Here is a 109,732-nt window from a genome sequence, read left to right as displayed (position 1 = left end):
TCCGAGAGCCTTCTTGCCACACTTCTCACCCCAGTAGGATTTGTGCACTTGCTTTGTACTCTGCTGGGTAATGCTTTTCCAGAATGTAAACAAGTCTGCTCAAGATGGAGGACTAAACAGATGCAGACTACGCCCCAAGTTTAAAAACACAGAGCCAAACCTGAAAACAAAAGACACTGTTCCCATGGCCACCAGAGGAATTTAGCCCCAGTAACAAGAAGAAGTCAAAACCGTGTGGCCTGAGAATGCAAAATGGGACAGCCACTTTGGAAGACAGTTTGGCAGTTTCTTATAAAACTAAAACACATTCTTACCATCTGATCCAGCAATCACGATCCTTGGTATTTATCCAAGGGAGTCGAAAATATGTCCACACAAAAACCTGCACACGGATGTTTACTGCAGCTTTATTCATAATTCACCCACCAAACTTGGAAGTAACCAAGATGTCCTTCAAGTAGGTGCAGGGATAAATAAACTGGTACACTAGACAATGGTATGTTATTCAGTGCTAAGAAAAAATGAGCTATCCAGCCATGAAAAGACATGAGGAAACTTAGATGTATATTACTTTGTGAAAGAAACCAATCTGAAAAGGCTACATACTGTATGATTACAACTATATGACTTTCTGGAAAAGGCAAAACTATGGAGACAGGAAAAAGATCAGTGGTTGCCAAAGGTAGGGAGGAAGGATGGATGAATAGGCAGAGTACGGAGGATTTTTAGGGCTGAGAAATTATCTGTATGATATGACAATGATGGCTACATGTCATTATACATTTATCCAAACCCACAGAGCATAGGACATCAAGAGTGAAGCCTTAGGTGAATTTTGTACTTTGGGTGATTATGATGGTTCAATGTAGGTTCATCAATTATAACAAACATACCACTGTAGTGGGGGACATGGACAGTGGGGGAGCTTATGCATATATGGGGACAGTGAGTATATGACAGATCTTTGTATTCTCCATTCAACTTGGCTGTGAACTTAAAACTTCTAAAAAATTATCTTAAAAAAAAAACCACCAGGTGACTCATGTGAGGCTCTATATAAAATAAATACTCTGGAATTTTGACCTTGAACTCATGCTTAGAAATGGAATTACTCGTGGGGCTTCCATGATGGTCCAGTGGTTAAGACTCTGCATTTCCAATTCAGGGAGCATGGGTTCAATTCCCTGTCAGGGAACTAAAAATCCACATGCCATGTGCCTTAAATAAATAGAAAAGAAAAGAAATAGAATGGAATCACTCATGACAATAGCTCATTTGAGCATAGAATTCTGGACTGAAATTCACTTTCACAAACCCAGAAATCAAGAGCTATTATTTTTCACAGACCCTCCTTGAAAAAATTATTAAAGAATGAAACTAGAAAAATAAAGGTTGTGTCATGTAAGAAGAATTAGTAAGGACAGAAATCAGCAAAAATTGACCAGAGAATCTAAATATTAATTGATTGTAAGTTGTGTAATTATTTAGAAATTTTAAAAGTGCATTGATTGTAAGTAGCCTATTTGTCTGGTTTAAGAAATAATACCAGGAAAAAAAAATTAACAAAGATGGGAAAGGAGCACTTAGAGGAAATTTCAATTGTCCTCATCTTATTCAAGAGGAGAATAGAGATATACAAACTTATGTAGATATTGCATGCTCTCCAGGCCAGAATACTGGAGTGGGTGGCCTTTCCCTTCTCCAAGGGATCTTCTCAACCCAGGGATCAAACCCAGGTCTCCCACATTGCAGGTGGATTCTTTACCAGCTGAGCCACAAGGGAACCCAATTCGCTTCAGTCATGGCCAACTCTTTGCAACCCTGTGAACTGTATCCCACCAGGCTCCTCTGACCATGGGATTTTCCAGGCAAGGACACTGGAGTGGGTTGCCATGCCCTCCTCCAGGGGATCTTCCCAACCCAAGGATAGAACCCACGTCTCTTACGTCTCCTGCATTGGCAGTCGGGTTCTTTACCACTAGCACCACCTAGGAAGCCCCATGTAGATAATAGTTTTTAAAATATAACCTTAAGTGTACATGTGAAATTTTTGAGTAACCACCAAAGAAACTGAAATAGAACATGGTAAAGGTTTTAAAAGGAGGCCAAAAATAAAAGAAAAAGAGAGCTCAAAGAAATAAAAACCATATGGTATTGGCATAAGATAGACAAATAGGTCAACGAAATAGAGTAGAATACAGAAATAGAAGAATCCAGAAATCTATACGATCAGTAAATGTTTTACAAAGTGTGACAGCCATTCAGTGGGGAAGATAAAGTCTGCTCAACAAATGGTTCTGGAACAACTGGATGACTATATGGAGGAAAGCGAACTTGATCTCTACTCCCACCAGCATGGGATACACAGTTCTATTCATCTCTCCAAACTCATTGAGCCATATGCTTAATGCGCGCGCGTGTGTGTGTGTGTGTGTGTGTTTCTTGTACATGAAATAGTAGTTTTTTGTAATTGATTTATGTTTGGTTGCTCTGTGTCTCCATTGCTGTGAGCAGGCTTTCTCTGGCCGTGGCAAGCGGGGAGCTGCTCTCTAGGTGCTTTGCACAGGCTTCTTGTTGCCGTGGCCTCTTGCTGCGGAGCTCGGGCTCTAGGCGCCTGGCCTTCAGTGGCTGCAGCACGTAGGCTCAGGAGCTGTGGCTCTCAGACTCCGGCGCGTGGGTTTAGTCGTGACTCACAGGATTAGGTGCTCTGCAGCATGTGGACACTTCCTAGACCAGGGATCGAACCCATCCGTGTCCCCTGCATTGGCAGGCAGATTCTTATCTACTGTACCACCAGGAAAGTCCAATACTCGATTTTTTACAGTTGTACTAGAAATGATTAAGAATTCCTCTCAACCTTTGCTCTCAGCCTAAATATCACCTCCTCAGAGAGGTCCTCCATAACCACTCTAGACGTTTAGCACCTTCAGCATCTTGGATTGTACTGACTTCAGCCTGAAGAAGATAAAACGTTATCTGTCAGGCGAGTGCAGAGAAAAAGAGAGTGAGCCGGGCAGTCAGGCAAGAAAAGGAAATTTATCAGAGGGAAAAGAGAGGGTGACTGGCTCTTAAGGAGAACCAGCGTTCTCCGTTTCTGACAGAGTCCTTCTTATACCCCACCAATCAGAAATTCTCTGAAGGGATGGTCACGTAGCCGGAGGTCTGGAATCTAGTGGTCTCACAGCTTTGAGAAGACAGGCGCCAGTGAGATAACAGGATGCCATTTGGGCAGTTTGGTCAGCCTCACAGATCACTGTGATTTATTCTTTGTTTGCGAGGTCGACATAACGAGCCATCTTTTCAATGAGACCCCATGTGGGCCCTATCGTTATCCAGCCAAAATCCCTCATCCCTTTGCTCTACAATCTACCTCCATCCCCCTGCTTCCTCTCTCTTCTTTTTTTGTCCAACCCCTTCCTCTGTATGTTTGTCCCATTCCCTCCCACCAGCTGCAGCCTCTGCTCTATTCATCATCTTGTCTTCCCATCCCAATGTCTTCATCTTCTTCTACTGGAAATGCTTTCCAGGCCTCCTCCTCCAAGATGCTGGGGATCACAAGATAAGTGGTGATAACCACTCCTAATTGTTAATTTGGATTTTGAAACCTCATGCTTGCCCTGCCTTCTGGCAATCCTGTCAGTCTCTCTGGTTTTTCAGTACCTAATGATTTGCTGTTGAGAATCTAAAGTCATTTCTGATGCCCCTGGAACAGAAGGCTTCACCAGGAAAGTGGAATTGAAGCTGGATTCCTACCTTTTCTTCTCTAAATGTTACTTGCTTATCCCCTTGGATGTGATGCGAATTCTGTCCTCACAGGGTGCCTTTTAAGAAAGGTTGATAGAAACTGTCCTTGGATATCATAAAGCTCAGCAAGGCTTACATGCACAGTTGCACAGGTTGTACATTTCACAACATACCCTGCTAAGGCAGTAAGAGGAGCCTGAAATCGTCTTCACTCCCCTAAAAAAGATTTACTAAAAAAGATGTACAACTTGACAATTAAGTTGCATTTGGGACAAAATGAGGACTGCAGCCTGGGAGGCAATATCTCAGATAGCCCTGAGAGACTGCTCCAAAACAGCAGTGGGGGAAGGTCAATAGATAAGGTTTTGGTGAAGGGGGAGTTCAGTACCATGAAGCACTCATTTTACAAAAGGTTTTTTGTTAGTCATGAGAATCTGACATCACCATGAAGGGATTTAGTGCTTCTCTAGATATGAGGAGATGCTAGGACTGAGATCATAATATCTGTTCCTAAAAACATCCAGCTATCTGAAGACCTGTCCCACCGGATTCCCTGGAGCACAGAGGGCCTCACTCCAGCAGCCTGAACTCCCTCAGCGGGTGTTGAAGGTCAACAGCTATAGCAGCATGGGGTTCAATCTCCATCAGTCAGTTAGTCAGTTCAGTCGCTCAGTCGTGTCTGACTCTTTGCGACTCCATGAACCGCAGCACGCCAGGCCTCCCTGTCCATCACCAACTCCCAGAGTTTACTCAAACTCATGTCCATCAAGTCAGTGATGCCATCCAGCCATCTCATCCTCTGTTGTCCCCTTCTCCTCCTGTCCCCAATCCCTCCCAGCATCAGGGTCTTTTCCAGTGAGTCAACTCTTTGCATGAGGTGGTCAAAGTATTGGAGTTTCAGCTTCAGCATCAGTCCTTCCAATGAACACCCAGGACTGATCTCCTTTAGGATGGACTGGTTGGATCTCCTTGCAGTCCAAGGGACTCTCAAGAGTCTTCTCCAATACCACAGTTCAAAAGCATCAATTTTTCAGCACTCAGCTTTCTTCACAGTCCAACTCTCACATCCATACATGATCACTGGAAAAACCATAGCCTTGACTAGACAGACGGACCTTTGTTGGCAAAGTAATGTCTCTGCTTTTTAATATGCTATCTAGGTTGGTCATAACTTTCCTTCCAAGGAGTAAGCATCTTTTAATTTCATGGCTGCAATCACCACCTGCAGTGATTTTGGAGCCCAAAAAAATAAAGTCTGACACTGCTTCCACTGTTTCCCCATCTATTTCCCATGAAGTGACATCCTGGAATGTGAAGTCAGGTGGGCCTTAGAAACCATCACGACGAACAAAGCTAGTGGAGGTGATGGAATTCCAGCTGAGCTATTTCAAATCCTGAAAGATGATGCTGTGAAAGTGCTGCACTCAATATGCCAGCAAATTTGGAAAACTCAGCAGTGGCCACAGGACTGGAAAAGGTCAGTTTTCATTCCAATCCCAAAGAAAGGCAATGCCAAAGAATGCTCAAACTACCGCACAACTGCACTTATCTCACATGATAGTAAAGTAATGCTCAAAATTCTCCAAGCCTGGCTTCAGCAATACATGAACTGTGAACTTCCAGATGTTCAAGCTGGGTTTAGAAAAGGCAGAGGAACCAGAGATCAAATTGCCAACATCTGCTGGTTCATTGAAAAAGCAAAAGAGTTCCAGAAAAACATCTATTTCTGCTTTATTGACTATGCCAAAGCCTTTGACTGTGTGAATCACAATAAACTGTGGAAAATTCTGAAAGAGATGGGAATACCAGACCACCTGACCCAACTTTTGAGAAATCTATATGCAGGTCAGGAAGCAACAGTTAGAACTGGACATGGAACAACAGACTGGTTCCAAATAGGAGGAGTATGTCAAGGCTGTATATTGTCACCCTGCTTATTTAACTTCTATGCAGAGTACATCATGAGAAATGCTGGGCTGGAGGAAGCATAAGCTGGAATCAAGATTGGAGAAATATCAATAGCCTCAGATATGCAGATGGCACCACCCTTATGGCAGAAAATGAAGAGGAACTAAAAAGCCTCTTGATGAAAGTGAAAGAGGAGAGTGAAAAAGTTGGCTTAAAGCTCAACATTCGGAAAACTAAGATCATGGCATCTGGTCCCATCACTTCATGGGAAATATGCTGTCTAGGTTGGTCATAACTTTCCTTCCAAGGAGTAAGCGTCTTTTAATTTCATGGCTGCAATCACCATCTGCAGTGATTTTGAAGCCCAGAAAAATAAAGTCAACCACTGTTTCCACTGTTTCCCCATCTATTTGCCATGAGGTGATGGGACCAGATGCCATGATCTTAGTTTTCTGAATGTTGAGTTTTAAGCCAACTTTTTCACTCTCCTCTTTCACTTTCATCAAGAGGCTCTTTAGTTCTTCTTCACTTTCTGCCATAACTGTGGTGTCATCTGCATATCTGAGGCTATTGATATTTCTCAAGGCAATCTTGATTCCAGCTTGTGCTTCCTCCAGCCCAGTGTTTCTCATGATATACCCTGCATATAAGTTAAATAAGCAGGGTGACAATATACAGCCTTGGCGTACTGCTTTTCCTATTTGGAACCAGTCTGTTGTTCCCTGTCCAGTTCTAACTATTGCTTCCTGACCTGCATACAAGTTTCCCAAGAGTTGGGTCAGGTGGTCTGGTATTCCCATCTCTTTCAGAATTTTCCACAGTTTATTGTGATTCACACAGTCAAAGGCTTTGGCATAGTCAATAAAGCAGAAATAGATGTTCTTCTGGAACTCTCTTGCTTTTTCAATGACCCAGTGGATATTGGCAATTTGATCTCTGGTTCCTCTGCCTTTTCTAAAACCAGCTTGAACATCTGGAAGTTCACAGTTCACGTATTGCTGAAGCCTGGCTTGGAGAATTTTAAGCATCACTTTACTAGCGTGTGAGATGAGTGCAATTGTGCAGTAGATGAGCATTCTTTGGCATTGCCTTTCTTAGGGATTGGAATGAAAACCAATCTTTTCCAGTCCTGTGGCCACTGCTGAGTTTCCAAATTTGCTGATTGCAATCTCCATGGCAGATGGCAAATGCCTTTGTTGTTCAGTCGTTGGCAAAGTTCTTGGTAAGTACCAATTTGTATGTAGTTGACACATCCTTGAGCTGTGTCTGTATAGTGGACAATTAGTAAAATTGTGTACTAATTTGCAAAAAGCACTATAGGAACTAGCACGCACCCTGAAGTTTAGCCTGGGGGAGACACTAGCCAGGTAACTGGCTATGACTGGATTCAGAAGGCCTGCAGCCATTCAGGAGCCTGATTTACAGGGCTTTTCTGAGAAGATATGAAAGAAGCCACCTAAAGGCTGTGCCAGTTTTCAATGAGGCCTGTTATCTGATGTTCAGATAACATCACTTAACTTGTAAAATCAGCCATAGCCCCTTGCCAGACAATTTCCATCCATCCACTCAGCTTTGGCCAGAGAGGCCCTCACTTCTTCTTGGGCCTCTGCCTCCTAGTCTGTACCCAGATCAAACTGATTCAGCCATGCCAACTTTGCTTGTATTAGTATTTGCGTGGTATAATTTATCTTCTTCCCTACTTCCCTCCTGGTGGCTCAGATGGTAAAGCATCTGCCTACAGTGTGGGAGACCCAGGTTCGATCCCTGGGTTGGGAAGATCCTCTGGAGAAGAAGATGGCAACACACTCCAGTACTCTTGCCTGGAAAATCCCATGGATGGAGGATCGTGGTGGGCTACAGTCCATGGGGTCGCAGAGTCGGACAGGACTGAGCGACTTCACTTCAGTCTTACGATGTTTCTCTCGTTGACACTCGGTAGTCTCAATGCCCTTGTGGACGTTGACCCTCCGCAGGCTGTGGATAGTCCTGGTATACGCCTGTCTCCTGCACAGTGAGTTATGGCCGGGCAGGGGCTGTCTTCTTTGCTTTAGACCTACGCATCCCTCCCATAGCTTCTCAAACAGTGCCGTTGCTTCACGGTCTTCCAAAGTAGGGTTGCCTCCTATCTCTCAACAAAGTAGGAATTTCACCCTTTTTTTCTTATTTCTTTATTTTTCGGCTGCCCTGGGTCTTCACTGCTATGCGCAGGCTTTTCTCTGGTTGTGGCGAGCAGGGGCTACTCTCTAGTTGCCATGCACAGGCTTCTCATTGGAGTGGCTCCTCTCATTGCGGAGCATGGTCTGTAGGGCACAGGGGCTCAGCCGTGGTGCCTGGGCTGACCTGCCCCTCGGCATGTGGGAATCTTCCTACACCAGAGATCGAACCCGTGTCGCCTGCGCTGGGAGGTGGATTCTTAACCACTGGACCACCAGGGAAGTCCAGGAATTTCAGCCTTAATGAACACTGAAGCAGAGGTCACAGAACCCCAAAGACACAGAGAGGGCTCCCATCTTTTACTTGGCCTTTACTGCGTAAAACTCATGAGACCGGATATCATCTACTCAGCTCCCAGCCTCTGCCTCCTTGTACTTTTCTTCAGCTGACCATTCACAGCTGTCCCAAGAGAGAAGGTTTCCTGTCCCTTCTCATCGTTTCACTCAGGACAGAAATGAAAGTCTTATCATAACAGTGAATTAGCATTCTCTTACCTTATTTGAAACATTGATGAACCACCTTCTCCGCAATTTTGGGTAGAAATATAAATGTCAGGGGTAATTTTCAAGTGGGAGATTTTGTTGACAATTTAAACACTGTGTAACTATTAAGAAAGAATATTTCAACAAAGGACACTGACACTCTACTTAAGTCTTCCCTCTTGCTGCAGATAGCCTTGCCTTTACTGGCAGAGGGGCACAGGTCTTGGTGTAGCTCACAAAGGAAACTTATATGATAGCATTTCATGGTCTTTCTAAGGAAGAGACTTCCTGAGTTCCAATGGACTTCAATAAAGCTTGGCTCATAGTGGGTGCCAGAGTATGCCTTGGAATGAATGATGACTGCCTCTTCCTGGAGGTCTGATCTTCCCATTTTTCAAGATTATAGCAGGTCCATTTACTGGATGGATGAACCATAAACTCTGTAAGGTCACTAGCAGCACCCAAGCAACTGAGAACAAATCTCCCATCTCCTTCCAAGCTCCTCACCCGTTAACACTCAGCTCTCTACATTTGTTGTTATTCAGTGGCTAAGTCATGTCCAATTCTTTGTAACCCCGTGGACTGCAGGGACCCTGTCCTTCCCTGTCCTTCACTATCTCCCAGAGTTTGCTCAAATTCATGTCCATTGAGTCGGAGATGCCATCCAACCATCTCATCTTCTGTCACCCCCTTCTCCTCCTGCCCTCAATCTTTCCCAGCATCAGGGTCTTTTCCAATGAGCTGACTCTTTGTATCAAGTGGCCGAAGTATTGGAGCTTCAGCTTCAGCATCTGTCTTCCAGTAGATATTCAGGGTTGACACAAAACACTAGAAAAAATCAAAACATCCCATCCACATGAGATAAATGGCTCTGAAGCCATGTAGCTTGTCTGTGAAATACTGACTTTAGCAAGGGTAAGTGAACATTCATCTAGGATGGAAAAAAATCACCTTGGACCACCCACTTCCTTTGGCCTCTCGCCTTCTCTCAATGAGAGATGGTGCTTCTTCACGCCTTTCTTGCAGCTAAGCCAGAGCTCTGACTGAATCATTGGAATAACCTCTGCCAGCTGTGGGCGAAGCTGTTTGGAAGTTATAAATCAAGCCGCCGTTGTCATCAAGGGCTGGATGACACATCAGTTTCTCCCTTGCCCCAGTTTCCATCAACTGCTCATGGCCACAGGAAGCACGCTGCTGGAACAGCACCTGAGACCTAATCTAAGGCTTGGTGGGGAAGGATTTCTAATTGCTCATCCATCCCTTCCATGGTTACTGTTACAAAAGAATCACCCAAAACTTGGAAATAAGGCAAAAGTCTTTTTATTATCAGGCTAGAGCATTGTCTAAAAGCCCTCAAAGGACCACCTGACTCTCCAAGGAAATGTGAATTTATATATTGACCAAAGACCCAGCTCTGCAAGGGTAGATAGTAACTTGGAAAAAACTTAGAGAGTACGAATTATTTTTATGTGGTAGAGATGCAAATGATTTCTGACTAGCAGAGAATATATACCCAAATAGTATGGATATATTGTTCTTATATATATTAACCAGTCTTACAGTTTTATGTATTACTTAGTAACTAAATTCTAGCATCCTTCTATTATTTTAAGAGCACTGTATTTTTATGTATCAGTTCTCATATCCTCTCTGAAGCCAACTCTGCCATCCTGCCGGTTCTCTCATTAATGAATTAAATAAAACTTTGGTACATGCTTGTTGTGCATTCGAGATTTTAATATTTTCTAAAATTATTCCTTGACAGTATGGAGGGAGGTGGGAGGCAGCTTGGGAGTTGTGAGCTCTTTGTTTCTGACCTGGGGTCCAGAGGAAGAGAAGGCTTTGAGGATGCTACCTGTCCTGCAGGTCACCCTAAGCTCTCCATCTGCTAGGGATCCAGCTCCGGAGACAGAGGCGCACATGTGTTAGCAGTTGCCTGCTTGGGCCACCCAGTTACCTAGTGATGAGAGAGATCATGTTGCCTTTCAACATTAGAGGAGATATTGAAGATCTAATGAAACCCCATCAACCCCCTCCCCACCCTGCTCTTTTTTTTTTTTTTTGGTTTCATCTGGCTTCATCACGCGGCGTGTGGTATCTTTCTTCCCTGACCAGAGATCAAACCCACACCTCCTGCAGAATCTTAACCACTGGACCACCCAGGCAGTCCTTCAATCCCATCAACTTGATTCAAGAAAGTGATGTATCGCCTCAAGCCCAGCTCAAAGAAGTGAATTTGAATAAGATCCATGTAGTCCAAAGCCCTCTCCACATCACAGCATCTTTCCTAATGCTCTGATATGCCAGCTTTCCTTCCATCAGGACCACAGCACCCTATAATTAGCAGTATGGAATAGTAATAACAACTAATGCTTATTGTGTGCCTAATATTTACAGGTGAATTCTAAGTACTTAATATAAACTAACTCACTTAGTATGATAACCACTCTATAAGGCAGGCACCATTAATTATCACCCTCTCCATTTACAGAGGAAGGTAGTGAGGCACTAGAAAAACCAAGTAACTTCCCCCAAGATCTCACAGCTCATCAAAGGCATACCTGAGGTTTGAATGCTCAAAGAATTTATACTCTAACTGCTTCACAATAGGCTCCATTCACAAACTAGAAGTTGAGGACATTCCTGGTGGTATTAGGGTTAAGACCCCATGCTTCCAGTGCAGGGGGTGTGGGTTCCATCCCTGGTCAGGAAACTTAAGGTCCCACATGCCAAGTGACACAGACAAAAAAAAAAAAAAAAATAGACACTGCACAAATTCAACTTAAAAAGCTCAACTTTTGGGATAGTGAAAAAGTTCTGGGAATGAATAGTGGTGATAGTCACACATTGTCGTAAATGTCCTTTATATGCCACTGAATTGTGTATTTAAAAGTGGTTAAAATGGTTAATTCATATGTTATGTATATTTTACCACGATTAAAAAAAAACAAAAACTCAGTTTTACTACATACTAGCCGTATGACTTTGAGCAGATTAACTTTCTAAGCCTGATTTCCTACCTTAAAATGGAGATGATAACAAAGTATGTGCATCATGGTGTTATTGTAAGGGTTGACTTAGTTGATTCAAGTAAATTGCTCAGCAGAGTTCCTGGCACATAGGAAAACAGAAAAGATTGTTAGCCTTAAAAAGAAAAAAGTAGAAATTCTTACCAGCAAGAGTAGGAAATGTGAACTTCACTGTTTATCTATGAAAGACTACCTTGTACTCTTGTGAGAGGAAGAAGCATTAGCCAACCACCAGTCATCCCACCATCCAACCTCAACCTAGAAGGGACACACCAAGGGAACCTCATCTCCACAGCCATTGTGCTCAGATACAAAGAAGAGAAAACCACCCATCATTATCCTGTGTTTGGGGCCCTCCTTAAATGCTAGGCACCAGCTAAACCCTTTGCATTATGATCCTACTGTCACAATCATTGTGTGAGATCAGCATTACTACTTGCATCTTAGGAAAAAGAAGATCCCACAGATGCAGAGAAGTTCATCAGCTTGCTTAAGGTCACCCAGCTACTGAACAACAGACCCAAGATTTGAACCCAAGTCTATGTAGCTTAGTCAGTTCTGACTGTTATAACAAATCACCATATGCAAAACAGCTTCAACAACAAACCATTTATTTCTCACAGTTCTGGAGTGTGGCAAGTTCAGGATCAATATGCCAACAGATCTGGTGTCTGCACAAGACCCACGTCGTGGTGTGCAGATGGCCATCATCTTGTATCTTCACAGCAGGGAAAGAGAAAAGCAAGCTCTCACCTTTCTTCTTCTAAGGGCGCTAATCCCATCCTGAGGGCTACACCCTCATGACCTAATTACCTCCCAAGGGCTCCACCTCGTAATATCACCACACGGTGGGGTAGGTTTTCAACATATGAATTGGAGGGGAGGCATTAACACTCTGTAAAAATAATTTCAAAATACCCATACTATATACCACCTTGCTGCTCTGCCACCAAGAATGTGATAGGTTTGGAGCAATATTAACCAGAATTCAAAACACAAAACAAGAACAAATCCAAGTGAAGGAAGAGGAGAGGGTCATCCTTTGACTTTGAAATGGAAGAGACCAGGAGTCCTAGATGTAGCAGGAGAGGAGGAGAGGCCTATTGGGATGCTACACAAGAAGAAATACATGCTCCATCCCTCTTTGTAGAGGGAGCATCCTTGAGACCCATGAAGACACCGGGCTGTGTTTTGGGAGCGAGCCTTTGAAAACACTGTGATGATGATGAGGAGAAGGAGATAATGAAAATAGATGCAAGTAACAGAAACAGAGTTGCTTTGTTTTGTTTTTAAATTTTTGGCTATGCTGCACAGCATGTGGGATCTTAGTTCCCTAAGCAGGAATTGAACCCACCTCTGTAGCGGAAGCATGGAGTCTTAACCACTGGACCACCAGGGGAGTCCCAGAAACTGAGTTCTGACCTCTTGGAACAAAACGGGAGTTGATTCACTTAATCAAGGCAAGCCTGGAAGAATAGATTGGAAAAACTAGAATCGATGGGACCAAGTGCTTCCAAAGGGTTAAGAGGCAGGAAACACAACAACTGTCATTTGTAGGAGACCGCCACCGTCACTCTTTATATCCCTCAATTGAGCCCCCATATCCTAGGAAGGTCATATGTCTGTTCATGATGCCCAACTCCTTGAGGCTAAGATTCTGGAAGAGACAGGCTTTAGACCTCTGGCTTCAATAACTGAAGGAAAAGCATTGCTTTCCACCAAGATCTCACACCTGGGGAATGACTTCCAAATAAGAAGATAAGCGGCTGCTGAAAAGCACAACGCCCCCCACGCCAAACGCCTGCCAAAAAATTCCAGTCATTGCAATGTCTATGACATATATTAATATTAATAGCCCTTTTATGATTTTTACAGTCCCAGATACTTGAATACTATAAATATTCAAGATGAAAGGGTAAATTTTGTCTTCATCAACGAAAATGTCTTGCACAAACATTTAAGTCTTACCAAAGAGTCATACCCATTCTAAAGAACAGCGTTTTCAGTTAGGACCTTCTCTGTATGGAATTACTTCATCTCAGACAGTAAGGAGAGAGAGTACAGGACAAGTCAAAGAAAGAGGTTACATGCTATCCAGCAGTGAATTATTACCTATTAATCAAAACAGGAAGAAGAACAGAAAGCAGAACCAAACAAAATTATCTCTGTGGTAGAATTCCTAGGGCAATTACCAGAGGCCAGAACACTCTCACGTGGATGGAAGAACCTGAGAAGAACAAATAATTGAGGACAAAAGTTTTACGTTTCTTTGTTGATCTTCCTGCTTCCCATGGTAAACCGGGATTTTCACTTTACTCATCTCCATCTTTTGCAATATGGTAAACAGGTTTTGCGATGATTCAGGCCAGGGTGTCCAACCACACTAGACACAGTGTACCTACCACTGTTCTTCTAGCCAAGTGTGATTTCAGTAGTCTAGAATTGCCAGTGATCAGATGAAATCTTTGATTCCCACCATGGGGCCCAGAAAGAGTTTTGCATCACCTTTTCCCTGAGGGACCATGCTCACAGATTTTGGGGCACGTGTGTGCGCTCTGTTGCTCAGTTGTGTCTGACTCTTTGTGACCCCGTGGACTGTAGCCCGCAAGGTTCCTCTGTCCACGGAGTTTTCCAGGCAATAATACAGGAGTGGTTTGCCATCTCCTCCTCCAGGGGGTCTTCCTGACCCAGGGATTGAACCCAAGTCTCCTGCATCTCCTGCAGTGCAGGTGGATTCTTTATTGCTGAGCTACCAGCAAGCCCCCACAGACTTTGGGGATAAAACCCCAAAATAAATTTTAACAGAAATAATTGCCTTTCGATGGAAGAGGGCCACTAAACCATCATATCACCTACCCTAACCTCCTTTATTTTTTTCTTTAGTTTCATCTCTTTCTTCCTCTCCTATGATATTGTGACATTGTCTTTTTTCTCCATCAAGCATTATTTTACTCTTCATTCTTCACTGAATTCCTCCTACAGTGTGTATTTTTCAGGAACTAATCCTGTTGCAAAAGATGGAAACCCAACTCAAAATAGATGAAAGAAAATGTATAAGTTCACACAATTTGGAAATCAGTCCAAACAGTAGATATGCAGGTATAGCCAGATCAAGGGACTCAAACTATGTCATCACTCTTTGATTTTTCTTCATCATTCTGGTACATTTTCCTCTATCCTGTCTTTATTCTCGACCAGATTCTCCTCTGTGGGGTCTAGAAGCTGCAGTTTAACATGGACATTACAGTGGGAAAGGATAGCCTTTTTCTCCCAGTGCCCATTAGCAATCCTCCCACAGTCAGGAGTCATGACTAGTTCTTCTTTGGTCATGAGTCCACCTCTGAACCAATCACTGGATCCAAGAGTATAAATTGACTGGCCAGCCTGGGTCACATGCCCACCCCTATGACGGGGGTGTGAAGTCCGTTGAATGACCATCTCACTAAAATCCTCCACCAAAGGAATGCTAGGCAGGCAAAAGAATAAGCAACTTCAGACTACAAACTTATATTCAACCTTTACATTCATTCCCAACTTCCTTTCCTTTTGCTTCTTGTTTCTTGCTGTGGAATTGTAATCTGGATATTAACCTGAGTCTCTCAAACACCCACCTCGTCCTGCAATGGACACCCTACACTTGAGATCCCAGGAGAAATATTGGCTTATAAGATAAATCAACAGAGAAACATTGTTTGGAACTTCTCTAGACCAAGTGTTCAAGGGTCCTGGGTCCCTGAGTGGACGTTTATGTGTGAGTTGGACTGGAGACTTACTGGGCGGGAGGTACCAACACCTCATCAGAGCCATTTGAATGGATTTACTCTTCCTCAGGATTACATCATCCAGAATGGCATCCCAAAACACAGATTTATCACCAGTATAATGAAACTCATGAAATTTAATGTTCCATTCAATAATGCAGTAAAGTTTATTTTTAGACCTTTATCAGCTCCCTATGTAATAAAAGAAATCATATTTTTGCCACATGCTTTTTTCTGATTCCTTCCTCCTATCCTAGGTTGTGAGGATGGCCCGCTTCCCTCTGCCAGCATTGGGAAAATACAGAAAATGAAGAGATAAATGGGGCGTGGGTATGGGTTTGCATGTAATTTGCATGTGATGCTGTGTGCCCGGGTATTAAATGTACCTTGCATCCTGCCCTTGAACAGAAAGCAGGACTGGGGAAGATAAAATAGTTTTTGCCAAGAGTCCTGTTGTTGAAACACCTGTTCATTATGCCTTCCCCTAAGAATATGATAAATTCCCCAATATTTGGGCTTCCCTCTGCCACTAGCTCTTACTGTTTTATTGTAGTAAACCAGGAACATCAATTACTGTGCAGACATGGTCCAGACATGGAGTTTTGTATGTAGTACTTGTCTCTCTTATTTTCTGAGAAACTGTAGGTAATGTGCTAAAATTGAGATATACCTAACATATGTTTTTAGAGTTTTTTTAATCCGGACCATTTTTAACGTCTTCATTGAATTTGTTACAGTATTGTTTTTGTTGTTTATGTTCTGGTTTCTTGACCATGAGGCACATGGGAGCTTAGCTCCCCATCCAGGGACTGAACCCACACCCCTGCATTGGAAGGCAAAGTCCTCACCATTAGATCTCCATGGAAGTCCCCGAAATTTATTTTAATGCTTATTAATACTTAAAGGTAACTTAGCCTCTTCTGATTTAAAACAGGGTCTCCAGGTGACTGTAAAGTAGAACTCCAGATCCCTTCTCCTACCATCTCTTTCTCTTTTGCTTGCCCTAATCCTCAGAATCTGGGTCCATAGGAGCTGGTGTGTTTTCGAAGCACCAGGGAAGCAGTGGTGTCTCAACTTCACCGGCTTTCTGGTTGGATTTCTCATCCTCACATCAGCCCCTAGCTCAAGTGGCCCCTGCTACAATATTCCCCCAAACCACGCTACAGACGCCCTGAGTCTTCATCCTGGAGTTCTCTTCCTCTCTCCATGAGCCTCAGTGACATTTCCAGACCTCCCACTTCTGCCCAAACCCAAGGGGTCATGGCCAGAGTGTTGGTGAGAGGTGGTCGGTCTTTCTCCAACCAAATAGACTGCACTGTGGTTTCTTTCCCTCTGTTGTTGTTTTTTGTTCCTAAGTCATGTCCACCTCTTTTGTGACCCCAAAAGATGGCCCTAAATCTCCATGGGGTTGAAAAATAGAAAAAGAACCTGCACATTCTAGAAAGGAAATGAGACAAAGGGAGGTTTGCGATGAGCAAGATGTCTGGATCTCTGCTTCCCTTGTGTCAAGCTGGTTTTCTTTCTAGTTACTTTCATGCCCCCTCTGTTCACCAGCTCCTCCCTTTTTACCTCTACCAAGTGAACTTGGCTACACCTTCCTTAGTATCTCACGTTGCTCCCTTCAGCTGAACTTCTGCAAGTAACAATGCTGGCTTTTCCATTCTGCATGTTCATATGGAGGCCACAGGGATGTTTACCATGGACACCAATCCAGCCAAAAGACCTCAGGGCCCATGCTTGAGATGGGAGGCCTCATCCTGTTATCCCCAGGGCTTCTTGGGTAAACGAAGGGAGAAGAGGGGCATGGACCACTGGTTACAGACAATGAATCCAATGCCCTGGATGAGACAGTTGCAGTGAGACATCAGTGTACAGTGAGAAAGACTCAGTTTCACTGTGGTCCTTGCCATTTCTTCCTTTTCTTCTCCCATCCTGCTCTCTTTTCTTCCTTCATCTCTCTTTCTCTTCCCCTCTCCTGGCAGGCAGTGGAATCCAACCTGGATTTCAATTCTAGCTCTGCCTTTTGCTAGCTGTGTGACAATGATCGAGGAATTTAACCTCTCTGGTACTTAATTCCCTTGCCTATTAAACAGGAGTGAAGATACCTACCTCCATTCTCTAATGAGAACTAGATGAAAGAATGTCTGATATCTATCCAGGGCAAAGTAAACACCCAATTAATGCTCTCCATGGTGATCATGTCTCCCCTTCAGTAAGTCCTATTGAAACTATGCAACTCAGATTGGGACTCAAACCCACTGTCCTTTTTTTTTTTTTTTTTCCAAGTTTTTATTTATTTTATTATTTTTGGCTGCCTTGGGTCTTCATTGCTGCACATGGGCTTCTCATTGCAGTGGCTTCCCTTGTTGCAGAGCACAGGCTCCAGTGAGCACAGGCTTCAGTAGTTGCGGCGCATGGGTTTAGTTGCCCTGTGGCATTTCAGCACGTGGGATCTTTCCAGACCAGGGATCAAAACCTACGTCCTCTGCAATGGCAGGTGGATTCCCAACCACCGAACCACCAGGGAAGCCCCTCAAACCCATTGTATTTTAATTGAAATCGCCCACCTGGTCTCAGGACTTAATGAAGCTCAGGTTTTTTATGTCTCATCACAGAAGAGTGATAGGTAAAAAGTAGATTTATTGAGAAAGATATACACTCCACAGACCGAGTGTGGGCCATCTCAAAAGGCTTGGAGAGCAGCCCTGAAATATGGGACAGTCAGTTTTTATGGGCTGGGTGATTTCATAAGCTAACAGGTGAACAAATGGGAGGATCACTCCAACTGTTTCGGGGAAGGGGTAAGGATTTTCAGGAATTGGAGCACTGCCCGCCGTCTGGCCTTTTATGGTCGGCTTCAGAACTGTCCTGGCACCTGTGAGTGTGTCATTTAGCTAATAAATTACAATGAGCATCTAACGAAGCTCAATCCACTGGGAGTTGAATCTTCCAGCAACTTGGGCCTAGTTGGTTCTAACCAGCTTTTTTTGGTCATATGCCCAATGGAGCTATCATTCTTTTAAAAGTTGTGCCCTGCCCCCTTCCCTCCTGTCTCCCTATTCAACCAACAGAATTCACAGGGGCTGCAAGGAAGGAAGCCACAACTTTAATGAGAAGCTTGAGATTCCTTTTTATTCCAAGATGCTTAACATTTCCCACTGATTTGCCTACATAGCCTTATCCTCCCAGTTAGATGTGCTTAACACTCTGGGCATCTTCTTACTGTAGGTATGTATTTTTCTGCTAAGATAATCAAATATGCCAGTAGGGCTGAAGGAAGCAAAACAGAGCCATGGATAAGACAATTTCCCCGGCGCATAAAATGCAAAGGGGCTCTGAGCAGAGATGGCATGCCGAACGTCCAGGAGCACTGGGGAGATGTCGGGATCAGAGGAGGTTTTCATTAACCGGAGAAAACTACGTTCGCTAAGGATATAGTCCTGGCCGTAGTCCTCTTGCACTTCAGGGGAGAGGTTGTCCAGGACAGTTCTCTCCAGCTTCTCCCACATTTGACTCGTGCCTGAGATGTCTGAGATGCGAGGAAAAAAAGAGAGGCTCAGATGCTGGGAAGGCCAGAACAGGCATGTCCTACCCCTGATTGGGAAGAAGGCTCTTATGAATTGGCTTCTGTTAGGAAGGACATTCCCAAATGCCTTTTAAAGTAAGTGTTTTGCTTTTTTATTTTTTTAAGATTTTTGGATGTGCGTCATTTTTAAAGTCTCTACTGAATTTGTTACAAAATTATTTCTGTTGTTGATGTTCTGGGTTGTTTTTTTTTTTTTTTGGTCAGAGAGGCATGTGGAATCTTAGCTCTCCCACCAGGGATTGAACCCACACCCCCTGCATTGGAAGGTGAAGTCTTAACCACTTGACCTCCAGGGAAATCCTAAAGTATGTGCTTTATAATGGCAATTCTATTCTTTTAAACAGGCATACAGAACAGGGCACAGAGGACTAGGTTTCCACAAACTGAACAGCTCATGTAACCAGCAGCCAGACCAAGAAGAGGAAAAACCAGCCAAGGCTGCTTTCCCAGAAGCAACTGTTCCAATGAACAGAATAGAGTTTTACCTGACTTTAAATGCATGCACACATGGGTACATGTATTGTGTAGTCAATAGCTTTCCATTCTGTAAGCATACCATAAATTATTGATCTGTTATACTATGATGGCCATTGGGGTTGTTTTCAATTTGAGGCTCTTACAAAGAGTACTGCCATAAACATTCTAGTACATATCTTTTCATGACTGTTATATACAATATAAAATATAATGTATGTATCATCTATGCCAACGTACCAAGTCACCTCTGTCCGACTCTTTTCAACCCTATGGGCTGTGGCCCGTCAGGCCCCTCTATTCACTTTTAAAAGTATAGCAGTAATGCCTGTGTATAAAGTTAAATATATAACATTGGGAATTCCCTGGTAGCCTAGTGGTTGGAATTCCAGGTTTCCACTGCCATTGCCCAGGCTAAATCTTTGGTCAGGGAAGGTCCCAAAAGCCTTTCAGCCAAAAAAGAATAAAAAGTTAAAAAATAAATAATTTTGAACATGATTTTTTTAACATGATTTTATCTATTTAATAAATATAATTTTCATTTTAAATAACACATTAAAATTTAACACATAATGATATGTGATTAAATATATAACCACAATTTAATATAGAAGTAAATTCTTGCTTATTATAGAAAATTTAATAATATCTATGTGCTGTGCTGCGCTTAGTCACTCAGTCACGTCCAACTTTTTGTGACCTCATGGACTGTAGCCCACCAGGCTCCCCTCTCCATGGAATTCTCCAGGCAAGAATACTGGAGTGGGTTGCCATGCCCTCCTCCAGGGGATCTTCCCAACCCAGGATCGAACCCAGGTCTCCCTCATTACAGGCCGACTCTTTACCATCTGAACCCCCAGGGAAGCCCAAGAATACTGGAGTGGGTAACCTACTCCTTCTCTAGGGGATCTTCCTGACCCAGGAATCAAATCAAGGTCTCCTGCATTGCAGACAGGTTCTTTACCAGCTGAGCTACCAGGGGAGCCCAAAAATATCTATATATTTACTTTAAAATATAGTAGCAATGTCTGCTTATTGTATAAATAATGAATAATAAGAAGATGCATTTTTTAAAAATTAATCTCCTCTGAGGTCACTCACAGTTTTGTGTGTCCTTTTACAGTCCCTTCTACTTCATAAACATATACGTGTATGTTTGACTTCAGCTTAACTTCATTTCATTTGTGTTTTCACAAACAAAACACAGAAAGGATCATACTATATGTGTTTTCATTGGAAAACACATAGACTATGTATTCTTTGTTTGCAGGTTTTGGTTTTGGTTTGCTCGCTTAGTAATAAATCACAGACCTGCCTCCTGGTCAATAGCTCAAGGTTTAAACCAGAGCTGCAGAATTTTCCACTGAGCAGTTTTTAGTCACTGCTTCTTAACCAAAGGACGACCCAGTCGTTCCTAGGTTTCCCCATTTCAGGCAGCGCTGCCATCAACAACCTTGCACAATATATTCTTTTGTTTTTCACCCTTTACTTCTTTGGGATACTGTCCCCAGAGGGTGATGATCTGGTCAAAAAGCAGGTATATTTTGAATTTTAATAGCTACTGCCAGATTACTTTCCAGAAAGGTTGTAGCAACCCACACTCCCTCCTGCAAAGTGTGTGATTGCACACAGGTTGCCGTGGGGGTGAGTCTTGTTTGCCAGCCTGGCTGACTCCTGGATATCAGAACAGCGAGGGAGCCTGGCTAATCCAGTTATACTCAAGGAAATGCAAACAGGGTTTCAACTGCTCATTTCTTTTCATGAAGGCATGACACCCTGACACCCATACTTAAAGAAATGATTACCCTGACAATTACCACTCACCACTCGGGGGTTTCTTTGACTTGGAATGCATGTTTGCATGATCTATGGTTCCTCCAGCTGCTTCTTCCCTAGTCTCTGCTCTCACAGACTAGGGGGGTTTCTTTTCCTCTCCACTTCCTCCCTCCCTGAACATCTCATGGACTTTCTAACCACTCTTGCACCTGCCCTGTTCACAATCCCCAAAGCTATGTTTATTGATGACAAAGCCACCAGCCTTTGATCAAACTTCATCTACGTCTTCTGACATACAGTTGCCCATCCCCTGCCACTTTGAGGCCATACACCATAAAACTGTTAAGATGACCTGGTTCCAAATCCAAACACTACCTCATCTCAGCTCTGGGGCTTGAGAAATTCCTTAACTCCTCTGAGCCGCAGTTTTCTACCTACGAAATGGGATTATTATGATGCCTACCTCATGTGTGCTCAGCTGCTCAGTCGTGTCGAATCTTTGTGACCCCCATGGACTGTAGCCCACCAGGCTCCTCCATCCGTGGGTTTTCCCAGGCAAGAATACTGGAGTGGGTTGTCATTTCCTTCTCCAGGGGATCACATAAAATCTTAAAATGTGCTTGGAGTGCAAAATGTTTTAGCTATTTTTATTGCAAGGGACCCCAAAAATCTGATGTCTCCTTGAATGTCTTCAGAAATTCTGTGTCCCTAAAGATTCCTTTCCTCATCTCCCAATTCAAATGTCATTCTCCAAACATAAGTCCTCAGCCCTTTATCATCTGGCCTCTTGCCTTTAGAGAGCCCAGCAAATATCAGCTTTATTTTTCATTTTACTTATTCTTTTTGGCCCCACTGTGTGGCATGTGGTGGGATCTTCCCCATGATCAGGGGGTTGAACCCCAACCCCCTCAGTGGAAGCATGGAGTGCTAACCACTGGACTGCCAGTGAAGTGAAAGACACTGCTCAGTCATGTCTGACTCTTTGAGACCCCAGGGACTATACAGTCCATGGAATTCTCCAGGCCAGAGTACTGGAGTGGGTAGCCTTTCCTTCTCCAGAGGATTTTCCCAACCCAGGGACTGAACCCAGATCTCTCACATTGCAGACAGATTCTTTACCAATTGAGCCACAAGGGAAGCCCAAGAATACTGCAGTGGGTAGCCCATCCCTTCTCCAGCGGATCTTCCCCACCCAGGAATCAAACCAGGGTCTCCTGCATTGCAGGTGGATTCTGAGCTCTCAGGAAAGCCCACTGGGCCGCCAGGGTAGTCCCCAAATGTCAGCTGTAAATTGAGAGCAGCTTAGTTTATGATATAAAAGAACCAGGCACTACACCAAGGGATCTGATTTCTAATTCCCCACCATTGTGGTGTCATAGATGTCCATGCTGGAATATCTGTTACCCACCCTACTGCAGTGTCCTCACCTGGTGAATGATATCAATTAAACGTACCCCTCAGGGCTGTGATGTAAATTAAGACATATACAGAAAGGATGGGAGTAAAATTGGAATGATAATTAAGGGAACAATTTAGAATTATCCAGTAAAGTTGAAGATAATGAAAATCTATGATCCAGTCATCTCATTCCTGGGTATGTGTCGTAGGAAAAGCCACACACACACACACACACACACACACACACACACACACACACTACAGTACGTGTGCCAGGAGCTCCACAGAATTGTTCACAATTGTCCAAAGAAGAAAGAAAGAAAGGAGAAAAAGTCACTCAGTCGTGTCTGACTCTTTACAACCCCATGAACTGTAGCCTGCCAGGCTACTCTGTCCATGGAATTCTCCAGTCCAGAATACTGGAGTGGGTAGACATTCCCTTCTCCAGGGGATCTTTTTGACCCAGGGATCGAACCCAGATCTCCTGCATTACAGCCAGATTCTTTACCGTCTGAGCTACCAGGGAAGTCCAAAGCAACCCAAATATCCCATTGATAGTAGAAAAATTTGTGGCATATTCACAGAATACGACACAGCAATGAAAATGAATGAATTACAGCTATGTACAGCACAGATGAATTGTGAAAACATAATATTTTGTGAAAAAAGACAGACACAAAAGATTACATACATGTTGATTCTGTTCAAAGCTCAAAAACCAATAAAGCCAAACTATTGTTTGAGGATGCATGCATTCATTAAACACTGTCAAGAACAGCAAATAAACAAGTGTTAGAAAAAGTGCAGGAGGTTAAGGGTTGCAGGGAGGAGAGAGCTAAAAGTGAAGAGGACCATATGGGGGCTTCTGGGAGCTGGGGATGCTTTGTTTTTTTATCTGGATGTTAAGTGCGTTAGTTTCTATAACAATTTACTAAACTGTGTATATGTGATATATTTCTCAATTTAAAAAATAAGACCAACAGCATCAGGAAGGAATGTATGGAAAATGGCTAGTGCCTGATAAGAGCAGCTCCCCCCAAATGCTAGCAATGACAATTCACTGGGTCCTTGAAATAGTCACTTAATTGCAGGGCTGCTGTCTGGTCCATAGTGCATCCCACATCTCTGTGTTAGAAGTTTACGTTGGCTGTGTCAGCAAGCCCTCAATCCTCCTGCCAGTTCACCATTCTCCCCTTTTCCACTAGCTGTCAGGCAGCTCTCTCAGGCTGTCACATTTGGCATCATCTCCGACCCACCCTCCTTTTCCATCAACTCCCCTCAACTCTTCTCCCCACCCAGAGAGTCCCCAAGCTGAAAACCCCTCCCCAGACTTCACCTCCCCCCACCCCATTCCTACTGTTCTGGTCCCACCTCTCAACCTGGATGGGTCAGGTGTCTTTCCCCAGGTTTCCTTCCCAGATGAACCCTTTCACCATCTCCTGGCTCCTCCTGGACAGCTCTGGGAGACTCCTGGCTGCCAAATACTTCAGGACAAAGTTCTGCTTTTCTCTTTGATTTACATCTGGTGTGTCTGAGTTAATATTCAAACCTCTAGGGTTTGTTCCTTAGTGTGTTAGACATCCCTCTCCCACTGTGTGGTTTTTTATTAGACATGCTCTTTTACATCTTCGCTTAAATCATCAATTAAATGTTTGATGGCCCAGAACTAAGGACTGAGCCATGGGGGGCGGTCATCTGCCTCTCCCTAGAGTCCAGAGATTCAGCAAGAGGAGAAGAAAGGACAACCATCTCCTCCCAGGGTAGAAGGAGGCAGAGCATATCCATATCCTCCAGAGGGGATGAGGTGGTGTTTGAAAAAATACACGACATCAATATAATTCGTTGGTGTGAGGAAGCAGGGGAGCAATTATACATTGCAAAGCCGGGCACTTGACTGTCAGTGCTTGAAGGGGTGGTGGTGTTGATCCCTGGGTCAGGAAGATTTCCTGGAGGAGGGCATGGCAACCCACTCCAGTATTCTTGCCTGTGGAATCCCATGGACAGAGGGGCCTAGAGGGCTACAGTCCACAGGGTCGCAAAGAGTTGGACACTACTGAAGCGACTGATACACGCTTAAAGGAGGCCCACCCATCCCAACCCCATTTTGGCCCACCACTGGCGGGGTTGATTGGACCTCTGTCAGAACAGAACCTCTGTCAGAATCTCTTCCAGAATGAACACTGCAGGGCTCTTGGGCTCAGACACCTACTTGTCTTGAAGCCTCCGGGCTGGATGACAGAGACTTTAACTCCCCATTTGGACAGCTCTTGTCGCAGGATTGATGAAAACATGATCAGAGCTGCCTTGGATGAGCCATAGGCTGCCATCTTCTGCATTGGAACCCCTCCTAGGGAACAACGAGAGGAAAAAAAAAAAAAATCAGGTCTGAGGTTTTTATTTGTTCATTCACTAAGTTTTTAGATGGTACCTACTTCACGCCAGGAGCTGGTATCAGTGATGACTAAGGCAGACCAAGGAAGACAAGAGCCCCTGGTACCCAAGTGTGTATTCCTGGTCACGCTGTTTTCTGGCTTCCTTTCCTTCTGCTTCCCACTGCTGTTCCATCGCAGCTGGTCCAATGACAAACCAAGTGTAAGACTCAGACTCTCCCAGCAACGAAGCTAATGTAATAAAGAGCAGCTGCCCAACCTCTGACCTTCTGGTTTGGCCAACCTACATTCTGAGGTCCTGGGTGGACATACGTTGAGGGAAGGAGGGGTAGAATGGGCACTGTTCACGCCATTACTGTACTTGTATTTGGGCTTAACACATTGCCACAAGGAGTAATAGACACCACAGAACTGTGGGACATCTCTGTAAGAGGGTATGACCAGTCAGAATGGCCATCATCAAAAAGACTCTAAGTAATAAATGCTGGAGAGAGTTTGGAGAAAAGGGAACCCAATTACTGTGGACAGTGACTGCAGCCACGAAATGAAAAGATGCTTGCTCCTGGGCAGAAAATTGCAGCCCAGTAAAACTGGGGGGCAGAGAACACAGGCATTGAAGAGATATCTAGAAGAGCTAATATCAATTAGCATTATTCTTCTTACATGATTATTAAAGCTTTGGTCTCAGACTTCCTTGATGATCCAACTGTTAAGACCCCACGCTTCCAGTGCAAAGGGTTCAGGTTTGACCCCTGGTGGGGAACCTAAGATCTCACAGGCCAGGCGGTGCAGCAAAAAAAAAAATATTTTTTTTAATAAATCTTTGGCCTGGCTCACATAACTTCCTTTTGGGAAACACTCTCCCTTACCCCTCTGTCTTTGCAGGAAGGCTGTCAGTCAGGGGTATTGTCATCATCAAGAGAGGCTGACTGGCCAATCATGCTCTTGCATCCCCTGGCCATGGAGACTGGGTTGGGGCTGTCCATGTGACCTCATCTGAGCAGAGTCCTGATATAGGTTGTGGAAGGGAGATAGCTTTACATTTATTCCTGGATTCCTACGTGTGATAATGGTGAAACATTAGAACTCCTGGGGCCGATTTTGTCACCACCTCACAGAAGGTAAGCAAAAGTGGCGACAAGCGAGTTCAGAAAGCTAGAGATGGAGGGTTGCGGACCAAAATGGAAATGGAGCTGGGAGAAGAATTTATGATGACCTTGAAGCTTGTTTGCAACCAGTCAGTGAGCTCATAAACTCCTGCTTCCTTCTTTTAAGTTCCTTTGAGGTTTGGCCCTGTCACTTAAAAGAAAGAGTCCTGAGGCTTAACTGATGTAATTTCAATATAGTATCTGGCAACTAATATTAAACTCTGATTCCTGCTTGCCACACATTTAAGCTGCTTCTTATTGAAGTGATTAAATTAAGAGTTCAGAATGCAATTCCTTCCTTTGACCCTCGAGAAGGGCCAAAGAAGCTAAAGCAACTTGTTCAAACTTTCAACCCAGTTTGGACAGTTAGACTTGTCATTTCTTGGACGTTTTTAGAGATGAGGAGTACGTGGCCAGCTGGAAGACAGGTTAGCAGAGGGCAGCAGTTAAGGGCTGGCTTCCGGAGCCACCTGTGCCTGTGTTCAAAGCCAGCTAAATTTAGGAAAACCAGTTCATGTTTATGACGCCAGTCTTTTGAACTGTAAATCAAGATGGTTGTGAAAGCTGAGTGAGTGGCATAAAACAGGCTCTCTAATAGACCTTCCTGTTATTTGCGCAGGCACTGGGTTGTTTAAAAGCTCCTCCAGGTGATTCCAGTGGTCAGATTTGGTTGTTAAATCCTTCTCAAGAACATCTCTGGATTTTTTCCATTTATTTCTGTCTTCTGGACGTGTAAATGTTAATACAGCTTGGGACCTAGGAAAACTGAGGTCTATGTTTTAGTTGTAGAAGTTGTGACTCAGAAGTTGGATAGTGACCTGGCATTGCTGTCTTATCTTTGATCTAAGTCTCGGAGATATGGGAGGGGGTGGGGGGGAGGGCAGGGGTAATGTATATTGTGTTTAAAGAGACTGAAATTAAATCTAAGGCTATGCTGGAAGAAAATGTTCCTTGTTTATATGTTTGGTTTTGATTGGTCTTGAGCTGTATATGCCTTGGTCAAAATATATTTCCTTTAAATTATGTTGAGTGAAAGCATGTCTCCAAAGGTTGCATACTGTATGATTCCATTTATATTACAATCTTGAAATAAAATTATACAGATGGAGAATAGATTCGTGATCGCCAGAAGTTGGGGTGAGGGTGTGGATATAGTCCTGAAAGGGATATCTCAGGGGATCCTTGTGCCGAAACATTCTGTATTTTGATTGTGTTGGTGGTTTTAGAAAGCTATGCATATGATGAAACTGCACAAAATTACAAACACACACATAAATGGGTGCAGATAAAACTGGTGTAGTCTGAATAAGCTCTGTGCATGGTACCGATGGTTCCAATGTCACACTATAATTATGCAAAATGTTATCTTTAGGGAAGGCTGAGTGAAGGGCCAACAGGACTTCCCAGTCCATTTCCTTGCAGCTTCCTGAGAATCTATACTTACTTCCAAATAAAAAGTTTTAAAAGGCATATTCTCTTTAAGACATCTTAGGGCAGGAGAATTGCCTAGCTCCCATGTAGGTCTTTGGATGTACCAAGATCACAAGGTCTCTTAACATTTTGGTAAATAAAACTAAAAATTTAAGCTTTTTTTTTTTTTTTTTAAGCTTGTCATGGGAGGCCCACAGACTTCCCTGGTGGCTCAGTGGTAAAGAATCCGCCTGCCAATGCAGGAGACATGGGTTCGATCCCTGGGTCGGGAAGATTCCCTGGAGAAGGAAATGGCAACCCACTCCAGTATTCTTGAGGGGAATCCCATGGACAGAGGAGCCTGGCAGGCTACAGTCCATGGGGTTGCAAAAGAGTTAGACATGACTTAGCAATTAAATAACAACAAATAGAAGACCCCCAAATCAAGGTCTGGCTAATCTGAAACATAAAAGATGAGCCCTCTAAGCACACCCAGTGTTAAACATTTCTGCTGAGGCTGCAAGCAAATTTAAAGTGACAGTGTACTGTTCGTCACTCCATCCCACATGCACCCCCATCACAGACTTGGCTAATGCAAAAGCAAAACTTTGCATTAGAGGGGTACTCGCTTCAGTTCAGTTCAGTTCAGTCGCTCAGTCGTGTCTGACTCTTTGCAATCCCGTGAATTGCAGCACGCCAGGCCTCCCTGTCCATCACCAACTCCTGGAGTTTACTAAAACTCATATCCATTGAGTCGGTGATTCCACCCAGCCTCTGTTGTCCACTTCTCCTCCTGCCCCCAATCCCTCCCAGCATCAGGGTCTTTTCAAATGAGTCAACTCTTTGCATGAGGTGGCCAAAGTATTGGAGTTTCAGCTTCAGCATCAGTCCTTCCAATGAACACCCAGGACTGATCTCCTTTAGGATGGACTGGTTGGCTCTCTGTGCAGTCCAAGGGACTCTCAAGAGTTTGGCACTCAGCTTTCTTCACAGTCCAATTCTCACATCCATACATGATCACTGGAAAAACCATAGCCTTGACTAGACAGACCTTTGTTGGCAAAGTAATGTCTCTGCTTTTTAATATGCTATCTAGGCTGGTCATAACTTTCATAAAAGAGTAAGTGTCTTTTAATTTCATGGCTGCAGTGACCATCTGCAGTGATTTTGGAGCCCCAAAAAATAAAGTCTGACACTTTTTCCACTGTTTCCCCATCTATTTCCCATGAAGTGATGGGACTAGATGCCATGATCTTAGTTTTCTGAATGTTGAGCTTTAAGCCAACTTTTTCACTCTCCTCTTTCACTTTCATCAAGAGGCTTTTTAGTTCCTCTTCACTTTCTGCCATAAGGGTGGTGTCATCTGCATATCTGAGGCTATTGATATTCTCCCAGCAATCTTGATTCCTGCTTGTGCTTTTTCCAGCCCAGAGTTTCTCATGATGTACTCTGAATAGAAGTTAAATAAGCAGGGTGACAATATACAGCCTTGACGTACTCCTTTTATATGGAACCAGTCTGTTGTTCCATGTCCAGTTCTAACTATTGCTTCCTGACCTGAATATAGGTTTCTCAGTAGGCAGGTCAGGTGGTCTGGTATTCCCATCTCTTTCAGAAGTTTCCACAGTTTATTGTGATCCACACAGTCAAAGGCTTTGGCATAGTCAATAAAGTAGAAATCGATGTTTTTCTGGAACTCTATTGCTTTTTCGATGACCCAGCGGATTTTGGCAATTTGATCTCTGGTTCCTCTGCCTTTTCTAAAACCAGCTTGAACATCTGGAAGTTCACGGTTCACGTATTACTGAAGCCTGGCTTGGAGAATTTCGAGCATTACTTTGCTAGTGTGTGAGATGAGTTCAATTGTGTGGTAGTTTGAACATTCGCTTAGGAGATATTAAAATTGAATGCTCGGGTTCCTGTCAATAGATTCTAAGTAGCCAGCACTGGTAAACAGCCCAGAATATGGGGTGACCTGTTATTAAGCAACTTAATGGAACACCCAGGCAACAAGGGGACTTGTTTTAACCACCTGCGTACAAACTTATGGACTATTTTGCTGCTGCTGCTGTTGCTGAGTTGCTAAGTCATGTCTAACGTTTTGCAACCCCATGGACTATAGCCACCAGGCTCCTCTGTCCATGGGATTTCCCAAGCAAGAATACTGGAGTGGGCTGCCCTTTCCTCCTCCAGGTGATCTTCCTGACCCAGGAATTGAACCTGCATCTCCTGCATTGGCAGGTGGAATCTTTACCACTGAGCCACCAGGGAAGCCCTGGACTCTTTCCATCCTTCACAACTGCAAACCATCTGTCTCTACTTGGTGGAGCCACCATGAATGCAGCATCCCACCCGCTCCTAAACCTACCAGTCTCCGCCACCCAGTTTTTCTGCCTCGGGGAACTACTCAGTGACTCTGTTGTCTGGCAAGAACAAACTCAACATTCACATTTGTCATCAGTCTGGGGTTCCTTGTCTTGGACTTCATGGTGGCCGTGGCTAAAGCAGAGGGAACCCTGAAGTTACACATTTATAGTCAGGGTCCTGTGTCCACAGCAGCTTTCTCATTCTCTAATATCTTCCCAAGACAGTACTCTCATGACCTTGTCTCAGGAGAAAGTAGTGAGGGCTCCCAGCTGGTTTCTGCTTCCTCCAAGGTCAAGTGAGCCAATTGAAGTAACAAAGTCCAGGGAATTCCCTGGCTGTCCAGGGGTTAGTGCTTCCCTGCTGGGGGCCAGGGTTCAATCCCTGGTCAGGGATCTAAGATTCCCCACCTCCATCCCCCTCCCCCAAAAAGGAACAAAGTTCATTACTATATTGCACCTTTCCAACTCAAGAACACAGACCAGGGCTTCCGTGGTAGTCCAGTGATTAAGATTCCATGCTTCCACTGCAGGGGACATGGGTTTGATGCCCTAGTTGGGGAAGTTCTGCATGCTACGAAATGCAGGCAAAAGGAGGAAAAAAAGAACACAGACCAACCCAGGAGAGATAGGTTTGCTTACCTCGTTTAGGTATGGATAACAGAAATTTGAGATTAACAGCATCTCCCCAGTCCCTGAGGATTCAGCAAACTGTTCAGTATCAAAAGAAATATCTAAGACCTTGTTCAAAGTCTGATTGAGAAGCAGCAGCAGCAGCTGGGAGTCTATTAGAAGTGCAAGCCCTCAGGTCCCACTCCAGACCCACTGAATCAGAAATTCTGGGGGTGAGAGCAGGATTTTTTTCTTACTGTGATAAAATACACAAAATGTAAAATTCACCATCTAACCTTTTTAAGGTGTAAAATTCAGTGGCTTTTAGTATGTTTACAATATTGCACAACCAACAGTACTATTTGGTTCTGTATTTTCAATGCCCCAAAAGGAAACCCCATACCTCTCATGGCTTTTCCCTCCAGGCCCTGAGAACCACTAACCTGCTTTCTGTCTCTATGGGTTTGCCTGTTTTGGACTGTCCCAAGATGTGGCCTTTTGTGGCTGGCCCCTGTCATTTAGCACGATCTTCTCAAGGTTCACCCTTCAGCTTTGTTCCTTTTTGTGGATTAATAATATTCCACTGTGTGGACAGACCACATTATGTTCATCAGTTCATCAGTTGATGGACATTTGGGTTGTTTCCATCTCTAGCTAATATAAATAATGATGCTATGAAGACCTGTGTACAAGTTTTTGTTTGAACACCAGTTTTCTGCTATCTTAAGTACATACTTAGGAGTAGAATTGCTGAATCATACTGTAACTCTATGTTTAATTTATTGAGGAACTGCCAAATGTTTTCCACAGTGGGGGCACCGTGTTACATTCCCACTAGCAATTCAGGAGAGTTTCAGTTCCTCCACATCCTGGCAGATCAACTGTTGCTTTCTGATTTTTCATGACAGTCATCCTAGTGGGTGTGAAATATTACCTCACTGAAGTTTTGGTTTCCTGTCATTGTTTTTAAGTAGCCCTCTTGCTGGTATTAATGCATCCAAAGTTTAAAAAAATTGTCCAGGTAGCATTCACTTAGGAACTAGTTATGGAAATACAGAATCTTAAGCCCTCTCAGACCAATTCAGTCAAATCCTGCATTTTAACAAGGCCACCCGATGCAAAAGCAGACTCATTGGAAAAGACTCTGATGATGAGAAAAATTAAAAGCAAAAGGAGAAGGGGGCAACAGAGGATGAGATGGTTGGATGGCATCACCGACTTGACATGAGTTTGAGCAAACTCGAGGAAATAGTGAAGTACAGGGGAGCCTGGCGTGCTGCAGTCCATGGGGTCACAAAGAGTCAGACACAAATGAGCGACTGAACAACAAGCAGGTGATCACCGTACACAGTGTTTGAGAAGCACTGATGTAGGCAACAGCCCCCAACTGCTAACACTTCCTCATCATTGCTTAAACATACTAGAGTTAGGATCTGTGGTTTTTCTGTTTGTTTTGGGGTTTTTTTGTCCCCCATTTTTGCCTGGTATCTCCTTGTTTGGTAGTCTGAAAGAGTGAGAGGAACACAGAATTTGGAGGAAAAAAACAGACCTGGGTACCAACCCTGACTCCACTGCTTACCAGCTGGATGATCCTGGGCTAGAGTGTTCTTGATCTAAAAGGAATTAAAGTGCTCCGGCCTGGTGCACTGGGAAGACCCAGAGGAATCGGGTGGAGAGGGAGGTGGGAGAGGGGATCGGGATGGGGAATACGTGTAAATCCATGGCTGATTCATATCAATGTATGACAAAACCCACTGAAGTGTTGTGAAGTAATTAGCCTCCAACTAATAAAAAAAAAAATTAAAAATTAAAAATTAAAAAAAATAATAAAAAATAAATAAATAAAAGGAATTAGTCTCTGCATCCTGTAGATGTTAGAAATGAATGACTTCAAGTATGTAAGCATCTAATTAAACTCAGCACAAAGACGTTCACTCCATCTTGCTCTCCTCTCTACCCATTGTCCTACGGTTGCCCTGGCTAGTTTTAAGGAAGTAGATCTCATTTTTGGCTTCCTCTCACATCACTGAGCAGCTGAAACTGGCTGAATGATTTGCCAGATGGTTCCCTTAAGGCAGCTAGTTCGGCAAGGAAAAAAAAAAAATCCAGGCATGATCCCATAGTCAGTATCTACCTATTAGGGCTTCCCTGGTGGCTCAGTCGGTAAAGAATCTGCCTGCAGGACAGGAGATACGGGGTTCAATTCCTGGGTTGGAGGATCCTCTGGAGAAGGAAATGGCAACCCACTCCAGTACTCTCACCTGGGAAACCCCATGGACAGAGTTGCCTGGTGGGATACAGTCCCTGAGGTCACAAGAGTTGGACACGACTTAGTGACTAAACCACCACATGGACTAAGTCAAACTGAACTCAAGGTTGGATCTACCGATACCCATAACTTGTAGACTTGTAAGACTCTCTGTGAGGCCACTGACTTTGGTGCAAAGTAATTTTCAAACATTTTTAAATAGCTTGATGAGCTGGGTGTCAACTACAAATCGTCACTTGCCAAGATCATTGCCAATGACTGAATAACAAGGGCATTCACCATCTGCCTCTGCGAAGGTTGAACCCTGCACTGTTGCGGCTGTTGACCTTTAACACCCCCTGAGGGAGATGAGGGTGGAGTAAGGCACTCTGTGCTCCAGGCAATCTGGTGGCCTGGGTCTTTAGATAGATGTTTTAGGAACAGATTCTATAACCTCAATCTTTCCATCTCCTCATATCTAAAAAAACAATAAATCCCTTCATGGTCGCATCAGATCCTCGTGACTAGCAGAAACCTTTTTGTAAATGAATGTTTAATAGTATTGAACTCCCCCCTTCATCAAAATCTTATATATCCACCTTCCCCTACTACCTCTTCTGGAACAGTCTCTCAGAACTATCTGAGGTGCTGCCTTCCAGGCTGCAGTCTTCATTTTGCCCCCAATAAAACTCAACTCGCGACTCTCAAGTTCTGCATCTTTTCAGTCGACTTGGGCAACCACTACTGTCTCTCAGTAGAGAGGTCCCTGTTGCTACAGTACCTTCTGCCACTGTGCTAAGTGCTCGAACCCACGGCGCATTTAGCTCTACGGTTGAGACCAGAAGTTCTCAACTGGGGGTGATTCTGTACCCCACCCCCACCCCCAGTGAATACGTGGTAATATCTGAAGGTTTCTCAGCACTGTGGGTGGGTACTACTTACATCAAGTGAATCAAGAACACATGTTGCTAAACATCCTATAGTGCATTAGACAGCCGCCCACAGAAAGAACTAGCCCCCTCGGAAATATCAATAACGTGGAGGCTGGGAAATGCTGCCTTAGACTCAGGTGCGGTGTCACCCTGTCATGACAGAAGGTGAAAGGGACCCATAGACAAGTGGGGTGGCCTGCCCCCAGATCTCCCAGCTAGTGATACAAGAGCACAGTTCAGAGCATGAGCGGCTCAAAATCCCTGATGCCTCAGTTGTTTTTATAAGGTTTGCTTTTAGCTGTTCTCACTCAAGCACAACTTTCAATATAACACAGGTATTTGCTCTGCAATTTCTTAAGAGGACAGCTGGCCAGAAAAGACTTTCAGACCTCTCAAACATAAAGATTTTTTACCTGCCCTTTGTCCCATCAATCAGAGAATCATCTCTCACTTCCTTCAATCCTTGGTTAAATATTTATCAAACTGCCTTGCCGGGATTTAGGTTCAAGAGCTATCCTATTCTGTGGGAGGGATGAGAAACGAACTTTCTTACGGGGAGGGGTAGGGGGTGGGGGGTGGAAATGTCCTCCCAGGTAAGTTGTGGTCAAATCTTGAAGTAGTGACCTATTGGGCTTATCTGCCCAGGAGCCATAGTGTGTGATAGGAAGCAGCAGGATGAAATGCCATGTAGTGTCACAATCAGGCATGGTGATGCCAGCAGTGGGCAAGATAAAAATCCACAGGGGCACACAGAGCCAGCCTCTTCATGGCAGATGGCCTTTGAGTCTCTTACTCTACTACACGCCAGCTTCAAGGCTGATGCTTAAATCCATGTCATTTCATCCCATCTCACCATGGCCCCAAGAAGGAACAATCATTATTATCCCCTTTGTAAAATGCAGAAGCTGCAACTCAGAGATTCAGGACTTTGTCCTGGGTCACTCCACTGTCAGCGGGAAAGACAGGATCAAAACCTACGCAGTTTATCCCCACTCAGCTTCCTGGCTTTCTCTCCTTTTTGAAACCTGATTCTACCTATATAGCTACATGCTGCCTCTCTTGTTCTTTCTGTTTCTTGTTGCTTTCTTTGGAGAGGGGGAGATGTAGGAGGGAAGGGTGTATTCATAATGTGATTGACTCTTGTGTGCATCTCCTGGAGAAGTCTTTAAAGAAGCAATGTTTCTGCCCTGCCCCAATCCTGAAACTTCCTGTCTACAGGAGTGTTTATACTGACCCTCTTTACACCTGGGTATGGGGGGGAGGCCAAAGCTTGCAGATTAGTAGGCAGAGGAACATGGTAGAGGTGATCCTTTGGGAAAACTCTCTGACATGATGTTAACACAAGATCCCACCTGAATCAGTGGGTGCATCAGTCTTGGTGCATCAGAACATGGGGCCAAAGTTCAATTCCAGTTCTAGCTGCAGGGCTGGTTATGTAACTGTTCTGAAACTTGATTTTCACAACTGCAAAAGGAGGATACTAATACTTTGCAGGCTTGTTGGGATCATATATCTGATGGCATCCCCCAAATGCCTAAAGCCTAATAGTTGTTTGTTTAATTGCTAAGTCATGTCTGACTCTGACCCCACGGACTGTAGCCCGCCAGGCTCCTCTGTCCATGGGATTTTCCAGGCAAGAATACTGGAGTAGGTTGCCATTTCCTTCTCCATAATGCCTAATGGATGTTTCCTAATAATTATTAACATTTATTAGAAGTCTACTATACGCCAGGCACCGCTCTAAGTATTGTAACATCAGTTCTAAATGTACTTATTGGTCACAACTATCCATCTTCCAACCGCTCTTTGACTCTGACTTTCTTGCCTCCCTCTTATAAGGATTCTTGTAGCCGCATCAGACCCACCTAGATAACTCGGGATAACCTCTGCCTTTCAGGTCCTTAACTCAATCATACCTGCAAAGTCCCTTTTGCCAGGTAAGGTCACATAATTCAGGTTCAGGGAATTATGGCGTGGATATATTTGAGAGATCATTATTCTCTGCCAGACCAGTTATCTATTCACAGTATCCTGAGACACTGTCTTTGGGGTTGCTTGCTATGCAGCCTTGAATAACTGGAACAGAGTTATCAGTTCCAGCTTGGCTCCACCTTGTTGATACAAATTTCCATGATAATTCTACATGATATTGTCATGCAGAGGGTGGCCAAGGTGCCAGGCTCAAGACAACCTGAAGGGTCAGGGCAGCCAGGAGCTCCCGGGAGGACTTTGGAGAATGCTTGTTAGTGACTGGCTCTCTCTCTCTCTCCATACTTCCATCCTCAAAATGAGAAAAAGCCAGCATGTACTCCCAAATAAGTACATTTTCCAAAATTACTATTACATTAGCTTTGCCAAGAGACTCATCATCAAGTCGTCAAGCTGTCATCATCTTGGATGTTAATTTCTGTGGATTAGTAGTAGGCTATATAGTGTCTTTTACACATCCCATGACTTTTCTGATTCTTGTGTTACAGTCTGGCTTCTTTTCTCCATGCTTAAAATCTTTTCCATTGTTCTGCAAAACACTCATCAGCAAAGTGCAAGGAATTCTGCTGAATTCCTCTGCTCCTCATCAATAAGGTAAACTGTATGCATGGCTTAATATCTTTGGCTCCTGTCTTCTTACAAACGCCTGCGCTGTCAGGGACATATGTTTCCTGTCTGCTCTGATTTCATGCTATTGGTCTAACAACTTTATAAAATACCCTGGGTGATTTCTGAGTCCTATAAATGAACCCACTGCTGGGATTTCCCTGAAACATAAGGATTCAGAGCTGGGTGTGATGAAGGAAGACTCCATGCATCCTGGTGGGTGGAGTGAGAGGCTCCAGTGGGTGACTGGCTGAGAGCAAAGGAGAGAAAGGGATAAAGAAACCCAAGAAAGCTCGAAGCTCTGAAACCTAAAGACCAGGAGATGAACAGAAAAAAGTTAAGAGAGCAAATTTTTGAGTTGGTAGTAGCAAGTTGAGCTTCAGACATGTTGACTTGATGATGATGGTAAAATAATGGAATGGAAATAATTAAGGCTAGGTGTAAAGGTTTTGCATGTCTAATGGTGAGAATAAGAGTGAGATGTATGATTTAATACTCAAAAATTTTCCTCTAATGGAGACATGTAATAAGTGAAAATGTTAGTCACTCAGTCATATCCGACTCTTTGCAACCCCAGGGATTGTATTCCACCAATCTCCTCTGTCCATGGAATTCTCCAGGCAAGAATACTGGAGTGGGTAGCTATTCCCCTCTCCAGGGGATCTTCCCAACTCAAGAGTCAAACCAATGTCTCCTGCATTGCAGACATATTCTCTACTGTCTAAGCCAACAGGGAAGCCCAAACATGTGACAAGTCAGTTCAAAGTCTTGGGTTAAGGACTCCCCTGATGGTCTAGAGGTTAAGACTCTGTGCTTCCAATGCAGGGGGTGCAGGTTTGATCTCTGGTCAGGGAACTAAGATCCTACATGCCATGTGGCATGGCCAAAAAAAATTTTTTAAAGGCTTATAAAAAGTTTTAGAGGCCAAGTTGAAGATGTATGAATGGACATCCTCGTAGTATAAATTCATCACTTGCCCATTCATTCATCCATTTTTCCATTCATTTACACCCTTGCATTTTTTCATTTATTAATTGAGCTTTTACTTCATGCCAGACACAGGGCCAATAACAGATAGTGTGCATATTAGTGAAATGTAAAATAAAATCTTACGAATGAATAAGCAGCTCAAAGTTGAGCACAGAGGAAGAGAAAAACTTCCTTGTCACTGTGTCAAGCAAAAGGCAATGATAAGTCGTTTCAGTAAATATTTGTTGAATGAATGAGGCAAAGGAACATGTGAGACTTCCAGAAGTACCAGACTGAGGAAACTGAAGTTTTTGCAGAGGTCAAAAATGTAAAGGCTAAGTTCAGAAGAAAGGTAAGGGTGAAATACTGCCAATGTGTTTTCTCAGGATTGGTTTGCTTTAGCAAAAAAACTGGAAATATTTTGGGGTTCTCACGAAAGTTAAAATACAACACTCATTGCTCTTAACCATCTTAGACCTATCTCTCTCTCCATCCTTTCCCTCCTCCCTCCCTCTTTTCCTTCCTTCTTTCCTTCCTTCCCTGCAACCAGCAGTGTTAATGTTGAAAGTGTTAGTTACTCAGTCTTGTCCAGCTCTTTGCGACCCCTTGGATTGTAGCCTGCCAGACTCCACTGTCCATGGGATTCTCCAGGCAAGAATACTGGAGCGGGTTGCCATTCCCTTCTCCTGGGGATCTTCCTGACCAGGGATTGAGCCTGGGTCTCCTGCATTGCAGGCAGATGATTCTTTACTGTCTGAGCCACAAGGGAAAGTATCAATGTTAGCAACACACTCAAATAGCTGTAAAGTTCAAGGAAGTTGCTAAATTAGAACCAGGGAAGAAAATATCAGGGACAATATCAACTGTCTAAAAAATTTAAAAAACAAACAAACAAACAAAAAAACCCTTCCCCCTTGAAACGTAAAGAAACCCAAATCAAACAAACAAATAGTTGGACTTTTATTTAAAAAAAAAAAAAGAAAAAAAATCTTACTCAGAGCCAACTGAGCCAACAGTGAAGATCGGTATTCCTCTACACAAAGACAGGATTCTGGAGTTTAGAGCCCACCCTCTTGGCTTCCCACTTACCCACACAGTGACTTCCCCAAACAACCCCCCAAACAACCACTCAAAGCCAACTAAGGTTCTGAGGAACCCCAGTCTGTAGGTTTATCATATATGGCCTTTACTATGCTGAGATAGGGTCCTTCTATGCCCATGTTTTGAAGAATTTTAATCATAAGTGGGTGCTGAATTTTGACAAAGTCTTTTTCTGCATCTATTGAGATTATCACATGGTTTTTATCTTTCAATTTGTTAATATGGTGTATCACATTGATTGATTTGCATATATTGAAGGATCCTTGCATCCCTGGAATAAACCCAACTTGATCATGGGGAATGAGCTTTTTGATGTGTTGCTGAAATCTGTTTGCTAAAATTTTGTTGAGGATTTTTACATCTATGTTCATAAGTGATATTGGCCTGTAGGTTTCTTTTTTGTGTGTTTTCTTAGCCTGGTTTTGGAAATATCTATTTCCAATTTGGAAATATCTATTCTAGGAGAAAGAATTTGACATCATCTGCATGGGCTTTTTTTTTATGGACAGGAGATGTTAAACCCTTGACTTGTTAACTATCTGCTCTTTGAAATGGACAGAGATAAGCCATCAACTGTCACACCCTATCCCAACTATCTTGAGACTGCAAAACGATGGGAACAATCTTATGGAAAATGGTGGTTGGCAGCCAACAAAAACACGGAGCTCTGACAGTGCCAAAAGAGTGAAGGTGTGCCGACTCATTGTCCAAGGAATGACAGAGCGTGCAGAAACTGGGAGGGTGGAAAACACAGGTGCCCCATCATGCTGACGTGAACTGTGTGCAGGGTTTCCTGGCCAAATCTAGGAAGCTTGCGCAGTAGCAGTCACGCTGTGAGGATACATGAGAACCCTAAATCCCCAGTAATGAACAGATGAGTCAGAAGATAGGTAAGAGTCAGTACATGAAAGGATTTGAAAGGGAAAAAAAAGGTTTTGTACTAAGATCAATGGCAAACACAGGATGTTTGACTAATCTTCACCCAGCCCTGCATGAGAGTCCTGTTCTCTTGTTCAGCCCACAAAGAGTACTACAGGCTGCATCTCGTAGGACTGGCAGCCACAACCTTGTGGGGGAAAGGCAAGCTCACCTGCCATGCTGCTGATGTTCACCAGCCTCCCCTTGGATTTTCTAAGAAGAGGCAGAAATTCCTTCGTGACTTCCACGGCCCCGAAGAAGTTCACGGCCATGCATCGTTTGTATTCGGTCATGGGAATGAGTTCCCCATCGGTTGGTAAGCCAAGGACTCCGGCATTGTTGATCACAGCCCACAGTCCTGAGGACAGAAAGGAACAGCTCTGAGATCGGGCAATACCAAGAGGGTGGGAGGATTTTTAATCCTTCAAGCTCCAAAGTCAAAAGGACCCATTTGGGACTTGAGATCTGGGCAAGAGATCACTTCAACTCTTACACCTTTGTCTTCGGGCTTCCCTGGAGGCCCAGTGGTTAAGCCCTCACCTTCTAATACAGGGTGATGTGGGTTCAATCCTTTGTTAGGGAACTAAGATACCACATGCCTCATGGCCCAAGCCGAAACATAAAACAGAAGCAATACTGATTGGGGGTGTCTGGGGTGAGGCCTGACAATCTGCATCTCTAGCAAGTTCCCAGGTGACGCTGACACTGCAGGCCTGGACCTCACTTGGAGAACCACTGTCCACAACTGGTGATTTTTCAGCCTTGACTGCACATTAAAATCATCTGGGGAGCTTTTTAAAACCCCGACACCCAGGCCACACTGCAGCCAATTAGATCAGCAACTGTGGGGTAGTAAAGAAAGGGGATCTCAGCATTAGCCATTTTTTAAATTCCCTACGTAGGTGATTCTGGTGTACAACCAAGCTTCGGAGTCATTGCCCTAAATGGCAGGAGAGTGGTAATACAGAAACTCCGCGTGCTTTGTGGGGAGGAGGGTCTGGAGCATGAGTCACATGAGAGAAACAGGCGACAGGATCCGGGGCGTGTTCAGCTAGATAGATCTGAAGCAGATTCTCTGAGTTCCCTGGGCCACTGCAGGGTTTAGACCAGTGGTTCTCAAGGTGTGGTCCAGACCAGCAGCAGCAATTGGGAACTTGTTAGAAATGCAAATACTGGAGCCCCATCTCAGACCTGCTGAATCAGAAACTGATGATCAGAAATTACTGTTGAAGCTCAGCATTGTGACATAATGTGCCCAAGTGTGAGATGCACATCCACGTGTGAGAAACACTGGGATACAGAGGCGCAGAATGAGCCTCCATGCTAGGAAAGGCACAGAAATGGCAGCAGACACCAGCCCTAACAGCGCCCTTCTGATGACTTCAAAGAGGCAAGTAGCAGCCAACTTGCATGAGGACTGGACAGAGTATTGGACATCTCAGCAGGGTCCAGCATGAAGCACTGGCCATCAAAGATGTAATGTCCCATCCCTAGGAATTCAGGATGCCACCATGCGGAAATGAGAGAAAACTCCAAATGACTGACATGGTTTTCACCACGTGGCTCAAGATAGAAATTGAGTTGGCTTATAGAAAATAAAGTTACATTTCTTGCACAGCTGAGTTGAGTCTGACATTTACATGCAGTAATGACTGGGAGTTGTAAGTGAGAGGATGCCTGGCATGTAGTAAGAGCTCAACAGCTATTACGAGGTTGGTGACAGGAGGAGAGGATGCCTCCAATTAATCCCTCCAAGTGATGGTTTTAATTGACTCAGTCTGATGCCTACCTTTGACCAGTCAAATATACAGGTGGCAGCTTGAGAATGCCCTATGACAGGGACCAGCAAACATATCCTGTAAAATGCTGGATAGTAAATGCTTTAACATTGCAAGTCCTACTCACTCAACTCTGCCATTATGGTGTGAGCAGCCACAGACAACCTGTAAATGAACGGGAGTGGCTGCATTCCAATAAACAATAGGGACGTTGACATTTATATCCCATATAATTTTCATGTGTCCAAAAAATCTTCTTCAGATTTCTTTTAACCATTTAAAAATATAGACACCATCCTGAGCTCATAGGATATACAAAAACAGGTGGCAGATCTATATAATAATCTATATACCTTTACAAAATACTCTTTAAATCACAAGGTTAAAGAGATAGAGAACAGGTTACTGCTATTGCTAAGTCACTTCAGTCGTGTCCAACTCTGTGCGACCCCATAGACGGCAGCCCACCAGGCTCCCTTCCCTGGGATTCTCCAGGCAAGAACACTGGAGTGGGTTGCCATTTCCTTCTCCAGTGCATGAAAGTGAAAAGTGAAAGTGAAGTCGCTTAGTCGTGTCCGACTCGCACCCCATGGACTGTAGCCTACCAGGCTCCTCTGTCCGTGGGCTTTCCCAGGCAAGAGTACTGAAGTGGGTTACCATTGCCTTCTCTGAGAGAACAGGTTAAGAATGAGAATATCGCTCTTCAGAGGTAACATAAGAGAGTCTGGTGGTGATGGAACAGTTCTGTATTTTGAGTGGGGTGATATTGCATAAAATTACACGTTATGAAATTGCAAGCAAACACACACACATACACACACATGCACTTACATGTATAACTGATGAAATCTGAATGAACTCTGGGAATTACACCAATGCCAATTTCCTGGTTTTGATATTGTACTATAGTTACACAAGATATTAATACTGGGGGAGGCTTGGCAAAGAGTGAATCTACTATTTTTTCAAAATGTTAAAAAAAAAAAAAAAAGGCAGGGCCACAGCTTGCCAACTCCTGCCATAGAATTCTAAGCTGGCCAATAAACTTGTTATACCTGTAGGACTTCATAACAGTTTTTTAAAAATTAATATTAATAACAAACAAAGGGATTTCCCCCATGGCTCACATTTAAAGAATCCACCTGCAAGGCAGGAGACACAGGTTCGATTCCTGGGTCAGGAAGATTCCTCTGGAGGAGGGCACAGCAACCCACTGCAGTATTCCTGCCTGGAGAATCCCACGCACCAAGGAACCTGCCAGGCTATAGTCCACAGGGCATCACAAAGAGTCAGATATAATTGAGCACGCAGATACCAGAGCAAAAATGAACAATATGTTCATACTAATTTAAAAATCTACTGTGTAGGGACACAGCACAGTTGTTGGCCCTCTTACAGGAGCTGAGGTTTTGTGGTTTATCCACGTGGCCCAGAGGGTTCTTTAGCAAACATCCTTCTTCACGATTTTAAATGACCCTGTTCTGCTGCTCCACTTTCTGTTTGACTTGAGAGGCTGAAGTCGAAAGACACCTCGAGAACAGGTAATTCTGTATCGGTGTTGAATCAGTATATTGGTAACTCTGCCTCAGTAAGGACTATTCTCCAGAATGCAGGCCCCAAAACAGCATGTATAGTGTTTTCCAAATGCTCACACCTTGGAAGGCATACTGATTGGATCCTTTCATCCCAGGACACTGCCATTGTTATTAGCATTTCAAGAAGTACTACTTTATTATTCACTATGGCCAATACTGTCCCGCTGGGCCTCTCTAGACGGTGTATATTGAACATCTCCTAACAAGACACCATCAAGTCAATAAGAGGGATAGCAAGAGACAAGGCCAGGAAAATGACATTTCTAGAAAACAGCTATATTAGTTTCTTTTTTCTGGGTAGGTCAGCTGTGAAGAGGATATAAGCAGGAAGTCCTTGAGGTCTTCATGGAAAACCCCCAAGTGAAGCCAGAACAGGAGGAAGCAAAGCTAATTAAGAGAGACTGGGTCCTGACAACATTGCTTGAGTGCCTGGATCCAGACATGCCTGAAGCAAACGGGTCTTTTTAGTTATGTAAGCAAAATGCATTCCCTTTATGCGAAGAGCTGACTCATTTGAAAAGACCCTGATGTTGGGACAGATTGAAGGCAGGAGGAGAAGGGGATGGCAGAGGATGAGATGGTTAGATGGCATCACCGACTCAATGGACATGAGTTTGGGTAAACTCCAGGAGTTGGTGATGGACAGGGAGGCCTGGCGTGCTGTGGTTCATGGGGTCGCAGGGAGTTGGACACGATTGAGCGACTGAACTGAACTGAACTGAACTATGCTTTAGCAGTTTTGAATTGGGTTATGTCACTTGTATCTGAAAGAACCCTGATGGAAACATAGTTTTGGTTCTTAAGAAACCTTGTGGTGAGGAGTGGGAGATGGACATCTTTGTATAATAATGCAGTAATGAGGGTGTGTGCAAGGGGTAAAGAGTGAGTTTCCAGAAGAGGAAGTGAATGATATAACCTGGATTACTAGGAGGGTCATGCAAGAGCTGTTATGTTTGAGATGGATCTCCTGTAGAGTAGAGTGTGTGGTTGGACAAAGGCAAAAGTCTAGAGAAATGAAGTGGAAGCAAGAGGGAAGTTTGGGTAAGAGGAAGCTGAAGGTACAAAGTCATGAACTAGAACATTCTATTCTGGAAACCATTCATAATTTACTGAGTGGAATAGCAGACACTGCAGATGAAGGTTTTGGCAAGGGCTCTTCTCCTGAAAGGTCTTAGAATCCCTGTGAAGGTGTTTGATGGTGAATGGAGGACCACAGAACCGTTCAGTGAAGATAAAGCATATGCTTGGCTCATGGGAGGAGCCCAAGACATGGAGGCTCAGTTTATCAAAGAAGATGCATGATACTCTAATATGCGCACATTGTAAAGACCACTCTCCACCTGGAAAGCAATGGGGAAGGAAACCCGATTGCAAAGAGGGCTCAGGTGGGAGATGAGGGTCCCAGTTAAACCATAGCTCCCTAAGGATAATAGGAAGGGGCGGGATGGTAAAGATCTAGGACATAGAATTGACAGGACTCGGGACCAACAGGATGCAGAAATCAAGGGTAAGCTGCAGGCTTAAGCGACCCCCTGGTTGTTTGGCTTGAATGACTGATCAGGTGGCAGTGCCTGGGCTTCCGTAGAGGCTCAGACAGTAAAGAATTTGCCTGCAGGAGACCTGGGTTTGATCCCTGGGTCGGGAAGATCCCCTGGAGGAGGGCATGGCAACCCACTCCGGTATTCTTGCCTGGAGAATCCCCCTAGACAGAGGAGCCTGGCGGGCTGCAGTCCACGGGGTCGCAAAGAGTCGGATACGACTGAGCGACCAAGCACAGCCGGTGTCTGAGCCAGGGCCTCAGTCGTGGGATGCAGGAGGGGAAACTGATTTGCAGACTAGAAGCAAGGAAAAAATAATGAGGTCCGTTTTTGACAAATTGAGGCGGGATATCTGGCAACCAGTTGTATATGCCTATAGATCCTGACGTTGAAAAGAGTGCTAGGTTGTTAACACAGATTCAGAAATTACTGGATTAAATGGCAGTGTTTCTCAACTCTGGCAGAATATTAGCATTGCTGGAGGAGCTTTAAAATGTGCTAATACCTGGGACCCCCAAATGGGATCTTCTTTATAGTGGACCTTCCCAGCTAAAGAAGAGCACCAGTACCAGCCTCGCTGCGGAAGGATCTGCTGAGTTACTGTCTGTAGACACCGATTTTATCTGCTGGGGAAAAGTCCCCAGGCTGCGTGGGAATCACAGACGTGTGACCTGTGCTTCAGAAAAGCTTGGTTTAATTTTCCACTGGCATTACCTTAACATCTTAAACATTTTGTAAACAAGGGGCCCCACATAACTTGCAATTTTGCACTGCATCCCCTAAATTACATAGCCCATCCTGGGGCCACACATAGGTATTTTAAGACACTTCCCAGGTGAAAATTCCTGGTATAAGAAGAGAAACAGGATAGCCCAGGAAATTTGGAGTGGGGTCTGGGGACAGAGACCTCAGTAACATTCACTTTTAGGGGACTGGCACGGCGGACAGAGGAAGGAGGTTCATATAAGAGAAGCAGAAAGAATGATCAGAGAACTTGGGGGGCAAAATGTGGCTGGAGACCCCCAAAGCCCAAGGAGGGGAGGGTAATCAACACATTCAAACACTGCAGAGAAGTTAAGAGCTTGGTGTTCAGGATAATACATACTGATTCCCTTGGCCAGACCAGTTAAGGAGATGTGTCAAGAAGTGAAAACCAGGGCAGCAGGATTTGAAAGAGCTTGGCTGTGAAGGAAGAGGAAGAGAAAGGCGGGGGCTAAGGGAAGACAGCCATTATGAAGCTATTTTCAGTCTAGTACATGTTAGTATCAGTAAGAGGAAAGACATGTGAAGGGGCAGTAAATAACAGGAGAGTGAGTGAGCAGAGGTTGGAGGGAATGAGATGGAGAATTCTGTAAGTTCTGAGGAAGGACCATGCCTGACTCCTTCCCAATGTCTTCATATCTGCAAGAGGTCCCAGCAAGGGGCAGGGGCTCAGTGCAGGGGTCTCCAGGTGCCAGGATAGACTGGACGGAAGTGGTAACTAAAGGCTAGAACCAGTGCTGGGCATTTGCAAGGAGGGTGGTGGGCAGTTGAGGGCACAGGTAGCTGAAGGCAGTACCTTTGTTCTGCACCTTCTCCTTCACTTTGCTGTAGGCCTCTTTTATCTCCTGCGTGTTGGTGATGTTCAGCTGGAGCACAGAGAGATGCTTGGAGCAGGTTCTTCGTAATTCCTCTGCTCCGGACCCCTGTTCATCCAGAACTCCGGCAAACACAGTGAAGCCCAGCTCGTCCAGATACCTGGCCAAACCATGGCCAAACCCAGAATCGCAACCTGCAAGGGGCCAAAGCAGTACAAAATGGGCTCAGACTAAAATGGCAGGAGAAATTACTGAAGAAAAATTCACTGCATGCTGTTTATGATGGTCTGTGTTCTCTGTAGAGAGTGGGTCTTGAGGAAGTTTTCTCCTTTGCTAAGTGGAAAATGGGCAGAGAAGCCACAACAGACAAATTTCTCCTTATTAAAAAAAAATGGACGTGAGGAAGAATTTGAGGTGGGGACATAAGTGGAAGGAGAAATGCTGATGAGGGGAAGGGGTCCAGGAGTGACTGGTGGCCAAAGAATGTAGCAGAGAAAACTAAGACATCTGACAGAAGCTTTTTTACTCATCTCTACATGTGGTATTTGATGGAATAACCTCCATCACTGCATACAATCTTCAGTAAAATTTTCATTACAAACCAACAGGTTGGAGTTGGTTTTTCTTTTTAAAGATATAACAAAATGTCAGGTGCTGCTTCAAAGTGGACCCAGGACAATAGCAGGGGCTACCCACAGGGTCCAATTCCTTCTGAATTATGAAAGATGAAGACTCCTAGCCGCCTGCCCTTCTCACCTCCTTAGACTCTTTCCCCTAGCCATGGCCTTCTCCCAAACCACTGAACCCTAGGAAGACACCTGCAACAGAAACCAGATAGAAATCCCTAAGTGCACTGCTTTATGAAACCAGAGGATAAGATCATATGCAAAACATATGTCAAATTGCAGAATTTTTTTTTTTTGCTAATCAGAAAAGGTCCATTCCTGTAAATGCTAGAAGGAATTTGGTCCATGTGCTTCAGAGAACACAAATACACAGTTAATTTTTCCAATCCAAATTTCTTGCCTACTTTATTATTTTTTTTTAATTTGCTGTACAGTTAGATTTTATTTTTTCCCCATTTATTTTTATTAGTTGGAGGCTAATTACTTTACAATATTGTAGTGGTTTTTGCCATACATTGACATGAATCAGCCATGGATTTACATGTATTCCCCATCCCGATCCCCCTCCCACCTCCCTCCCCACCCCATCCCTCTGGGTCTTCCCAGTGCACCAGCCCCGAGCACTTGTCTCATGCATCCAGCCTGGGCTGGTGATCTGTTTCACCCTTGATAATATACATGTTTCGATGCTGTTCTCTCAAAACATCCCACCCTCGCCATCTCCCACAGAGTCCAAATGTCTGTTCTGTACATCTCTGTCTCTTTTTCTGTTTTGCATATAGGGTTATCATTACCATCTTTCTAAATTCCATATATATGCATTAGTATACTGTATTGGTCTTTATCTTTCTGGCTTACTTCACTCTGTATAATGGGCTCCAGTTTCATCCATCTCATTAGAACTGATTCAAATGGATTCTTTTTAATGGCTGAGTAATATTCCATGGTATATATGTACCCAGCTTCCTTATCCATTCGTCTGCTGATAGGCATCTAAGTTGCTCCCATGTCCTGGCTATTATAAACAGTGCTGTGATGAACACTGGAGTGCATGTGTGTCTTTCAGATCTGGTTTCCTCGGTGTGTATGTCCAGAAGTGGGATTGCTGGGTCATATGGCAGTTCTATTTCCAGTTTTTTAAGAAATCTCCACACTGTTTTCATAGCATCTTGCCTACTTTAGTTGGACCCTTTAAGGTAACTTTTTTGGGTGTTAGTTCTAGAAGGTCTTGCAGGTCTTCATAGAAACGTTCAACTTCAGCTTCTTCAGCATTACTGGTAGGGGCATAGACTTGGATTACTGTGATACTGAATGGTCTGCCTTGGAAACTAACAGAGATCATTCTGTCATTTTTGAGATTGCATCCAAGTACTGCATTTTGGACTCTTTTGTTTACTATGAGGGCTACTCCATTTCTTCTAAGGGATTCTTGCCCACAGTAGTAGATACAATGGTCATCTGAGGTAAAGTCACCCCCAAAAAATGTCCTTTTCATTATAGGGGACTGGAATGCAAAAGGAGGAAGTCAAGAAATACTGGGAGTAATGGGCAAATTTGGCCTTGGAGTACAAAACAAAGCAGGTCAAAGGCTAACACAGTTCTGCCAAGAGAATGCACTAGTCATAGCAAACACCCTTTTCCAACAACACAAGAGAAGACTCTACACATGGACATCACCAGATGGTCAACACCAAAATCAGATTGATTATATCCTTTGCAGCCAAAGATGGAGAAGCTCTATACAGTCAGCAAAAACAAGACCGGAAGCTGACTGGATCAGATCATGAATTCCTCATTGCCAAATTCAGACTTAAATTGAAGAAAGTAGGGAAAACCACTAGACCATTCAGGTATGACCTAAATCAAATCCCTTATGATTATACAGTGGAAGTGACAGATAGATTCAAGGGATTAGATCTGATAGACTGCCTGAAGAACTATGGACAGAGGGTCATGACATTGTACAGGAAACAGTGATCAAGACCATCCCCAAGAAAAAGAAATGCAAAAAGGCAAAATGGTTGCATGAGGAGGTCTTACAGATAGCTGAGAAAAGAAGAGAAGCTAAAAGCAAAGGAGAAAAGGAAGGATATACCCATTTGAATGCAGAGTTCCAAAGAATAGCAAGGAGAGTTAAGAAAGCTTTCCTCAGTGATCAATGCAAAGAAATAGAGAAAAATAATAGAACAGGAAAGACTAGAGATCTTGTCAAGAAAATTAGAGATACCAAGGCGACATTTCATGTAAAGATGGGCACAATAAAGGACAGAAATGGTATGGACCTAACAGAAGCAGAAGATATTAAGAAGAGGTGGCAAGAATACACAGAAGAACTATACAGAAAAGATCTTCATGACCCAGATAATCACGATGGTGTGATCACTCACCTAGAGCCAGACATCCTGGAATGCGAAGTCAAGTGGGCCTTAGGAAGCATCACTATGAACAAAGCTAGTGGAGGTGATGGAATCCCAGTTGAGCTATTTCAAATCCTAAAAGATGATGCTGTGAAAGTGTTGCACTCAATATGCCAGCAAATTTGGAAAACTCAGCAGTAGCCATAGGACTGGAAAAGGTCAGTTTTCATTCCAAAATCTAAGAAAGGCAATGCCAAAGAATGCTCAAACCACCACACAGTTGCACTCATCTCACACACTAGCAAAGTAATGCTCAAAATTCTCCAAGCCAGGCTTTAACAATATGTGAACTGTGAACTTCCAGATGTTCAAACTGGTTTTAGAAAAGGCAGAGGAACCAGAGGTCAAATTGCCAACATCTGTAGGATCATATAAAAAGCAAGAGAGTTCCAGAAAAACATCTATTTCTGCTTTATTGACTATGCCAAAGTCTTTGTGTGGATCACAACAAACTGTGGAAAATTCTTAAAGAGATGGGAATATCAGACCACCTGACCTTCCTCCTGAGAAATCTGTATGCAGGTCAAGAAGCAACAGTTAGAACTGGACATGGAACAATGGATTGGTTCCAAACAGGGAAAGGAGTATATGAAGGTTGTATATTGTCACCATGCTTATTTAACTTACATGCAGTGTACATCATGAAAAACACTGGGCTGGATGAAGCACAAGCTGGAATCAAGATTGCTGGGAGAAATATCAATAACCTCAGATATGCAGATGACACCACCCTTATGGCAGAAAGCGAAGAAGAACTAAAGAGCCTCTTGATGAAAGTGGAAAATGAGAGTGAAAAAGTTGGCTTAAAATTCAACACTCAAAAAACTAAACTCATGGCATCTGGTCCCATCACTTCATGGCAACTAGATGGGGAAACAATGGAAACAGTGAGAGGCTTTATTTTGGGGGGCTCCAAAATCACTGCAGATGATGACTGCAGCCATGAAATTAAAAGATGCTTGCTCCTTGGAAGAAAAGCTATGACCAACCTAGACAGCACATTGAAAAGCAGAGACATTACTTTGCCAACAAATTTCCGTCTAGTCAGAGCTACAGTTTTTTCCACTTGTCTTGTATGGATGTGAAAGCTGGACTATAAAGAAAGCTGAGCACTGAAGAATTGATGCTTTTGAACTGTGGTGTTGGAGAAGACTCTTGAGAGTCCCTTGGACTGCAAGGAGATCCAACCAGTGCATCCTAAAGGAGATCAGTCCTGAATATGCATTGGAAGGACTGATGCTGAAGCTGAAACTCCAATACTTTGGCCAACTGATGTGAAGAGCTGACTCACTGGAAAAGACCCTGATGCTGGGAAAGATTGAAGGCAGGAAGAGAAGGGGACGACAGAGGGTGAGATGGTTGGATGGCATCACCGACTCGATGGACATGAGTGTGAGAAAGCTCTGCAAGTTGGTGATGGACAGGGAGGCCTTGTGTGCTGCAGTCCATGGGGTCACAAAGAGTCAGACTCGACTGAGTGACTGAAATGAACTAAACTTAAGGTTAATTTAGATAATTCTGTTTCATTAATGTGGAACGGAATATGAATTCTGATCATGGGATGCAGTCACTTAACCAAATTATCAAGCTATCCACAATGATGGTTTCTTTGAACAGTTCTTCTGAGCATGAGGCTTCTTTCTTGCATCAGATGAGTAAGGACTCAAAGGGGCAGGGAGAAGTACTTGTCAGTTTGAAAGTCACAGACAGTTTATCCTTCTATAATTAGCTTAGGAGAAAAAAGTGAAGAACCCACTGTAGCAGGAAGAAGCAAGAGTCTTCCAGGGTCTGACATTTAATTAATATTGTTACCGTGCATTGCCATTGTTTTTCCATGGCAGAACATATGACAGAGGCTTGGGAACATGCATGCCTGAAGCCAGGTTACTCTTATGTTCCATAACTATGTTGCTTGCAGCACCACAGAAGTTGGCTGTGCCCCAAATGGGGTGCTGGTCTGTTCCCACAAATCTTTATCCCAGTCTTCATGGCAAGGAGGGCACTGCCATGTGCTCTCAGCCAGTCTCTCGTCCAAGGTTCCTGGTTTGGTTGACTACATCCTGCTCAATACAGCTTTTGTCATCACAGCTCAAGATATGATGACTGATTTCAGCCCGAGGAAACTGAAGGCGTTGAAGGGACAAGTCTCCAGTTTGTCTGCGACATCAGGATGATTCTTTCAGCACTTGATAAGTTGATAAGGAAACCTGTAGGCCCTGATCTGGTGGTTTTTATCATAAGGGCATTGTAACAGCTTTTCAAGGTCAGAGTATCGATATAAGTTTCTTCCATGTTGGGGACTATGGAGCCTAATCCAAAATGCTAAGCTGAGACACACTTTCCCAACCGTGGTCTTCGCCCACACCCTGTGCCCCAGCAATGGTTCACTTCCGGTCCCTGTCGTTACGGGGTGGGGCCCCCACTTCCTGTGATGCAGGGCTGGGTGTCAGCAGAACGTGGGGATGGGGGCAAAAATCTCAGAATTTGAGATGGGAGTCTACCCCACTCACTTGGAGTGTATTATGGACTCTAGAAAAGTTGGTTTCTATCCACAAGTACAAAACAGAGATATCTGAAATTTTAAGATGAAGACATCGTGGACATAAACTCGCCCTTTGAGCCATACCAGAATAAATGTGTAACAATTACTGAGTCTCTCCAGCTCTAAAGATGAGAGATCATATTCACATTGGCTGTGCCAGCTGGCCTTTCCTGTAAACCCTGAAGGACCTGCCTTGTCAGCAGCTGGGGGCTACAGTCAGGCATGCCCCTAAAAATCATAAAGTTCAGGAAATCAGAGAGCACACTGACCATCAACTCAGGGATCAATATGCAAGTCATTAGAAAAGATATCTGACTTTAAAGCTGACAACACCTCCCTGGAGGGACTTCCCTAGTGATCCAGTGGTTAAGAATACATCTTGCAATGCAAGGGTTGCAGGTTCAATCCCTGGTCAGGGAGCTAAGATCCCACATACTGCAGAGCAACAAAGCCTGTGGGCCATGACTAGAGAATCTGTGCACTGCAGCAAAAGATCCTCTATGACACAGCAAAGCTCCCACGTGCCTCAACTAAGACCTGATGCAGCCAAAGTTAATTAATTAATTAATTTTTAAAACCCCTTCATGGATCACAGTCTTGTCATGGTGAAGAGGCTTGCATAACTCAATGAAACTATGAGCCATGCCATGCAAGGCCACCCAAGATAGACAGGTCATAATGAATGGTTCTGACAAAACGTGGTCCACTGGAGGAGGAAACGGCAAACCACCCTTGTACTCTTACTGCAAGAACCCCATGAACAGTATGAAAAGGCGAAAAGATAAGACACTGGAAGATAAGCACCCCCAAGGTGTCTGATACGCTACTGGGGAAGCATGGAGGGCAATTACTAATAGCCCCAGAAAGAATGAAGAGGCTGGGCCAAAGTGGAAACGATGCTCAGTTGTGGATGTATCTGGTGGTGAACTAAAGAGCATCTTGATGAAAGTAAAAGAGGAGAGTGAAAAAGTGGACTCAAAACTCAACTTTCAGAAAACTACGATCATAGCATCCGGTCCCATCACTTCATGGCAACTAGATGGGGAAACAATGGAAACAGTGAGAGACTTTTGGGGGGCTCCAAAATCACTGCAGATGATGACTGCAGCGTTGAAATCAAAAGACACTTGGTCCATGGAAGAAAAGTTATACCAACCTAGACAGCACATTGAAAAGCAGAGACATTACTTTGCTGACAAATGTCCATCTAGTCAAAGCTATGGTTTTTCCAGTAGTCATGTATGGGTGTGAGAGCTGGACTATAAAGAAAGCTGAGCACTGAAGAATTGATGCTTTTGAACTGTGGTGTTGGCTAAGACTCTTGAGAGTCCCTTGACTGCAAGGAGATCAAACCAGTCAATCCTTAAGCAAATCAGTCCTGAATATTCATTGGAAGGACTGATGCTGAAGCTGAAGCTCCAATACGTCGGCCACCAGATGCAAAGAACTGAGTCATTGGAAAAGACCCTGATGCTGAGAAAGATTGAAGGAAGGAGGAGAAGGGGATGACAGAGGATGAGATGGTTGGATGGCATCACCAACTCAATGGACATGAGTTTGAGCAAACTCTGGCAGTTGGTGATGGACAGGGAGGTCTGCGTGCTGCAGTCCATGGGATCACAAAGAGTCAGACGTGACTGAGTGACTGAACTGAACTGAACTGGTGGTGAAAGTAAGGTCCAATGCTGTAAAGAATAATATTGCCTAGGAACCTAGAATGTTAGGTCCATGAATCGAGGTAAATTGGACTTGATTGTGAACCTAGCCCCCATCTCTGCAACCCTGCTCAAGTTATTTAACCTCTCTGTGCCTCAGCTTCCTCATCTCTGAAATGGGCTTGATAATGGTGCCTACATCAGTTATCATTTGTGATGTGCTTAACAGTGCCTGGAATTACTATAATAGATCTTTAAAAAAAAAAAAAAAACAATAATACTAGGTACATGACATTCTTCCTGAATTTTAGGTGTTTACATGCATGATCTTGGTAGATGGGAAGTTCACCTCTACTCATAGCTAAATATCTCAGTTAAGACTCAGCCTGCTTGATTCTGCCTCCCTCACGTCTGAGCCTAGGGTAACATTACATAAAGTAGTGCAGAGCCTCCACTTATTCATCTGGGAAGTGGGGTTATAACGGTTCCTCCCTCCTAGGCTGACCTTGGAAGTCAACAAGACAGAGAATGTTCTGCACAAAGCCCAGCATATCATACATGACTGTTACCAGTATTGTGGCTATAACCCAGACATCATTTCTGATCTGCAGTGTGAAAGATCAGGCTATGCTAACCCTGGTGCCTTAGGGCCGTATAGGGGCCAGCGGGCCTTGAGAATGTAGGCAGCTGGGAGCCACTCCCTGTCAAGGTAGAGTAACCCTTGTGCACTCCAGAAACCCAAAGACAAGGCAGGGGCCTTTGTGAAAGCTCCTTTCCCTGGTGGCTCAAATGGTAAAGAATCTGCCTGCAATACAGGAGACCCAAGTTTGATCCCTGGGTCGGGAAGATCCCCTGGAGAAGGGAATGGCAACCCACTCCAGTATTCTTGCCCGAAGAATTCCATGGACAGAGGAACCTGGCAAGCTACAGTCCATGAGCTTAGACACAAAGAGTCGGACACAACTGAGCAACTAACACTTTGTGAAAAGGCAAACTGTTTCATAATTTACCCATCAGTAGCTCAGTTGGTAAAGAATTCGCCTGCAATGCAGGATACTCAGGTTCAATCCCTGGGTCAGGATGATCCCTTGGAGAAGGAAATGGCAACCCACTCCAGTATTCTTGCCTGGAAAATCCCATGACAGAGGAGCCTGGTAGGCTATAGTCCATAGGGTCATAAAGAGTCGGACCCAACTGAGCAACTAAACCACAAGACTCTGAAAATTATCAAACCTAGTATGACTTGAATGCTTACCAAGACCCATCCAGCTTCACACACATTAACTCCACCCACCCTGGGAGATAAGTCATTTTCCTATCATCACTCCACAAAGGAGGAAACTGAAACACAGAAGGGTTAAGTCATTTAGCTGGACATGTCAGAGGGAGGTTGAAACCCAGGCAGGGGTTGATTTATAAACATCTGGAGTATAAAATATTCTATTCTTCCAGAGCACAGGGCTTAGCATATAGTAGGTGATCAATAAAAGGCGTGTTTTAGGGACTTCTCCAGCAGTCCAGTGGTTAAGACTCTACACTTCCAATCCAGGGAGAGAGAGTTTGATCCCTGGTGGTGGAAATAAGATCCAACATTCCATACAGCACAGCCAAAAAATTACACACACACAAAAAGCATGTGTTGGCTAAATGGGCATTTAAGAGGGCACTGGCCTTAATGCCTTAAAAATGCAGAGAGTCTTATGTCACTAGTATAGAGGGTTCCTAGCCTCTAAGTCCTAACAAACACCTGTTGAGTTGGATGCCTACCCCAAGAGAGGGTGGAGGTAATGCTGGAGGTGGTTTTAAGCTGTGCCCTTTGAGATCATTCTGTCTCCACTGGCCTGGAAAATTATCAGCTTGGAGCAAGCAATGAATACTAGAGTCTCGTTTTTGCAAAACTGGAGTGAATGTGAAATTATGATTTATTCTAAAATATTAATAAAGCCTCTCAATTTGTGTGAAAAACAGAAATGTGACTCACTTTAATTCAGAAGAGTTAAGAATCATATAGTTTCTGAGCTGGTGGGCTAACTGTAAGTGGATTTATGCTATTGCCGCTTGGGGGCACCAGATTAGCTGGTGAACAGAAACATATCTCATCATTTGTTGGGTCAAGTCGTCAGCAAGTTGTGAATAATTCAAGTTCTGGAGTTCTTCAAGGCTAGGTCCCCTGAATGAAACACACCTGTTAAGAATTAATAGCATGTGCTCTTGGACACAAGCTGGCTACTTGGAAGCTGCATTCAGAAAAGGATGAAGAGGGAAGAATTTGCAACCCTGTAAATGGTTTCTTTGTTGTTGTTGTTATTGTTGTTTAGTCGCTCAGTTGTGTCCGACTCTGCAACCCCATGGACTGGAAGGCTCCTGCCACGCTCCTCTGTCCATGGCAAGAATAGAGGAGGAATGGGTTATCACTTCCTTCTGCAGGGTATCTCCTCTCAGGAATCAAACCCACATCTGCATTGGCAGGTAGGTTCTTTACCCCTGAGCTACCAATTTCTAGACAGTGTTAAAACATCATATAAGTAATAAAACTTTAAGAACAACATCAGGATAAACAAAAGAAGTTACCCATAACATCACCAATCTAGCATAAGTTTTATAACTTTCTTGCTTTTCCTTCTAGTCTTTTTTTCCTATACATTGTTCTTTAACAACTATAATTATAGCACACATATTTTTGACAACTAATTCTTATATTAGTATTATATAAACCAGTTTTAGCTATTTCCACCATCTGCAAAAGCATAAATCATCATTTTTCACTACTAGATAGAATTCTCCCTATAAAAATGCAGCAGAGAGAAAGACATGATGAGAGCCCAGATTTTAGAGCCAGGTTACCTGGGTCCAAATCCTGGCTCTGCTACTTACAAGCTGTGTGACTTTGGCCAGTCAATTTACCTCTCTGTGCCTCAGTTTCCTCATCTATAAAGTGAGATGATACTAGGACCTGCCTCATAAGATTGTCCGAAAGATTAAATGATTTTATATACTAGAGTAATTGCAACCACATGGCAGTTGCCATCCAGGTGTTAAATAAATAGCAACTGTGTTTCTGTTTAAATCCATGCTTCTCCTTTCATTGGCTATTTCTGGTTCCTAGAACCAAAAGGATTTTGAGTTCTTGTCTCAGAAGAGCATCACAGACATTCTAACCATGGTGATGAATTGGCCAAATACTGTGCTTTCTGCCAGCGGTCTCATCTCTCCTAGACTCTGCTTCCCTACAGCTCCTCAAAGTCTCCCTTTGTCAATGTCTTTGAACAACAGCAGCTTAAAGCAGAGTTTCGCAGGGGGTGGGCCTCTTCAGAGGTGCCAGGGCCCATTCTCATAGTGGAATTTCACTTCTCTTCATTGGAAGGACTGATGTTGAAGCTGAAACTCCAGTACTTTGGCCACCTCATGCAAAGAGTTGACTCATTGGAAAAGACCCTGATGCTGGGAGGGGTTGGGGGCAGGAGGAGAAGGGGATGACAGAGGATGAGATGGCTGGATGGCATCACCAACTTGATTTTGAGTTTGAGTAAACTCATGAGGACATGAGTTTGAGTAAACTCTGGGAGTTGGTAATGGACAGGGAGGCCTGGCGTGCTGCGATTCATGGGGTCACAAAGAGTCAGACACGACTGAGAGACTGAACTGAGTGGAATAGATAAACACAAATGGAGGACCTGTCATGTATCAAATAAGAGGATACTATCTGAATGTGTGTTTTACTATCTGAATATGTGTATTTTACGAAATACAGTGTATTTCGTAAAAATTTAAACAAAGGCTAAAATCCAGGGGTTTCACCTGAAAACCCAGATGGGTGGTTTCTCTTGATTAACCAGAAGATGGGCCAGCTGTGGGCCTGCGTTCCCATGAGGAACCAGTGTGCTGAAGCTGAGAATCCCAAAGCTGCCCCCTGCCGCTCCAAGTCCCCCGCCCCCTCCCCCCATGCTCTCAGGTCCAGGTTTCCCGCTTCCTATTGCACATGCGCGCCTCTATGCCACCCGCCTTGGCCACTGTGACCCACCCCACCTCTGCAGCCTTTTGAACCCCACACACCTGCCATACTTTGTCCCACTTACAAAGGTCATCTGGGTCTAGAGTTATTTATCTGGAAAACCGTGGAAAACTAGGGAGGAAAGGACTTTCCCCTCCCTTCTTTGAAATTTAAGCACTCCAAATTGCCACCCTCATGTTGACTCTGCCTGGTCCCTATAAAATAGATTAAGGTATAATAAAGTGGTAGACACGTAGAATAAAACTCTCAGGAACCTAATACTTCCCTGAGAGCCGTACAAGTCTCAGCTCCTAATCCAGGAAGAGAAAATACTTGACAGTTATACCACTGACACACCCCCTGTGTTGACTTTGGCACTCTAAAAAGATAGTCATGTTGGGTGGTGAACCCCTGGGAATTAGCTAGATCTTTTTTTGCTTAATTGGAGGCTAACTGCTTTACAGTGTTGTATTGGTATCTGCTGTACAAAGTGCGTGTTAGTAGCTCCGTCATGCCCAACTCTTTGCAACCCCATGGACTGTAGCCCACCAGGCTCCTTTGTCCACTGGATTCTCCAGGCAAGAATACTGGAGTGGGTTGCCATCCCCTTCTCTAGGGCATCTTCCTGACTCAGGGATGGGACCTGTGCCTCCTGCATTGGCAGGTTGATTCTTTACCATCTGATCCACCAGGGAAGCCCCTACGACAACACGAATCAGCCATAATTACATATATATACATATCTTCTGCCTCTTGTGCCTCCCTCCAACCCCACCTTCCATCTCCCCTTCTAGGTCATCACAGAGCTTAGCTAGATCTTTCATGCCAATTTTTAAAAATAATTTTAAATTTTATTTTTTGGCTGTGTGGGGCCCTCATTGCTGTGAAGGATTTTCTCTAGTTTGGGTGAGTAGGGATGACTCTCTAGTTGTGGTACACAGGGCTTCTCATCGTGGTGGCTTCTCTTGTTGCTAAACACAGGCTCTAGACGTGCAGGCTTCAGTGGTTGCGGCCCGAGAGCTTGATTGCTCTGCAGCAGGTGGGATCTTCCCGGACCAGGAATTGAACCCGTGTATCTTGCATTGGCAAGTGGATTCTTTACCACTGAGCTACCAGGGAAGCCCTCATGTCAAATTTTTAATGAAAATGAATTTTTCCTGGACTGCAAAAACCTTTATGAATATTTCTTCAGTACTATTGATATTCCTATGTTAAGATGGGCAACTGAGATGCCAAGAGATTACTCATTCAAGGCTACACAGCTGGGATGTGCAAGAGTTGGCTCTCAGAGTAACATGGAAATGTACATTACCATATGTAAAACAGATAGCCAAAGGCAGTCCACCGTGTGACTCAGGGAACTCAAACCCAGGCTCTGGAACCACCTAGAGGGGTGGAATGGGGAAGGAGGTTTGAGCGAGGTTCAAGAGGGAGGAGACATAGGTATACCTATAGCTGATTCATGTTGATGTTTGGCAGAAACCAACCCAATACTATAAAGCAATTATCCTTTGATTAAAAATAAATGAATTTTTTAAAAACATAGGGATAATAAAATGTTCTTGTGAACTGAAAACAAAACAAAAAAGAGCTGGCTCTCAGACCCCAGATTTGCTTCTTTCATGTTCTATTATTGCTATGATCCATTTATTGTCTCCTTGAGCACTTGGCAGTGGTGGGGATGGGGGCACCAATGATGAAAGCTCTCTGCCTAAGAGGGGTCTCCATCAGTGATGCCCGTTCCCTTCACACAGGGTGGAATGCCATCATCCATGCAGCAGTGCAAATGACTTACAGCTGATTTTCTGGATGGAAAAATGCAGTGGGTTTGTTCTCAGTGGTATATAAGGAAGCAACTCCTAGTCTTGCAAAATAAGCAACCAATCAAGGTAGCTCTGCTGGGTTTGAGCAAGTGGCTGGATTTCCAGACCACAGTCTAGTCCTGATGCCTCTTCTGAACTCTACCTGCTGCAATTTCAAGTTGAACCAGAATTCATCACCAATTGCCCCCAACTGCTTCACCTTCTGGAATTTCTTGTTCTCCTAGTTACTCAGGACCAACACCTTCTCTCCCAATGCTCACTTCCATTCAGTGCCCACGCCTGTCCTCCTAAGACTGATATCTATCTACACCTCCTTTCCAGCATCTCATGACAAAAAACGCTAGCTGAGCTCAGCCTCTCATCAGATTGTTTAGTTAGGGATTGTTTTTGCTGTTGCTTAGTCAATCAGTCAGGTCTGACTCTTTTGTGACCCCATGGACTGTGGCCTGCCAGGCTCCTCCCTCCATGAAGTTTCCCAGGCAAGAATACTGGAGTGGGTCACCATTTCCTCCTCCAAAGAATCTTCCTGACCCAGGGATCAAACCCGTGTCTCCTGCATTGGCAGGTAGATTCTTTACCCCTGAGCCATCAGGGAAGCCCCAAGTTAGGGGTATATATCCTCAAAAGCTACAGAAAATAATGTTGTAATTGTTTAAAATTTCATATTATGTCTCTTAAGGGTATGCCAGTTAAGAAACACTGGACATGAAACTCAGTACTGACGGGGATGATGCTCAGTCAGCTGAGAAGGCCAGAATTTCAGAAATCCTCAGTCAAGCACAGAAGCCATTAAAAAGAGGTGAGTTAAGGATCTAGACAAGATTCATGGGGTAAAACAGAGTTGGACATGACCGCAACTGAACAACAACATGCAGAAACCATGAACGCTTCTCAACATCCCACAGCATTCAGGACATTTAGTCATCATATCTCTTAGGCTTCTTCTCAGACTTTTTCTTGCCTTTGATGTCTTTGATGGTTTTAAAGAGTACTGGTCAAATATACAGGGCTTCCTAGGTGGATCAGTGATAAAGAATCTGCCTTCCAAAGCAGGAGACGCTGGTTTGAACCCCTGGTTGGGAAGATCCCTTGGAGAAGGAAATGGTGACCCACTCCAGTATTCTTGCCTGGAAAATCCCCTGGTCACAGGGGGCTGGGTGGCTACAGCCCATGGGGTCACAGAGAGTGGAACACGACTGTGTGTACAAGTATATTGCACACATGCATGGTCAAGTATATTGCAGGATGCCCCTCTGTTGGAATTTGTCTGATGTCTTTCTTATGTTCAGGCTGGGGTTATGAGCTTGGGGAAGGAGATCACAGGTACAGTGCCATTTTCATCACATTGTATTAAGAGTACAAACAAGCAACAAGACATGAATGTTGAAGTTGCCTTTGATCACCTGGATGAAGTAAAGTGGGGAAATTTCTCCGCTATAAAGTTACTCTTTATCCACCCCCCTCTTCCGTACTATACTCTTTGGAAGGAAGCCTCTATGTATTAATACCTACATAAATTATTTGGAACTCTTGTACATGGGAGATTTGTCTCTTTTCCCTCATTTATTAATTTGTTTTTATCTTTATGGACTCATGAATATTAATTTTATGCTTTGGGTTATAATCCAATACTTGATTTTAGTGCTCAAATTATTCCAGCTTAAATCGTTTGGAGCTCTTTCAGTTGGCTCCCATGAAAGTATATTTTTTATTCTGATTTTATAGGTGAGGAAACCAAGCTTCAAAGAATATAAAGTTCCCACCATCACTAAACTAACAAGAGCAGAGGTGCAATTAAAATCATTAGATTCTAAAGCACAGAGGTTTTTTTCCCTACTCACCATTGGCTACTGAACATAGCCAATCTTTGTTGACCAATGACTGGTGTATCTTTCACCTGATGGAGTTACTTAAGGCAATAAGTTTTGAGACTACCAGTCTGTTATGTACATTACAGGGAAACTTCCTCATTTTTTGATTTTTTATACTTTGATGAATTTTCACATAGTGAATCCACTCATGCAGCCAGCACCCACATCCAGACCCAGAGTTTCACTAGCTTACCAGAAATCTCCCTAGTGCCTTCCTCCAGTAATCCCCACCCCAGAAGCTACCATTGTTCTGGCTTCTAACAGCAGATCAGGTGTGCCTGATTTTCACTTTAAGTAATTGGAGCCATCCATTATTCCTTTTGGAGGCTGGATTCTTTTGTTCATCCTCATTTGTTTTCATGTGGTTTGGTTAGTGGAGTTTTTTAAAAAGAGGTTCCAACCACTTATTTCATAAGAAAGGCTGCAAACAAGGTAACACTTGTAAAAACATGTTAAGCAACTCCATTAAAAAAAATAGCACACTGCTATCTAAGAAGCAAATTTACTTAAGATTAACGTTACACAAGGAAGGGAAAACTACCTGGAGATGCCACTAAATTGCCCCATTATGCCAGGGTGGCTCACTTCCTCCTCCCTATCATTATCTATAATTTCATCTACCAAGGGCTCTCTTAAAAATGTCTTTGTTAGTCTCTTTCACAGCAAAGGTGCTTCTTGACTGACAGGATGTCCTTCTTGCCAACACATAGCCAAAAACTCTAGGTTGCTTCTAACATCTTGTGGTGCAAGATGCTACCTGCCAAACTGGACTAAAATACTGCCCAGAAACCCAAGAGATCTGTGATCTACAGAATTTCTCTTTCTCTTCCATTAGCCATCACCGCCAATGACCTAGTTCCTCCTGAAAGGGCCCACAGGGGGTCTCATCAATAAGATGGCTCGTTATGTCAACTTCACAAACAAAGAATAAATCACAATGATCTGTGAGGCCGACCCAGTTGCCCAAATGGCATCCTGTTATCTCACTGGCGCCTGTCTTCTCAAAGCTGCAAGACCACCAGATTACAGACCTCTGGCTACGTGACCATCCTTTCAGAGAATTTTTTTTGTTGATGGGGTGTAAGAAGGACTCCATCAGAAAGGGAGAACGCTGGTTCTCCTTAACAGCCAGTCACCCTCTCTTTTCCCTCCGATAAATTTCCTTTTCTTGCCTGACTTCCCGGCTCACTCTCTTTTTCTCTGCACTGGCTTTACACCCCCCAACAGAGGTGCAGAACCCTTGATGTCCCTGCCACCACCCCCCTCTGATGGACCTCATTCAATCAAAGCACGCGCTCCCTCAGGACCCACTCCCCCACCACACGCTCCTAACCAACCAGAGATAGCACAAGAGGGGAAGGGATTTGCCATCCCCACTCACACACAAAGCATTGTGTTATTTTCTGGTTGGAGCCAGGCTTTCATCCTATTGTTTTCTACTTGGAGTCAGGGTTCTAATTTCTACTGCATCCTTACCACCATATCTCTCACTGACTTGCAAACCTCCTCTGGCTCCCTCTTGTCTGATAAGTGATGGATGAAGTATCCTGCTTGGGTTTCAGTAATTTCTTTAATTTGTTCACACCCAGCCAAACCCAAGATCAGGCTCTACTTTGTAATCTAGTCAGGCTGGTTTCTTCAACATCCCACACATGTCCTGCTTTGCCTCTCTTGTGTGTTCCTGCCTATCCTTCTAATATGCATGCATTTGTTCATTCTTTCAACAGCTATTTTTTTTAACAGCTCTTTGTTCAGTTCAGTTCAGTCACTCAGTCATGTCTGACTCTTTGTGACCCCATGGACTACAGCACGCCAGGCTTCCCTGTCCATCACCAACTCCCGCAGTTTAATCAAACTCATGTCCATTGAGTCAGTGATGCCTTCCAACCATCTCATCCTCTGTCATCCCCTTCTCCTCCCATCTTCAATCTTCCCCAGCATCAGGGTCTTTTCAAATGAGTCAGTTCTTCACATCAGGTGGCCAAAGTATTGGAGCTTCAGCTTCAGCCTCAGTCCTTCCAATGAACACCCAGGACTGATCTCCTTTAGGATGGACTGATTGAATCTCCTTGCAGTCCAAGGGACTCTCAGGAGTCTTCTCCCACACCACAGTTCAAAAGCATCAGTTCTTTGGTGCTCAGATTTCTTTATAGTCCAATTCTCACATCCATTCATGACTACTGGAAAAACCATAGATTTGACTAGACAGGCCTTTGTTGGCAAAGTAATATCTCTGCTTTTCAATGTGCTGTCTAGGTTGGTCATAGCTTTTCTTCCAAGGAGCAAGAGTCTTTTAATTTCGTGGCTGCAATCACCATCTGCAGTGATTTTGGAGCCCCCCAAAATAAAGTCTTTCACTGTTTCTATTGTTTGCCCATCTATATGCCATGAAGTGATGGAACCAGATGTCATGATCTTAAATTTCTGAATGTTGAGTTTTAAGCCAACTTTTTCACTCTCCTCTTTCACTTTCATCAAGAGGCTCTTTCGTTCCTCTTCACTTTCTGCCATAAGGGTGGTGTCATCTACATATCTGAGGTTATTGATATTTCTCCTGGCAATCTTGATTCCAGCTTGTGCTTCATCCAGCCCGGCATTTCTCATGATGTACTCTGCATAAAAGTTAAATAAGCAGCATAACAATATACAGCCTTGACATACTCCTTTCCCGATTTGGAACCAGTCTGTTGTTCCATATCCAGTGCTAACTGTTGCTTCTTGACCTGCATTCAGATTTCTCAGGAGGCAGGTAAGGTGGTCTGATATTCCCATCTCTTTAAGAATATTTATTATTTATCAAGCTATTTATTAAGTGCCTACAATGTGCTGTGCAGGCTCCCAGGTGGCTCAGTGACAAAGAATCTCCCTGCAATGCAGGAGACTTGGGTTCAATCCCTGGGTCAGGAAGATCCCCCAGAGAAAGAAATGGCAAGCCACTCCAGTATTCTTGCCTGGGAAATGCCATGGACAGAGGAGCCTAGTGGGCTACTGTCAATGGGGTCACAAAAGAGTCAGACATGACTTAACAACTAAACAACAACAACAGCTGTGTGCTATGCACTGTTCCTGAGGGTCCCACAGTACATAAGGCCATCCAAGTGCCAGTCCCATGGGCCTTACGTTATAGGTGGAGATGGGACACATTCAATAAACACACGGACAGATGCATATGGTATTAAGAGACAACAAGTGCTGTGGCCAGAGAGGAAGACGCCAGGTTCTACACGGAGGTCAGGGAAGGCACCTCTGGGCAGGAGCAGTTGAACAGTTTTCCCAGGGAAAACTGTTCAGGCCCAGGGAAGAGTAGGTGCGAAGGCTCTCAGGGACATAACTGTTAGAGGAAGGACAAGGAGGCCGTTGTGACCACAGGGGAATGAGTGAGGAAGGGAACAACAGGAGGTGAATCAGAGCAGTGGTTCAAGGCCAGTTCATGTGGGGCCATTAAGCCAATGGTTCTCACCTGGGGTGATTTGGCCCCCACTCCAGGGGACATCTAACAATATCTGCAGACATTTTTGGCTGTCATGGTTGTGGGGTGCTACTGGTATCTCACTAAACGCCAGAGTCTAAGGATATTTTTAGTATCCTACAGTGTACAGAGTGACACATCAAGGAAGTATCCAACCCCAGTATCAATGGTGCCAAGGTAGAGAAACCCTGCTTTATTTATTTATTTGGCAGTGCCTGGTCTTCATTTTGGCATACGAATTCTTAGTTGCAGCATATGTGATCTAGTTCCCCGACCAGGATCAAACCTGGTCCCCCTGCATTGGAAGCACAGAGTCTTAGCCACTGGGCCACCAGGGAAGTCCCAAAACCTTGCTTTAAACCATGGTGATGACTTTGGCTTTTACTCTAAGTGTGATGAAAAGGCATTACAAAGCTTTAAACAAAGAAAAGACATGAACTGACTTTGATTTTGAAAGGGTCACTTTAGATACTGTGTAGTAAATCATACTTTGAATAATGAGTGATATAAAAGGCTACCATTTATAAAGCCATTTAAAAGGCTACCAATTTGAGACACTGTGCTACACCCCTTAAACTAGGATATCTTGGTAACTTTCTTCATTGTTCCTACCACTATCTGACATTGTATGACATAGTGGTATGTTAATTTTTAAATATTTGTCTCCCCCAGTAAAATGCAAATTCAGAGAGGGCATTTGCTATGTGACCTGTTGAATCTCTAGCCCCTAGGACAGTGTCTGGCATACCCTGGGAACTCTGTATTTGTTGAAGGAACACATGGCTCTTGGGGTCAATCCATTTATCCCCATTTCACAGACAAGAGAATCAAGTTTCAGCATTTGTTGCCTGCACAACACTATGAGTAAATCTCATTGGTGTTGTGTGGCCCATTTCCAGGGGATCATCTCCCATTTTGGTGACAGTTCCCAGAAATAAAAGTTCCCAGGGGACACTATTCCAAGTGGCTTGTCTAAGCTATTGAAGCTATTGCTACACCTTAATGATTTTGACATCAATATCTATTTAGTCATTCATTTGCCAAGTTTTTACTGAGATCATACTATGTGCCAGGCACTATGCTAGGCACTTGGGATATACTGGTGAGGAAGATCAGTGTGATCCCTGTCTGACTGACATATGTAAACTGTTGGTGCTGTGTATGAAATAGAGAACTTACTGTATAGTTCTACTCAGTGCTCTATGGTGACCTAAATGGGAGGGAAATCCAAAAAGAGGGGATATATGTATGCTTAGAGCTGGTTCACTTTGCTGTACAGTAGAAACTAACAAAATATTGTAAAGCAACTATGCTCCGATAAAAATTATTAATTTTAAGAAAGAAAGGAAAGGAAAAGACAGATCAGTATTCATACAGGAATATCCAAGATGCATTGCTAATTTGCCTGTGAGGAAGTATACTGTGATAACTTTATTATGAAAGAGCCCATGAGATACTATGAAGGTATATACACTTGTGTGAGCACCAAGAAAGGCATGGAACCATAATGTCCAAGAAGAATATTAATTTGAAACAACTGGGAATAAAGGAAATAAAAACCAATCTTTAAGTACAAAAGAAAATGTGAACTCCATCTGTATTAGTCAGCTCAGGCTGCCATAACAAAATAGCATAGACTGGATGGTATTTCAACCATGGAAATCCATTCTCCCACAGTTCTGGAGGGCAGAAATCAGAGACCAGGGTGCAAACATGAGCAACTTCTGGTGAAAGCGATCTTCCTGGCCCTCTGCAAGGAAGTCCACTGCAGACCTCTTCACTGTGTCCTCACATGACAGAGAGAGGGAGAGAGCTCTCTGGCATCTCTTCTTATTTTTTTTTATTTGTTTATTTGACTCCACTGGGTCTTAGTCATGGCACACAGGGTCTTCCATCTTTGTTGCAGCGTGCAGGACCTAGTTCCCTGACCAGGGATTGAACCCGGACCCCCTGCATTGGGAGTGCAGAGTATTAGCCACTAGACCACCTGGTAATCTCTTCTCATAAAGATACTGATCCCATGAGGGTCCCACCCTCATGAACTTATCTAAACCTAGTCACCTCCCAAAGGCTCCATCTCCAAACACCGTCACAGTGTGGGGGGCAGGGGGACTAGGGTTTCAACATATGAATTCGGGGAGAATAGAATTCAGACTATACCACCATCCTCACTAAGTTTACAGTCCTGTGTGGGATATAGACATTACCTGTATGATATTAAAAAAATGATGCACTGTGGTTGAGTGCTACAGAGGAACTAAATGAGTGCCGTGCGATGAGTAATTGAGGCAGAAAGGAGGGACCAGACTTAAAGAAGAGGTCTTCTTCAAGGAAGTAAACAAATCACCAAAAATGTGGTACAATGAAAAGCACCTCATTAATAACTTTTACACAGATTACATATTGAAGTGATAAGATTTTTAATATATTGTATTAAGTTAAATGTATGATTAACATTTGTTTTACCTATTTCTTTTTCATTTCTTTTTAAATGTGACTACTATAAAAATCTAAATTACTTATGTAGCATGCATGTGTGCATACTCTGTTGTGTCCAACTCTTTGCAACCCCATGGACTGTATGTAGCCTGCCAGGCTCCTCTGTCTATGGGATTTTCTTTCCCAGACAGGAGTGGGTTGCCATTTCCTCCTCCAAGGGATCTTCCCAACCCAGGGATCAAACCCACATCTCTTGTGTCTTCTGCATTGTTAGGCAGATTCTTTACCAATGAGCTACCACAAAGTACTTTTGTGGCTTCCATGATATTTCCATTGGACAGCACTGCCTTGTACTATTCCCTTCTACCTAAAAACACTAGTGGAGAAGAAGAGTGATTCCCCAAAGAGACAGAGGTGGAGGTGATGAAAAGCAACATGTCAGGAGGTTGAGAGGTCAAGCTGGCAGGTCGAGTTGGCAGAAATGACTAAGTGACCTTTTCAGAAGAGAACAGTCTACTAATGGTCCCAGCTTTCTTTTGGGGGTTATTGACAATTGGGATTTAGATAGTAGTGACAATTGGATGACCTTATGAGTATACTAAAATCCACTGCATTGTACACTTGAAAGGGCGAATTTTATGGTATATGAATTTATAGCTCAATAAAAAGTAAGATATAAAAAAGAGTAGAATAGGGCAGTCTAATATCTACCAAGTCTGCTATGACAGAAGACACCTGAATTTTCTGGAAAGCTTACTACGATTTGTGTGTGGAAGGGTGTGGGTTTGAGAGTGAGTGATTAAGGAGACAGGGCTCTTGTATGTTTTGGTGGAAAGCAGGGCGGAGAACAACACTGCACCTTCACTTGGAGAAAGATGAACTTGAGGATTTGCAAACACACTCCGGAGGGCATGAATGGACCTACTACAGGGGATAACATAGGGGCTTAAGCACGTGACATCTTGACCTAATGAGGCAGGGTGACCTTCCCTGATGTCTGAGTCCCTTCAGTTATCTGCTTGATTAAATTCAACTGTGAACCTCTATCTATGGTTATACTTTCTAGAACCTCCTTGCCTAGTGCCAAGGGGATGCCCCGCCCGTGGGTGACTCTCCATGTCCGTCTTTGTGTTGGTTCCCCAGCTGCAGCCAGAGATGAAGCTTCCCCCAGGGGACAACGACACACAAGTGGAGCGTTCTCTGTGCTCAGTCTCGGAGCTGATTCACACACCTTTAGAAGCTAGCCCCAGCCAAAGAGTCCCACTCACGAGTTCACTCAGCTTCTCTCTGCCCCACACAGGACTGGACACTGGGGGTAGAATGGTGACAGAGATCAACCCAGTCCCTGCCCTCTAGGCACTTATAGTCTGGTGGGAAACTCCAAGTCCAAGGCTAGCAGTATGGACTTTACCCATTCCTGCTAAATGTATCATTGTTTGGCTATGCTGATATTTGTTGTCTCAGTTTGCAGTTCCTGTCATTGTTTTTAATTCAGGAGAATGGAAGATGGTGATGATTTCCATGAACCCTCATCTCCTCTGTGGACTCTGCTCAAGGGTTATGATAATCTTGGCCTGTTTGGAACGCGTGCCTCTTCCAAATCTCCACTGCTCTTCGTGCTTTATGGCTTGGCTTCTTTTCTCTGTGGTTCAAGTCACAACTCCCTGATCTTCATGGGCTCTGTGGGCTCCTTGTGTTTCTGTACCTGCAGTGCAGACCAGTCCTGTGCTAGGAAAAATTTCTAGAAACACCTGGTTGCTGACTTATTATTAAATGAAGTTATTGTTAGACAAAAAAACCATGGAGACCTGGTAGTCATGACCAAGAGATGTCATTTAGTAAAATGTGTGTTTAATCAAATACTAACCCTAGGGTGAACATTTCTTAGAAGTATAGTGGCATCTGTTGTATCTGCTGCTCTGTAAGGCAGAATATCCTGGGTAAAGAGATGGCAAATTGGCTGATTGGAAGGAAAGCCAGTAATGGATGTGAGAAGAGTCAAAAGGCAGTGAAATTCTCCCAGGCACATAAAAGTCAGGATCCCTATCCTAGGCCTAAGGGGCAAAGGAAGGGATCAGTTGCTGAAATCTAAAGAGTAAACTGTGACATTCCTTTGGGGAGTTAGGCAACCCCTAATTCCCTGGTGGCTCAGCAGTAAAGAATGCAGGAGGCACAGGTTCAATCCTGGGTCAGGAAGATTCCCTGGAGAAGGACATGGCAATCCACTCCAGTGTCCTTGAAGAGGAAAAGTTAAAATTTTACATAACCTCCTGCTCCTTCTGCCTCTGTAACTCAGCTTGCTCCTTGCAAAGTCTGGATCACGTAGGTCATATGGTCTCAGAAAGTGGGGACTCACAATACTAGGAACTGGAGCTTATTTCACTCACTCTTGTCCTGCTCTTTGCAATCACCAAGTCCCTACAAACCCACTTAATCATGCCTGTCCATGTATAAAAACTCTGTAATCCCTTTGTTTGGGGCTCAGAGCTTAGAGTGTTAACTCCTCTGGGCCTGCCAGTGTGAAAAACTGGAATTCTCCAACTCTCCACTTATGGTGCTTGGTTTCTTGAGCACTGGTTTCTGCAACATTTCTGGAGGCCCCAGCGAGATTCCAATCACGCTGGCCTGTTGAGCAGCCGGACTGGTGGCTCAACCAGGCTGCAGCAAAGGAGCCCTGAGATGGACGAGGAGGTATGCCACCTAACAGTATTCTGGGTTCTCTTTCAGACTGGTGTTCCGATTTTCTGGACGGCCAAGCCCAGACTGGACTCATTGGAGGGACGGACCGACTCACCAGGAAAGGCCACAGGATCAGGTAAGGCCCCGGGGCCAGGCCCCAGCCAGGTCCTACCCCAACAGGTAGAAGACTGGCCTCTCCTCGGGGCTCACAGGAAGGCAGCAACAGTTAAGGAAGCCTGGGGACTCGGGAGAAGGGAGGCTTTGTGATAACCTCTGAACGATTGTGAGTGCATGACTACTGATTGAATGGACTGAGAGAAATTTTTCTTTTTGGAAACTGCAAAACCAACTCTTTTTGAATATACAATTAAAAACAGCTAGCTTGTTAAAAGGCCTGCCCAGGAAAAAGATTGAAGTTAACCCTTTCCATGTCCTTGAAATACACAACCAACTTTGCCTGAGACCTCAGCCTTTGGCAAATTAGAACTTCAAGCAAAGAAAACAAAGGGGGAGTCAAAGAGATATTTTAAACCTCAAACAGAAAGCTGTCAGATCTCTGTCAGTCTGTCTGTCTGGATTTATGTATGTCTCAGCGTATGTCTTTTGTTTTTTTCTGATAATATTGTTAAAGTTGTAAATGAGTTCTCATTTAATTGGCCTAAAGAAAAGCAAGCACTTACAAATCAAACAATTCTAAATACAAAAAAAAATTAATCTAAATAAATTTCAGATTCACATAAACTTGGAAATATTCAATATTAAATATCTAGTATTAACATTTCCTAATGTACTAAGGAAATAGGAAGTGTGTTTTTAATAAAGAAGATTTAAAAAATAAAATTACATTTTATAAAGGGAAAAGAAAGTAGGTCTGATTTACAGGTTGCTGTTACAAAAAGTGATTAAAAGATTTGTGGAAAGTGACCCTGAAAAAAAAAGTTTGTGCATGGTTAGGACTGACTGGTCAAGATTAAAATAAATTTAATTAAGTTTACCTGAAAGATGATGCTGTGAAAGTGCTGCACTCAGTATGCCAGCAAATTTGGAAAACTCAGCAGAGGCCACAGGACTGGAAAAGGTCAGTTTTCATTCCAATCCCAAAGAAAGGCAATCCCAAAGAATGCTCAAACTACTGCACAATTGCACTCATCTCACACGCTAATAAAGTAATCCTCAAAATTCTCCAAGCCAGTCTTCAGCAATACATGAACCGTGAACTTCCAGATGTTCAAGCTGGTTTTAGAAAAGGCAGAGGAACCAGAGATCAAATTGCCAACATCTGCTGGATCATCAAAAAAGCAATAGAGTTCCAGAAAAACATCTATTTCTACTTTATTGACTATGCCAAAGCCTTTGACTGTGTGGATCACAATAAATTGTGGAAAATTCTGAAAGAGATGGGAATACCAGACCACCTGACCCAACTCTTGAGAAACCTATATGCAGGTCAGGAAGCAACAGTTAGAACTGGACATGGAACAATGGATTGGTTCCAAATAGGGAAAGGAGTACGTCAAGGCTGTTTATTGTCACCCTGCTTATTTAACTTCTATGCAGAGTACATCATGAGAAACGCTGGGCTGGAAGAAGCACAAGCTGGAATCAAGATCGCCGGGAGAAATATCGATAACCTCAGATATGTAGATGACACCACCCTTATGGCAGAAAGTGAAGAACTAAAAAGCCTCTTGATGAAAGTGAAAGAGGAGAGTGAAAAAGTTGGCTTAAAGCTCAACATTTGGAAAACTAAGATCATGGCATCTGGTCCCATCACTTCATGGCAAATAGATGGGGAAACAGTGGAAACAGTGTCAGACTTTATTTTCTTGGGCTCCAAAATCACTGCAGATGGTGACTGCAGCCATGAAATTAAAAGATGCTTACTCCTTGGAAGGAAAGTTATGACCAACTTGGATAGCATATTAAAAAGCAGGGACATTACTTTGCCAACAAAGGTCCGTCTGGTCAAGGCTATGGTTTTTCCAGTGGTCATGTATGGATGTGAGAGTTGGACTGTGAAGAAAGCTGAGTGCCGAAAAATTGATCCTTTTGAACTGTGGTGTTGGAGAAGACTCTTGAGAGTCCCTTGGACTGCAAGGAGATCCAACCAGTCCATCCTGAAGGAGATCAGTCCTGAGTGTTCATTGGAAGGACTGATGCTGAAGCTGAAACTCCAATACTTTGGCCACCTCATATGAAGAGCTGACTCATTTGAAAAGACCCTGATACTGGGAGGGATTGGGGGCAGGAAGAGAAGGGGACAACAGAAGATGAGATGGCTGGATGGCATCACTGACTCGATGGGCATGAGTGTGAGTAAACTCTGGGTGTTGGTGATGGACAGGGAGGCCTGGCGTGCTGCGATTCATGGAGTCACAAAGAGTCGGACACAGCTGAGCGACTGAACTGAACTGAACTGAAATGAGTTTAAAGTAAATTGATGCAAAACCTTAAATTTGGCGTTTCTCTCTGTTAAGAGGACATGCTTTCTTCAGATGTTGAACTGCTTTTAATTATAGATTTAAGTTTCTTTACCTCTTAATTGATCTGTTATATATTTACCTTTGAAATCTTTTGTTAACTTTGGCTAAGTGAATAACTATTATTTCACAGTAACTTATATGATCCTACCTGACTGAGTGTTATAAACCCTTTGACATTTATCGACAAAACTTCCTAAATAACTTGACGTCTAGCTAAATTTGGGATGCTTCTGAGGGCCCTTGAGACATCCCAAAGAGCTATGAAGATACCTGGGTTCATTAGATGTGGTAAATTACATGAAAAGTACTGTTGAAGTGGTGATAAATCTTTTCTGATTATACTGTATGGTTGATGTTACTAATATAGATATCTTAAAATTATGTTAAATTCATATAGATCTGATATTCCCTGATAAAATATGGTCAATTATAATTCTAGTTATCATATTAAAGCGTTACATATCACAACAATGATCAGGTTTCTTTGTTAATTGCAATAGAATCAGATTTTAAACATGCCTTCTATGGTTTTACTCTCATGCCTTTAGAAGAATACTGCTAGTTCTTCAAGATTTATGGAAAAGACTTTCTAAGATTAAACAGATAAACAAATTTTGTTATTAATAATAGGCTGGTACCAGACTAAAATTTGGTTTTCTCTCTGTTTAGAGAAAAAAGTTTCCTTAGAATGCAACTTTTGATAATAGATTATTAATTTCTTTGTCTTTAAGTGATTTATATTTGTTTTTAAAATGTTTTTGTTAAAGTAAATAAACTTTTTGGTAAAGTAAATAAACATTATTTAAGATTATGGTACATGTAGACAAAGCTCATTCTGCTTCTACAAAAAAAATAACCCCTCACAATAAGACTTTTGCTATCCTGATGTCCTTAAAACATGTTAATAGTCTGCTCCTAAATCAGGAAATTAAGAATGGTTGAACAACAGCTGAAAATCAAAGAGCCAAGGCTATGGGAAATCCAAGATGGCTGCTTGGCTTTTCCCAGCTCCCTGACGGACCTCATTTTTATTTGATGGGTTAAAGCCTTCCCTGGCTACAGTGTTAATGCCCTTACAATGAGTTCTCCAAAAAGAAAAAAATTATGTTTCACTGAATATTAAGTTCTAGTTTTGTTAATTAAGGCCTGTGCCTACTAAGACTCATTTCCAAGATAGTTTCTTGTTATGTTATATTGCTAAAAGGTTTAAGTAAGTTATTAAAAAGGACCCTCTAAGATTGTTTTCAAAGCTTATCTCAGTAACCAATTTTTGGATAAAGGTCATATGCTCCATGATGTACAACCAGGCGATTAACACTTGGCTATAATCATTTAACTGAGTCAGATGACCTGGGGTATACTGGGCTATACCCAATGAAAGTTCTTGACTTAAATTCTTGCTGGTGACCTTACTAATAACTGTTAGCTATATTATTTTCTATGTAGCTTGTTTCAGAAGATTACAGCTTTACATTACCAAATGTGTGACTGAGCCTGTGGTAAAATGCTGATATGCAATTCCATACGAGATCAATAATTGTAATAATGTGACTCTAAATATGGGAAGAAGCAATAAGAGAAAATATTTTCCTGGACCAAGAGGCAAGTAAGACAGGTATGGTCCAGAGACTTTTGCTACATACAAGGCCTGGTCTAGTGACAACACAATGAGTGGCCTGTCAATAGAATCTTTGTTAGACCTGGGAATGAGCCTTCCCAGCCCCAAGGGACACAATGACCATGAAATGCCCCCAGAACATGGTGAAATATGTGGCATGAAGAGGCCCTGCTGACTGAAAGTTGGCCCTTGCCAGATGCCTCTACAAAGATTAAATCATGACCACTGAAAGATGCTGACCTTCAACACCCCCTTGAAAGCAGTTCAAGGTGGAAATGAAAAATAAGACACCCTGTGCTCTGGGGAAAAAAAAAAAAAACAGAAAAACAGGCCTTCAGATAGTCAGATGTTTTCAGGTAAAGATTTTTATGAGTCCAAATTCTTGTATCTTCTTGTACCTCGGTTCAGTTCAGTTCAGTTCAGTTGCTCAGTCGTGTCCGACTCTTTGCGACCCCATGAATCGCAGCACGCCAGGCCTCCCTGTCCATCACCAACACCCAGAGTTTACTCAAACTCATGTCCATCGAGTCGGTGATGCCATCCAGCCATCTCACCCTCTGTCGTCCCCCTCTCCTCCTGTCCCCAATCCCTCCCAGCATCAGGTCTTTTCCAATGAGTCAGCTCGTCACATGAGGTGGCCAAAGTATTGGAGTTTCAGCTTCAGCATCAGTCCTTCCAATGAACACCCAGGACTGATCTCCTTTAGGATGGACTGGTTGGATCTCCTTGAAGTCCAAGGGACTCTCAAGAGTCTTCTCCAACACCACAGTTCAAAAGCATCAATTTTTCGGCACTCAGCTTTCTTCACAGTCCAACTCTCACATCCATACATGACCACTGGAAAAACCATAGCCTTGACCAGACGGACCTTTGTTGGCAAAGTAATGTCTCTGCTTTTTAATATGCTATCCAAGTTGGTCATAACTTTCCTTCCAAGGAGTAAGCGTCTTTTAATTTCATGGCTGCAGTCACCATCTGCAGTGATTTTGGAGCCCCAAAAAATAAAGTCTGACACTGTTTCCACTGTTTCCCCATCTATTTGCCATGAAGTGATGGGACCAGATGCCATGATCTTAGTCTTCTGAATGTTAAGCTTTAAACCAACTTTTCCACTCTCCTCTTTCACTTTCATCAAGAGGCTTTATAGTTCCTCTTCAGTCTCTAGAGAAACACTAATGTCACAAACCAATATCTGGACCTAGTTCTCCTGGCTAGCCCCCCAGCAGCTTAGCTACTTATATTAATCTTTTGGCCAAATATCTTTAACTTTCTTGTTAAGTTTCCTTCTCCAAGTAGTAGTATGGCAAGAATATCCCCTGGCCAACACCCAGACAGTGCTGGAACAAGCTACCTTATCATTCTGTGGACTCTCCCCTCCCTCCATAAATGCACCCCAAGGTCCTCAGGCTATTCTCCCTTTGGGATCTTATACGGGAGACCACCCCCAGTGATAGAAAAGCTCAAGTGAGACCACCAACAGCTAGCTGACCTGGAGATGTTCCAACACCTCCAGGCCCTGGGGAAAGCCTTCCGCCATATTGCCTGAGAAACCTTAGAAAGAACACCCATTCCCTTGAACAATTGGGTTCACCCCTATCAGCCAGGAGATGAGATATGGGTTAAAGACTGAAAACATGAACCACTTCAGCCAGTTTGGACAGGCCTTCACACGCTCATCCTGGCAACCCGTACTGCTGCTAAAGTTACAGGTGACATCCCGTGGATCCACCACACCAGCGTCAAGAAGGCAGCAGCTTCCTGTGATAAGGACACCTGGAAAGCAGTTCGGGGCCCCAAAAACCTCCTCAAGGTCCAGTTCCAAAGACAAAGGCCCTCACCCAGGAAGGACGCTGAGCCCTGCTCTAGTCACGCCGGAAGCTGACTAGACAACACACAGTGGAAGCTTGAGGATCTGGCTATCAAAATATCGATGGATTTTCATTGTCAACCCTGGCTGAGATGATTTTTTACAGAATAAAAGAGGGCTAGACCCACTCCAGTACTCTTGCCTGGAAAATCCTGTGGATGGAGGAGCCTGGTAGGCTGCAGTCCTTGGGGTGGCTAGGAGTCGGACATGACTGAGCAACTCCACTTTCACTTTTCACTTTCATGCATTAGAGAAGGAAATGGCAACCCACTCCAGTGTTCTTGCCTGGAGAATCCAGGGATGGCAGAGCCTGGTGGGCTGCTGTCTATGGGGTCGCACAGAGTCGGACACGACTGAAGTGACTTAGCAGCAGGAGCAGACCTACTGACAGTTAAAAAGGGAGGACTCTGCCTGTTCTTGAATGAAGAATGCTGCTTTTATGTAAACCAATCAGGAATAGTCAGGGACATGGCCCAACAGCTAAGGCAATGATTCATGGAAAGGGGAGAGGAACTAGTAAATTGCTGGGGTAATTGGAAGAGTATCTGGAGCTGGGCGTCGTGGCTTCTCCCATTAACCAGTCCTCTCTTCATGTTCTTTGCAGCACTCTTGTTTGGCCCTTGTATTCTCAATGCTATTACCCAGTTCATAACCTCTCAGATTGAATCCATAAAGTTACAAATGGTAATAGTTCAATATAGCCCCCTAAACAATGGGGAGCTCTGAATGTCCTACCAAAACCTGAGATCATGCTTTCTACAATGAGTGACAGAAGCATCAAGAGGGGAGAATGAAGAGGAAAAGTTAAAATTTTACATAACCTCCTGCTCCTTCTGCCTCTGTAACTCAACTTGCTCCTTGCAAAGTCTGGATCACGTAGGTCACGTATTCTCAGAAAGTGAGGACTCACAATACAAGGAACTGGAGCTTATCTCACTTACCTTTGTCCTGCTGTTTGCAATCACCAAGCCCCTACAAACCTGCTTAATCATGCCTGTCCAGGTATTAAAATTCTGTAATCCCTTTGTTCAGGGCTCAGATTTTAGAGTGTTAACTCCTCCCGGCCCACCGGCATAATAAACCTAAGTTTTGCAACTCTGAGTGTGGTGCTTGGTTTCTCGAGTACTGGTTTCTGCAACATTCTTGCCTGGAGAATTCCGTGGACAGAGATGCCTGGCGGGCTATAGTCTATGGGGTTGCAAAAAGTTAGACCTAAACAACATCAGTGACCCTGCAGAAAGGGCATCAGGAGGAATAAGCTGATTTCATGCTTCTCCCTTCCTACAACCTCTGACCTTTTCTCTCCACTGACGGAGGTCAGTCTCCAGGATAGAAAGCAGAAGTGGGGAAGATGCGTGGAGAAGGGTGGGTCCATGTGGATTTGCCCGTGGCCAGCACATCTGCTCAAACATCCATCCTCACTTCCTCTGATGGGACCTTACTTTGGTTTGAGGGAATCTTATGAGTTGCATTATTTCCCCCAAAAAGATATGTGAAAGTTCTAACCTCTAGGACCTCAAAATGTGACCTTTATTTAGGAACGGGCTTGTTGCAGGTGAAATTAGTTAAGATGAGGTCATACACAGCAGAAAAGAAAGAAGAAAGTGAAGTCACTCAGTCGTGTCCGACTCTTTGCGACCCCATGGACTGTAGCCTACCAGGCTCCTCTGTCCATGGGATTTCCCAGGCAAGAATACTGGGGTGGGTTGCCATTTCCTTCTCCAGGGGAACTTCCTGACCCAGGGATTGAACCCAGGTCTCCCGCATTGCAGGCAGACACTTTACTCTCTGAGCCACCAGGGAAGCCATACACAAGTAGGGAGGGCCCATATTCCAATATGACTGGTGTCCTTATTAGAAAAGGAAAATTTGGACACACAGGCAGAAGACTGTCATGTGAAGATGGAGGCAGAGATTAGAGTTATGCTGCCACAAGCCAAGTATCACCTGTGGCCGCTGGATGCTGGAAGAGGCCTCCTTCTCTAGAGGCTTCAAAGGGAGTGAGGCCCTACTCACACCTTGATTGTGGAGTTCTGGCATCAGAGCCATAAAACAAATTAAAAATGGAAGGAGGGGAAGGGATAAATCAGGAGCCTGCAATGGACACACACACACACACACACACACACTATTATATATAAGATAGATAACCAACAAGGATCTACTGCATAGCATAAGGAACTCTACTCAATATTCTGAGATGGCCTATATGAGAAAAGAATCTTTAAAAGGCGTATATGTGTCTGGATATAACTGATCACTTTGCTGTATGCCTGAAACTCACACAGCCTTGTAAATCAACTACACTCCAATGAAAATAAAAATACCAACTATTCTGATGTTTTAGGCTGCCCAGAATATGGTCCCTTGTCAAAGCATCTCCAGGACACCACATGGCACCACACTACAGTCCAACTCTGCTGGGGTTGGGGAAAAGGGTGTTTGCCCCCTGGGATGTGAATTTTGAGCATGGAAACAGGAAGCTAGACAAGTCCTAAATTCAGATCCCTGCTTTGCCACTTGCTGGCCTGATGGGACTGGAATGAGCCAGTCCAAGGGAAATTCAAACCCCTGGGGCTTGCCTCCTGGTTGGGATTTTTAAGCCACTAGGAGACCTCAAAGGGCTGCCTCCTGAGGGGGCTCATGCTGTGAACTAACAGAAACTCACTGACAGCCCTACTCACAAAGACTGCTTGCTAGAACCATCTTGAAGACATGGACCTTCCCTTTTCTGGTGAATGAGGAAGAGGAGGCCATTACTGCCCACATTCAGTTCACTGGGTCTAAGACACAGTCGGAAAATATCATCATCAACTTCATTATTCACAAAGCCTGGAGAAGGAGGAGGAGCGGAGAAACAGGAAGACCCAGGCCTAGCTTTCCAGATTTCTGCATGAACCTGGGAAGCCCACCTGAATGTGAGCGCACAGCAGAGAGGGGCACCACCTTCCCAGGCCCACGACCCACCAAAGGGGGCACTTGGTGTTGGCCGTTTTCCTCCCAACGACCAGCCCCATGGGAATCATCTCAGCAGACTGGCCACAGCGCTGTTGTTAAAACGTGGACACAATGTGATTTGTGGTCACACTGCACACAGGTCATCATTGATATGCTTGGCACCAAATAAGGCCTTGAGGGTGCAGTGTTGATTCCTGCCCTTGGTGATGGTGAGCTCTGATGGAAACCTACTCCAGCTGTCAAGGGCATGGGAAGGAATGCCTGGGAGCTGGGAGAGCTGACCCAACACTCAAAGACAGTCTGCCGATTTTATAGATAAATTAAGGCTCTGCGGTGTTAATCACCCAGAGGTGGGAGGCCAGAATTTGCTGACTCCAAAATTCATACTCTTTCTGTTATGCCAGGTCATCTCCCACTCACATGCCCAGCAGTCCTGGCTTATTCATGAACTTAAACATTCATGAATTCATACATTCATGAATGCACTTCTTCAATGCATGTTTATTGAGTAGCTACTGTGTCCCAGCAGCTGTGTTAGATATGAGTAAAGCAGAACTGAGTGAGATAGTCAAGGTAATCTAGTGGGGAGAGGGGAGTGCAGATACTTAATAGATAAATAAATGTGTATTTAATTTCTAGATGAGAAAAGTACTATATCAAAGTAAGATAAGGAGATTGAGAATAACAGCTGGAGACTTAAAGTCCCAACACTAGGGAATGCTCACTCAACGGGGTAATATTTAAGACACTAGTGTTTCAACTGGTAAGTGATTTTGTCCCCATGGGACATTGTCTGGAGACAATTTTGGTGATCACAGTAAGAAATGGCGGGGACGGCAGGTAGGGTGCTATTAGCGTCTAGTGAGTAGAGGCCATAAATCCTTCTAAACATCCTACAATGCATAAGACAGCCCCCAAAACAAAGAATTTTCTGGCCCAGAGTGTTAATGGCACAAGACTGAGGAACCCTGAGTAAGACAAAGATATGAAGATGACCTTTGCCGACAAAGTAGTCAAAGCTATGGTTTTTCCAGTAGTCATGTGCGGAGGTGAAAACTGGATCATGAAGAGTGCTGAGCATCGAAGAACTGATGCTTTTGAACTGTGGTGCTGGAGAAGATTCTTGAGAGTCCCTTGGACTGCAAGATCAAACCAGTCAACCCTAAAGGAAATCAACCCTGAATATTCACTGGAAGAACTGATGCTGAAGCTCCCATACTTTGGCCAACTGAAGCAAAGAGCCAACTCACTGGAAAAGACCCTCATGATAGGAAAGATTGAAGGCAAAAGGAGAAGAGGGTGGTGGAGGATGAGATGGTTAGATAGCATCACCAACTTAACAGACATGCATTTGAGCAAATTCTGGGAGATGGTAAAGGATACAGGACCCTGGCGTGCTGCAGTCCATAGAGGCACAAGGAGTCAGACATAAATTAGCGACTAACAACAACAGCATTAAGATGAAGAAGATGCTAGCCCTATTCGCCTGCCCCAAGCATTCCAGATGAGAGGGAAAGCATGTGTAAAGGCAACAACGCTAGGAAAAGCTTTGTGTCTCAAGCTGAGGAATAGGGGAGAAAGTTACAGAGTGAGAGGGACCAGGTTGTACAGGGCCCCTGGCCTTGGGCAGAAGTTTGGCTTTTTATTCTTTGCCATGGAAAGCCTTTAAAGGGTCTAAAACTGGAGAGGGGCACTCTGGCTCCTCTGCAGAGAAGGAGTGGCAGTGAGGGAAGAGTAGAATCCCAGAGACTGGGAACTGCCCAGGAAGATGAGGGCAGCCTTAACTAAGCCCAGAGGTGGTACAGGAGAGAAATGGGTGTATCAGTGACAGCTACAGCCCTGGCTATGAACTGCATCTGGGGAGGAAGAGGAGGAGAAACAGGGATTCTGGTCTCCAGGGTGCTAGGTCGTGTGGACCTCCAGATGAGGAAGACTGAGCTGGGGCCAGGTAGGAGGGGTCCCAGATCAAGAGCTCGCCTTCAGACACGGCAGGTCTGAGACACCCAGTGTACTTGGGTAGGTAAGGTGTTGGAAAGAGGAGTTACTCATAAGAGGCCTTGCAACTGTGCTTGTGAATCTGCCCCAAGCAGGGGACCTTCTCTGTGTCCATGGCAGCCCACAGCTGGCTGAGAAGCCTCACCTCTGTGTGTTACCAAAAGAACTCTGTTTTGTGTCTATTTAAAATCCTGCCTCTGCTGCTGCTTTGGCTGTGGTTGGCTGAGTTCCATCTGTCAAAACAAAGAACGGCTCAACATCTGGGATGTTCTCATGCTACCTTCAGTTCCAGACCCTTTGTTCTGAGAGTCTCTTGTTTACAGCAGTGTCAGTCTCCTGCTGAAGCCCGAGGGCTGCTTCATCTCTTCCATCCCATTGGGGATTGAATATTTACAGTCTTCTTTCCAACCTCCTTTTTCCAAATAACTCCCAGCATACTCTGCCACCATGTACTCAAAGCAGAGAAAAATACATTGAGACCGGGCCTATTCTTCAAGCTGTAGTTCAACGCTCTATTTCCTTTTTTTCCCCCTACCTTTTGACTGCCTTCACCCATTTCCTCCTTCCCCCACCCTCATCTCTGGTAACCACAAATTTGGCCTCTTTTTCTATGAGTTTGTTTATTTTTGAAGCATGAGTGATCTACAAGACTGTGTTATTTCCTGCTATACATTATAGCTATTTGGTATTTCTATGCATTTCAAAATGATCATCATGATGAGTCTTGTTATAATATGTCAACATACAAAGATATGACATAGTTATTGACAACATTCCCACACGGGTACATCTTGTACCCATGACTGGAACTTTGTATCTCTTAATCTCCCTCATCTATTTCTCTCCTTGCCTACCACCTGTTTGTTCTCTGTATCTATAATCCTATATCTGTTTTATCATGTTTATTTATTTGTCTTGCATTTTAGATGCCACATATAAGTGAACTCATACACTGTCTTTCTCTGTCTGACTTATTTCACTTCATGATACCCTCTAGGTCCATCGGTGTCACAGATGGCAAGATTTTGTTTTTCTTTATGGTTGAATAATATTCCATCATGTGTGTTTGTGTGTGTGTGTGTCCCATCTTCTTTATCCATTTCCTTTTATTCCCTTTTATTATTATTGGACACCCATCATTGACTTAATCTGTACCTGGCACTTGGGGATACCATGATCAATGAGAGTGATATAGCCCCTGATAGGGCCGCTGATAGAGACCCAGGCTTGATTCCTGGGTTGGGAAGATCCCCTGGAGAAGAAAATGGCTACTCAGCCCAGTATTCTTGCCTGGAGAATCCCATGGACAGGAGAGCCTGGCAGGCTATATATAGTCCATGGGGTTGCAAAGAGTTGAACATGACTGAGCAACTAACACTCTCACTTTCAATATAGAGCTCACACCTTAGGACAGGCTGTCTCAATCTCAGCAAGGTGTACGTCAAGGCTGTATATTGTCACCCTGCTTATTTAACTTCTATGCAGGGTACACCATGAGAAACGCTGGGCTGGAGGAAGCACAAGCTGGAATCAAGATTGCCAGGAGAAATATCAATAACCTCAGATATGTAGATGACACCACCCTTGTGGCAGAAAGTAAAGAAGAACTAAAGAGCCTCTTGATGAAAGTGAAAGAGGAGAGTGAAAAAGTTAGCTTAAAGTTCAACATTCAGAAAACTAATATCATGGCGTCTGGTCCCATCACTTCATGGCAAATAGATGGGGAAACAGTGGAAACAGTGGCTGACTATTTTTCTGGGACCAAAATCACTGCAGATGGTGATTGCAGCCATGAAATTAAAAGACGCTTACTCCTTGGAAGGAAAGTTATGACCAACCTAGACAGCATATTAAAAAGCAGAGATATTACTTTGCCAACAAAGGTCCATCTGGTCAAGGCTATGGTTTTTCCAGTGGTCATGTATGAATGTGAGAGTTGGACTATAAAGAAAGCTGAGCACCAAAGAATTGATGGTTTTGAACTGTGGTGTTGAAGAAGACTCTTGAGAGTCCCTTGGACTGCAGGGAGATCCAACCAGTCCATCCTAAAGGAGATCAGTCCTGAATGTTCATTGGAAGGACTGATGTTGAAGCTGAAACTCCAATACTTTGGCCCCTGATGCAAAGAGCTGACTCATTTGAAAAGACCCTGATGCTGGGAAAGATTGAAGGCAGGAGGAGAAGGGGATGACAGAGGATGAGATGGTTGGATGGCATCACCAACTCAATGGACATGGGTTTGAGTGAACTCTGGGAGTTGGTGATGGTCAGGGAGGCCTGGTGTGCTGCGATTCATGGGGTTGCAAAGAGTCAGACACGACTGAGTGACTGAACTGAACTGAATTATTTGTTGTGGGGACCATCCTGTGCATTGTATGATGTTTAGCAGCTTCCCTGGTTTCTACCTATTAGATGCCAGTAGCTTGTTCCAATCCCCTCAAATTGTCACTACCCAAAATATCTTCAGTCATTGCTAAAACTTCTCCTGGGAAGCAAAACTTTCCCAGTCAAGAGATATTGTTCTAGAATGAAGAGGACATTAAATAAACACTCATCAAGGTAGATAAATGTGATGACAGAAGCATAAACAAGAGAGATTCCATTTATCTTGGCAAGAATGGAGAGATGAGTCCAATGTGGAGACTACCTGTTCCAGCCCAGAAAAATAGCTGATATTCCTTCCAACATGAGGCTTTCTCTGATTACTTGTCTTCTGTGTTCCCTAGTTTCCTACAGTAGCATTCACCAACCCTGTACTAGGCAGCCAGGTACAGTACTGAACACCAGGCATGCTTTATATCATTGTATTCTTGTAAGTACCCTATAAGCATAATTGGACCACAAACCACTAAAGACTCACTACATAAGTAAATTGAAATAGTAAATTGAATGAAAGCTGAGACAGTGACTGCTTCTACTTCTTGTTCATCCTCCAGGCCACAGCCTCCCATTTCATCAGTTACCACAACCTTTTTGAATTGTCAATATCTCCTGCCTTTTGAGCCTCCAAAACTACTCCCCCAAATTTTCCCATCACCCAAATTTCTTTGTTTGATCTTACTATTCCCTAGGCCTGATCTCCCATCTTGCTTCTTCCTTTTCCCACCAGTGTTCTCAAAACTTCAGAGTTGCCCAACCATCTCCTTCACTGTCCTTACACTGGGGGGCCTTCTTATACCCTTTACTGAAATCATTCTCATCAGTTTCCCCAAAGCATAGAATCCAGAGGTATCCTGTCATCCCATTCAATCTGTCCTCCATGTTTGATGTTATTTAAAACTTTCCTCCTTGGAACTTTCTTCTTCCTTGGCACCCTGCACCCTTCAGGTCTACCTTCTGCCTCCTATCCTATAGATCTGGGTAGCCTCCACTGTTCCTCCAAGTTCCCGGTTCCTTTTTCCAATCTCTATCTACACTCATTGCTCAGGCATTGTTTTAGCTTTCAGAGCTTTATTTAACCTACCTTTGTGGAAGACTAGCTTAACTCACTTTTGCAATGCATCTGGACACTCTACCTGAATACAACCTTGACATCTCAAATTGAAAGTGTCCCAAAGAAAAGGCTCTATCTTTTCTTCAAAGTCAGTTCTTTCCCTCAGCCTCTCAAAATCTATTGTTTCTTTTAGTAGGAAGAATCATTGTCGGAGCTTCAGAATGAATTGTCTACATTCATTTTTGTTCATGAAGTCACTCCTTGAACCTGTTGTGGGCACCATGCTTTACATACTGTCTGCCCTCATGGAACTCGCAGTCCATCTGGCAAGACAGATGGTCAAAAGAAAGTGCAAAGAGCTTTGATGAGGGTTATAGTAGGAGAAGTCTAATGTGTAGTGAGTCTCTCCTCTTCTTTACCACCTAGACCCAAAGAGCTGGTAAGTGCTCTGGTTCTCCCATCATTGTGCCCCTCCAATCAGCTGCTTGCTCTCCAAACTCCTGGCCACTGCCTTGGCCTCCTAAGTGGTCTTATTTCCTCTTATTTCTTTTCACTTCTCTGAATTCTCACATGTTATGTTGCCTTGTAATATCTTCCTTCTTATTGGTCCCCTCACAACACTATAAGTTTATTCAGCATAACTGTGTGTGTGTGTGTGTGTGCATGCACAACTGATCGTTCAGTCATGTCTGACCTCTTTTGTGACCCTGTGGACTGTAGCCCACCAGGCTCCTCTGTCCATGGAATTCTCCAGGTAAGAATACTGGAGTGGGTTACCATGCCCTTTTCCAGGGCATCTTTCCGATCCAGGGATTGATCCGGGGTTTCCCTCACTATGGGCAGATTCTTTACTGTCTGAGCCACCTTGGAAGCCAAAGAGAGAGAATATTGCATTTAAATTCTAGCACTGACACTTACTTCTTTTACATTATATGATCTTAATTGTGTAATCTCTTGAAAGCCTCAACTTCTACATCTTTGAGTGGGATTAATAATAGACATTATCTATCAATGTCTCAATTATGATTTTCAAGTGAAGTCGCTCAGTCGTGTCCAACTCTTTGCGACCCCATGAACTGTAGCCTACCAGGCTCCTCCCTCCATGGGGTTTTCCAGGCAAGAGTACTGGAATGGGTTGCCATTTCCTTCTCCAGGGGATCTTCCTGACCCAGGGATCGAACCCGGGTCTCCTGCATTGTAGGCAGGCACTTTACCATCTGAGCCACCAGGGAAGTCAGCTGGTAAAGAATCCACCCGCAATGCAGGAGACCTCGGTTCAATCCCTGAGTTGGGAAGATCCCCTGGAGAAGGGAAATGCTACCCACTCCAGTATTCTGGCCTGGAAAATTCCATTGACTACAGGAGATTTTAGAACATGGATATTGGGCTTGTTGCATATATTCACCCTACCTAAAGCTTTTCATTATTCATAAGGTATTTGTGAAAATTAAATGAAATTAGGAGAATGCTAATCACAGTGCCTGTCACAGTTCCTAACACATAGATAGCCTCCAGTACAAAGTGGTCCTCAGCAGTGAAGGAAGGGTCACTCTTCATGCCACCAAATCCTTGCTGGGCTGGGGTTATCTTATCTCTTTATTGGTTTGTACTGTGTTCTTCTCCACTGGAACTAAGCTTCAAGAGGGCAGAGACCCTGTCTATCTTCACTCCCCATTGTATGTCAAGTGTGCTCAGGAGGCAGTTGATGAGTGGTAATCGCAAACATGAACTGTGAAGACACACCATCATGGTTCCCTCATTCTACATAAAGATAATTAACCTCAGAGAGGTGAAGCAGCTTGTTCAAGGGCCCAGAGCTAGTGAGTGGTCTAATACCTTCTTTTAGATGTTGTGCATCTTAAGAGTACATCTGTGTATATATGTTTATATGTGTGTGATGGAATGGGTGTGGGGGATAGGTTGTGGGAAAACAGCCCACCATTGACCCTGTTTAAGTTTGTAGTCAAACCTCCCTGGACCTCTATCATACAAGCCACAGTTTAGATACAGCATTCTCCATCCAGAGAGCTGGTTTTCTGAGCCTAATATTAGGAGGGGAACACTTCTTCCCCACTGCACATGCTTCCTTCAGTGTAGAGGGACATCTATTAGTGTGACACTAGCCCTGCTGTGTCTCCCACTCCTTCCTGCCCCTTGGGAGGTGGAGCAAAGCATCTGGTTGGTGATTTGACAGAAAGAATTTTTGGAGACTGTTTCAGTGGCGGCAAAGATCTCTTCTCTCTCTAGCAGAAGAACCAAAAGGACAGTTCAGAGCAAATGATCAGGACTGAGAGAAGCAGAGGAGACAAATCAAGAGGCCAGAGTGTCACATGGAAGCTCTCCTCTCTTTCTCAGCATCTCCCAGCCTGCAAAACACCTGTGTTATTGGGCTATGATAGCCTAGCTGTCCAACCCAAGTCCTACCTTGTGGGCAAGGCTTGAGTCTTTTCAGCCCTGCCTTGACTGGATGCACCATTTACTGTTGTTCAGTCACTAAGTCTGTCTGACTCTTTGTGACCCCACGAACTACAGCACTCTAGGCTTCCCTGTCCTTCACTATCTCCTGGAGTTTGCTCAAACTCGTGTCCATTGAGTTAATAATGCCATCCAACCATCTCATCCTCTGTCACCCCCTTCTTCTCCTTCCCTCAAAGTTTCCCCAGCATCAGGGTCTTTTCCAATGCACCATTATTACTACACAACTAAGATACCTTCTTCAAGGCTTATATCAGGAATAAAACTGACATCTTGATTTCCACCTGCCTATCTCTATGAGTTCAGAACTCAGCTGGGAATATTAGAAAGGGACTTATGAACTGACCCCACCAAACAAAGCAACAACATCCAAGGAAGAACTTTGCATGTATACTGATTTAATTTTATTTCATTAATTCCAGTTTGGTTTGTATTGCTAATACCAAGATGGTACATGATGTTAAATCTGAGTCAACATCTCAAAGGAATGTGAAGAAATTGGAAAGGGTTCAGAGGAAACTTAATAGAATGGTGAAAGTTGAAACCAGGCCATGGTAGGGAAAGGTAAAACGGATCAGAAGATTTAGTTCAAAGCAGATTTGGCTATGATATGACAGAGTCTTCACATTTTTCAAGGGCTACCATGCAAAAGAGTGGTTTAATCAGATTATGTGACTTCCAAGGGCAGAACTAAGTGCACTGATGAATGTTCCAAGGAGGCATAATTTGGCTCATTATAAAAATTATATTTGCAATGACTAGCACTGGATAGACGTATAGTTACCACCTACAGATGGCCCTTTATGTGTATTGTCTCATTTCATCCTGGCAGCAGTCCCAGTGAGATCAGTATATGATTATCTCCATTTAACAGATAAAGAAACTGAGGTTCTGGCAGGTAGATTAATTTGCCCTAGGTCAAAAAACTAATAAATGGCAAGGCAGAAGTTAGTAAATGCATCAGTCATTGTCCTAAGTATGCGGTCTTAACCACTACATGATACTATTCACCCTGAATGACAGTGACCAGACCTGCACTTAGATGCACCTGTGTTGTTTCAAAAGAGGAACAGAGTTTTGGTTTTGTTTCTATTCTTCTTTTTAGTGATGCCCAGGTTTGGTTTGACTTTCTAGGCTACAGGACCTCAGTAAATATGAGTGTTTATAAGAAAATAGGATTCAGGGCTTCCCTGGTGGCTCAGTGGCAAAGAATCTGCCTGGAAACACAGGAGACACAGGTTCAATCCCTGGTCCAGGAAGATCCCACATGCTGTGGCTTAACTAAGTCCATGCACTGCAACTACTGAGCCTGTGCTCTAGAGCCCAGGAGCCACAACTACTGAAACCCACGTGCTGCAACTAGTGAAGCCCACGCGCCCCAGAGTCCGTGTCTGTAACAAGAGAAGCCACTAGAGTGAGCACCCCACACACCGCAACAAGAGTAACCCCTGCTTGCTGCAGCTAGATAATAGCCCATGGGCAACGAAGATCCAGCACAGCCAAAAATACAAATAGATGAAGTTATTTTTTCAAAACAGGATTCAATGAAACCCAGATCCCTTCCCAGTGTTTCAATTGCCCTATCAAAGCCTTTGACCCATAAAGATGACACTGGGGTTTCACTCAACCTAAGACCATGTTGGGCGCTGACTGTTTCAAGTTAAGATCCATCCAGTGCAGTCCCTGGGCCTTGAGTCCTCTGCACACAAAGAGCATTCCACACAGGTCCCTAATAGCTTCTGTTTTTGAATTTTAGAATTGTTTTTCAGCGGACATGTATCTTTTCAGTGTCCTGTTTATGGCCTGAAATCCATGTGAGATGGAAAATCTGAGCACAGAGGAACTCATAAGGCATACCAGTGGGCAAGGGAGTGGAAGTGGGGGCCAGGGAGCACATGCTGGGTGCGGTAAATTCTATGTTAAAGAGGAGATGCCCCTTTGTGACAATGGTGGGTGGGATGGATGTAGACGTCCCTGGATCACCCAAGCCAGACATGCTCCTCCATTCCACTCCATGTCTGTCCTAGACTCCCTCCTGCTCCCTGCTTACCTAGCCCTGTCTTATCCTCTTCGGCACCTGGATTCACTGACTTGTGTTACCCCCGGGTGTCTGTTTTTCTCCATTTTGTTCAGTGCAGCAGAACTATCTGAACCGTCTACTCCTTAACCTGATGTCCCTGGCCTTGATTCAGAACCTCTGCCCACACTGTGTCCTAGTGCATACTTATTGACATCCTATGATCTCATCTAATCACCAGCTCTGAGGGCCCAGCACTGGAGGGTAGGGGATGATGCAAAGGACCAGCATCTGGAAAGGGTTCATTGTTAGGAATATAAATAGGGGACACCAAAATGTGTGGGGCAATCAAGGTTCAGACTGAAAAACAAATGGACAAGGCAGCTATGTCCACAAGGCAGTAAGCAAGGATAATCTTAGATCAATCTTCAAAAAAAATTTTTTTAATAAGAGTCTAATTGCTTTACATTGTTGCGCTAGTTTCTGCCATACCACAACATGAGAAATATGGAACACTTCATGTATTTGTGTGTTATCCTTGCCCCAGGGTCAAGCTAATCTGTGTCATTCCAATTTTAGTATATGTGCTGCTGAAGCGAGCACTTTGATGGCTTTTTTGAGATGAACTTGTTTGGACCAGGAATCTTTCTGAAGAGGGCTAAGGACAAAGGCCACCTAAGTGGGAGGGGTAATAAGAAGGACAGGCAGGAGTCAGAGGACAGAGCAGTGGGGGAGAAGCGTGGACATATAGTGTTCTGGAAGGCAAAGGAGGCCGTGTCAAGAAGGAAAACACAGTCAGCAGTGCTGGCGTGGGAGCCATGCTCGGGGGACGAGGAGGGTACCAGTGACACTTGGGAGAGCAGCTTCAGCAGCTGGGGTATGACCAGAGGGTGTTCTGTTCGTGCTGCATCCTGGGTGACCAGGCGCATGCTTCGAACCAATTCATCACAAAGCCCTGTCCAGAGAAAGCCGAGAATGGCGTCTCTACAGAGCAATGGGCCCTCCGCAACTCAGCCAAGTCACTCTGACCTTTCTACACGGGTGACCTCAGGAAAAAGAACCAGCAGAGATAAGTCCTTAAGCAGGGGAGTCTATGGGGACAAACCCATTGTGTCCAACCAATGACCACGACAAGGAGAGGACATTTCACCCACTTGGTTCATTCACTAATGGCTCTCTCACTCATGAACACTGAGATGGGTCTAATGTGCTCAGAGACAGAGAAGGAACTTGGTCATAAAAGAGATCTGGTCTCTGCCATCAAACAGCTTACAACACATTTGGGGGAACTTCATTCCATAAGTATATCTGCCAACCTCAACACGCCATCTAAAATGCCTAATAAAGTCCCCATTCAGATTTTACAAAATTACCCAAGTTAGCAATACCTTTTTTATGCCTCTCTGTAGAATGCTAAGGTTAAGCTTAAAATGAATGATCAAAGAGGATATGTGTTCATTAAAAACAATCTGATAGACTGACTAAATTATACACTCACTGAAGACTATATTGATTCCTTACAATACATACCAATGACCTCTTCCCTTGAAGCATTAACCATGATATGTTGCTTGTGTTTCTCTTTCTCCATTCTCCTTCTCCAAACCTAATCAAGATCTAGGTCTGTATTTCCAACGGTCCCCTCACTGCCCTCAAACTCAAACCTGAAGTTAGATTCACCATATGGCATCTCTCCATTATCACCCTTTTAAGGCATCCTCATCCCCATCTGTGGTACCTTTCATTTTATCTTCTCTCATGAGCATATTCTGCATCCAGACAACTACCAAGTTATGTGTCAAGCAGGGTCTTGTGCCCATAAAAGATGTTCAACACTTACTTGCTGATGAATGGACACATTTTATATTCTTGAAACATTTATAGCCGACTGGTAACTGTAGCTATGGCACTGATAGTGACAGCTGTTAAGAGCAAGGCTTTGGGTGGCAGATGGGTCTGAGCTGGGTTTAGTCTCATAAGACGCTTGCTCCTTAGAAGAAAAGTTATGACCAACCTAGACAACATGTTAAAAAGCAGAGATATTACTTTGCAAATAAAGATCTATCTAGTCAAAGCTATGGTTTTTCTAGTAGTCATGTATGGATGTGAGAGTTGGACTATAAAGAAAGCTGAGTGCCAAAGAATTGATGCTTTTGAACTGTGGTGTTGGAGAAGACTCTTGAGAGTCCCTTGGACTGCAAGGAGATCCAACCAGCCTATCCTAAAGGAAATCAGTCCTGAATGTTCATTGGAAGGACTGATGCTGAAGCTGAAACTCTAATACTTTGGCCACCTGATATGAAGAACTGATTCATTTGAGAAGACCCTGATGCTGGGAAAGATTGGAGGTGGGAGGAGAAGGTGATGACAGAGGATGAGATGGTTGGATGGCATCACCAACTCAATGCACATGAGTTTGAGTAAGCTCCAGGAATTGGTGATGGACAGGGAGACCTGGTGTGCTGCAGTCCATGGGTCGCAAAGAGTCCGACACGACTGAGGGAGTGAACTGAACTGATGTTGCTTAGTATTCCAAGGACTTTGGACACATCATTTCCTCATTCATAAGATGTTAGTTATTAAGGTTGTGGGAATCAAATATAAAAAGTATGTAGAGTGCTCGCTTCGGCAGCACATATACTAAAATTGGAAAGATACAGAGAAGATTAGCATGGCCCCTGCGCAAGGATGACACGCAAATTCGTGAAGCGTTCCATATTTTTGAGATGGATGAAACTGGAGCCCCTTATACAGAGTGAAGTAAGCCAGAAAGATAAAGAACATTACAGCATACTAACACATATATATGGAATTTAGAAAGATGGTAACGATAACCCTATATGCAAAACAGAAAAAGAGACACAGAAATACAGAACAGACTTTTGAACTCTGTGGGAGAATGTGAGGGTGGGATATTTCAAAAGAACAGCATGTATACTATCTATGGTGAAACAGATCACCAGCCCAGGTGGGATGCATGAGACAAGTGCTCGGGCCTGGTGCACTGGGAAGACCCAGAGGAATCGGGTGGAGAGGGAGGTGGGAGGGGGGATCGGGATGGGGAATACGTGTAAATCTATGGCTGATTCATATCAATGTATGACAAAACCCACTGAAATGTTGTGAAGTAATTAGCCTCCAACTAAAAAAAAAAAAAAGAAAGTATGTAGAGCTCTGAGTGCAGAGATGTTATTTCCTTTAGTCCCTAGTCCACTGTCAGCCTAGAAAAGGAAATGGCAACTCATTCCAGTATTCTTTTTTTTTTAATTGAAGGGTAAATGCTTTACAGAATTTCATTGTTTCTGTCAAACCTCAACATGAATCAGCCATAGGTATACATATATCCCCCCCATCTTTTGAACCTCCCTCCCATCTCCCTCCCCATCCTAACCTTCTAGGTTGATACAGAGCCCCTGTTTGAGTTTCCTGAGACATACAGCAAATTTCTGTTGGCTCTCTATTTTACATATGGTAATGTAAGTTTCCATGTTACTCTTGCCTGGAAAATCCCACGGGCAGAAGAACCTGGTGGGCTACGGTCCATGAGGTCTCAAGAGTCAGAAGTAGCGACTAAACCACCACCACCCACTGTCAATGCTTATCCACTTCAGCAGTCTAATGTTAAGTTTAAAGGAGCCCAGAGAATTCCCTGGTGGTCCAGTGATTAGGACTCCTGACTTTCACTGCTGAGAGTGCAGGTTCAATCCTTGGACAGGGAAGTAAGATCCCCCACAAGCCACGTGTTACACGCCCCTCCACCCCCTCACCAATGCCGCCAGAAAAACAAATTCAAAGGAACCTAAATCCCAAGCTGATGCCAACAGTATTCCATTTTAGAACACAAATTGGACTGTTTAGTAAGTCCTAGAAAGGGGTGACCATCCACCTAGGACTCTGTTTGGGGCGTACGATAAAGACTTCCACATCAAACATATTCTTCTTCCCTTCCCTGATCTCTCTTCCATTGTACCTAGTTTTGAAAATTTCATTAAAAATTATGCAATTCAAAAAAAATATCCAACTGAACAAGTTTTAATGAGTGCTGGCTGTGTGTGTCATGGCTGATTAACCAGTTGCCTGGAAGACCTTATTTTCCTTGTAGAAAGTAACTTTTTCAGATCCTAATGAGCTCCCTCCCACACCCAACACTGGGCTTCATGCTACTCTGGGAATCCTTCTGGAGGTACCCTCTGTTAGAAAAACGCCGCGGGAGGAAAAAAGCCGCCTCTAATGACCGGGTGGTAAAGGCCTTTATTGAGCGGTGGCTCTTGGGCAGAACTCCGGGGGGCGGGTGAGTGAGGAGACAAAGGGAGTCTGCGAGGTATGAGGGGTGGGGAGGGGTTTTATAGCCAGGGCCGGCGTTTAAGCCAGGTCTTTTCATATAAGGAAGAAAGCATGGGCTACAGCGGTGGTCAGTGTCCGAGGGCTCCAGGTCGGTACCTGATTGGACCAGGCTGCAGGGGGTCGGTCCCCGGAAGTTTGGCCAGCCTCCGGAATTTGCCTTGCGGCACTTTCCCGGGACATGCCCGACCTTTCACCCTCCATTTCTTTGTCAGCCATTGTTTTTCCTTTTGGTTCTCTTTTTATCCTACCTAACCTCACCCATTACCACATCAACAGACAAAATCACCTCTCTTCCTCCCTCCCCCTCCTCTTTCTCATCCACTAACTCCATCTATAACTGTGAGTGTGAGTGTGTGTGTGTGTGTGTGTGTGTGATCATTTCCAGTTTACAGAGGAGAAACCAGTTTAAAGCCTAAAACCAGGTACTTTGAAAGATCTCACTGCTAGTAAGAGCTATCTAGCAGATATCAGACTGCCCCAGATCCTTGACCATTTTAAAAAATTGTTTTAATTGGAGTATAATTGTTTTACAGTATTGTGCTAATTTCTGCTGTACAATGATGTAAATTAACTATGGATGTGTGCTACGTCACTTCGGTCATGTACCACTCTTTGTGACTTCATGGACTGTAGCCCTCCAGGCTCCTCTGTCCATGGGATTCTCCAGGCAAGAACACTGGAGCGGGTTGCCATTCCCTCCTCCAGGATATCTATATGCATACATATATCTGGGGCTTCCCAGGTGGTGCTAATGGTAAAGAACACTCCTGCCAGCGCAGGTGACGCGGGTTCAGTCCCTGGATGGGGAAGATCCCTTGGAGGAGGGCGTGGCCTATAGTCCATGGGGTCACAAAGAGCCGGACACGACTGAGGCACTTAGCAGACAAGCACACACATTTATCCCCTCCTTCTTTGGCCTCTCTCCCACCTCACCCCAATCCCACCCCTCTATTTCCTTCCTCCAGGGGTCTTCCCAACCCAGGGATCAAACCTGGGTCTCCCGTATTACAGGCAGAGCCTTCAGCATCTGAGCCCCCGCGGGAAGCCCCTTCCCACTCCTCTAGTGTGAAAGAAAAATTCAAAACGACTCCATTTTAGATAGCACTGCCATTCTGAGTGAAAACCCCTCCCGAGAAGAAGAAAAAAACTTTTTCAAACCAACCAATCAGAAGGAGACAAGTTGCCCTCCACCCCTAGGCAATCTAAGAAGGGCGGGAAAGTCCCTCACCCCACCCTCACCCCACCAAGACTTCCCGCTTCCCCTGCTGCACAGTATGAATTAACCAATCCCCTTAAGCTTCCCTTCCCGCTTCCCCTGCTATACAGTATAAAAAAGATTCGCCGCTTTCACTCGGGGCTCCTTCCCCATTGTGTGAAGAGAGTCCGTGCTTGAGCGTGTAATAAACTTCCTCACTGCTTTTGCATCGATCCGCGGCTCCTGTGGTGTTTGGTGGGATCCCGCGATCCGGGTACACTAGGTCATCACAAAGCGCTGAGCTGAGCCCCCCCGTGCTACACGGCAGCTTCCCCCAGCTCTCTATTTTGCACACGGTAGTGTATATGCGCCTTGACCATCTGGAGGGGCTCTCATCCACAGCACACTTCACTCCCAGCAAGCAGAACCTGTGATCTGGTAGACCGGCTGCCCAGAATGCTGGGGTCCTTTTAGGCAGTGTCCATGGAAAGCCAGAGGGCTTCCCTGGTGGCTCAGATGGTAAAGAATCGCCTGCAATGCAGGAGACCTGGGTTCAGTCCCTGAGTTGGGAAGATCCTCTGGAGGAGGCCATGGCAATCTATACCAGTATTCTTGCCTGGAGAATCCCCGCGGACAGAGGAGCCTGGCGGGCTACAGTCCAAGGGGTCGCAGACTCGACTGAGCGACCAAGTACACACACAGCAGGGAGAGCCAGCTGGAGTTTAAGCCTCTCCTCCTCTTGCCAAAGGGGGTGGGGGTGACAGCCCTTAACTAATTATTGACAGGTATGAGGGTATCCCCTGGCCCGCATTGAGGACAGCTCTCCCTGTGACACTCGGGCCTCCTGATCTTCCCCGGGCTACTGAGCTAATACAGGAGCCAAACGCACTTCCCTTGTTGCTGAATTGGGGCTTGGCCTCCTCCCCTTCCCTGTTCATCTTCCCTACTCCAGGACCTTTCACCCTTAACCTATCAACCTTTCCAATAAATTCCTTTCACACAAATCTTCACCTCGATCCCTGCCCCTAGAGAACCTACCCTGAGGCAAGGTGCATGCAAGGTTCCAACCCAAGCTTGTCAGGCCTCAACCCTCTTTTTCCTCCACGGTGCTTGACATGCTGTTGCAGAGTGGCTGGGCTCTTCACTAATCTCACAGCCATTTAAAAAAATTGACTGACTGCCATAAGCCTGCGGGGCCTTGAAGACAAACATGGGTTTGAATGCCCTATGTGCTATAATTATATGTCTCGTGACAAAAGCCCTTTATCTTAGCAAAGTGAAATAGGGGACTCAAGGAAAAAGGTTTTTTGAACTTGTAATTGTCCTACACCTGGGTCCATAATTAAGTAGACACTACAGTGGACTTTATCCTTTTAATATGATCTCTTTGTTAAATGGTTTTGTTATGAGAAATGGAATATTTCCTGTTATATCCATAAATAAGAATATCACAGTCATCAGGGATTGCAACCCTCCAAAGTGAGGTGGTGAACCCTAAGGGCACTCAGGAAGGAAAAGAATACTTCCCACCTAGCAGCCATCAGACTTCAGCCACTCCCTGCAGTTGAACCCTGAGGAAAGGAAGCTCAGGATGTGAAAACACAGGATGCTGGCCCCAGGCAGCCAAGGCCTGTATGAAAGGAAAGATTTTAGTGAGCCGCATCTTCCCATACAGAGAAAAGCCCCAAGTTCCTTAACTTAGGATATTTGATCTTCTTTAATTAACAATAGCCTTCTGATGTTCAGACTACCTGCCCTTTGTTTCAAAAGTTCTGTGTAACCGGTCTCCTCTCCTCGCCTCCTCCGAGCAATTTTCTCAGGGTTTCTTGAGATGCTGTCTCAAGTAACAGCTTGAGAGGCTTGGCTTGAGGCCCTAAAAATTTCCACCAAGTAAAACATAATTCTCAACTTTTAGATTATGAATATTTTTAAAGTCCACAGTTATGTAAGTAATATAACTACATTAGACAAGTTCTGAGGGAAAAACAAATCTAAGTACTCTGATCCAACCATTCACAGACTATTTCCTTCTAGTGCTTTTCACGTTCATGTGACACGGATATAATCTTAGCCAAACACCAGGATCCCCTGGTGCTTTCCCTTAGTTCAGTTTCCATGTTATAGCACAGTTGTCAGGTCATTTTATATGAATTTTTCAAATTCTCATTTTACATCCAGAGACTATATCATCATTTGTCACCATTTTGTTTTTTCTTCATTTTAATGACATTTGTTGCTTTCTTTCTAATTTTACAATGTTGTCACCATTTCGATTGCTTTTGATACTTCACAATTTTAAATAATTTTGTAAATGTACCAGTTTGGTTTGCATCTATCCTTTTTCTCACATTTCAGATTACTTCTTTAAGAGACATGTCCAAAAAAAAAAAAAAAAGAGAGAGAGACATGTCCAAATCTTGAATTATCAAGTAAAAGAATAACATTTGTGGTTTTGAGGTACACTGCCACATTTCTCTATGTACACCCCAACCCTAAAATGTGTACTGATTTATAATATAAGCCAACCTGAAGCAAAAGCTGTTCCAAGTCATGATGACTTATTCTTTAATGACTTATGAACTGGATTGCTATGATGGAGCAGTCAGTCACCCATAGCCAGATATTCTGGAGAGGGAAGTCAAGTGGGCCTTAGGAAGCCCTGCTGTTAATAAAGCTAGTGGATGTGACAGAATTCCAGTGAAACTATTCAAAACCCTAAAGGACGATGCCATCAAGGTGTTGCAGTCAATATGTCTGGAAGACCCAGCAGTGGCCATAGGACTGGAAAAGGTCAATTCTCATCCCAATTCCCAAGAAGGGTAGTACTTAAACAATGTTCTAACCATCGGATAATTGCATTCCTCTCCCGTGAAATAAGGTCATGCTTAAATCCTTGCATACTAGGCTTCAGCATTATGTGAACCAAGAACTTCGAGATGTCCAAGCTGGGTTTAGAAAAAGAAAAGGAACCAGAGATCAAATTGCCAACATTCGCTGGATCATAGAGAAAGCTAGGGAATTTCAGAAAAACATCTATCTCTGTTTCATTGACTATGCCAAAGCCTTCAACTGTGCGGATGATAATAAACTGTGGAAAACTCTTAAAGAGATGGGAATACCAGACCATCTTACCTGTCTCCTGGGAAACATGTATGTGGGTCAAGAAGCAACAGTTAGAACCCTGTATGAAACAACTGATTGGTTCAAGACCGAGAAAGGAATGTGACAGGGCTGCCTGCTGTCACCCTGTTTGTTTAATCTATATGCTGAGCACATCAGGAGAAATGCCGGGCTAGATGAGTTACAAGCTGGAATCAACATCGGTGGGACAAACATCAACAACTTCATTTATGAGGATGATACCACTCTAACGGCAGAAAGTGCATTTAGAAGTCCTAAATGCAAGTGGCAGCCATGCTGTGCTGGAGCAGCCGTGTGGAGATACCCCACGTCCAAGGTCAGAGAAACCCCAGTAAAATGGTAGGTGCTGGAGCGGCTGTGAGGAGATATCCCACGTCCAACAGCAAAGGAGAAGCCCCAACAAGATGGTAGGAGGGGCAAATTCGCATTTAGAATCAAACCCCATTCCTGCCAGAGACACTCAGAGGACTCAAACAAACTTTGTGCACAGGACGCAGGGACCCCACAGAGACTGAGACAGAACTGTGTTTGAGCATCTCCTGTGGAGGTAGTGGTCAGGAGCTCTGGGTGTGGGTATGGCATAACTCCTCTTGGAAGAGGTCACCATTAACCCCACTATAGAGCTGCCAGAACTTACACAGGACTGTGACTCTTGGAGGGCACAACAGAACTTTGTGCACTAGGACCGAGAAAGGAACAGTGACCCCACAGGAGACTTGCCTGTGGGTGTCTGGGAGTCTCTGGCAGAGGCGAGGGTCGGCTGGCCGGCTGCAGGGCTGGGGGCACTGAGTGTGGCAGTGCATGCATGGGACCTTTTGAGGGAGGTCATCCTTATCTTCATTGCCTCCACCACAGTTTGGCCCCAGGTAAATAGCAGGGAGGGAACACAGCTCCACCCATCAACAGAAAATTGGATTAAAGATTTACTGGGCATGGCCCTGCCCATCAGATCAAGACCCAGTATGCCCTCAGTCAGTCTATCCCATCAGGAAGCTTCCATAAGCCTTTTATCCTTCTCCATCAGAGGACAGACAGACTGAAAAACACCATCACAGAAAACTAACCAATCTGATCACATGGACCACAGCCTTGTCTAACTCAATGAAACTATGAGCCATGGCTTGTAGGGCCACCCAAGATGGACGGGTCATGGTGGAGAGTTCTGACAAAATGTGGCCCACTGGAGAAGGGGATGGGAAACCACTTCAGTATTCTTGCCTTGAGAACCCCATGAAGACTATGAAAAGGCAAAAAGATAGGACACTGAAAGATTAACTCCCCAGGTTGGTAGGTGCCCAATATGCTACTGGAGATCAGTGGAGAAATAACTCCAGAAGGAATGAAGGGATGGAGCCAAAACAAAAACAACACCCAGCTATGCATGTGACTGATGATGGAAGCAAGGTCCAATGCTGTAAAGAGCACTATTGCATAGGAACCTGGAATGTTAGGTCCATGAATCAAGGCAAATTGCAAGTGATCAAACAGGAGATGATAAGAGTGAACGTCAACATTTTAGGAATCAGCGAACTAAAATGGACTGGGATGGGTGAATTTAACTCAAATGACCATTATATCCACTACTGTGGGCAGGAATCCCTTAGAAGAAATGGAGTAGCTCTCATAGTCAACAAAAGAGTCTGAAATGCAGTACTTGGGTGCAATCTCAAAAACGACAGAATGATCTCTGCTCATCTCCAAGGCAAACCATTCAATATCATGGTAATCCAAGTCTATGTCCCAACCAGTAATGCTGAAGAAGCTGAAGTTGAACAGTTCTATGAATACTACAAGACCTTCTAGAAAAAACACCCAAAAAAGATGTCCTTTTCATTATAGGGGACTGGAATGCAAAAGTAGGAAGTCAAGAAACACTTGGAGTAACAGGCAAATTTGGCCTTGGAGTACAGAATGAAGCAGGGCAAAGGCTAATAGAGTTCTGCCAAGAGAATGCACTAGTCATAGCAAACACCCTCTTCCAACAACACAAGAGAAGACTCTACACATGGACATCACCAGATGGTCAACACCAAAATCAGATTGATTATATTCTTTGCAGCCAAAGATGGAGAAGCTCTATACAGTTAGGAAAAACAAGACCGGGAGCAGAGTGTGGCTCAGATCATGAACTCCTTATTGCCAAATTCAGATTTAAATTGAAGAAAGTAGGGAAAACCACTAGACCATTCAGGTATGACCTAAATCAAATCCCTAAAGATTATACAGTGGAAGTGACAAATAGATTTAAGGGACTAGATCTGATAGACAGAGAGCCTGATGAACTATGGACAGAGGTTCGTGACATTGTACAGGAGACAGGAATCAAGACTATCCCCCAAAAAAGAAATGCAAAAAAGCAAAATGCCTGTCTGAGGAGGTCTTACAAATGGCTGTGAAAAGAAGAGAAGCGAAAAGCAAAGGAGAAAAGGAAAGATATACCCATTTGAATGCAGAGTTCCAAAGAATAGCAAGGAGAGATAAGAAAGCCTTCCTCAGTGATCAGTGCAAAGAAATAGAGGAAAATAATAGAATGGGAAAGACTAGAGATCTTTTCAAGAAAATTAGAGATACAAAGGGAACATTTCATGCAAAGATGGGCATAATAAAGGACAGAAATGGTCGGGAACTAAGAGAAGCAGAAGATATTAAGAAGAGGTGGCAAGAATACACAGAACTATACAGAAAAGATCTTCATGACCCAGATAATCATGATGGTGTGATCACTCACCTAGAGCCAGACATCCTGGAATGCGAAGTCAAGTGGGCCTTAGGAAGCATCACTATGAACAAAGCTAGTGGAGGTGATGGAATCCCAGTTGAGCTATTTCAAATCCTAAAAGATGATGCTGTGAAAGTGTTGCATTCAATATGCCAGCAAATTTGGAAAACTCAGCAGTGGCCATAGGACTGGAAAAGGTCAGTTTCCATTCCAATCCCAAGGAAAGGCAATGCCAAAGAATGCTCAAACTACCACACAATTGCACTCATCTCACACACTAGCAAAGTAATGCTCAAAATTCTCCAAACCAGGTTTCAACAATATGTGAACCGTGAATGTCCAGATGTACAAGCTGGATTTAGAAAAGGCAGAGGAACCAGAGATCAAATTGCCAACATTTGCTGGGTCATCGAAAAAGCAAGAGAGTTCCAGAAAAACATCTATTTCTGCTTTATTGACTATGCCAAAGCCTTTGACTGTGTGGATCATAATAAACTGTGGAAAATTCTTTAAGCGATAGGAATATCAGACCACCTGACCTGCCTCTTGAGAAATCTGTATGCAGGTCAAGAAGCAACAGTTAGAACTGGACATGGAAAAACAGACTGGTTCCAAATCGGGAAAGGAGTATGTCAAGGCTGTATATTGTCACCCTGCTTATTTAACTTATATGCAGAGTACATCAAGAGAAACTCTGGGCTGGATGAAGCACAAGCTGGAATCAAGATTGCTGGGAGAAATATCAATAACCTCAGATATATAGATGACACCACCCTTATGGCAGAAAGCGAAGAAGAACTAAAGAGCCTCTTGATGAAAGTGAAAGAGGAGAGTGAAAAAGTTGGCTTAAAGCTCAGCATTCAGAAAACTAAGATCATGGCATCCCGTCCCATCACTTCATGGCAAATAGATGGAGAAACAGCGGACACAGTGGCTGACTTTCTTTTGGGGGGCTCCAAAATCACTGCAGATGGTGACTGCAGCCATGAAATTAAAAGACGGTTCTTCTCCTTGGAAGAAAAGGTTATGACCAACCTAGACAGCATACAAAGCAGAGGCACTACTCTGCCAACAGAGGTTTGAATAGTCAAGGCTATGGTTTTTCTAGCAGTCACATATGGATGTGAGAGTTGGCCTATAAAGAAAGCTGAGCGCCAAAGAATTGATGGTTTTGAACCGTGGTGTTGGAGAAGACTCTTGAGAGTCCCTTGAACTGCAAGGAGATCCAACCAGTCCAGCCTAAAGGAGATCAGTCCTGAATGTTCTTTGGAAGGACTGATGAAGCTGAAACTCCAATACTTTGGCCACTTGATGTGAAGAGCTGACTCATTTGAAAAGACCCATGATTATGGGAAAGATCAAAGGCAGGAGGAGAAGGGGACAACAGAGGATGAGATGGTTGGATGGCATCACCGACTCAATGGAGTTTGAGTAAACTCTGAGAGTTGGTGATATACAGGGAGGCCTGGTGTGCTGTAGTCCATGGGGTCGCAAACAGTCAGAGACGACTGAGTTACTGAACTGAACTGAACTGAAGAGGAACTAAAGAGCCTCTTGATGAGGGTGAAGGAGGAGAGTAAAAGAGCCAGCTTAAAACTAAATATTAAAAAACCTAAGATCATGGCATCCGGCCCCATTACTTCATGGCACATTGAGGGGGAAAAGGTGGAAGTAGTGACAGATTTCCTCTTCTTGGACTCTAAAATAACTGTGGATGGTGACTGCAGCCATGGAATCAGAAGACATTTACTTCTTGGCAGGAAAGCTATGACAAATCTAGACAGTATGTTGAAAAGCAGAGACATTATTCTGCCGACAAAGGTTCACATAGTCAAGGCTAAGGTCTTCCCAGTGGTCACATATGGCTGTGAGAGCTGGACCATAAAGATTCAGAGCGCCAAAGAATCGATACCTTTGAACTATTGTTCTATAGAAGACTCCTGAGAGTCTTTTGGACAGCAAGGAGATCAAACCCATCAGTCTTAAGGGAAATCAACCCTGAATACTCACTGGAAGGACTGATGCTGAAGATGAAACTCCAGTATTTTGGCCATCTGATGCAAACAACTGACTCATTGGGAAAGTTCCTGATGCTGGGAAAGATTGAGGAAAGAAGGAGAAAAGGGCATCTGGGCATGAGATGGCTGGATGGCATCGCTGATGCAATGGACATGAACTTGGGCAAACTTTGGGAGATGGTGAGGGACAGGGAGTCCTGGTGTGCTGCAATCCATGGAGTTGTTAAGAGTTGGACATGACTGGGTGACTGAACAACAACAAGGGTCTAACTAACTAAATTCATTTAAAATTTCCCTATTTAGTACAAAGGTCTTGAGAGCTTCTCTAGAATTATATGGAATCTATGGCATTCCTCATGAAAGTGACTTGAAAGGCACAATTCAGTCAGCCTTAAGGTACGTCCTTCCTTTCTTAAGCCTAAATTTTCTAATGGCTAAGCATTTCATGGAGGGATTAGTCACTGGGTTTGAGTTGCCTAATTGAATCAGTCATTTTCCATGCCACTGAACACAAGTCAGGACATTTCAATGACTGATGTGAGCTGAGCTGGGTGTGTATTTGGTGCATTTCTGCATGCCTCTGTCTTCAAAAGCATAGGATAAAGAACGCTGACAAGATAAACAAGCAAGAGACAATTCCTGCTTTCTCGGCTACCTTGAAGTTTGCCTCTGTTTATCCTAAGCTTTAGTATTCTTATATATTAGTCTGCTGCTTCTAGAAATCCATTTCCCAGGAATATTTGGACTTCCTGGAAATCATGGCCATTAGTGTCAACAGCAGCATCATGATTGTTTTTTTTTTAACATGCTTCATTGTTCTCTTCTTTCACGCAAGTGGAAAAGTACAAAAAATAAATTGGAACTGGACTTACTCTGAAGACTGTGGGGACTTGCTACTACAGACTGAACAGAAAAATTCATACTGTTCTTACAGCTTTTCACCCAGCCAGCCCTAGAACATTTGAGTGAAACAGTGGAAAACCCAGCCAAGTCCTCCAGATGCATGATTCCAGGTAACACCAGATATTAGCGTAGATAAACATCCCATGGATCAACTGAATTTTCTACCTTTGAACTGTTTTGGTAATTTTTTTTCTCATTGCAGAAGCTTGTTTTCTGCAGCACTTCAGAACTCCAGCAAGTGCCTACTTGCGTCTCATTTTAAGAGAGAATTCCATGATTGAGTTAAAAGTCAAGAGCAAGATAGACAAGTCAGTTTCTAGTCCCTTTCTCAGTGACTTGGGAATTCGCCTGATTTGATTCCATTCACACTGCCTGTTTGCCTTCTCTGCACTCCCGGGGGTCACAACCTAGGGGTGGAGAGTGGGGTAATGACCTCTCTCCCAGCAAATGGTTCTGCAGCTGCTGTCCTCACCGTGGCTGGACTTTCTGGGTGAGGATAGCACTGGGTAACCCTAATTAAAGTCCTATCCAAGCTCAAACTTCACAACCAACAAACCAGTTTTACAATACCCAGGAATTTAATTTGGCCTCACACTTGCAGCAGGGGGAAAAAGCAACACAAGAAAAGGAAAAAAAGCTAGCACCTCGGCCAACCGGCAGCCAACCGCCTTCTGAACACCTTGCCAAATTGATCTAATTAAGAAACATTAGCGGTCCCAAGACAGATCTGAAGACAAAGGTTCGGATGAGACACGCTGTTCTTGACAGCAGTTGGGGAAAACCGCAAAGTTTTCCAGCCCGGGTGAGTCTCTTCGATATTTAAATAACGAAGCAAAGTACAAGGATAACCTCAATTTGACAGCTTTTTTGTGCATCTCAGGAATAAAAAGCCAAGTCTAAAACACATCTAAACATTAATCTCAGAACAAAATTTGGTTTTAGCTTACAAAAAAAAAAAAAAAAACCTATAGGGTTTTCCTGGCTACGATGAAACGAACCGCCTTGGCTTATTTGTACATATCCTAGGAAATTAACAAAATCGTGACTTAGATACATGTTCCCTTCCAAGTCCCTCTTACCACCAGCCTCATCAAGAGCACCTTCTAAAGAAAGCAGATCAAATCGTTGTAGTGAAAGACACTGGGGATGTGCTTGCATTTACTCCATGCCAGGTATTTTCTTTTTAAACCTAATCTGAAAAAAAGTCCTGCTAAGGCGAAGCAAGGGCCAGTTCCGGCCCTGAGCAGGGCTGTCCACTTACCTGTGATCAGCACCGCCTTTTGATCCACAGGTAACAACTCTTGGCCAGAAAAGTAAGTATACATGACGAAATACAACAGGGAGAAGAGGACTAAGCCCCAGAAGAGGGACAGGCTGATCAGGTAAGCTCCTCCCCAGAGGCCCACCAGGCAGACCACTTTTCTCCCCACCTGCCCTGGGCTCGTCTTGAGTTTGCAAAGAATTGTTCCTCCCAGCAGTGCGGTGACAGTCAGGCAGAGCCAGCCTGGCTCAGAAAAGAAAGTGCCCATTCTCGGCGGCTCTGCACCCTTCCGTGCTCACGGCCAGTGAGGCAAGTGGGCAAAGGCAGTCTGGAGGCAGCCCGGGTTATATGAACAGGGAGGCAAGAAGGGAGGGGGAGAAAGCAGCCCCAGCTCACTTAAGCATACTCATACAGCCACATAGTTCCTGGTGGATAGTTTAAATCAGTCTGCAGTTTAATATAAATACTGGAGCACTGACTATTTGATTACTACCCCCCCACGCCCACCGCACATATGTCACAGATGTGTACTCACCCACAAAAAAACACATGCATCATTTTTGTTTTTGTAATCACCTCTGGAGAGATAACTAGTTGGGTAATAATTGACAGAATTCAAACTGTCTGAACTGTAAATAATGAAACCTCTAGCTCGCAGAAGATTTCTTCTCCTTTCAGAGCCTGCGGTGTGTGGGTCAAGCCTCTTTTCTGACCCAGGGGTGTGTGTGTGTGTGTGTGTGTGTGTCTATGTAAATCCAGGCAACCACTCTGGAAGATCAACTCTGGAAGGGAAACAGATCACTGATTTCGTCCACATCTGCAGCACTCCTGCCATCTCCCACTGGAGCCAGGCTGAAGGGTTGGATGGAAAGAGAATGAAGTAGAGGAAGAGATTCTTGGCAGAAGAGAAGTGCTTTGGTCTCACCAGAGGAAAGACAAGCCAGGGAGAGATAACGCTATAATAAAAATATGACTAATGGTCGATAGATATCTATTTGTGCCAGGAGCCATGTTCAGCGGAGACTCGATTTTCTGCCAAACTCTGCTCCAGGCAGTAGCTTTCGACAGTCAATATGCACAGCATCTCTGAACACAGTATCTCTGTGAAGTAACTTCTATCACTGTAGTAATGTTATGGGTGAGGACACTGAGGCACAGAGAGCTTAAGCGACTTGCCCAAGATCACACAGAAGTGGAAACAAGCAGTCTTATTTCAGAGTTTTATGCTCTAACCACTCTACTGTCCTAGGGGAAAAAAATTAAAGACAATTAGTATATTATGTACTAGCTCTTCTTTATTTTAGCCTCATTTGAAGCATGAAATAGTTCAAGGTGGATGTTACTATGCACATTTTACAGTGTGGAAAATTGAGGCTGGAAGAGGATAAGCTACTTAAGAATAGTGGGTCAAAAAAAAAAAAAAAAAACAATAGTGGGTCAAGACCCACAGCCATGACTCAATTTTCTCAAAAGGCAGCACTCGGGAGCACTGACAATGCTGACAGCCCCAAGAGGTCACCACCCCACTTGGGTTTACCGCCTCGTGTGCTCTGGGCACCTGTCTAGGAGGGACCCAGAATTCTGATAAAGCTGACTGTTGGCATCTCTGGAGAAACAAGAAAAGTCCTCAGTCTGAGGTCGGATTGGCTGTATTCAAATCCAATCTCAGCTCTGCAGCTTAATAGCTAGGTTGTCTTGGGTGGGTGATTCTTTTTCCCTAAACCCTCATCACCTCAGCTGTAAAACCATAAAAACACTAAGGTAAAGTGCTAAGCATATCCTGCCTGGCACACCAGAAGGAGCCTCATCAGTGCTGGCAATTTGCATTTCTTCAACAAGAGAGAAAGAACCAGGGGAGGAAAACAGAGCACCTAGTGGCATGTAGATTTCTCACAAACCCTGCTGAAGTTAGCACATGCTGAGGGTGGGGAGGAGGTGTGGGATTGTGTTGCTGTTTAGTTGCTAAGTCGTGTCTGACTCTTTTGTGATCCCATGGACTGTAGCCAGCCAGGTTCCTCTGTGAATGGGATTCTCCAGGCAAGAGTACTGGAATGGGTTGCCATTTCCTCCTCCAGGGGATCTTCCCGACCCAGGGATTGAAGCCACATCTCCTGCAATGGCAAGTGGATTCTCTACCCCTGAGCCACCAGGGAAGCCCGAGGTCAGGGGAGAGGACTCCAGTGATGGATGATGGGGCGGAGGCAGGACTTTGGAGGATGTGTACCTAGCAGCCCATCAGGGAAGAAGGTAGGTAGAGCTTTGGATCAGAGTCGGGGAAGCTGTCTTCTGGCCTCAGATGAGCCTGAGATGAACCACTGGGCTCAGCCAGCTCAGCTGTAAAGGGAGATGAGGCCGAGCCACCTGGTCTTGGCACTATCTCAAGACCCAAGGAGGGATAGTTCTTGGATTTCCCTGGTGGTCCTGTGGTTAATCACCTTCTGGACCATCACCTCCCAATGCAGCGGATGGAGGTACAAACCTTGGTCAGGGGGGTAAGATCCCATGTGCCTCGCGGCCAAAACAACCAAAACATAAAACAGAAGCACTATTGTAACAAATTCAATAGAAACTTCTAAAAAAAAATGGTCAACATCAAAAAATCTTAAAAAAAAAAAATGAGGGGAGATTGGGCCTGAAACTTATTGTGCTGTGGGACCGTGAGGGGTGACGACAAAGCCATTATGGGAGTCTCACTTGGGGCAATGGCCCTTCTTGTCTGCCCTCCCGGCCACAAGGACATCAGAAGTTGTTGGCTTCAGGTCAGGGAGCTGAGGGGTAAGGATCTGAAATCCCGCTTGGTGAGCCCCGAGATCGCCCTCACTCCACACACCCCATTTCCTCCTGTCAACTGTCTGCAAACCCATTCCCGGAGCTGGTACCTCATGGTCCTTGTGGCCTCCTCAGCCAGGAGGATTCAGTCAAGCTAGCTCTGATGTCAGATGGATTCTAGGTGAGAATGCGGGAGAGTTACGGCTCTTGGTCGGGGCCCTCTGTGCTTTTTCTGGCCCCTGGGGCTGGGACCTGACCCCTACGCGGGTTTTCTGACAGTGCACACCCACCAGAGACAGAGCGAATCTTCTCCTGGTGGTGGCCCATGTGGCTTCCCAGCTGCTCGATGCTGGGGCCCCCAAGGAAAAGGCAAAAGATGCTGTGATGTAGGGGAAGGGGGTATGCTATATTAAGAATGCAAGCTTTATTTTCTTATTTCTGTTGAATGTTTTGATGTACAATGTTGTGTTACTTTCTGCCACACAGAAAAGTGATCCAGTTATACATATAGACTCATTCTTTTTGTATTATTTTTAATTATTTATTATTATTGTTATTATTTTGGCTGTGCTGGGTCTTCGTTGCTGGGCGAGGGCTTTCTCTAGTTGTGGCCAGTGGAGGCTCCTCTTCGCTGTGGTGCACAGGCTTCTCATTGCAGTGGCTTCTCTTGCCGCAGAGCATGGGCGCTACGTGCATCAGCTCAGTAGTTGCGGCAGGCAGGCTTAGTTGCTATGTGCCAGGTTGGATCATCCTAGACCACGGAGCCAACCCATGTCCCCCGCGCTGGCAGGCGAAGTCTTAACCACCGGACCACCAGGGAAGTCCTGTACACTTTCTTATTTTAATTTTATTTTCCATTAGGGCTTATCATAGGTTATTGAATATAGTTCTCTGTGCTCTACAGTAGGACTTTGTGGTTTATCAGACAGTAGAAAGTGAAAGTGAAAATGTGAGTTGGTCAGTCGTGTCCGACTCTTCGCAACCCCATGGACTGTAGCCCGCCAGGCTCCTATATCCATGGAATGCTCCAGGCAAGAACACTGGCATGGGTAGCCATTCCCTTCTCTGGGGGATCTTCCCGAACGGGGGATCAAACCCAGGTCTCCTGCATTGCAAGCGCATTCTTTACCGTCTGAGCCACCAGGGAAGCCCTTCTACTGACTACCTCCAGCCTCCCACTCCATCCGTCCCCTAACACTCGCCCTCTTGGCCACAAGTCTGTTCTTGTCCGTAAGTCTGTTTCCTGTTTCATAGATAGGTTCATTTGTGTCGTGTTTTAGATTCACATATAGTAGTATCCTATGATATTTGTCTTTCTCCTTCTGATTTACTTCAGTTAGTATGATAGTCTCTAGTAACATCCATGTTGCTGCAAATGGCATTATTTCAAAGAATACGTGAGCTTTAAAGACTCACAGGACTGAGTTTGAACCGTGACCCTGCCAACTTACTAGCTGTGAGGCATTGGGCAATTACCCGCCCTTCCTGAGTCTCAGTCCTCTCCTCTGAAGGAGGGTAGATGGTGGTGGAAAGGGAGGGGTTTTACCATTGGGAAAACAGACATGGGACTGCAGAATTCCTGGTTGAAAACTAGTTCAATCCCACCTGATCTTTGGATATGTCTTCATTCAGATTGAGGACTCCAGGGCCCTAGTCCATCTGAGGGGCTGCTCTACCTCTGAATGAGGACTTCTTCCATCTGACTGAGCTGAACTGGGTCTCCTGTTCATCCCCATTATTCTATCCCAGAGCTTTCCTTGAGACCATTTTTGCTTGATCAATGTTCCATTTCTGGCAAACTTGCACTTAGCTTTCCAGGGGGGTGGTGCCAATTGGATCAAGTCATTCTTGTTAATGGTGTCAATGAGCCAATGTGTTGCTTCCTTCTGCCAGCAGAGGTCACATGTTTGAAGGTACCTTCTGGCCCAGACGGTAAAGAATCTGCCTGCAATGCAGAAAACCTGGGTTCAATCCCTGGGTTGGGAAGATGGCAACCCACTCCAGTATTCTTGCCTGGAAAATCCCACGGACAGAGGAATCTGGTGGGCTACAGTCCATGCAGTCACAAAGAGTCAGACACAACTGAGCGACTAACACTCTGAAGACAAGATATCTTATCCCATTTCTCAACCCAGGGAAGGGGGGGAAATGCTGAGAATCTGGAATGTATATTTTCTTAGAATTGATGGCTCTTGAGTTGAAGAAGTAAAACATGGATTCTCTCTGTAACATCCCCACCAAGTGGTCATCTTGTCTACTGCCGGTATGCCTCTCATGACAGGCACTCAAAAGCCTCTGTAGCTTTTGAGAACAGTTGAGAACCAGTTGAGAACAGTTCAGAGTGTTAGAAAGCTCTCCTCTAGTCTGAATTGTATCATGTCACTTGTCCATCGTTTTTCAGAGTGTCACACAAGCCAACTTAGTAGTCCCTGTTTCATTCAGACGTTTGAAGACTCCTGTGGTGTCTTACTTTCCCCAAGTGGGTGGCCCTCAGTTCTCTCGGTTGCCCCTTATGTAAAGTAGAACATAATCTATCTGGCACTTAGTGTCTGAAGCAGCCCTAGGTTTAAGAGTTCAAACATTTTAAAAAACCATGTTGTTGTAGTAACTGAAGAAATGTTGTTATAATGAATGTAATAGCATGATGACAACATAATTCATCCAGTAGAGAACGACCTTGTGTGGATGTCACCATGACCCAAATGTCGAGATACGGAGACGACGGTACTGTCATATGGCTCATCCCACGGACATCAGGGTGGTCTTGGAGTAGCACGAGGTTTGCCATGTTTTTCAAGCTTTGAGATGATAACTAACATTTTAAGTGTTTCGATGTAATTGTGCAAATATTATATACCCGTTCTCTAGTTCACATTTGGGAGTGGGGAGAGACACAACAAGGTGGTGCTGGATGGAGTCTTTTTTTTCTGCCACTGAACTATGGTGGGGTGAAAATGTTGAAATCATTAATTTCAAATAGATCAGATCTAAATTTATTGTATAGGGTTTCAAAAATGCTTAGCAGCCTGGCCTTTCCTAGAATAGAACTCAAGTACTTACTTCTCCTCTGAAAGGTCAGGCCCAGAAGAGGTCACAATATTTTTAGTACAGTGCAAACAACACAGAATAGAGCAAGATGATCACCTCCCCTATCCCTGAAGTGATATCTTTAGTTATATGTCCAAAGACTCATTTGGTCTTTTGACAGTAGTGTACTGTGGCTTACTCCCATTGTGTTTGCTATCAAGTAAAATTCAAATTTTTGCAGCTTTCTTGTCACTTTTAAATTATTTTGGTGTCAAAAATATAAATGTGAGTAAATATCCATGAGTCCATGCTGATACAGATAAATGATTAAATAAGTAAGTAAATGGAGAAGAGACAAATCTCTCATGCAGAAAATTTCCAATTAATTTACATAGATACACCCACTCAAGGAGGTGGAACAGAACTCACACTAAGAAGTGTGGGCTGCACA

The 109,732-nt window shown here is 44.1% G+C and overlaps 1 protein-coding gene, 1 long non-coding RNA gene, 3 other non-coding genes and 1 pseudogene across 6 annotated transcripts; 2 read left to right on the top strand and 4 right to left on the bottom strand.

Moving 5' to 3' along the window:
* Positions 1-18,243: 18,243 nt before the first annotated feature.
* HSD17B2 (hydroxysteroid 17-beta dehydrogenase 2) lies at positions 18,244-103,914 on the bottom strand. Of its 2 annotated transcripts, XM_043898152.1 has the most exons (5): positions 103,486-103,914; positions 45,528-45,740; positions 39,231-39,416; positions 24,582-24,719; positions 18,244-18,667 (listed from the first exon to the last, which is right to left on the bottom strand). In XM_043898152.1, exons 1-5 carry the CDS (start codon positions 103,751-103,753, stop codon positions 18,306-18,308), a joined length of 1,167 nt encoding a protein of 388 aa, XP_043754087.1. In that variant the 5' UTR covers positions 103,754-103,914; the 3' UTR covers positions 18,244-18,305. The 2 variants fall into 2 exon arrangements, with proteins under 2 accessions (XP_043754087.1, XP_043754088.1); XM_043898153.1 differs by lacking the exon at positions 45,528-45,740.
* LOC122691564 lies at positions 50,398-50,881 on the bottom strand (annotated as a pseudogene).
* On the top strand, positions 68,883-75,143 carry LOC122691567. The gene is made up of 3 exons (XR_006340445.1): positions 68,883-68,933; positions 69,107-69,194; positions 74,863-75,143. It is a non-coding gene; the product is annotated as an uncharacterized LOC122691567 (long non-coding RNA).
* Positions 84,572-84,644, bottom strand: TRNAC-ACA. The gene has a single exon. It is a non-coding gene; the product is annotated as a tRNA-Cys (tRNA).
* Positions 88,406-88,507, bottom strand: LOC122692945. The gene has a single exon (XR_006340757.1). It is a non-coding gene; the product is annotated as a U6 spliceosomal RNA (small nuclear RNA).
* LOC122693032 lies at positions 90,521-90,627 on the top strand. Its single transcript, XR_006340830.1, has one exon. It is a non-coding gene; the product is annotated as a U6 spliceosomal RNA (small nuclear RNA).
* Positions 103,915-109,732: the final 5,818 nt, after the last annotated feature.

The sequence above is a fragment of the Cervus elaphus genome, chromosome 4, assembly GCF_910594005.1.
Source record: "Cervus elaphus chromosome 4, mCerEla1.1, whole genome shotgun sequence".
Classification (NCBI taxonomy): domain Eukaryota; kingdom Metazoa; phylum Chordata; class Mammalia; order Artiodactyla; family Cervidae; genus Cervus; species Cervus elaphus.
Note: the sequence above shows the minus strand (reverse complement) of the source record. Positions and strands in the feature narration are given on the sequence as shown.

Bases quoted from the DNA above. Each gene is read 5' to 3' on its own strand.
- HSD17B2 (XM_043898152.1), bottom strand. From the start codon at position 103,753: ATGGGCACTTTCTTTTCTGAGCCAGGCTGGCTCTGCCTGACTGTCACC. The intron at 45,741-103,485 runs GTAAGTGGACAG...GGCCCCTTGCAG, and splicing joins AAAGGCGGTGCTGATCACAG to GTTGCGATTCTGGGTTTGGC. The intron at 39,417-45,527 runs GTACTGCCTTCA...TTCTGTCCTCAG, and splicing joins GGAGAAGGTGCAGAACAAAG to GACTGTGGGCTGTGATCAAC.